The sequence below is a fragment of the Protobothrops mucrosquamatus genome, unplaced genomic scaffold (assembly GCF_001527695.2).
Source record: "Protobothrops mucrosquamatus isolate PMUCROS unplaced genomic scaffold, P.Mucros_1.0 scaffold_141, whole genome shotgun sequence".
Taxonomy (NCBI): Eukaryota; Metazoa; Chordata; class Lepidosauria; order Squamata; family Viperidae; genus Protobothrops; species Protobothrops mucrosquamatus.
This window is the reverse complement of record NW_015386217.1, coordinates 912,927-1,050,563: the sequence shown is the minus strand read 5'-3', so window position 1 is coordinate 1,050,563 and position 137,637 is coordinate 912,927. Positions and strand designations below refer to the sequence as shown.

The following is a 137,637-nucleotide window of genomic DNA, read 5'->3' as shown; positions in this document are numbered from 1 at the left end:
AATACGGAGGAGATGGATTGTTTAAGTTTAGAGTTTGGAGTTAGAGATATTAATATTTGTTTACTTGTAGTTGAATGTTAGCCTAGGTTTGGTTTGGGAAGTCCGGGGGGTGGGGGGATGGGATAAATCATTGTGTAATACTTGTGATGTATTTCTTCTTTTATGATAAAAACAATAAAATTCTATATTGAAAAAAACAGCAGGGCTATTTCTTTGGTTTATATATTTTCAGAACTGGTTTCCTATCACCATGTCCATCTCCCAAGCTTTTTGCTTACTTGTCCACTACTGAAATAGCTATGATGTCTCATTTCTGGAATTCACTCACCAAAGGAACTCACGTAACATATTCCATGTTACTACCTCTTAGGAACCAGCAAGAACAAATCTTTGTATTTCTCTAGACTTTTTGATTAACTATTTTGATGTCTTAATTACTATAAATACCAAGTGGTTCCTGTACTATTTCACCTTTGCCTGGCTGATCAGTTTTATTGTTTTGTTACTTTTAATGATGTTAATGGAAACCCTCTTGGGATAATTTTGATGAAAACACCTATACATTATGAAAACAAAATTATTCTTTTTGCAGCAAAGACATTTTTCTAATGGGACAGCTGCAGCAATAGAAGCAAAGGAAATTGGCAAAAATTACCTGGAAGAGTGCAAATGTCTCCCTGAGGGCAGATTAGTTCTCTCTCACCCTTTTGGGGTTGGTTGTCTATCTCTAATATGTTGCGTCCTCTGGTGTCCCATTTTTTTGTGCCTGTCATTCACATTGTGGTGATGCTCATATAAATTTGTTTAATAAATAAATAACAAATAATAAGGACTTTTGGTTTAGCCCTTTCAAACAGAAAACAAGGTTGGTTAGAAATAAGAGTGCTCTAAATGGAGCAAGTTCTGCTTTTTTGAGACAAAGAATTGTAAAAGAAATAGGTAAGACAATTGCAGTGGGCAGAGAATAGTATATGAACTATATACTATACTATACTATATACTTGGCTTTAGCTCTTTGTTCACTTAGGAATCATGTTTTCTGTTTTATTTTAACCTTTACATTATAAAAGGTGGTTGTAAGGAAAAATGGAATAACTTTTGATTCATATTAAGAACATCGAGGATGGAGAAAGATGAATAGCTAAATAAGAACATCTTAGAGTTAATATTTCTTAGTGCTGATTTCATGGATTAAGCATCTGTCTTTTATTATCCTGATGATCGTCTATTTTTAGTCTGTTTATATAATATACTATTTTAAATCTGTTTATAGTAGAATGTTTAAAAAAGGGCTTTTTATTCATGTTTCTTTGGGTGCCAGAATGTAGTTCTAAATTATCTGAGACTGCATTTTTCATCCAGCCAACGTAAGACTCCTGTTAACATTGCTTTTAATACTTAACTGTACTAGTAGGAGAATGATTTCTATCAGCCTTGGGGATTCTGTAGGACAGTGGTGGCGAACCTATGGCACGGGTGCCAGAGGCAGCACTCGGAGCCCTGTCTGTGGGCACACGTGCCATTGCCCCAGCCTTGCTTCCCCCCCCCGCGACCCCTCCTCTCCAGCAGCCCCCCTGAAGGAGAGTCACCCCCAAGTGTGGTCCACATGGAGCAGGGCAACCAAGGACATGGCAGCCAGGCAGCGTAGACAAGACTTTGCCCTCACACCCCATCGTGCACAGTTGATGCTGCAGGGCACGGACAGAGGGTGTGGCCGCCATAGCGCTGCTGGGCTGCCAGGGCGATCTGCGGCGGGCCCTGGAGGCGGTGAGTGGTCCTGTGGGCAGGCGGGGTGGGGGATGGGGGGACAGAGCAGGGGCGGGGCAGGGGATGGAGCGGGGGCGGGCCCAGTTTTTGGGCACTCGGTCTCTAAAAGGTTCGCCATCACTGCTGTAGGAGGTGGGAAAAATCCTTAGTTTTGATTTTTATATACATTGGGGTTTGGGGAAGTATTTCCATACGGCAAAGCAATATTTAAATACAGAAGGCAAATTGAGATCTAGGTTAGAAGAGTCAGGAAATATTTTTAAGAAAAGACTCTAGTAGCATTCAAGCAGTTGAGTGATAATGCCATTATGGAATCAGGCTGGGTGGGGGGGGACTTTTAGATTTTTGAGGGAGGAGTGAATTTAACTTTTATTCACCCATTTCTTTTCCAGTTTCTATTTGCTGCTGTTTCTTTATATTGTTTCTATTCCTGTCTGAGCTTACTGGATTCATAGCCACTGAAATGTAAGTACAAGCCATTTTTCTTGGCACTTCTCATTTTTAAAAATATATAATCTTTTTATCTGATGGTAAGTTGTGTATCTGAAAGCATGCATCTAAATACTGATTCTTGTCTGCCTTCATCCTGGCACCAAAACATTTTCCCCTCCCCTCCTACTCCCTGTCTGGGCTCCTGACCAGCCTCCCATTGACTACCTTCTTTCAATCAACAAACAAGCCTTGCAATTTTGGATTAGCCCAATTACTTATAAGGGCAAGCTAGAATTCCTCTGAAGGCCCTCTGACTACAATGCAGAAAGCTTGGTGAATAGAATGTGAAGGATGTGTATATATAATGTATGTTTTTTCTTGTGGTTTTTATTTGTGTATAGTGTGCACTGTGGACAGCATTTAATTTCGTTGTGATATACACAATGCCAATAAAGAGTATTCTAGTCCAGTGATGGTGAACCTTTTAGAGACTGAGTGCCCAAAAACTGCCCCCGCCCTGCTGCCTGCTCTGCCCCCGCCCGCCCACAGGGCCACTCACTGCCTCCATGGCCCGCTGCAGCAGATCGCCCAGGTGGCCCTGCAGCGCCATGGTGGCCCACCCTCCACCCACACCCCGCAGCATCATCTGCGAGCGACGTGATGCGAGGGCGAAATCTTGTCCCTGCTGCCTGGCTGCCATGTGCTTGGCTGCGCTGCTCCACGCGGGCCACGCCCAGGGGTGAGTCTCCTCCAGGAGGACTGCTGGTGAGGAAGGGGCTGCGGGGGGAGGCGGGGCTGGGGTGACCGCGCATGTGCCCACAAAGAGGGGTCCGAGTGTCGCTGTCTAGACGCGGGCCACAGGTTCGCCACCACTGTTCTATTCTATTCTATTCTATTCTATTCTATTCTATTCTATTCTATTCTATTCTATTCTATTGATGCACTGAAGCTTCTCTTGCTGTTCTTGAAGGTACATCAGAGCACGATAACAGCTGCCTTGCACAAATTGGGCTGAACAAGCTAGACAACATCCCAAAGTTTAATCAGTTTCGTAGGGAGTGGAAGAACTTAGAATGACAAAGTGGGAAGCAAAGAGTCTCAGAGTAGACAAGTTCATGTTCTTAACATAGTGCACGTGTTCTCCAGATTCCTGTTTGGGGAAAAATTACTGTGACTGGGCCAGATAAAGCCCACCTTGAGAGGGTGGCTAATGCTTTGATTCAATCATGCCCATGTGACCTCTTCCCTCTCATGGCTATATGAATTTGAGAAATACATTTTAAACCCTGGAGGCATACTTCGTATTCTCCTTTACATATGCACATGTGCATGTGCGCATACACACACGCACGCACAGATTCCCATATTCTGTAATAATTGATCTTTACAATATTTACAAATGCAGCTTTGATGTAACTATGCTCAGTACTTGAAGATTCTGCTGTTAGCTAATTCCCAGAGACAGTACTGTAGTTAAATTGCGCTGGTGGAATCTGGCAGGATCTGGGAACAAGCAGATCTACATTGTACTTTTTATATTGACATATTGCAAGTCCGTAATTATTTTTCCTGTATCTGGTTTGTGTTCTTCTGTTTGTTTCTTTGTTTAAAACAGTTATACTCTTCAGTGCAAAAAATGTCAGAGTGATCAAAACAAAAGAGACCTTACAAGAGAGAAGGCAAAGGGACTGGAAAGAAAAATCATAAGAGAACTCAGCCACAAACTTTTAACTAGCTGATGGGCTGTTTAGGGTTGCCCAAACATTCCCCATTTCCTTTTAAAATCAATACCATTGCTGATCTTCTTCCAAGGGCAGATTCTTAGGCTACATAGCTGAAATAATGTCTATTGCTGGAGGCAGTACACAGTCTATCTCCGTGGTGGTGAACCTATGGTATGCGTGCCAGAAGTGGCACACACAGCCCTCTCTGTGGGCACTCGTGCCATCGTCCCAGTCCTAGGCCTTTGGCTGGGTTTTATAAAACCTTTTCACTTTAGGCCTCCGCCACCATGTGCAAAAAAAAAAAAAAAGGTTCAATCAATCAATCAATTTCAACTTCTCGCAGGAAAAAAAAGATCTCGCAAAGTTGGAATTGATTGATTGAAATTTTTAGTCCCACCCAGTCTACTATTACCACTGCAGCCACGCCCACCCAATGGGCCACACCCACCCAATGGGCCACGCCCACCCGGCACCTGACGATACATAAATGGGTTTTGGGTTGCAGTTTGGGCACTCTGTCTCTAAAAGCTTCCCCATCTTAACTGATCTCCAAAAAGGTAAATTGTGTTGCACTTGATAAGGGGTTTGGATTAAGATCACCAAGAAACATTTGGGCTATAGACTTGAATAAAAAGTTGAAAAATATTTCAGAAGGCAACAGGAAATCCATATTGTTGCCATAAAACAATGTAGATAAAGTCAACTTGAGTTGACTTTACATGAAATGAAATGATAGAATTTCATTCCAAATGCTGCAATAACCTAGTGAGAGCTTTCTCTTTCTGCGTTGATGATCAGTGGGTAGTAAATTTGGGTGTACGTTGGGGATGGAAAATGAGTCAAATCAGCCTTTTTGGCTAGATGCTGTGGTTCCGCAAAGCAAAATAAGATCTCTAGCAAAGGATTCAAACCACCTCTAAAGAGCTAAAGCTACAAGATCATGAATGACAGTCCCCAGCTTTGAGTTATGCATAAGAAAAGAAAGGACCTCTTTTAATTGAGAGTAATGAAAGTAAGTGAAACATTTATGAATTCCTCACATGCTTACCTGATAATGTGAGCATTATATTATATAATTGGGAAAAGTACATTTTATTTAATGATAGTGTATATTTTAATCTGTAATGTTCTAAAGCTTAACATATAATTTGCATACAAGCTAATTATATTTTATACTTAAAACAATTCCTATTTCATACATATACACATACACATACATACAGAGAGAGAGAGAGAGAGACAGAGAGAGGGAGGGAGATAGACAGACAGATATTGTATCTTTCCTACCAATGGCTGCATCAGTTTTGACAAAGTGACGAGCATATGAGTGTACAATGTGGAATTTCATCACCAAGAGGGAGAGAAGGACTATCCAATTCCATTGTGCATATGTATGTTTTTATGTAATTGCTGATATAAATTCCTTGAAAAAGGACACATAAAGAGTATAAAAATAGTGGAATGGAAAAATGAAGAAGTGCGCATGTCCCCACAATCTCTCAATTTTTTCTATAAGTGGAATTTTAGAAACAATTATTATAATAAGATACAGGTAGTCCTCGACTTACAATCACAATTGGAACCGGAAAATTCATAGTTAAGCTGCACGGTCATTAATTGAGGCCTCCGATTTTACAACCTTTTTGCTGTGGTCATTAAGCGAATCGCTGGGGCCATTAAGTAAGACATGTGATTGCAGTTTATGACTTTCCCTGCCAGCTTCCCCGTTGACTTCGATTGTCAGAAGCTGACTGGGAAGGTTGCAAATTGCAGTCACGTGATTGCAGGATGCTGCAACCATCGTAGTAGTTGCCAAGCACCCAAATTATGATCATGTGACAATGGGGTTGATGTGACAATCGTAACTTTGAGGCTGGGTCGTAAATCACTTTTTTCAGTGCTGTCTTAACTTGGAACCATTGTTAAACAAATTGAGGACCGCCTGGATGAAAAAGGCTTTACTGGGGTAATAAGCAATCATTCAGCATTAACATCTGAGCTATTGCTGCCCATAGCAAGCAAGGTTATGTTGGAATAGCTTCCTCAGTTATTTGATTTTGACTATAATGAGTATAATATTCCTTATTGGCATGTATCTTACAATTCTACCTCTCCCTTTTCTCCCCACAATTCATCTCAGTATAAATCGCCATCAGTCTAGCCAGTCTCTGCAATTGGAAACAGTGCTATCAGACTCCAGATTTTTTGGCCACCATAGACTTCAAAAATATAGCAATTTGTAGGAAATTAGCTCCGTTATTTTTAAAACTGAATGAGACACGTGGGGAATAAAATTACTCCTTCTGATTCAAGGGCTAGGTTAATATAAAATAGCATTTGTTTTTCTCTTGAGCGAAAATAAATCAAATTGAGAGGATGTTGTATTTCAACTTTTCAAAGATGTAAATAGTCCTGTTGGCAAAGACAACTATTTTGCTGTATTACTGATCTGGTATTGCTAAAATTGGATAATCATGAAAGCCTATAATGGCAGAATGTCAGGCTACAGTTTGGAACTGTTTGATTTTGGAAAAATTAAGATCAGAGACAAATATTGGTAGATCAGGAAAAAGTGGAATAGGATATGTATAATTTATGACAAAAATGAATTTTCTAGTTAGCAAAATATAAAACATGGGCATTTTTCATTCCAGCTACTTGTAGCAATCTAGTGGAAGAGATAGTATTAATATACTATCCGTACTTTATGTGCAAAGCGCTAATGATTACCCAATAAGGGATGTGCTACATTATTATTTACAGAAGATAATATTAAATCACTGACATAGTATTCATATTATAGTAAGACAGACAATTTTCACCAATCTGGTAGTCTTCAGTTGTGTTAGGATTAAACTTCCACCTATTAGAAGTTTTAATTCTGTTCTACTTACTTGAGTGTGTTGATCACATTGTGGTTTTAGAATTGCTCTCCAAATTGTTGCTATAAACTAAATTGTTTTGGATATATGGTAAAATTTTGAAATGGATAATATTAATATTAATATTAATAATAATAATAATAATAATAATAATAATAATAATAATAATAATAATAATAATAATGTTGGAAGGGACGTTGGAGGTCATCTAGTCCAACCCCCTGCTCAGGCAGGAAACTCTATACCGTTTCGGACAAATGGCTGTCCAGTCTCTTCTTAAAAATTTCCAGTGTTGGAGCATTCACAGCTTCTGGAGGCAGGTTGTTCCACTGATTAATTGTATGTTCCTCTCAAGCTTTGTATTCAGCTGCACACCAAATAAAATAAAATAAAATAATAAAATAAAATAAAGTAAAATAAAATAAAGGCTGTTTCCTGTGATGGTCATATTGAACTAAATTATTTGAAACTGTTTGACAAAATAAAACCATAATTTCTCCAGTCAGTAGCAAATGAACTTCTTCCTTCAAGTTTCTACAAAGCAAAAATCAGTTTTAATTAGTGACACTTAAGATGAACAGATCAAGCCTGGGTTATGAATTACTCACTGGCATCCGGCCTAGATTATGATTAACTCATAGTGTTGCCCATGACACATAATTTTTTAGGTATTAACCATGGGTGACTTTCTCTTGAAAAGAACATTTGAGTGAATAGATTGTGGCGTCAAGTCACTGAGAGATCCTGCTTCTGTTGGGATTTGATGATGGCTGAAATAAACAGAGGCAACCTTGCCTGTGTTTTCTAATTTTCAAAGACATTTTCTTCTTTCAGATTTATTTACATTTTTTGATAGATATTTTGGGGATTACAGTCCTTACAAGGTTTTTTTTCATATTTTTCTTAAATAATTCTTATATCTTGAATCTGACTAATCTTATCTTCAAACTTTTCAGTGCTCCTCTTTCCAGAGAGCGCTAGATGGGTGTGAGGAATAAATATTTTGACATACTAAAAGTATATTTAGTACAACATAGTACATTATGTAGCATTTCAAAAATTATTGTATTATTTTGATAATACTATTTTAGTCGTGCTCTCAATGAATCTTGCTGGATCCCTGATGCTGGTTGTTTGCATTGATTGGAAAATAAAGAATATCTTGCTTCATATATTTTTTTTTGAAAAACACAAATTGCAGATGTGTGTGTGGCAGGAGATGGGAAGGAAACAAGCCTCTCTATCTCCAAGCTATGGTCTTAGGTGGCACTAGCCATTCCACAATCTTTTTTTTTTTTTTTACAAATGAAATATAAAACAACACTGCTTTATAGTTAAGGGTGGAGCTATGTAATTATTATCATACGTAGTCTGGCTCTAAGTTTGGTGAGGATAGAGGAAGCATTTCCTGATGTAAAACTTCCTGTAAATGTATTGTCCGAGGCCTGTTGAAAACACAGCAGTTCTTTATCTCTTAATCAGCAATTTCTTCCTTAACAATAACACCTGAGGAAGCATCACATTTCTGGCGCAGGTTTCCCTAAGTAAATGGCAGCATCAGAAGCTTCCAAATAGACACTTTATAAGTCGTTAAATTATCAGTAGATTCCTGTTTGGTTAACTTTGCATCTGTCTGAAAAGCTGGATGTCAGGAATATTGTACGAGTATTTTTCCAAAACGAATGTGTTTTTCCTTATATTTTCTGTCTGCTTGAGTCAATCTGCTGATTGGTGAGCATGTACTTTTTGGGTACAGTAAAATTGCTCATCCCTGATATGTAGTGCTTTGGGGCATTCTGCTGATAAACCAATGAGCTGATGGCTGGAGAGCATAACAAGGCATCCGTGCCCAGGGCCAAAGGGCACTGGGTTTCCAGTCTGACAGTGTCTCAGATTCTCTCTGTCGCAGGGAGACACTTTAGCCAGGAATTGTACAACATCATCATCATCGTTGTTGTTGTTGTTATGGCCTCTGAAGCCTAAAAGAGGAGTGGTAGTGATGTTAAGTATATCACTAGAATACTTAATATGTGATTTGTAAGGTTATTTTCTTTTAAAAAGGGGAAATGTATTGGGTCAATGTGCAGCAGTGCGATCTTGGATGTTGGAGGAGGCAGCCAATAAAGGACATGGGACTGAAACTTGTTTTAGAGTTGCCCACAACTGTGCACAGGCATTGCTGCATGCCTACACTGTGAAGGGATTGATGGATAAGCTTAAATTGCAGACGGCTGTAGACGGGCCAAGACACATACCTCCCAAATCCCTACTGTGTATTGTAGGGAGCTGTGTGTCCTGAATGCTGATTGGTTGATCTAACTTCCTGTTTTGTGATTTGATGTTTGAATGCCCCCTAGCTTTGTGTGCCCCTTAGCCAGAATGCTACATTTGCATAAATAGAAATGGAATAACTAAGCAACCATCCCTGAACGGCATACGCATACGTTCCCTGATATGCAGTGCCGGAGAAATCTGTTCGATCCTTGAAGCTTCCTCCTTTATCATTGTCCAGCATATCTTTAAAGGATGAATGAATATGGGACGTTTTGAATCTATCCTTGGACGGTTACAGGTGTTACTGGATTAGTTTATTGCATATTCCTTACAGTGTTTCTCAACCTTGACAATTTTAAGGCAAGTGGACTTCAACTCCCAGCTGGCTGTGGAATTCTGGGAGTTGAAGTCCACATGCCTTAAAATTGTCAAGGTTGAGAAACACTGCTCTAGGAAACTACAGTACATTATTTTATTGATATTCAGACTGACAGATTAAGTGAAATCTAAGTGTAATATATTCAAATTTCTGTAATTTCCTTCTTTGGGGTACTTTTGGGATAAAATGAAATAATGTTATCCTTTCAATTGCCCCCCTCCCTTTTTTTTTAATCCCTCCTCCTTGCCAGATGAAATGCCACAACTCTATTCTTCTCCTTTTGCTGGAGAAATAAGAAAATGAAAACAGATTAAAATTTCAAAAAGCACACAGCGTTATCCTTCAGAGCTCTGTTTTTTTTAAAAAAAAAAAAAATACATGTAAAAGAGCACATTAAGGCAAGGAAGAGAGCTCTGACTCCAAGAACAAATAAAGGAAATGAGGTCAGTGTTCCATATTTGGATTTCTTTAAGGTTGACAGTCACAAACAGGTACCCTAGTCCACTAAGTGAATGACTCAAGTGGTTTGGAAAATTAAGCCACAAGTTAAATGCCTTTGGTATTTCCTGGGCAGGATTAGTGGTAGGCTGATATACCTCAGACAACATTCATTGTAATTTTTAACGGCTTTCTCTACCTCATCTTGCTGATACATCATAAATCAAATAATCTCTTTCATAGGTAACCCAGATTTGTAACTAGTGGCTGCCATTATCGTAATGATCTAACTGATGATATAATCATCATCCACCTTTTGACCTAATTAATACTATGTAGAAATGATGTTGAACTTTTCCATATATTCTCCAATTAAGGAGGAATGAAGTAATTAGTCCAATTGATGCCACAAATAATAAGATAGCAAGGATGTGGACAAGTTTACAGAGTTGCAAAATATTGCCAAAATAATGCATTTTTTTTAATATCAAGAAAATCTTACACCTGCAAGTTGTACACCTGCATTTATGATGGCTGCAACATCCCCTGGTCACATGATTGACAATTGCGACCTTCACAGCTGGCTTCCAACAAGCATTGTCAATGGGGAAGTCACAGGTCATGGTCATGCTTAATGACTGCTAGTGATTTGCTTCATGATCATAGCCAGGATTGGCATCATAAGTTGAGTGCAGTCATGTGATGCTTCACTTTATGACCATGTCACTTAGTGATGGAGTTGCTGGTCTATTTCATGGTTGGTAAGTGAGGGCTACATATAATTCAGCTCTGGAGATGGCCTTATTCAGCTGGGGGAATGGAAATAGGATGGAACTTCTATGTTCCAGGTGGATAGACCAGACCCAACAAGAGTCTTTCACTTCTAGGGCCCTAGGCTGTTATGCTTGACATGATAGACCATTTCTTGCCTCCTTTGCCTTATTGGAGCTCTTCTTCAACATATCAACAAATCCGATGCACCTTAGTTCTCTCACTGTGATTCTAGCAATGGAGAGAAAGGAGATCTGACTTGTGTGTCCTTAATATGGAGGGCAGCTAAGTTTCTCTTCTTGATCTCTGTGATAATTCTGGAATTTAAATTTAAGAGCTGCTCTGGCCGTCAGAAGATTGCTAATGTTGAAGCAGCCTGGAAGTTCAACACATTGCAGAAATGTTCGATGCTTATGCTACTTGTTACTCTGCTGTCTTTGGATGTTTTTCTGATTCCTGGATTGCACTGGTCCATGAGAACTGGCATGTTTTTTTATTTAGTACTCCTAGGCTCCAATCTTTAGCTGCAACATGGCTTCTGGGCTGTAGCCCCTGTGACATATGCCAATTACACTATCTATAATTACTAGAGTTGCCATCATGGCTAACATAGTGTGTCTTCTTCCTCCTCCTACCTAGGTGAATCGGTTGTAACTCTTTCCTATCAGCTCCCTTTTTGGTGACTGAGAATATATGTATGCCTGCCATTCCCTTTTGTATGACACAAGGCATTTGGAGGTGTAATTTTGGAGACCACACTTTATTTTTGTTACCTATATGGAATGAGCATATGCTTTCTGTTACCTGTATGAATGAAATGTATATCTGGGATATGTCATACACCAGGCTACTCCAACTTGGGAACCTTCAGATATGTGGATTTCAGCTCTTCAGCTCTTCTCCACAATGACTAATAAATTCTGGGAATTTATCCTCATTTCTGGACCATGGCTAGATTGAGAAGATCTTTTTTTGCCTGTACATATTATAGAAAAAGACAGTACTGGTGGGCAAGTTTTCTTATAGAGAACTTTTCACCAGCTCTAATATTCAAAGTTGAAAAACCTCTGGAAAGATTTTGAATAATCTCAGGAGTCTCTAGGAAATTATTTGAAAAGCACTGGCTTAGAGAAAGAGTTAACTATTCTAATAAGGGCAGTGTGATTTAATTGTTTGACTAACTGGTTCATTTGTCCCTGGTTTGTTTTTTCAGTACTATGACTGGCAAGCATTTGACGAATAATCTTGCTTGTATTCCTTATTATGCTTTGCTTTAAGTTGAGAATCATATTTGGCTGTCTACTTCCTCCACTTAATTAATGCTTGCTCAACTCTTTTGAGATACTTTAATGAAAGGTATTGCAAAATTGTTGAAGTGGTAAGGTTACACTGTTTATCCTCATCATGTATGTGTGTGGGTTAACAGGAAACAGAAGACTGAGTGCTATAGTGCCAATTATTGTGGCTGACTCAAATGAATGTTGACGTCTCTAACCTCCATTTTATTTTATATTGATTTGAAAGCTGCCGTTCCTTCCATAGTAGGCCAGTATACTTTGCACATTCTTGGGTCTGGTCAAAGAGGAAGTGACAAAGATGTTGGGTATATCTTAAATCTTAAAATAACAAAGCAACATTGTATCCTTTTTTTAACCTACATTTTTATTACTTCAGAAGCTGAATCCTTATGGTAAACTGTTAGTGAACAGAGAATCACAAGAGCAAGTACTAAGAAGTTGAGATACTAAAAAGCAGGTTGGAGGCAGTAGCAGCAGTGCTTAAGCACAACGACAGCAAAAAGATGTTACATACAGTATTTGCTTCTTAATGTCTGGTACCAGATATAAATTGCATTTGTACAATGATGTCATGCATGTCTCACTCTCTCTCTCTCTCTCTCTCTCTCTCTCTCTCTCTCTCTCTCTCTCTCTCTCTCTCTCTCTCTCTCTCTCTCTCTCTCCCTCCCTCCTCCCTCCCTCCCTCTTTCTCTCACAAACACACACACACACACACATACACTTCAGGAACACACAAAGAGGGAAGAATAGAGGGAATCAGTAGGAAGAGTTTAGTTTATTCTGGCTATGTAGGAAGTTTGATTTAATTTTTATCTCTACTCCCTTTTTATTTTTGGTTGAAATAATTATTTTTAATTATATTTCATTGAAAGTATTGTTTTTAATTGTATTTTCTTCTGAAATATGTGGAGAGAAGGTTCTCCTTTGTTGGAAGAAAGATCAATTGAATATAACATTTCTAAGGCATTCCCTAATCTACTTCAAACTCCCCTTTTCTGCCATTATTGGTAGAGGAGCAGTGGCAATATAGCTTTTTATTATGATGAAGCATCAGGAGACAGGCCACCTTCTTCGGCTGAGGACCTCTGCATTGGTGAACAGGAAAGCTTGTATTATCTCATAGTACATATTACCCATCCTTTACTAGAGCTTCAAATTATTTCAATAGTAATTTACACATATCTTCAGATAAAAAGAGCATAAAAATTTGAGGAGACAGAAGCACAGTCTATCCTTGCTCAATTCTGCTGACCATTCCTTCTGAAGATACCAGCCATGATTGCTGGCAAAACATCTGAAAACTAAATCCTGAAACTTAGCACTGCCCAACAGATACCAGCCATGGAAGTCTAACCAATCTATTGTGGCACTTTGTCAATGCCATTTGAGAAAGAGGAAGGGTGACAAATTATGATATAATTAGGTAAAATTGGAAGGAAGTTTTTTTTTCCTCTTTGTTCTTAAAAGTGGTGAAGATTTTTAAGGATATATCATGAAGAAGAACAATTGTTTACTAAGGTTGCCAGTTAATTCTTTTGGGTGGGAGCAAATGGTGTACTTACAGCAGCAGATGAGATGGAGATAGAAAGCTAAGATGCTGGAGCAACAAGATTAGCAGCTCTGTTGATTTGGGGCATATAAGCTCAAGATCCCCCTCAAGCATAGTATTACCTCTTCCAAAAAAAGAATAGTAAAGAAATAAAAGGTTTATACTGTGTAGTAAAGAACCACAAATCAAACCTGTACTATTAGCCCAATCGGCATACTTTTAGAGTATCTTCTACAAAAAGCAAATGTTTTTTGTCCTAAAAAGGATACCAAGGGTGTTTTAATGCAATTTTTTTCTTCAAGGTACTGTTAGTATAAAACCTGCAAAGCTTGACTGCCTTTGACAGCTTTGTTTGTTTCCCAGATTGTAACTGACAGGATAGGTGTGTCTCATAGATCCAGGAGGAGATGGGGAGAAGGGCACTGAGTCCTTGTTACGAAACAGGCAATCTCATAAGCTGGCATACCTCAGGAAGAACTACTAGTAAGGATAGGTGTACTGCTTATGAGGATTTATGCTTCTCTTGACTGAGATCATTCCTGGGAACTTAGACTATATTACTTAATCCCAAATAACTATGTAATCAGTCAGTGATAAACTCTGTGGAAAGCTTAATTCTGCCTATATGGAAGCAACAGCTGCAATGAAGGAACATGAAACCAGCTCATCCATGAGTAGACATGTTCCTCCCTTCTGCATCATATTTATGAGTCATCTCAACAAAGGATTGATTAATGCTTACCATCTGCCTTATGGATCAATTTTAAGGAAGGACTGCCAAGCAATAGATTGAGTGTGGTACATTGTCTTGAAATGCAGCTATTCTGAACTTGCTGATCTGACGCTTTACTGTCTTTCAGGAATAGCTTACAATGTGTTGCTCCGTCTGGAATGTACCATCCCAAAACTAAAGGCTATCCATGTAATCTTAGCATCTGAACATTATATGTTTTTCTGAACACAGAACCTGTGTTCTGTTCCATTGTATGGAACAGAACACTTTCTTGCTTTCATGTGGTCCATCTTGAGCTCACTTGCTCCAGTAAAATATTTTCTTGATAATGGTGAAAAATCATGCTATATCTTTCTACCAAGAATCTGAAAAGAAAGGAAAATGCAGAAGTGTTAGAAGTGAAAAAAGAATGAAGGGAAGGCAAGCACTTGCAGAATGAGCTCAGGAATTAATTGCTGAGAAAGAGGTGTGACTTGAATGAATTGGATGAGAACTAAACTTCTTGACATATGCTGATTAATTATCCTTTATGCTAAGCAATTTCATTTGGAATTCAGTTTTATACCTCACGAGCCTGTCCTTTTGTTCTTTTTAAACAAAATATTCACACATTGGATTAAGTCAAATAATATCTACTGCTTCCTCCTTTTATTGGGTGTAAGTAACTATACTTATAGAAAACTCCACCTGGGTGGGGGGGCGGGCCGGCAGGCGGAACGATTTTTGGGCACTCAGTCTCTAAAAGGTTCGCCATCACTGATATAGGGTCTCCTGCTTGAGCAGGATGTTAGACCTAAGGTCCTTTCCAACTCTGTTATTCTATTAATAATAAGAGTGCAGCCATTCTGTTTTAATTTAATGTGCTAATACAGACTTTGGTTAACCTTCAGTGTTCTCCTTTATATAATGATATTAGGTATATTATTAGTCATTTATAGGATTATGTGAGAAGCATATCACTTGCTTCTTGCTATTGTTAAAGTAAATGTGTATTTTAAAACAAAAATTAAAAAATATAGCTCATCAATCAGAAGCTTTGCATATCTGTGGCCTACTTTTTGCTAAGGAAATGTCTGCATATTACTTAATCCTAGAGCACTTGCATATTTGTGCCCTTTTTTTTTTTTGCTAAGAAGAAACATCTGCATATTACTTAATCCTTGGAATTATGAGAACAAACATTAAGGAATTATGAGAACAAACATTAATGATGTAACACGTATGAGAACATGAACATAAGGGAATAGATTGAGTCCACTTCCTATCCTACAGTTCCCCTGCCTGAACATAACTGGAAATCATAAGTTTGAGGCAGGCAGAACCGAGCTGTTTCTTTACTCCATTTCATTCACATACATCAAGTGCATAGAAGGGTCTTTCTCAACCTGAGGAACTTAAAAAGAACTTTAAGTAGCCTGCTGGCTGAGGAATTCTGGGAGTTGAAGTCCACACATCTTAAAGTTGCTGAGGTTGAGAAACACTGAAATGGACCTTCTTTGAAAAAAAATATTAATTGTGCCACATTTCAACTTTTAAATAATGTCCTTTTATTTGTAAAATTGAATAATGGAGATCTATTTAAAATTGACTTACTTAGCCTAAATGAATGAAATTGAAACTGGCCTGGAACCAAATTGTTCACATTTGGTCATCTAATATAAAAACTGCTATTTTGAATAGTTTTGTTAATTGGGAGCCAAGAAAGAGAATCAACTTCCCCAATTATTAACATGTCTAAGCTTGAATCTGATTTCTATTCATTGTGAGTATATTTTATTTTTTATTGAGAAGGTACACACTGTACTTATTATTTAACTGATTACAACCTACTTTTATTTGTGCCGTTAGGAATCTTTCATGTTACTTAATAGAGTTAGCACAATCACATAAAAAAGTGCATCTTTTCTCTCAACCTAAGTACGTTTCCTTTGAAATTATTGTTAGATCAGTTGTTCTGCATTCTGCATGTGTTCTAAAGAGACAGCATGAGTATTTTGAAGAGTGGTATAATTATTTTTCTGAACCGGTATAGCTCAGTCCTACAGCAAAGTTTATTTCTCTTTCAATACTAATGTCTTTGGCATATTTCATTCAAATAAAGGCTTGTTTTAATATCTCCTAAAAATGACACCACCTATTTTCTTCTCCCTTGCAGTGTAAATGAACTCTATGTGGATGATCCAGACAAAGACAGTGGAGGCAAAATAGAAGTAAATTTGAACATCAGCTTGCCAAGCCTACACTGTGAATGTGAGTTTTCCTTATTCAGCTAAGTTTACAACTGTGATTGCAGAACTATGTTAGTTTCATATTTCACATTCAAATTCCTATGAGTAATACTTGTTCTTTTCTTGGAAAAAAATATTTTTTTATGTAAAATTATATTCTTGCTTTTATGAATGACTTTTCTGGTGTTGCTAAATATTTATTTAGATAATAGTGTACTTGTCACTGTAACAAATGACAGGGTACTTAACAGAAAAGAGAAATATTTACTGAACACTCTTTTCTTAAAAAGGGCATGAAGAGCAAATTTGGCATATAATCTCATGTTTTCAGTACTAGGCAAAGAGCTTTTATGAAAAACAACGGTTTCAAAATGACTGTAAGGCGGTTGTAACTATTTTTACAAGTGATGCAAGAGCATGGATTTTCTAAGTAGAATTTCTACCACCAGCTCATATGTCATTGGATTTCTCTCTTCTGTTGTGAGAGAAGAACACAAAGTTCACTGAAGTGAATAGATCTGATGGCAATTGCTGTGCTTGTTGACTGGCCTCCTAAGTGCATCTTAAATTTTTGGAAGGCGATTAGTTACTAGGGAAATAGAAAGGGAAAACAAGCATCATTTATATCAGGTATTAAAGTATCACAGCTTCTGGAGATCTTAGCAATTAATACACATTTCTCACACAAATCTCTTGGGCATAAGCTCCTTTTTTATTTCAGCTATTCCCAAAATGACTGAGTAGGATACAGTAATCATTTTCAGATGTTAATGGAATTAAAATTATAGGAGGGGCAAGCTATACTGCTATGTATGATCCTAGATGTGATTTTTTTTAAAAAAAGAAATGTCTTATTTTTAATGCAGTTTACTGGTTCATATGTTGCTTCCTCTGATAGAGAGCTTCCCAGGAGAATCTTATATATCATCTTTTCAGCTTTATTATCAATAGTGTAATGGGAGAGAGGCATGTTCTTGAACATATATCCACTATTTTCAAGGAGAACCACAGGAATTATGGAATGAACTTAAAAGAGGTTGTTAAAGATGAATGAAAGGAGACTGCCAAAAATACAGAAAGCAAATTGGATGTCAAAGGTAATCATGAAAATTGCCAAGAAGGGACGCCAAAGTCAAGAAAGACCAAAACCTCAGAATGGAACTTAACTAGAGAGCTATTAGAAAAGACAAGAAGCAGTATTACAACAACATCTGTAAAGGCATTGGATGTGGAAGCTGTCATGGAAAAACAAGGAAAGTCTTATAAAAATCTCTGTGCCCAGAAAATTCCAATCTCAAATTAGTATGGTAAAGAGTGCCAGTAGATGTAACCAATTCAAAGGAGATCAAAGGAAAATGGAAGGCGTCTAGTAAAACACTATACAGTAGAGATGTCCATATCCAAGATTCCTTAGAAGATACTATTTACTTTCAAGGACCTCTGGTACGAGTTGATCAAGTTAGTTCAGCACTCTGGCCATTACCAAATTAGAAGGCTACAGGAACTGATGGAATAGCCTCTGAAGAAGATTCAGTCAAGATAATCAGGTGGATACCTTAGGTGTCCCTAAGCTTGAAAATAAGAAGATTGTTTTCTAATGGCAGAGATGATATATAGCGTTTTCTATTAACTCATTCTCTGAACAGCCAAATTTTAGTTGTCTTTTCCTCCCATAATGTACTAGCAAGACAATATAAATATTATTATACTTTATTTATTTGATAAATTTATATAGCTGCCCATCTCATATACATGAGTCTTATGACAAAGCTAAAAACCAAAAAGGAATACAGAAAAAAAACCCAAAAATACAACAAAAACAATTTTAAAAAGATTACAAACAATTAAAAAAATTATATTAGAAAGGCTTTGGGGAAATACAAGCTATATTCCATTTATTCAGTTCTCTGAATGGGTTAACTGACCAGATGCTTTGGGGAGCACTATTGAGCCATATCAAATCCTAGAAGCTTGGCATAGCTTACTAAAGAAGAGTTGATAGTTGCATTCTAGCACTGACTACTTCTGGTAGTAGTTATCAGAATACTAAATTCTATGAGTTCATAAAACTAGGGGAAAATTAAATATTTAATGACGATTATTTTTCTATCTAGTTTCACTTTTATATAAAAATGGGGGATACAGTGAATGTCTTTGTGTTAAGTCATTTACAATACATTCTCTCTTCCTCTTTTTGACTCTGGTCTTTGACCTGTAGTGATTGGATTGGATATTCAAGATGAAATGGGAAGACATGAAGTTGGCCATATTGATAACTCAATGAAAATTCCTCTGAATAATGGAGATGGATGCAGATTTGAGGGTCATTTCAGCATCAACAAGGCAAGTAAAACTGAAACCACTCAGGGGAAATGTTGAAACGCTTTGAAAAAGAAACTGCTTGTATGTCTAGAGAGTGCAATGTGCTGCAAGAACTATGATTTAGCTCATATACCACTGCGGAAGACATAGAGCTGTTTAAAGCGGCCCTCATATTGTAAAGGAATGAGGTATGAAATTTGTCATTTATGAAGAAGAAACAGGTTTGGTGTTAAGTTTTCCCCTTAATGGCATACAGTAGGTATCTGCAACTGTTTCTTTATCATAATAAGAGTAAGAAGGTATTACAGAAATAAATAATGAAATCGGAACTTCTTCCTGAATAAGTGCCCTAGTCGACAGTTTTCATATAGCTTTGGTTCCTGGAAATCAGACTCTTGTTAAAAAAAATTGATTTTATGTCTCTGTTCCATGGAATGTTGCAATAAGATAAAGCAATCTACAGTTAAATACACTTTCCATTCTGCTGTTTCAAGCAACAGTTGGAGTGTTTAGCAAGAAAATATCCCATCCTTATATTTTTGAAATAACTTGCTAATAAACACCATTCATTTCCATGCTGATCTTGAACAATCACTTTTCATTTTTGTATTCCACTTTGAAATATACTTTCCAAAATCACTGCCAGTAGTAGTTCCAGCTTATTGGGCATTAGTCAGATCCTATTTTAGGTACCCATCCAGTCTAAAGTCTAGGCATTGCAAGATTCAGACAAACTGAATAAGGTCAGACGAGGGAAATATAGTTCATCAGTGAAGAGTAAATTGGAGGAATTATGAATGTTTAGACATGAAAAGAGAAGACTGAAGAAAAGTAAAGTAATACCATTCAAACATCTGAAAAATTACAGGGAAAAAAGCCATGATCTGTTCATCATAAATGTAAGTTACAGGAAAGCACACTTCCTGTAACTTACATTTGAAGACTTGAAAACTGCTTCTGGACTTCATGCTGTAAACAGGGGAAAAAATGAAACTCCGATTTTAGGTATTGATGATTAGATTAATTTGTTTTTATAGGAATGGCTAGTACTCGCTAAAAAGATAAAGCAAAAAGTTGAGGTTGTAATTGTATTTTGTACTCTACTGCGCTGAAAAAAAAAAGTTGGAAGTCACCCCCTTGTTTTTCTCTACCTCTTACCTTGCACACCTTTCTCCTTTCTTTTCTTTCCCCTACTCCCTTATTATATTTGTCTCTGTTTTTGCTTTACGTTATAATAAATATCAACAACAAACTAATTAAGAAAAAAGGACTCTCTAACAGTAAGGGCAATTTGATGGTAGAACCAGTTGCTTATGTAAGGTGGGGTTCCCTTTACTGGGTGTGTTCAAGCAAAGGTTAGACTGGAATGCTTTAATTTGGATTCGTGGATTAAGCAGGGTTAGATCTGATGTTCTGGATGGTTCCTCCCAACTTTTCGCTCTATAATATGTACACATGATTTCATAAGGAGAGGCATGGTGGCTCAGTGACTTTATGACACTGGAGATGGTCTCTGCTGCAGTGGTTTGAGCCCTAGCACTGCCACCTTGCACTTCAAAAGCATGTTCTATGCGAGTAGATAAATAGGTACCACTTCAGTGAGGAGACGAGTTGGTGCTCCGTGCAGGCAGTCAGATTCCTGCCAATTCTGAACCTTCCTGGTTGTGATGTCCATTTACAAAGTGGCTCTGGGGAAGGCGGGGCTTGAATGACACTGCAGGAAGAGGCACTTGTCTTTCTTTCTAGTGCGAAGCTAGCTTGTGGTGCACTGTAAGAAACGTGCAGGCGTGTACCTAACAGAGCTGGTAAACAGGCAGCCAGATTACTAATCTTCAGTAGCATTGTAGTCTCCTAGCTACTGTAACAACCCCATACTCTAATAATAATAATAATAATAATAATAATAATAATAATAATAATAATAATAATAATAATAATAATAATAATAATAATAATAATAATAATAATAATAATTTCATAATTAAATGAAACTAATTTTAAGACTAGTTTAAATCGCAGCAGCAGCAACAACCTGTTACTGACACACTATCACAATTAGAACTGTTACCCAGGGATGTGCATACAAATCAACAATTTAGAAGAAAAAGCTTGCAGTTTTTCTGTTGTCATAAGTACATATGCAACCAGACATCGCTGGAGAAACATTCTTTGTTCTTTCTGAAAAGAGGGGGAAAATTTTTTTTTTAAAAGAATTTTGATACTTCCTGCAGTTTTATAATTGTGAGCATTAAAACAAATACTTTAGAAAGGGTATTGTATAATGAATTGTAGGGCACATCTTTAATCCATTAAACTAGACATTTATTTTGACTAAATGCAGCAGGCCAAGTTCTCAAGGAATATAGGAAAGAAAATGGGATATAGTATTTACTGAGGCAAAGAGCATGACAGAAAGAGGAAATAGTGCTCTATTGATAGATTCAGTTTTTGGTTCATCAGCGATAGGATTATTGCTAATGTGGAATTTTAAAGTGCTTTAGAGTTGATTCTGTCTTTCTGAAGAGCATAACAAATCTTCATGTTGCCTTTTCTCTTTTCTCATCAAAACATTGTATCCTCTGGCACAGGGCAAAGAACTGTAGCCTAATGCAGTACAATACTGCCTTCTATTCCAAGGACCTCTTAGCTAATAAAGAATGACACCCTGATGGGAAGAAACATCCTGATGTTAAAGAGTGAGGATATTCAGTTCTCAGGATGGGAGTAGAGCCAAAGTTTCACTCGCTAGCAGCCATGAAAAACCAGACCTGCTTCTCAGGATGGGTGTGGTGGCATTAGATAATTCAGCCATATAAGGCCACCTGTGACTCCACAGGGTGGAGGAAAAGGAGCGTGTAGCATGTTGTTGGTAAAATCAAGATGTACAGCCAACTCATGCCTCCTGTTTGCACCACAGGCTATGAAATTGTACTGCCTATTAATTCAGGTTAGAATATGCCTAAAAATGGTATGCAATCCCTCTTGCTCATTTTGCCATGTAAATATTTTTCTCGATAGAATATGATTATTATTTTCTTTACAATGTTCTTTCATATTAGCTAGTTTCTTTGTTGACTAGTTGCAAGAATCCAGTGTAGGGCTTTGTTTTGTTTTTTGCTCTTAAATTATAATTATGAACATTTAAAGGGGGGACTTAATTGTATAAGCCAGGGATGGCGAACCTATGGCACGCATGCCAGAGGCGGCACTCAGAGTCCTCTCTGTGGGCACCCGTGCCACTGCCCCAGCAGAGTTCGTCAGAGTAGCGAGCACATGGCGTTTGGAAGTGACAGGGCAGGAAGTGAGCGAGCAAGCGATGTTGGCCCCCCAGGGATGCCCCGAAGATGGCGAGGGAATGGCCCCGGCCACGCTCACCCAGTCTGCCGTGACCACTGCAGCCACACACACCTAGTGGGCCACCCCCCCTAAGGGCACCACAATGCTGATGCAGCCCTGGCACTTTGTGATAAATAAGTGGGTTTTGGGTTGCAGTTTGGGCACTCGGTCTCTAAAAGGTTCGCCATCACTGGTATAAGCATTTCAGGCATTTCCAGGCATGGCTTAGCCTGCATCTTCCAGGTGTTATAAGTGTTTTGAAGTTTTAAATTACACATCAGACATTGGTTGCTGATGATTTTAAGCACAACAGAAACTGAACTTTGCTTTCTTCTAGGTTCCAGGGAATTTTCATATGTCAACACATAGTGCCACTGCACAGCCTCAGAATCCTGATATGACCCATGTCATCCACAAATTGTCCTTCGGCGACAAGCTTCAGGTGAGTTCCGAGAACTACAGCTCTCAAGAAGGTTCTCCATCTTGTTAAATAGTTGTATGTAGCAAAAAGCAAGGCATTTCTATTCAATCTGATACGCTGATTTATTTCTCTTGTGACAAGTAAATGCATCAGAAAAAAAGGCTATGTATGGTCAATTCCTTTCCAGCTATGGGATGGTGCTTACCAACGTATGCATACTACATAGATGGAAATCCATTTGTTTGTAAATGGCAAGGAGTTGCCAACTTGTGCAACACAGCCAGTAAGAATGAGCTCATCTGTGCATGTCTCTTTTGTCTGCTAGAAACAACTGCTAGGAATATCTGATGCAATTATGTGATCTATGTTTACAATTGAAAAGAAAGATTGGTCGGAAATGAAAACGAAACAAGTTAGTTCAATGAGAAAAACATAATTTTATGTAACAGGATGCTTTCTGAATGTTATTTTGCAGCCTGTTAAAAATAGGCCTTGCTAGTATTAAGTCAGGTTTATTCTTTAAACTATAAAAGCTCCAGTTTGGAATTATTTGTTTGGTTATTGATTCCTATTCTTCTTGTTCCCCAGGAATTGCTTATCTGTGGGAGTTCTTTAATTGCATTGATGGCCAGTGGTGACTCACTATAGTTTTTTGTACCTTTGGGGGAGGGGGGGAGAATGCAGTGGCAACAATATATTTGGATAGATACTGTGAATGTTTTATTTCACACGTAGTTTCCATAATAGTTTTCAACAGTTTGTGCTCTTTGTTATGACTAATGGAAGACTTGGGGGCTTATAACACTTTGTCTTCTCTATAAATGATGGGTGTGCTACAAGATAAAAAAGGATATTGAGTATTTTTATTTGGTATGTGATTATATCTAAGTGTAGTACAAGACATATCTTCACTTATGCTCTATCTCAGCCTAGCCCAAGCTAGCATCTTCCAGATCTGATTGGAGTGCAACTCCCAAAGTTTTGGGAGTTCCATTCCTAACATAGTTAGAGAATGACAGGTTGGGAAACATTGCACAATCTGCAACACAGAGCTTCGGGATTGCGGATCTTATATCAGGATAAGTCCAGAAAGAGAAGTAAACTTGGTAACGCAGTAGTAAAGCTAAACTGCTGGGGATCGTGGAGGTTTTCTAGTCTACTCCTGTCCAGGACAGGAATCTTCAGACCATCCCAGACAAATGACTGTCTGATCTTTTCATGAAAACCTCCAGTGATGAAACATCCATAAGTTTAGGAGGCAGGCTGTTCCACTGCTTAGTGCCTCTCACAATGAGGAAATTCCTCCTTACTTCAAGTTTGGATATCTGTCTGTAATTCTTCCATCCCTTGTTTCTTGTCTTACTGTTAGGTGCTATACAGAATAAATCTTCTTTGTGACCTCCCCTCATGTATTGGAAAACTGCTATCATGTCTTCCCCTACCCTTCTCTTTACATGAAGCACACCCAATTCCTTTAATAACTCTTTGTAGTATTTAGCCTGCAAGAATCTTAGCATCTTTGTTGCTGTCCTCTGCATGTTTTCCAGTTCCTCAACATCATTGGTGACAGAACTGGACACAGTATTGAAAGTGGTGCAGTCTCCCTACCCATATAAAATCCAATAAAATATATTTTTTTTAAAAAAAAGAAAGTGGTGCAGTCTGATCAGTGCAACATAGACTAATATGAAAAGAAGTTAATATATGTTGCTCAGGATTCAACGATGAAGTTCTTGATGCTCTCTTAATTGGTTTTTTGCTTGCAGATGTTCCATTATCTGACTAGGTAACATCACCATTGCTTGTGAGTGTGGGGCTTCCTCTGTTTTTATACAGGAGCTTGCCCTGTCAGTATTGGTGGGGGTGAGCTTTTATCATTGCATTTCTTGATTAGGGTATTCTTTTCTTTTTGTTTGTCAGTATCAATCCCTGTTGGCTGCCAGAGAACATTATACTGGTCTTTTCATTTCTTTCTTGGATTTTTATTGTCTAATATGAATGGTGTGTACATATGGTTTAGCTCTATGTGTTTATTAATGGTTGATTTGTTTGAATACCAATCTTCCAGAATTTCCCTAGTGTTTTTGGATTTATCTTGGTCTAGGATGCTCACAGTTTTCCAATGAAACTATGGTTGAATCTGTCCATGTGTTGCGAGGTTAAGGATTTTCATTGTGTCTTTTCATTTCCAGTTGGTGTTCTTGGAATGTTCTCGGGCTCGAAAAAAGGCAACTGCCTTAAAATTGGTATCCTCAAACTTGAAACTAAATCGATCTTCTCACTGGTTTTATATTTCAGTCCAGATCATGAAAGTGTTTTGTCTTTGTAGTGTAATGGATTGGCTGAGCTCATAACTTGGCATTAGCTGTGGGTTGTTTTTTTTAAATGCTGCTTCTCAATGAGCTGTTCGGATGACACATCTATGAATGAAGTTCTGTCAAAAACAGAGCTGCAGTCATGTTTCTGCATAATCTTTCAGTAGATGCTGTGCCACTTGGTGCAGGGCAAATCTTTTAGAGTGTTAATAATTTGAATGCCTCTTTAGAAAACCAGCTGCACCATCCTTTTATAAGTGTTACCCTTATGTCAGTTGTTGCTTTTGTGTAAAGCACAAGACTTAGAAACCTTAATTAATCAAAGTTGATATTTTTTTAATCATTTTCATTTTAAAAAAATCTTAGTGAAGTTTGGTGAAACTCTTTGATACTTCACTTACCGTTGTATGCTCAGAATTTAACTTTATAAAATTAGCTAATATATGCCAAGTATTGTAGATATGTTGAGATGCTTCGATTGCTTTAAGATACTTCGTTTATAAGATTTCTGGAAATTAAAAAAAAATTGTTCCTGAGTAAGGAGGAATGATGACATCAATATAAAACTGTATGAAAATTGAAGAGGTTTCTTCCCTTTCACTTCCTCTTCTTCTAATCTCTGTTTAAGGATTATTTTATTTGTCTTTGGAGAGCAGAAAAACACATACTTAATGCAAAAATATATTCTGTGGTCTTTGTCTCTTCAGGTCCCGAACATTCATGGAGCATTCAATGCACTAGGGGGAACAGACAGACTCAGTTCAAACCGTATGTACAATTTGTGGTGTTTAACTTATCTTGTATTAGTATAGAATTCATAATTGGAGAACCTTACAAAACTAATTTGTATCATTGGTGGTCTTAAGCAATGAAATAAATTTGGGATGGACAGACTTGATTACACTGGCTGTAAAAGAGGTCCAGATCAATTATCTATAACAGCTTTCTTCAGTGTAATAGTCTTCAGAAACACTTGAAGGCAGTACATAATTCTCAGACAGCCTAGTGACTTACTTGGTCATGTTGCGAATTATACATGAGTACATCTGAACAGAACCAGGTTGGGAAAAATTGGTCTCTTGATGTTTTATATTAGTGATGGGTTCTGCAGCCAGGGGTTTGTTGATTACTGTGGCTTCTTAGAGATATCTGATACCTGAAGAAGATACTATAAATTTGTCTTTAAGAGCAACTTCAGAAGACTTGTTGGATTGACCTTCAGAGGTTAGCTGCAATTTCCAAAAACCTATGCCTTTTAATAAAATTAGTTAACCAGAAAAGATGCTGTCAGACACCTTCTGATATTTTGCCACTACAGTCTTACACAGATCTACCTTTGCAAAACTTCCATGTATGTCCATGTATGTTGGAAGGAAAGAAACAAAGATAAAAAGAGTTGGTGCAAAGAGATGCAAAGTTTTAAGAATCATGTATATCAGGAAATGAGTCTAGTCCTTGCCAACATCTTTCTGCTTGGCATTTCCTTCCTCTGTATTTACTTACAGGAGGTAATAAATTAGACTACTTTAAGGTAACTGTAATTCGGAACTACATTATTCCATTTAGCTATTACTGAAAGACTAGTTCCTGTCCTATAGAATTTCTATCTTTGCTATGAGATTATGTTTCAAAACCCCATGATGTATCTATCCAGCTTCCTCTCAAACAGTCAGATGATTTCTTCAACTTTAAATATGATGACCCTTCATTGGTAGTAATATGACCCATGACATAAATGTAATGCTTTTTTTAAAAAAAGTTATTTGAATTTCAAATGGGTCAGACTGAACGTATGGAAAATTATATACCATCTCCAAATTACGTTAGTATTGAAAACTTTCTAATGTATATGATGATTGAGAGTTGCAAATTGGAATAATATTTCAATATCTGGTGAAATTAGATTTTTGTTTTACTGGAAAAATTATTGAATGTGTAAAAGCATCTGGCAATCCACAAAAAAAAGGATTAGATATATTCTTATATATTGAGGAAAAATTAGGACAATTAAGTGTGTATTATTTTCAGTTGGAAATTAATTCAGAATGGATTAATCCAGGTTCAAGACCAGTACTTTGAAATCTATACGCCCGAACAGCACTTCTGTTGTTGTTGTTTTTTGGTTTCTCAAAAAAGAGGTATATTCTATTTACACAGCCCTTGCTTCTCACGATTATATACTGAAGATTGTTCCTACTGTGTATGAAGACATGAGTGGCAAACAGCGCTACTCATACCAATATACTGTAGCCAATAAGGTAAAGTTATTACATCCCTTTCTAAAAAGTCTTGATTTAATATTATTTTCCAGTCTTGTATCCATTGTTGCTCTTTCAATATGAATTTGTTTAAACAATACAAATAGCTCCCTCTCCTGGAAGATTAGAAAAAAGAAAATTAAAAAGTAAGGTCGAAGTATTTAACTGGAATGTATTTCAGTCAGTCAATCTGATAAGAATGGAAAATTCTGTTTTTCAAAGTTCCCAATTTACAGTTCAAAAACACACCCAACCCCATAGATGTGCTTAGATATGAATATTCAAATATATATTTTTCAACTCCATGCAATGAAAAATATTATTTGCAGATTAACGTGGGAAAAGGATAGATATATGAATACTTGATAAATTGACATAGGCTATAAATTGATTGACCAGTCATTGCTTCCTGCTTTGTGAGTAACTGTCTTGTATAGTTGAAGGCATGGCTGGATTAATGGATTTTGAGATAGATCCTTCCTATCCCTTAGGTATATTTTTCTCTGCCCAGGATACTTGCTTCCTTTTACAAAAATTCCTGTTTAAACATTCCTATAGTTCTTTTCAACCCTGCTAATCTCATATAAAAGAATTTACTTTTACACAGATTTCCTACTACATGACTTCATAATGCTATGTTCTGAATTCTTTTAAATTATTATTCCTATTCCTTTCATTGTTTCTCAAGATCTTTTTAATATTCACTTCAATTGAAGTTTCTGACCTTTTGAACTTCAGGAATTAAAAAGCTACTTTAAAATCACAGGCTCTAAAAACATTGATTTTCTCTCATAGCCCAGAAAGTTGTAACTGCTACTTTACTGCACAAGAGGTGTTAGTTTTGTAATATCCATAACTGAGTTAGATCAAGATGTAGTCATATGTGGAGTAGGCCCTGTGAAATTAGTATCATAAAAATCATTACTAGTTTAAGTCCAAATTATTTTGAAGGGCCTGCTCTTTAAAGTTAACTAAATCTGGATTCCATTAATCATCTCACAGATTATCAGTATCTTAGGGGAAAGTGGGTAGGTGCATGCAGACTTCTTAGGTGTCTGTTTTATATATATATTTATTCTATTCTTTTTTAGGAATACGTAGCATATAGCCACACAGGGCGCATTATTCCAGCCATTTGGTTTCGCTATGATTTGAGCCCTATTACAGTGAAGTACACAGAAAGACGACAGCCTTTGTACAGATTTATCACGACGGTAAATTACTGTTACCCTCTTGTCCTTGCCGATTCATAAGCTGAATGTATATGCTAGAGATTTAAGTCAGAAAAGAGCTAAAATGCTGAACTCTCCCAGACGCATCCAGAAAACAGAAAATGGTTCAGATAGGAAAATGGGGAGGTACTGGATGCTTTGGCCTAAAGGCTGAAACATGGAGTGGGGAGTGTAGGGGGAGGGGTTAAATTGTGGATTTTTAAATTTGATTTTAATGTTGTAACATTTAATGTAGCATTTTGTAAAAGATTCTCAAACTTGTATTGCCATAGTTATATTCTCAAACATCATCTCTAGTATGCAAAGATTTTATTTTCATCACACACTGTAATCCTGCCTTAGAATGCTAGAATTCTAATATTGTAATATTGAATTCATCTACAGTATATTTGTTCTCAAGGAATATCTGCACATATCTGATGTTTTCTTTGCCTCCCCCTCCCCCTCCCTCCCCCCAATACCACATCTTCCTGCTGAAATTGCTAGTTTCAAGGAAACCTTTTGTTGCACCAGATGGGATCGTCCATTTTATAGTTCCATCCAAACTGTATGTTTTAAGGTGGATTCCAGTGTAATGAAGTAAGAGTTTGAAAGAGTGTTTCATACTCCACTTAGCTTTAACGTTTAGTTAACTTACTTTTAGCTTCTTCCTTCAGTCATGGCAGAGTTGTCAGAATGTATACAACAAATTAGCATCTTCTGTTCTCCAGCCTTTGCATTGGGTGGAGATATAAATAGTGGCTGATAACATAAAAAATCAAATTAGCAAGAAGTTGCACTATATCAGGGAATTGCCCAGCTATGCTTTCTTGTACAGGTAATCCTTGACTTATGTCCGGTCGCTTAACAGAATTGCAGCTTACCTAGAAAAAGGGAATTAGGATCCAGATTCACAGTTCCACTGGTTTCCCCCTCCACGTACTTCGGACACTCAGCAACATTACTGTATTTATAACCGTTTGCAGCACACTGCAATCATATAACCACATTTTCTAGTGGTTTTGCCGAAAACTGGAAGTTACTTCCAGTTTTCGGCAAAACCCCATTATAATGAACAATGGGTTCACTTAATGACTGCATCACTTGTTTAATGACCATAGGTGGAGCGACGTGGTGGCCTAGTGGTGAAGACACTCAAAAGGTTGAGAGTTCAATCCTAGGTGCTGGTAGATGTTTCTCTCCTGGGACGCAAAGAAAAAAATATCTGCTGTGAACTCTGCGTGGCATCAGGAAGGGCATCTGGCCAGTAAACACTCAATTCCATCCACTCTGCCCTAAATTAAGGGATTACAGAATCATAAAAAGGGAGATGTTTTTGAGTGTTTGTTTTACAAATATTGTGTTTTCATAATGACGGCCACAAAAATGGTCATAAAATATGAACGGTCATGTGACCAACCCAATTTACGATCATCATGACATATAACCTTAATTGGCAAGCTCTTTTATGGTTGTATGTACTGTAGTGAAACATTCTTTTTCTTTATTATATCTTTATTATGTTTATTATATCTCATTATGCTAATACATTATGCTAATACAGTAGAGAGAAATGCAGTTTGTTCGTTATGAAATCATGACTTCATGGAACTGTAGTTACACAGCATCTTGGAGGGCCACATATTACACACTATTCCGATACATCATTCAGTACAAAACAGAAAAGTAAATGTAAATTTGTGTTTTCAGTTCTTCTTTTGTTGTAATTTGTGGAACCTTTGAATGCCGATTGGCTTTTTATTTTAGTGCTCTTTTCCTATTCCTTATCATAAGGCTTGTCATTTGCCCATTTGTCCTGGTTTCTGATCTGTTCTATATGTTAATAGCGGCTTACCTATTTTAGCATTCTTCCTTTTCTGAATCTGCTTCTTTGGCACCGGGATCCAATTGAACTTCTCACATCTTGGCTTGTTTTCTAATGCTAATAGACAGAGTATGAAGTCAACAAACAATCATGTTCCAGCTTTAAGTCTAAAGATCTTCATGGAAGGGATAATGCCTGTTCATATGTGCTTTAGTGATACCAGCCTTTTTTCTATTATTACTAGAAATTCTTCTTGTAAATATTGTCCTTGCATTTCTGTTATGTTGAAATAACCAGCCTCTTTGCTAGGACAAAAACTAGAGTAGGCTATTATTATTTGTCGTAGGACAAATAATAATAACAACAACAATAGAGTTGGAAGGGACCTTAGAGGTCTTCTAGTTCCGCTGCTTTTAGAGGTCTTCTAGTTCCGCTGCTCAGGCAGGAAACCCTATACCATTTCAGACAAATATTATCTTAGGCCTTTCAAACCTAGCAGAGTTACTCTCCAGACCATTACCATTTTTGCTGTTCCAAGTCCCTACTGCATCATGATTGACCTGGAGTTGAATTGGAGTTTTCATGATTGTGGAGAGGGCTATAGCCTTCTGGCTCACACAAAAATTATTCATTGGCTCACTATAAGAGGAACTAGGGACATTATTTACATTTTTTGTGACTCACGTCTTCACACAGTTCAGAGTATTCTTCTGGCCTTGTCCTGTTTATTGACTGTCGTATAATCATGGGATAGTGACATTTTGTGTAATAAATGTCCTAGCTCATTAATTGTTGAAGTGAAATGGTGGCTGTCCTAAGAAATCCAGTTGTTTCTACAGGTTCAGAGAATGCTCTGTATGTGGGGGTGTTTCATTTTTTAAATAGAAGTGGAATTATATTTTTCTTATGTTTAGAAATGTGAAGTCATACTTTCCTGCTTCGATGCATCAAGTCTTTCTCCGTTCCCATCTTGTGGTTTAAAACCTCTTGGGTCAGCTGATTTGTATTGGTTGAAGTTACCTAACTCATTCTGCTGTCATATTCCCTAAAAAGTAACTGTGCATCACTTTTGGTAGAAGGCAGGGTACATGAACTAAGAGGAGTAGTCGGGAAAAACATTTTACTTTGCAAAAAGAAAAAAAATGTAAAGAGATCAGTTTCTTCCATTTCTTTCTGTGGTTTTTATTTCCCAGAATTTTAGCTATGCTTTGAAAAAATGCATTAACTTATTTCTTTTTTCACGGAAACATATTTCCATGTCACTGAGCTCATTGGACACAAATATCTGAATGGAAAATACACACAGAAATTAACAATTCCTCCCCCACTGCTTCTGTTACTGCTATTGAAGTTCTATATACAGGTAGTCGCGATCACCATTGAGCCCAAAATTTATATTGCTAAGTGAGACATTTGTGAAGTGAGTTTTGCCCCATTTTACGACCTTTCTTGCCATAGTCGTTAAGTAAATCACTGCAGTTGTTAAGTTGGCAACATGGTTGTTAAGTGAACTTGACTTCCCTATTGACTTTGCTTGTCTGAAGGTTCCAAAGGGGATCATATGACCTCCTGGACAATGCAGCCGTCATAAATATGAGTCAGTTACCAAGAGTCTAAATTCTGATCACATGATATGGGTTGTAAGTGTGAAAAACGGTCATAAGTTACTTTTTTCAGTGCAGTTATAACTCCAAATGATCACTGAACAAGCTGTTGTAAATCGAGGACTACCTGTAATCTTATTCCTAGTTCCCTTCGCAATGGAATAATTATTCTTTTAGGTAGCAATCTCAGTATTACATGTCCTGTGTACAAGAATAATAATGTTTTCGTCAAATTTAGTATGTAGCCCAAAAAGATAAAGCATCCTTCCCAACTTAGTGTCCTGATGGCTGCAATTAGCATAATGCCCAGCCAGTTAAGGGGATTGAGGCCAACATATCTGGAGGGCATCCAGTTGGAAGAAGGCTGCTATAATGTCCATCCAGAAGTAAAGTCCATTGAAGCCACTGACAGCTAATGTTCACAGGATAATAGTCTCGCATTGCCGAAATCCTATACATGTATATCCAGAGTAAGGCACACTGAGTTTAGTCAGATATACTCCTAAAACAGTGATTAAAGAATGCTACTCAAAATAATCTGAACAGCACTAAACAACTGTAACTAGAAGCAACCACAACAGAGGGAAGAAAGGAATGGAGGAAGGCAGAATGGGAAGCAAATGTCACCCCAGTATATTTTACTTCATGAATGGGGTGATTAGTTGGGAAGATCCTTAATGCTATACTGTACTAAAATGACATGATCTCAACCCAATGTGATTCTAATGTAACCAGGAAGGATGAGATGAAAGGTAGAAGAAGGGTTAAGAAGCACCCAATTTTTAAAGAGGAATATTTATTAAGATGTAAAGAATTCAGAAAAAAAACCAGCCACAACACTAAGGAGTTTTATACTGTATTTAAGAAAAGGCTCAAATTTTTATTTAGCTCATGGATTAAACTTACATTAACTGCATCTAGTGTGCCTGAGGAGATCTTTCTGAGGGTTGTGGGGAAGGAAATTGGAGGGGAGGACAGGGAAGGCAAACAGTGCTCAATGTTTCCTTCTTCTTTATTCATTTCAGATTTGTGCCATCATTGGTGGAACATTTACTGTGGCTGGGATTCTTGACTCCTGCATTTTTACAGCCTCTGAAGCCTGGAAGAAGATCCAACTAGGAAAGATGCAGTAACAAAGCAGTCTTCAGCCTAGTTGTGTGTGAAGAAGCATACAAGAAAAAGCCCACAGCTATCGACTTTTCTTCGTATCATTTCAGTTGACAAATGTTACACAAGCCGTTGGAAACATAAGGGTGCAGAAAGAAATAAACCTCCCAAACAACCAATCATAGTCTTTGAAAGTTAGCATCATTTGCAAGGGAATGTGGTTTTATATGTACCATTGTCAATTAATGTTTTTTGAAGTTTATTATCATTTATGATTTAAGATTAGATCCAACAGATCTAATTGGTATAATTATGTTTTGAAATCTCAAAAGGTGACTTCGGATCAAGATTTTTAGTTATGTAACTCAGATTTTATCCAAGAATTACAGAACTCGACAATCATACAGCACAAGTAGTCCTCAACATACAGCCAGTCATTTAGCAATTGTTTGGAGTTACAACACATCTACTTTGGGGCTACTTATGACCCATATTCAAAGTTCCAATGATAGGGTCCCCCCCCCTGCACTCAGGTGACCAAACTTTGGGCACTTGTTGACACGGCCACATTTGCAGCAATTTGTGGCATCCATAGTCACATGACTGCATTTATGATGACTTGGGGCAAAAACTGGAAGTTATTTTCAATTTTTGGCAAAACTGCATTGATAGTGAACCACTGGTTTGCTTAATGACCATGGTGTTTTCTTAATGACCGTAGTGGCTGCTTTATGACCACAGCATTTGTTTTACGACTCACGATTTATGACTGTGATGACCAGGCTCCATTATGATCGTAACTTAAGGACTACCTGTACTGTTTTTACTGAACAATAATATTGATTTCAATATTTAAACAATATTTCATTTTGTTTAAAAAAAAATAACCCAGGTGTTCAGAACAGTGTATTGATCTTTTTGCATTATGTATTTTCCAGTTGAATAGAAACCAAGAACCTGTGAACTTGTTATCTTTTTGGCAGCTGAGAAACTTTTCCTGGGTGATCGTTTAAAACGGGTCCGCAACCTGTGCATGCACTCACCTCTACACACTCGCGCTAGCGCCGCCCTGAGCATTCCGCCAGCGCTAGTGCCGCCCCACCCCCAAGCTTCCTACTGGCGCTAGTGCCACCCCGAGCATCCCACTGGAGCTAGCGCCGTCCCGCCCCACTCCCGAGTGTCCCACCGGCGCTAGCGCTGCCCTGTGCATCCTACCAGCGCTAGCATCGCCCTGCCCTCAAGTATCCCACCCGTACTAGCGCCGCCCCAAGCATCCCGCCGGCGCTAGCGCCGCTCCGCCCCAGAGTATCCCACCAGCACTAGTGTTGCCCATAGCGTCCCTCCAGCGCTAGCCATTTGCTAGTGCACATGTAGCGGTGCCTGCCTCCCTTTCCGGGCTGCCAAATCAAAAAGGTTGGAGACCTCTGGTTTAAAAGGTTTAATCTTCCCAGGATTTGATTCTCTAGCAGTTAGCAGAAAGATGATAGTAATACTTTTATTCTTCTGGAAGGTTGAAATATTTGTACTTATTTCCAACAATATTTAATCAATAATAGAAGTGGCCTAAAAAAATAGAAACAATTAGAAAAAATAAGGAGTATATATAAGTCTCATTTGTAAACAAGGCAGATTATATGTTTTTGTATTTGTGAGATTTCTCTTTTACTTTTTGAAATACAGATCATTCAGCTGCCTAGGTCAACATTTTTAATCTAAAAGAAAAGTGATGAAGACAACACTCCAATTGGTCAATACTCCAATAGGTTAGAAGAGCATCATGTTAAAATAGAGGAATGTCTTCCATAAATACTGAAAATACAGGAAGTTGTCTTTATCTTTTGGAAGTCAAGTCATTGCACAATAAGATGCTCATCTTTGAAATGTTAATTTCCAAGAAATTTCTACTTTGCTGATTCTTAAGAGATAGGTACCACACTGTATAAAAGAAACACATTTTGTACGTGAACATTTTCTTCTGTATCTGTTCTGAGTATAAAATAATTTTTTATTCCATTCTGCAGGGAGTAGGAAGACAAAATGATAAGGCAAATATTGTGCATGTTAATAATTTTTATATGATGTTGGCATTGGTTTATAGGGACTTTCAATAGAACCCACCAATTTTCATAACTACAAATCTTTTGATATACAGCATGACTCATAATTTGGGAATGCTTTTTACATTTTATAATCACCTAAGATGGATGCAAATGATGTATTCTTTAGCTTTTCTGTACCCTTAAAAAGAAACAGTAAGATTACTGATACTACAGTTTGGAAACAGTCATTATTTCCTGTCAGAATAATATGTGTGATCTTTTAAGGGTGACCTTTTAAAATTTGAAAGTATCAAATCAATATGCTCTGATTAAACTGCTTTGGGCCAGAAATCCTTTATCTATTGTTCTATGGTTCTTTGTTTTGGAAGTAAATCCCATTACTTCAGTGGGACAAACTTGTAGAAATGCATGCTCCTCCAATTTGCCCAACATGTCTATTTTTACTTTGTTGCAGGTATAGAAAATGTATTTTTCTTATCTTGAAATTCTTACTGATTTTTTTATCTTTTCTTTCTTGAATTTTCTGTAAAACATTTAGAAATTCCCACAATTTTTCCTTAAGAAATTATTTTTGTTCTGATGGATTTTGTACTATTTGCATGGATTTTATACATTTTTTCCATTTGTAAAAACATGAAAATAATGTACACATAGTCATTTCTGATTGCCTACGCTTTTCTCCTGTGGAAATGAAGATGAATCTTTTTGAGGTGGAAGGTTTTGTCTGTCGCATTGTTGTTTTGCTTCAGATTTTGTTTTTTATCATTAAGAAAAAAAGATAAATGCAAGATAATGCTAAATCAACAGAATATTGGCTTAAGTAAAAAAAAATAGAACACCTAATATTAAGAAGACCCATTGAGATCTCTTTTTTGCTAAATTTCCTTTATTTTGTTTTTGAACTCATGCAGTAGTGTGATTGAGTCAAATAACATGTCTATTAGAGTAGCAGTGAGTTTTAGATTTCCCTATATTGGGAGAACAACATGTATTTCAATGCTAATTCTGCAGGAAAACGTTAGTTACATGTTGTGTTTTTAAGTACCACTTTTAAGAGAAGTTAATTTGTTCAATGTATGATGCCTTTACATTAGTCGGGGAATTATCAATGAACATTCCTAGTCTCATGTATCCTAGTCTCTGTCAATCATCTCCGTTTTCATTCTTGGTTAAAATCTGTATGAAAATGCAGGGGAGCTTTTCCTAGGAATTAGGCAAGAACTCATGCCAAGTCTGTATTATAGTAATCATGCATTATTTGTACAGTCCCTTCACTGCACGCTTGCCTCCTTGGATCCAGTTCAAACTTTTCTCGCTCCCAAAGAGGAAAGCATGCATAGTAAATACGATCCAATTCAAACGCACAGCATCACTTAAAAATGCCTTGCAATTTGAGAGGGGTCGTTGCTGTTTCTTTACTTTTGCGGTCTTTTCCATTTCACCACCACTAAAACAAAACAAAGCGCGCGCGCGCGCACACACACCCCCTCCAATGAGAATTTTTTCTGAAACTTTGCGTCCTATATATGGGGGACGTTCAAACGAGGGGACAGTCAAAAGAAATGGGCGACGGAACAATGGAATGAGTGAAAACCTTAACTCGGGGATAGGCAACCTTGGCTCTTTTATGACTGATGGACTTCAACTCCCAGAATTCCTGAGCCAGCTATGCTGGCTCAGGAATTCTGGGAGTTGAAGTCCATCAGTCATAAAAGAGCCAAGGTTGCCTACCCCTGCCTTAACTTGAATGAATAAGTAGGACGCGGCTTTTGCGAATGGAAAGAGAAAGAACGAACGGGCGAATGTGATCTGAGCCTGATTCAAAAAGGTGGGGAAAATGCGTTGATAATACAGGAATTGAGACGCCCAGCACCACTTGCTATTACTTCTTTGCATATGGACGCAAGGTGGCGCCGACCCACATCTTTCTATTCAAACGTTCTCAGAGATGAGGCAATTCTCGCGAGACCTCGAGGAACGCTCACTAGAACCGGCGGAAGTAGGAGCAAGCTCTTTCCGGGCGGCCATCGCCGATTAAGCTGCAGGTAAGGATTAAATGGAGGAGTGGACTTTTGTAATCCGCCGTCATCCGTTCGTTGGCGGGAGATTCTCCGTTGTGATTGGTGAAGAAATGCAAAAAGTGGAGAGCCTTTTCGTTGCCGCTCCTGTATTTTAAGCAGTGGAAACTTCAGAACGTCATTTCTGCGGCGGCCCTTCTACCCGTCGATCTCTCGCTGCTTTGGGGGGGGGGGCTACTAATATCTGATGGGCCCCGTAAAATCTGTTCCCTGGTGGAGGCTGCTGGGGCGTGTTGTCTTCAAGCTGCTGCTAGTGTCTTATTTGAATGACAGTGTAGACTCGAGGGCTGTTGTTCAGCCTCGGCAAGATGAGAGCTTAGACCAGTCACTTAAAATCGTTCGGAGGTGGCTTGCCGTTTTCCATTTTTTATTATTATTATTATTATTAATTGAATTTGTACCCCGCCCTTCTCCTTACGGACTCAGGGCGGCTGACAGCCTGATAAAAGACAAATACAAAAATACCCCAATTTAAAACAATTAAAATGAAATATTGGATTTGGCCTGTGTCAATTTAAAATTACTTTTAAAACCCCGCTAAAAATCTCCCCCTGGGGGTTGATATTGGAGAAAAGAGCTCTTTATAGTCCCCGTAATGAAAGCGTTAAAATTATTTATTTGGGCATCGTTATGACTGTTGCAATATTTCAGTTAATATCTTACATAAGTTGGCAAAGAAAGAGGTATTGTGAACATGGTGGAATTTTAAGAGTACTTCTGTTTTTTGACAGTTTTGACAGGAATTTTTTTTGACAGTTACGTTCTTTGTTTTCAGGTTACTAACTGAACTTTTTACTTACTTTAAGAGACATAATGGCAAATATACCTAGGGAAAAGGTTATTTATTGTAGGTAAAAATATACAACCTGCCAGGACTATAAGCTCTCACGGTTTTATTGGTTATGTTGGTATTTAGAAATACTACGCTGAAGATTCATAATCTCAGACCTATATAAAAAGCATATTGTAGGACATTGTTAGAGGAGGAAAGAAATAAAATGTGTGTATGTTTTATAAACTGGCATTCAGTTGTCATATCCCCACCCTTATGTCCAGAATGCAAAAGTAGCTTGGAATTCCCATAGATATAGGTGATGTTGCCTATACATTCTGACAATAATATACTCTTGGCCTAAAAAATACTACAATTATATCTGCCTAGTTGTTCTTACAATTATTTGATTTTATAGCTCTCCATCTCAAGTGATTTTGGATTGCATACATCCTAAAATGTAGAAACAAAATCAGTTTAGATATCGGTATAGATATAATTGGCCAATTAGAACTATTGCCATGGATGTTAATACAGACAACAAAAGGGCACACTTTAACTCACTTGAGATGCTGAGTCCCAGGCACACAACCAAGTCTTCATGATCTTATGAAAGGTCAACATGATTGGGTTCATCTTGATTCCTGAAGAGAAAATACTCAGAGGTCAGGAACTATGGCGGAGAAGGCACCTATCCTGGTTCACAACAACTGGCATTCCTTGGCAGATGTGACCTGTAACATGCCCAACCTGCTGGACCAAATTGGATGGGTAGAAACAACTGGGAGAAGACAGTCCCTTAAGTAACCTGGTCCAAAGCTATGAAGGGCTTTAATAGTGATAATCAGCACCTTGAATTGCGCCTGGAAGCAAACTGGCAGCCCGTGTATGGCAGTTGCAATCTTAATATATTTCTCAATGAATACTTAATTATATAATGTGTGTTTTCTCCAGTCAAAATGAAGTTCAATCCATTTGTGACTTCGGATCGCAGCAAGAATCGCAAACGGCACTTCAATGCTCCATCTCACATTCGGAGGAAGATCATGTCTTCACCCCTGTCCAAAGAATTGAGGCAGAAGTACAACGTTCGCTCTATGCCCATCCGAAAGGACGATGAAGTTCAAGTATGTGAAGCTCTGTGTTTCTTCTATGAATAATAATGAAATCCATAAGCAATTAAACTAATACAATACAAGGGGAAAAAATAACCAAAAGCGGTACATAATGAGTCCATAAATCACATAAATTCAGCTTCTCTACTACTTGGGGAAGACCTAAATTTTGACAGCCTTCTGGGAGGCTAAGGTGGTTGGGGCTATCTGGATGTTACATAGGACAGGAACTTCAGCAGAGAAAGCTTAAATTCATTTATAGTGAACTCATTACAGCGGAGTCTCTTGAGTTAAAACCTTTCTTCCCAGGTTTTTTGTTAGCTTGGTTTAATTTGCTATGTTAAGACTGCTAGTGGACTCAGCCCTTGTATCTTTATTGGTTATACCTGTGGTCTCTTCCATTCCATTCCTAGCTTCCACTATCTCTCACAGTCATAACTGCTTTAAGGAACAGTAAACGGGGTGACACATTTGCTCCATCTAAAGCATACAGTATTCTTGTGTTCAAGTCTTCATTGCTTCACAACTACAACTAGTGTGGTTACTATATTAAGAGTGTATGAAATCATGTTAAGATGCTAGGATCATTCATAAATTATTCTTGCACTTCATGCTATTAAAATGTAATAATTTAAAGAATAACAGAGATACCTTTATTTCTAGGTTGTTCGGGGCCATTATAAAGGACAGCAGATTGGCAAAGTAGTCCAGGTATATAGAAAGAAGTATGTTATCTACATTGAGCGTGTACAGCGTGAGAAAGCTAATGGCACAACTGTACATGTGGGCATTCACCCTAGTAAGGTGAGTTTTAATCAGATGATTATTTACACACATTTTATACTTATATAATGTTAATTACTAATTTCAAAAACGAATGCATTGAAATAGAAAGTTTACAAAGGCATAATAAACTATAATACGGGCTTGTTTAATGTTTTTAATCAAATAAAATTTGGGACAAAAATTAGATCACTGAAGATGGACGTGTTCATTTGCTCTCCCTTTGCTAAACAAAGAAAGAAAATGCCAAAATTGAAATTGTTTCCAACATTTACATATTTTGCCAGCAATCCTTGATTTTGCATAAACATTGATTGTGTAAGGCAAAGAGCAGATGGAAGAAAGATAATAAAGTTGGTTTAGACCATTATTTAATTTCTAGAGATTATTTTGGTTATCATCCCTCTCAGAAATGGCTTGTAAAATGTAACTTTTTACATTTATAATTTCTTTATTTAAAAAGTGTGTTTCAGACAAAGGCCCTTTTTGTGATGAGAACTACTACTACCATTAACTAAACCTTATTTCCTGGGCCATTTCTTAATAGAAGTAGGATAAATTAACCTTCCCCTATATTTTCAACAAGGGTTTGCTGGCTAGGAATTCTGAAGTTCATATGTGCAAGATCACTTGTAATTATGGCATCTATCTTTCACAAAGCTGGTGTAGAACAACTGTTAATTTCTCTAAAGCAATTTTCTTAGTATTAGTCAGACAGTTAGTCTACTTGGGATTTATGATTGTACATACTAAGTCGGGTTCCCAACCGAGGGTGCGAGATGATATTCCAGAGGGTGCAAAAACTTGGTTTTTCAAAATTATAGTGTATATGCATAATTCGTTGCCGTTATTTCGAACTTTTTTAAGGGGTGCGAGAATATATCAGAAGCGCGTTCTAGGGGTGCGGGGTATAGAAAAGGTTGGGAGCCGCTGTACTAAGTTCTGAAATTAAAGTTCTCTGTTAAGCAAGTCTTGGGTAGTATTTGGATGGTACCACCATCAAGAAAGCCCAGGGGTGTTAATTAGACCTATAAGTTGAAAAAACATTCCCAAAGAAGGCAGTGACAAACCAGTTCCATACTGTTGCAAATACATGTCTAAAGTCACCAGAAACAGATTTCCCCCAAAGGGGCTGGTGGTAACATTTTATGTCTTAGGCTTTCTCTTTTTTATGTTGAATTTGTTTTGAAGAACGTGCTGCTGTGTTTTCTTGACTTAATTTATTAGCAGTATATTATTCCTAGAAAATGTAGTTAGTAAGAATCAGATAAGATGAGACTGTATCCAAAAGGCAGCAGGCAGAATTTCTACCAAAGGAACAAACTGACTAATATGTTCTGCCTCTTGATGCTTGTGTGGGTGAGAAAGGGCAGCAAGAATATATTTTTTGTTAATTTATTTCTGTTTATAGAAATTATAGTGCCCTCATTGCACCGACATATTTTTAACCAAATCCTTGTATTGCTAATTTTTCTGAATCTGTAAACTAATGTCATCTGATTCAAATCCCATTATAAGAAACTGAATACATGATTCAAATAACAGCAGGAGAGTAACAATAAGCTTACAAAAAATGTCACTATTTTTGGTCTTTTGTGATAAAATAGGAAGAGTAGAAACAGTAAATTTATTACTGCAGTATTCCAGGAACTGCGCAAGCCTAACATTTTAAGAACTGCTATATTCTAAAAATGTTAGCATTGTTTAAAATAGTTATGACTTGTTTATTAAATGAACTGTCAGTTTATATGGTTTGTGTCATTCTTTTTTTTTTACTTCTTGGAATCGTACTTTATAATAAAAATTTGGAATAAATCTCTTATATGGTCATCAGATGTTGAAAATAATCATTCCCTACATTCCCTAAGAAATTCATAATTGAGAAATTTGTTAGTTCCAGACCATTAACATGCTCAAATTCTTCAAAAGAAATAATGTATTCTTGTCTTTTATGTGACTTTGTTTGGATTCATTATTTCCATGTTTTGTTCCTCGACTAAATATTGATCCACTTCTGCATTTCACTTAATTTAGCTTTCCATCAAGTGCATTATTTTCAGTTCTTAGAAACCTGGCCAGGTGTGCCTTCTCAGCAGTGGGAAAAGATGGCATAGATTGGTATGAGTGGCATGGTAAGTGGTGGCAGTGAAGTGCAGGGCAATCAAAAGGGCAGAAAGGCAAGCATCCTACTATCTGCCATGCCACCTCAGTAGGGGAAAGAAGACAGTGAAAGACAGCGGAGACAGTAGAATGCAGGGTGGCCAAAAGGACAGGTGGGGAAGTTGAAGGGGCAGCAGGGCAGAAGAGAAGTCTTTGCCTAATGGGATGATAAGTAGGGTAACCAAAACTGCTGTTGCTAAGAGGTGCAGTGGTGTTTTACCTAACAATTGCTTTGCACAGCAATGGAAATTTTGGTCCCGATTAGGATAATTAAGCTGAAAAGAAAGCAAGGAACAACCTCTGAGACAAGCTATAATGCAGGGCATAACTGCAACATTTTAAAAAATGGGCAACAAATCTATTCTGTGCTAAAATAACTTAATGTAGTGAATTATTCATACTGAGGTGCCTTGAAAAATTTAAGGAAAAAAAATATAAATATTTGCTTTGACTCCATAGGTGGTGATCACAAGATTAAAGCTGGACAAGGATCGCAAAAAGATTTTGGAACGCAAAGCGAAGTCTCGCCAAGTTGGAAAAGAGAAAGGAAAATACAAGGAAGAAACAATTGAGAAGATGCAAGAATAAAATGGACTTTTTTGTCAGATCCATTAAAATTTCAGTAAATTGTATTGTATCAGTATTCTTGTTTTTACAACTTTTATAACTTGAACATAGTAACAAAAAAGCAATATATTGCAAACTAGAAAAAGATGTAGATTATAGATAATACATGGATATAGAGAAATGCTTGGCCATACTAGCGTTTCCTGTGATGCTGGTAGTATGTTTATTGCAGAAAATTTGTAGCGGGGAATTCATGATTGAAAGTGAAAACTATGTTATTAGACTAACTTCCAAGGCTATTTTTCAAATCATTTAAATTAAACAAAGAAATTAGAGAGTTACCATCCTGAGGTCCTTAGTTCATAAATGAATAAGATAGAGTAATTCGCTAGTAGGGATACAGTTTTTCTACAAGGAGAAATCTAACTACAGCAGGGTCATGACATATTGTGACTTTTTTTCCATTGCCGGCAATGGGGTGGGCGTGCTTTTGCTATGATGTATCCGGCTGCAGGTCGGCAGCTTGACACCCCTGAACTACAGCATCCTTTATAATGTTTTGTGAGCAGAGAAAATACTGAGATACTCCAGGGTTATTTTTATTGTTAAAATCCTAATTACAAACTGGTCTGGGAATGGAAGATTAATACAGATTGCTGCCCAGACCTGTGTTCTTTATTGGTTAAGGTACAAACTCTCTTGTATTCAGATGATCTGCTTTAAAAGTTGAATTTCAAACCAGCTCCCCTCTGTTTAACATTGCCCACTGCTCATCTGTGCCTATTGCCTTAGAGTAGTAGATACTACTGTGAAATGCACTATCAAATCTCTGCCACTTTTCATGGTCAGATTAAGTACCTCACTTCCCAGTTTCCTTTTCTGCTCATTTTGCTGCAGTTCGTGTTGTAAGATGGAAAGGGAAATGGGAAGTAGTCTTTAAACAAGAGTAGCTTTCTTTTCAACTCTTACATGAAGGGGAGAAATAAATCTTAATTTTCAAAAGTAAGTATTTCGCTGCGAAATGCGTTAAACCTTAAGATAGCATAGGCAGTGTTTCTCAACCTTGACAATTTTAAGGCATGTGGACTTCAACTCCCAGAATTCCACAGCCAGCATTGCTGGCTGTGGAATTCTGGGAGTTGAAGTCCACATGCCTTAAAATTGTCAAGGTTGAGAAACACTGAGCTAGAGCTACAAATAATACAGCCGTGATCACGTGAGAGTAAGGCGAGCCACAAAGCTAGGTGGCGAGTTGCAGGCCACCGGGGCCGTTCGAGGAAAGAACGACCTTCGGCGTTCGGCCTACTGACCTCGCTGTGCAACAGGTTGAGGCTACTGACCAGAAAGCCGCGCTCTTCACGAGAGCAACGAGAAAAGACCCGGCCCTCCTTGCACGGGAACCCCGTCCAAGGACGCCTTCCGCAGACCCGCCCTACGGCTGCTCTGATTGGCCAGGAGGCCGAGGCAGGCGCGGCTACAAAAAACGGGGTGTCAATCGGCCGTCGCGTTGGTTAGAGCCGGAGTCGGTGGAAGGAGGCAGCTATGGCGTACGGCGGCCTACTAGTGCCCATCATCGTCATGAGCGTTTTCTGGGGGGTGATCGGGGGAGTTTTGCCGTTTTTGGTTCCCAAGGGCCCTAACCGAGGGTAAGTGACCGGAAAAGGAGACCTGGGGGGCGCGCCGTGGAGAAGGAAGGCGAGGCGAAGACCCTGCCCTCCCCCTCCCCCGCTTTGGCCTGGTTGCCTACCCGAGAACGCTTGCCACGGGCTGCGGTGCAAGAAACGACGGGTGCGCCTCTTGCTCGGAGAACCCCCGCAACGCAGCTCCCTTCTCTTTTTTTCCCGCTTCCCCCCCCCCAATGTTGCCGGCAGGTCGCCTGCTCCTTCCCGGGTTGGCGTTTGAGGGTTGCCTCTTCATCGTGATACACCCCCCCCCTCCCGGAGGGCACCCCACCCTCCGGGCGAAACTACTTGGGCTTGGGGGGGGGGTGTCCTGTGTGTCGCGAGACCATTCCTTGGAACATCAACTTCCAGGGAGGGAGGCAGGCCGGAAAGGGGGGGGGCAGCCCTGTCAGCGCCTTGTGACGGTTTATTTTTTCAGACAGCTTTTTATTTAAGTTCCTGTTCCTACTCAAAGGGGCATGAGACAGATGTTCCAGTTCTGTCATTATAGCCCACTTCTGTAAACACCAATAATTGAATATTAATGGCATTTTAGCTAACTTCCCTTTATATTATTATTATTATTATTATTATTATTATTATTATTATTATTTCATTACTTTTACAGCACTGATATGAAATCAAAATGTGGTTATTGCTTTACGTTTTTGCTTATTCTATTTTAAATCTATAAAGTGCTTTTTTTTTTTTTATTAAATTGCTAAGTGGAGGTGGATGGAAGGAATGGAACAAAAAAAAGGAAACTGAACGGTGTCCAGGGTGATTTGAACTCTAATTCTCATAATACTCTGATGGTTGTTTTTGTTAGTAGTAGTATCAGAAGAGGTTGTAGTTCAAAGGATCTTGAAGGTAAGAGATTGCTGCTCCCTACAATTAAGCAGAAAAAGAGCCCCATTTGCAGTACAGCAAAATAGATGTGCAAATTAGGAAGCAGTTTTGCCAATAGAAGGCAGACTTCTGAGAAAGGAAGTTTCAAAATTAGGCTGTTTTGGATAAGAAGACTCTACTATTTCTACAGTTGGATTTCAAAAGAAGATAGCATTTGGAGCAAGATCTCCTTGTCAGTTCTCAAAGAAACAGGTTCTGAAGTATTCTGACCCAAAACTATTTGGGTGTTTTGCAATAACTTCAGTTCAGAAATGTAGTGTAAATCAAACAATATAGAGTTGCATACTTCTAACCCAATTGCAGTTTCTGAAGGACACCCGATGTACTTCTCAAAATGATGTTTGAGTAAGGGATGAGTAAATGTCCTGATTTGCCTTCTCCAAGGAATATCTGAGCTGGTCTGTGGGGTACAGGAAAGTCTTGGGATTATTTAATTGCACTTTATATGTTGCACTGGATTTAGTTACATTGTTCTTAAGTGGCTTTTTATTTCCTTGAACTTGTAGAACAGGAGTCTTTGTATGCTAAATTGCCACATACAACAGACTTTCATAGCATAGATAGGTATATTGTGATCACTTTTAATAAACATATCAATTCTATGTGTGACTAGATTTTATTAATAGATAACACAATGAATTTAAGAAAATGATCCAAAGTATAACAGAATAACAGAGTTGAAAGAGACCTTGAAGATCTTCTAGTCCAATCCCCTGCTCAGGCAGGAAATCATACACCATTTCAGATAAATGGTTATCCAATTTCTTTTTAAAAACTTCTGGAGGCAAGTTGTTCCACTGATTAATTGTCAGGAAGTTTCTCCTTAGTTCTAGGTTGCTTCTCTCTTTGGTTAGTTTCCATCCATTGCTTCTTGTCCTGCCTTCAGGTACTTTGGAGAATAGATTGACTCCCTCTTCTTTGTGGCTGCTCATAGATATTGGAACACTGCTATCATGTCACCCCTGGTCCTTCTTTTCATTAAACTAGATATACCCAATTCCAACAACCGTTCTTTATATCAGGGGTCCCCAACCTGTGGGCCACGGGCCACTATTGGACCATGAGGGGTTTGCAACTGGACCGTGGAAACGGCCGGCAAGTGCACACATGTGCATCCTCACTTGCATGAGCAGCACACGCACATTCCATTTCTGTGAAACGTTGGGGAACTCTGCTTTATATTATTCTCTTTTTGGTACAGAACATATATAAACTTCCAAAATGGCTGTATTTCTGTAACTCTATCAGTGCCCTGACCTTCATAAAATTCGCTTGAAAACAGTCATCATACTTAACAGATTAAAATAATTAGTTCAGTGTACAGTGTTTTCTTTTTGTCTTGAATAGAAATTAAGTTCTCTAGCTGAGTCAACTGTCATCTGTTCTAACTGTAACCTAATTCATTGTGAGGATAATGATTGTATACATGCTTGGCAGAAATAGTAAGATAAATATATTTTTTTTAAAAAGGAAAGCAAGGATAACTAGCCATACTAGTGGTTCCCTGGTCTTTTATTTATGGAAAATCTGCAAAATTTCATTTTCATTCCCTCATAGGGAGTATAATTTAAACAGAATTTTTCCCCCTGAAAACATTGTTCTTACCATTGCCATGGTGCCTTTATATAGAGTACTAAATTCCTTGTGTTAAAACCCACAAATAGTAATGAGCTTGGTTCCGATCTTTGTGGTAAGAATAGCTTCCCCTTAAAATTGCATAAATAATTTATGGCCTATAATGAAAATACTGATTTTGCAACTGTCTTCTATTTAGAAAAACATTTTTTAGGTCCAAGTGCCAGATGTTGAATAATATTTGCATAAACTTCATGAATCTGGGAAAAGAATGACCAAATGAATGGTGGTTCTCAGGACATATTTTGATGCCCTCTATTCTGAACAAAGTCTTATTCATTAGGCTTATACAAGCAGTCTTTTTTATGTAATTGGAGCTTTGATATTTTTTTTTGTCTGATTTACTAACACTACTGGAACAACAGCCAAAGCAAGTTTGGTGCAGTGGATAAGACATCAGGCTAGAAACTGGGAAACCATAAGTTCTAGTCCCATTTTAATCACAAAGCCTGGGTGGCCTTGGGCCAGTCACACTCTCTCAGCCCCAGAAAACAGGCAATGAGAAGGCACTTCTGAAATATTGTAAAACTGCAAGGACTTATCCAGACATTTCTAGACACTGGGATTATATATGATAATGTCTGAATAATGCATGTTTTTAAAATGTATATATAAATTCTTATATGAATGGGCAGTATTTTATTATTTTGGGTAACTTATTTTACTTTAGTTGGGAAGGTCAGGCAGCTAACTCTGATAAATATATCTACCTGCTATAGTTCCTGAGAATTTATCAGCCATAGGCTATGGATGCCTTTAGCTTCTCATGGTGACTATGCATACAGTATATGAAAGGTACTTTTTTAAAAAAAAATTAGAATAAGGAGTAGAGGCAGAAGAGGAATGAATCCCAAATTTGGAATGGTGGCATTTCATTCTTTGAAAACACGGCTGAAAGATTGAGTTGTGGATCCAAAAGTTCCTGGCAGCAGAATGGAAACTACTGGTGGAACAAATTTCCCATTCTATCCCAATGATGTGGATTAGAGAGTTTGGAAAGAAAAGCTTTACACTTTCATTTTACATTTCATACAAGTTGGCTGTATCCTAATGATTCACTCTTATTGTAAATTTACCGTAAACATGGCTTTTGTTTACTCTGAACTGCGAATATAGTACTGACTTACTCTACAATAACCTAATTTAATCTACAGTACCCTACATATTTTAACATTTAGGAACACTTTGGAAAATTATTATGTAATGATTATATCAGTATCTCTAACTTGTGTATAATAAGAGTAGAAAAATACCTTTTTCCCTTTTTTTTCTAACGCCAGCTTGTAAATACAACTTCCAGTTTATTAGCCATCTTTCTTCTTTCCACAGTGTTATTAATACAATGCTGGTGATAACTGCTGTGTGCTGCTACCTGTTGTAAGTACTAATGTTTCATTCCATATGTGGTAAAAATCTATGCTGTAACTACAACATATTTTGAGTTTAGTGTCTTGATTGTGGAATGGGAAGACTTGCATCATAGTGGATAATGCAAGAAAATATGTACATGACATATAGCAGTGGTGGCGAACCTATGGCACGCATGCCAGAGGCAGCACTCAGAGCCCTCTCTGTGGGCACGCGCACCATGCCCCAGAGATGGCAACCATCCCTCTTCAACCAGCCACCTGCTAACTCGCCGAAGTCCCATGTGGCCGGATGCATCCCAGCACAGCTGGTTTCTCTCCCCCCCTGTCCCTCCTGGCCTCGCATGCTCTCCTTTTCCCGGGCACAACTCACTGCATTGCCTCCTCAGCTGTCCAGCTCAGAGGCAGCTTCTCTGAACTGCTGGCGGCAGGCTGCGGAGCCCCAGAGTGCGCCGGTCGAGGGACTGGCGGGCTGTGGCTGCTGATGGACACTGTCAGCTCCCATGCGCTCGCTGGCCTCTGTGTGCGGGGCCGATGGTATCAGGCAGCAGCCGCCCCGTCCCTGCCTCGCCTTGCCCTCTGACAATGGTACCCTCGCCCTGCCTCGCCTTGCCTCACCCTTCAGGACGAGCCTCCTGCCCATTTTCCCACCTGCCAGAGACCCCCTGGATCTCCTGCCCGGCCCCCACAGGCGTCCCTCCCCACGAGCAACATCAAGGTGACCACGCCCACCTTGGCCACACCCACCCAGTCTGCCATGACCACCACAGCCACGCCCACCCAGTGGGCCATGCCCACCTGGCACCCGGTGATAAGTGGGTTTTGGGTTGCAGTTTGGGCACTCAGTCTCTAAAAGGTTCGCCATCACTGACATATAGGATTGATCTGTAAGTGTTCAGACATGTATTTTTTGTCATTCAGTGTTTTAGTCATAAAAAGACAGCATAACATTGGTGGGAAATATATATCTATGCAACTTGTTCATCTTTTAATATTTCCTACTTTAGTATTGTTTCTACTTATTATTTTTATTAAGTTAAACTATTTTAGTAGAATTCTGTACAGGAATGAAGGCTAAGTGCGTTTTTGTTTTATGGTGTTAAATCCTTTGCAACAATCTGTGCATTTTAATAAGCTATATCTTCTGCTATTCTTTAAATTCTCTGAATAGTTGCAGAAATAATATTCCTGAATACTGTGATAATGAAAACAGAAAAAACAAGCTACTAATCTGAAATATCATTGTGTATAGCAAGTTTTCTCTAACCATTGGTCTTCATCTTGTCTTTATAAACTGTGAGTCACATTGTTTATTCCTAAACAAGATTTAGTTTACTGTAGCTTGAAGTGGCCTAGAAGACAGAAGTGCTACGTAACTTGTTTTTTGTACACATGTTGTACTTATTTATGGTTCAACAAACCCAAAGACTCATAAATATGAAGCTATGACCCTGATGACTTTTAAAAATGCTCTGCATTGTGATTTCTCTTTGTTTTAATGTTGCATTGAATGAAAGTCCCTGTATTCCTTATCATTGGCTCTTAACAATTGTAGATTAATGTCTGAAGAATCGTCGCCCTCCCCCCATATTTGAAGTAGTTAGGAGACTTCCAGACCTACTTACATCCATATTCGCATAACATACACCTATAGTAATAATTAGCCATTTTTATACATTTTTTCTTTTAGGCTAGCCTGTTAGCAAAATAAGGAAGTTATATTATCCTACGTTCTTGGCTTCCAATCTATTAGATAATATTTTGGATACAGCCATCCATAAAGTACTTTGGAAAGAATTTTTCACAGTGTTGAGAGATTGTGTCGGGCATAAATTAGAGGTTAATAAACTTGGAAACACATTGGAAATGTAAGTTTCAGAAGATAAGTGTGAATTTAGCATAGCTTACACCCACATACCTTGGTAGTCACCAAAGGTAATATCTTTCCTTCTTCCTTTTAGCACCTAACCAGTTGAACTAGTGACTACGAGATTCCTGTGATTGTCAGTCTCCCTTCTTGCTTGCAAGTTAATTTACCCAGTAGCTTATCCATTGGAAGGAAGGAGCTACTGCATTCTTGAGCTGGTAGAATGCCAATATGGAATAACTTTGTATGAGGGGAAAATGACCACCCACCCTCATTTAATTTCCCCCAAAAATTACTTATCTGCAACAATGGCAGTGCCTAATATGTCAGTGAGAGTATTCAGTTATCCTGCCCCTCATCAAAAACATCTGAAGCCAGGTCTGTTATTTGAACTTGACTGTAGTAAGTGGTGAACCAAGAAGATCCATGAATGGAAAAAGGTGTCTTTATATCAGGGGTGTCAAACTTGCCATGTCACGTGACGTGTCGTGACATATCGCGACTTTTTCCATTGCTGGCAATGGGGTGGGCACAGTTTCGGCATGACGTATCCGGCCCGCAGGCCAGCAATTTCACACCCCTGCTTTATATTATACTGAGCACAAGTATCTGCTTTAAACCACAATGATATCAAATTGATAAAACATGCATCATGGCACAACCCTCTCACTATTCATAATTTGATTCCAATATTGCGTGCAAGTACATAAATCACAGGGTGTGTATTGTATTATCACAAGGCATTTTTGTTAGTTACCCACCCCTTGCAGCCTTCCATGGTGACTCAAGACTATTGATATATCCAACTGATATTATTGATATTGACAGGCAGCAGCTTGTTTCTATTTATTTAAAGTAAAACTTCAAAATGCTATGAATGGAACCTTTTATATCCAACCATGTGTAACCTTTCACCTAAAACATCTCAGTGCCAAGAGCTTTGAGCAGAATTTTTCAGCATATGGTAATTGTGCTATCTGTTGAGAAATTTCAAGATCTACAAAACAATACCCTATTATATAGTGATTCTGCAGATTGGGTTACTTGGCTAAAGAAGTAATGTATTTATTGTATTTATTTAGCAAATGTATATAGCTGCCCATCTCACAAATGAGATTCTAGGCAGCAAACCACAACAAATATTTAAAACAGGTATAAACAACTATTATTAAAGACAATTAACAAATAGAACTAAGACTTTAATAGTAAAAAAGGAGAAATTACATTGATGGAAAACATTCTGAGGTTTTTCCGATTAAAGCTCTTCTCTTTTTTCCCACGTCACCTGTTTTTTTTTTTCATTTTATCAGTGTGTTCTCTACATTAATTTTATACTTTATAATTTTATAAATAGAAGTCATCATAGCAGATGGGAGCACTAGCTGATTTTCATTGATCCCCAAAATACTAAGCAGTGTTGGACTTAATACTTGGGAAGCAACCAGGAAAGTCAAAGCTTGGCTAGCTTGGGGGGTATACCTTCAAGAACTTTTTAATTAGCATTTTTATTTATCAGAGAATAAAAGGATAGTTATTATCCTTGACTGTTCATTTCTTTTAATTTTCCTGATACTTCTAAACAACCATGTTACACTTAAGCATCTTACATAAATAGCATCGCAGTGTATATATGTTTATTTAAGTTGTGTGAATTGAAGAATTGCAGCACAACTGTGAGTGGAAGTTCTTTCTAGCAAGTGATAGTAAGGGATGAGATGCTCAGTTTAAATCTTCTTTGATTATTCTATTATTAATAAAGCATGTAAACATACCTTAGTATAAAGCTTAGGGTGAAGAGCTGCTTAAGAGTTGAAATATAATGGTCATGCAATAATTTTATGTCTTTCTAACTGCATTTCCTGCTTCAGCTTGCCAGCTGCATAATTAAGCTCACTTTCTATCCAGTTTCCCATTATGTTATTCAGTTTTAGCAGATAGCATTAGAAGATGATTGTAGCAGATTTCCCCTTTCCCAGTATTTCTGCATGCTAACTATAGTTCATAATGAATACATGACTTTTCTTAACTTAATAATCCTAATGTTTTTGCTTCCAATCAAAAATGCAGTATTCAAACAACAGCTTTGAATGTCACTGTTACTGTACTAATGGGGTCTCTATTGTTGCAGCTATAACTAATTATTTCAAAACTTATCCTTGCAATAGATGGATGAGTGAAATGTTAAGCAGCTATTTTGCTGTCAAGGGCTCAACTTTATCTCCTTCTGATGTTTGTCTTTAAGACTTCTATTTTATATCAAAATAATAAATCAGATATTCATAACAAATTCTTGCTTTTAGTTTATATGCAATATTCCAGCAACTGATTTTTGAGACTGGTAAAACTGTTTATCTTGTTAATGGAAGCAAAGCCTTAACACGGCATAACTGACACAATGAGTTCTTCCTCTTTTCTTTATACTCTGGGCAATGAAAGACTATTGGAATATACTGAAGTGAACTCACATGAAATCTGCAAAAGACAGTACTGACATTGTCTGGAATTGCTCTGTTTGCTGCGTGAATCCGTTTTTCTTGTGTCCAGTGACTAAATCTATTTTTCAATTTATATTGTCTTCCATGTTCAGAAGATTTTAAACTAACTCTTAAAGAGTCCCTGGTGCTCTCTGAGCTTGGTTGTTTTCTTGCAGATGTTTCATTACCCAAACTAGGCAATATCATCAGTGCTAGTAAGGGGTGCTATTTGCTATTGGTTTATATACTAGTGGCCCGCCCTGTCAGTGTTGGTGGGGGCGGTCTTAGAGTTTCTTTGGTTGGGCTGTTTACTGTTGGCTTGTTTGAGAGTTCCTTGATTGGGGTATTGTTTATTTAGATTGTTGGTTTGATGTTAATCTTGGAATTGATCTGTATTTATTTGGGTGCTGATTGCTAGTGGGGAGGTGTTTGGGATTTTTTGTTCTCTTTTTGGCTTATGATTTCTTTTGCACAGTATATAGATATTCTTTATGCTTGTGTGTCTATTGATGGCTAATTTTTCAGAGTGCCAGGCTTCTAGAAATTTTTTGGACTTGGCTTGGTCTGGGATGGTCACAGTTTCCCATTTGAAACGATGGTTAAGTCTGTGTCCAAATATTGTGAAATTAAAGAGTTTTCATCGTATCTTCTGTCTGCTAATTGATGTTCATGGATGCATTTTGACAATATTCTGCCTGTTTGTCCTGTGTAGTGGCTGTTGCAGTCATTAAACTCTTGCCCAAAAGGGCTGTGAGAAATCCAGGGTAATTTGGAAACTGGGTAACTTGCCCCTGAATAAGATAGAAAACTGTTTATTAGCCATGGTATTTCAATGCGGAATTCATAATAGGTGCACTGTGCAGCATATTTGTGTTTTTGTGCGTATGCTTTTCCAAAAGTCTTGAGTAATACTATTCTGCTTTGTAAAAACTCAGTATTCAGTACAACAAAAAGAGTCTGTTTATATTTATTCATTTCCCTACCCCAACCCCGTTCTCTTTTGTAAGCTAGGAATGCATTTTCTTTTTCAAAATAATCAATTTTTGGAAACATTTCCCACATTTTTGTCATCGAATCTCTGTTAGTTTCAAAGAGTACATTCCACAGTTGGTTGGAATGAGGAATTATAATTAACTGTGGCCAGGAACTAAATCCCTGTGTTTGTGAACTAAGTATAGACTATAGAATGCATTCCAAGCTTTTGTTGCTGCACATGACAGGAAATAAATATCGGTAAGAGCAGAGACCATACCCTGTAGAAAACACTTTATCCACAACTTCTGAAGGACTTCAGAAGTTTCAATTTTTTGAAATATAAATTGATAGAAATACTGACTTAGGCAGCCATAAGTAAATATTTGCAGTGGTACTTGCACGTTATATGGAAAGAAGATAAGAAATTATGAGTTTTTTTTTCCTAGAAAGGATCACATATAATATTGTGCTACTAGAGGTCCTACTAATTTGATGTTGGTAAAGATATCTGTAATGCAGCTGTCTATCCTGCAGTCCCTGTTGACTATCTTGTACAGGTAGCAGTAAAATAAGTAAAATGCTAACGTTTCTTAAGGTCCTATATTTTCTTTTAAAGGTTTAGACTCATTTTTGTTTACTGTTTAACATATATCTAAAATTAGAGGGAGAAGTTGGTTAACAAAATCTAAAGAGTTAATTTTGTATCTCTGTCTGTGGATGCTGTTGTTTTATCCCCCATCTGATCAGTATTTTATTTCCTGGTCCAAGCATCCAGGTTTGTGTGGAATTTTCCATGACTGCCAAAGCTCTCTGCATTTATAGCAGCTCCCATTACAAAGCTGCTTTGCTGTTTCTCCTCCTTCAAAAGCATTCTAGAAATAGCAGTTAGATGTGCCATTGTGTTCACAAAGTGTTTTGTATACTGAACATTAGTTCAGCAGTAATTTTAAAGATTTTAAAGTCCATTTTCAAATCTGAATTGTTAAATTGAGTGATTCAAAAACAAATGTGCTGCATTTTCCTCTGTGTTTTCCATTGTGAAAAATGTTTGTGTCTTAACTATGACTTCTGTTTGGTTAATGTGACCATTGCTTTGAGAAGGAAAGTCATGTATATTGTAATATACTGCTGGGATTTCAAAAGCTTAAGAGCAATTTTGCATAACATTATTAAAATACGTGAGTATAAGCTTTTTCTTTGCAAGAGATGCATGATAAAAATAATTAACTTTTCTCTTATGTTTTTTTCTTGTGTCCAAGGCAAAAAAGTCACCAGCAGTAAGGTGGCATACAGATATATCTCTTTTTTTTTAAATTTTATTAAAGGAAGATTTTACAAAGATTTTTTAAAAAACTACAGAAACATAGAACTATAAAAAGAAAGGTAAAAGAAAAAGTAAAGAATAACAAAAAAGAAAAATATCTTTAAAAAAGCAAACTCTGATCATCTTTGTAGCAGGTATAGACATGATCATTACCATCTCCATCTTCTCATATTACATATCGTAGTTTTCTTCTTTCCATAAACAAACCTTTGTAATCAGTCCCAAAATCATTTAATTCTTTTCCATTCTCAGGAAGAAATCTATAAAGGAAAGATACTTAAAAAAGCAAATTCTGATCATATTTGTAACATTATAGACATGGTAATTACCATTTCCACCCTCTCATATTACTTAGTTTCCTTCTACAAATCTTTGTAATCATCCCAAACTCTCTTCATTTTTTTCCATTTTCAGCAAAAAGTCTCTAAAGGAAAGTAAATATGTATTCTCAAAGCAGGACACATTTACTTAGAAAACAAAATACAAGATAACTTATAGTTCAGATTAATATGTATACTAAAGAGGTCTGCAACAAAATATTGCAGTTTATAGTCCTCTTGCCAACTTTGCCCTTCTCGGTGGTATTCCTTTCAAATTCCTCTGATGTTCTCCTTTTCCATTTTTTTCCTCAGCATTCCTGTGGCTGCTTGGGATACTTATTGCCTGTTTTCAGGAGCAAGGGAGGAAAGACTCCCCCCCCTTTTTTTCTTGTACTTTTCCTTGTACTTCAGCAGTTTTTTCCATGCGTGTGCGATGAAGTCATTTGGCTACAAAAACATAATTCAAAATCTAAAACTTGGGAATTTGGTAGGGGAAAGTTATTGGGATGTTAAACATGATATATCTTTAGTTTATATTATATAACATTTTATCCCTTTTCAGAAAAGTATAAACAAAAGGATAATTGATAGGATTATCCATTCCTTGAAATGAAAAAAAGCATTTTCTAAGAAATATATCCTGGACTTCTAAGGAAATCCTAAGACTATTATAGTCCTTTTCTTTTGAAACTATAGTTCTATTAGTATTTGTGTAGATGCTAGACTTATTCTATTTCTGCCTTGTCAATATTCTTTATTAGCCAATTCTTTAATAAATCTGCTCTTATTTTGCAGCTGGCTAATTGCCATTCTGGCTCAGTTGAACCCACTCTTTGGACCACAGTTAAAAAGTGACACAATCCTGTATCTGAAGGAACACTGGCCTTAACAATTACATCTTTTTCTATGGCAGTATATGAGCTAGGTAAATGCCATTTTATTCTTCTTGTTTTTTTACTATATTTATATATCTCTTTTTGTTCATGTAGTGAATATTGTTCTCCCTGTTCCATCATTATTATTATATAGTTTTGTGATTACTTTAGTGTATGTGTGCAGCATATCTGAGATGACAGAACATAAAACTGGGAGCTCAAAGCAATAATCTTGCCAAGTTAGGATAGTTATTGCATAAGATGAAACCAACTCACTTTGCTGAAAAAAATATAATCATAAAACTTTCTTAACAACATTATTGTGTAAGAGAAAACACTTAGCTTTTCAGACTCAGCTTCTAGAGTTTGATTGCAGTTCATCAGACTTAGAAACTGGAATTTGGTTGGTCACTGATTAAAAGAGGTTGGATAATAGTCCAGTGATAGAAGGTTAATTATAGAAGGCCAAGGAAAGGACTAATGGAACTGGAATTGGCATTCTGGTCAACATATAGAACAGTTTCTCTTTAGATCTGTTGACAGATTACCTTAATATAGTGTGCTGTATGAACATAGTGACTGTATAATATAAACTGAGATTGATATTTATGTGCAGCTCATGGTCTCAACCAAAATATTGTTTTGTACCTGTTTCAAAACCACAATAAAAGAGATTTCCATGTAGAGAATTTAGTTATGGTCATTTTTTTAAAATTTAATTTTTCTCCAATTATTCCTTAATATTATTTTCATATGAAAAATAATGGATATTTTCTTTTACATTACTGAAAACTATTAATAGCATGGGTCCTTTTTATTATTGGCAATATCTGTGTAAACTGAATTCTAAACTTCATATTGACATAGAAGACTTTTACTATACCTACATAGTTATCAATGAGAACTTCAAAAAACAGACAACCCAATGTAATTATACTAATTGTCTAAGCCAAACAGGCAAATCAGTCCCCTTTCTAAGCCATCATAAGTTGTTAATTCACAAGTACTTTTGTTCATTGCTACTGGCAAGACTACAATATTCATTTTATTTGCATTTTAAATACGAAACAGAATAGAAATGCAGCCATACCACTTGGAGTTTAAGTGCACTGTATGGGATATGAGCAGGTTTTTCAGGTCCAGAAGTTAGGGAGTACTTCTGTAGGGAATCTGGGGGCTGGATAATATTGTTGATCATTTGAGCAGAAATGGTTTTGAGTGTGGAATGGTGAAGTTTGCCACACAAATATGATTATAGAAAGCATTATACCAAACCATGAATCTGATTTCTGCTATAACCAGTTCAGTTTAGAAAGCTTCTTTGCCTTTTACTTCCAGAACTTTGATTTCCCCAAATATCTATCATTTGCTCTGTTGGAAACAAGCTGATGAGTGATGTTATGCTTTTAATTATCTGGTTCCCCCCCCCTTGAGACAAAGTGTTAGCGTTTTCAAATCAGACATGGAATGAATTTGGGTGATGACTCAGGATTGGGGGTGTAGGTTTATTTCCTATTTAAAATTTTAGTAGTTCATAAACGTCAGCGATCATACTGTGCCTTGCAAAGAGATACCTTACATGATGAAGCAATGATCTTTGTCATATTTGTTATGGTGAATTTACTCTTGCCAAATAACTTTGATTTGGAAGTACGAAAATGTCAACAAAAATTTGGAATTAGCTAGGCTCTCAGCCTTATTAGTCAAAACTAATATTCTTCCTCTAGGTTCAGTTTTCATTTTAAATGGCTCCTTTTAAAAAAGAATGTAATCTGACTGTTAATTAATATTCATATATTGCTGCATTTATCACAGTTTCACGAAGGAGTAGCAATTATATTGAAGCAAAAACTAGTATTTCAACACCCAAATGATACTGCATATTAAAATAAAACTTTAAAGTAAAGTTTTGCATGTTAAAGTAAAACTTTACTTGGAACTGTTGCAGTGTCTTGAATATTAGAAGCTTTCTATCAGAAAATCTTATTATTGTTTGACTTTTGGATTAAATGCTTCTGAAGTAAAATAAATTGTTTTTTCTTTCTTTATAGGTTATGATAAAAGTTCCATTGATTGAATGATGCCTTTACTGTATTTGAATCGATCCATGTCTACCTTAATGCCTCTGTTCTGTTAATGAAGAATATTTAACTCAGACATTTTTAATATTCCTGAAGTGCCTAAAGGGTACTTTGTACCTGATTTCTGTAAACTTTTGCTTGAATTTCAAGTGTTACAAAATGTTCCATCATTTCCTATGATGGCTAGGTTTATCGACAACACCTATATCTCACCAGTCAAACTTGGAATAAATTTCTATTCTGTTAACTTTTCTGGCTTTATTTGAAATGTTATTTTTGCATAAATATATAGAAACATAAGTTTTGAATCACACATTTATGAATTGATGACTTTTAGAGTGCTGTTAGTTTTATTCAAATACTCTCAATAGTTTAGTGACGCTTATCTAGGCTATTTCTTTATAGCTTCATTGATGGTATCCTTCCTCTTGCAGATATACCTGCACATTCAGAAAATCTAGATCTCATGTCCAATATCTTCTCAATCTTATTTTCTCAAATGAATTCCAGGGCCTAAATATCATAAGATAATGGAAATATGAATAGCTTCATTGGATTTGTAGAGTACAGCAGAAACCTGTAAAATTGTGTTCTAAAGTCCAGTGTAATAATGTCCAAATTACAAATACGTGAATTTAGCCAGGAATTTCAGTATTTATATATAGAAGTTAAGGTTACCAGTATTTGTTATATTCAAAATTAAATTATAGAGAGATCTATTCATTAAATAGCTAAAATTGTTGTTTAGGTCAGATCAGAATTTACAGTAGAAACACTGGTGATGATTGAATGGTCAGAGCTGAATGACGTGTATCTAATTCAAAAATATTAATAAATTATGTCAGGTACAAAAGATAATTCAGTGTAAATGGTAATCTTGGATACATTTTTAAAGCAATATGATGCTCATGTGGAAATACTGCAAGGGGATGACTAAGCTTTCTGAAGACAATCATGAACCAAATCCAAATCCTAGGGGTTTGGATTTGTGGACTTCAGCTCCCATAGCTGGCTGAGGAATTCTGGGAGCTGAAGTCCACAAGTCTTAAAGTTGTCAAGGTTGCAGACCCCTGGCCTAGGCTGAATCCATATATGTGCATACTTTCCCCCCTCTTCTCTGTGTCATTTACACTAGGATGTATGAGCAAACTACATTGAAGAACACTCTTAGAGCTAATAAGAAAATTTTGGTCCAGTATTTTGACCTCTGAAGGTATATTTACACATATAGGTAGTCCTCAACATACGACCACATTTGGGACCAGAATTTCCATTGCTAGCAAGTTGGTGGTTAAGTAAGTTGCGCCCAGTTTTATGACTTTCTGGATACAATTAAGTGACTCATTGCAGTTGTTAAGTGAATCATACAGTCATTAAGTGAGTCCAGCTTCCCATACTGACTTTGCTTTGGAAGCATCTGGGAAGGCTGCAAATTGTGCTCATGTGACCCTGGAATGCTGCAACTGTTGCAAATAAATACATGCCAGCTACCAAGCACCCAGATTTTGATCACATGACTGGAGATGCTGCAGTGGTAGTAAATGTGAAGACCAGTTGTCACTTTTTCAGTACTGCGGTAGCTTCAAGCCGTCACTAAACAAAGGGCTGTAAGTTGACAACTCCCTGTATTTGAATATAACCAACTTTAGTCAACTACAGATGACTCAATCCTATATTGAGATAGGATTTAGAGAATCGTTTGGAGAAGACAATGCCTCCTTGGGATCTATTTGTAACTTTGTTATTAGAATTAAACAATTTTCCAACCACTGAGCAGTAATTTGCTTTCAGTAGTTGAGATCCCATAGGCTAGACATTCTGGACCCTCAATCCTGCAGCCAGGACTTGTGCAGTTGAAGATAGTTGCACAAGGAACAGGCCTCACTAAGCACCTGCAAAGCAACAGGACTATACATCCTGCATCTCTGTATTTAAAAAGATTAGGCTGAGACCCCATCATAGTTCATTCTGAATTAAGGCTGCATGATCGACTCGGTGGGCCACGCACAGAGGTGTTGGGATTGCAGCTCTCATCATCCTACAGGAGTTTGGCAAGACTGGAGACTAAATTTAGAGATCACTACAAATCAGCTGGGATTGATTAAAATCGGGCCCTTTAGTTCTCGCCCCACGGACGAGCGGCCAATACAACTACTTTGCAATTAGGAGCCATGTTAGTGCTTCCCCCCCCCTCCCCCGTTGAATTCCCGCCGCCGTCCCCGTCAGCTGAGCAAGAACCTTCCTTTCTCCCCGCCCTCGCCCTTCGGTCCGTCACATGAGAGGGGAGACCAGTTTCTGCGGCCGCTGATTGGTCCTTGACCGCGCACTTTCTGATTGGAGGCCTCGGCGGCCTTACTTTCTTCCTCGACTTGGCTGTGCTCGCCCTTCCCCCCCGCCCCGTTTTTTAAAGGCCACGTGATGGGGGCGAGTCACGCGATTTCCGGGAATCCGTCAGGAAGGGACATAAACAAAACAAACCCCAGAGCGGCATGGAGGGGCCGGGCCAGAGCTATAGCCCCAGCAGAAGCTGGGACCACAAGTGAGACGTCCTCTATCCCCCCGCTGGGTCGGGGTACCAGGTGAGCAGCCACGAAGGGAGATGGAAGCCGTTGAAGCGCCGACAGAGAAGGAGGTGGGGAAGGGAGGGAAAGAGAGAAGTTTTGGGGGGCTCCATGCCCCCGCGTCGGGGCGGGAGGGAGCAGCGGTGGCGGGGCGGGGGGAGACGGGGAGAGCGGCGGTCCCAGCAGGTTCTTGCATGAGCCGGGAAGCCCTGCGGCGGCAGAAGGATGCGGCGGCTCCGGCGGGAGGGAGGCGCCGAAGGTCCTTGCTGCCCGGGGCAGCAGGAGGAAGCAGAGAAGGGCGATTTAGGATGGAGGCTGCTGAGAACGGCGCGGTCGAGGTCGTCTTCGTGGGGGCAGCGAAAGGGGTGCTGTCCTTCCGCAGCGTGGCTTGGCAGAGGAGATCCGGGGCAAGTGTGCATTGACAACTATCGGCGGAAGGAATAGTTGAAGCAAATAGGCTATTGATGTTTAAAGTTAAGATACAAAGCGGCTTTTTTCCCGTGTTTCAATCCTGGAGGGGTCATGTAGGGTGGACAAGAACATGCCCGAATTCTTGGAGCGCTCGCCCTGGGTGGAAAGAGACCTTGAAGGGGGCGTGGGCTTGCTTGCCTTTCCTCCTCAGACTGCAGAGGAGTCCGGGGGTTTGTTTAGTCTCCTTTTCCATGTAAAGGGGAAGGAGGGACTTCAGGCTAGGCGGTTTATTCAGATATTGGCATTGAGTCCTTGGATTAATTTAGTACTTCGTTTCTGTAAGGAACTTTTTCATGTTAACCTCGTTTTCCCCCAAAATGGATTTACTCGGTTATAACAGTAGGAAGGGAGAGACTTGGGGAAGGAGGAGACCTAGTTGTTCTGTTTCCTGCAGACTTCTGCATGTTTGCTTTACTAGCTGGGCGTTTGAAAGAAAATTCTGTCAGCTGTTCTAAAGCACGCTCAAGTCTTGTGAGGTCCATTCGGTTTGGTTCGATGCAACATTTTCCTCTTCAGAAGAGTTGCCCTGTCTTAGATACGGATAAAAAAATATGCTCTCGTTTTTGTTAATAAGAAAAATCTGTAAACGCTGTTGAGTAGGATTGACGAAATGGTGAGAGTTAATGTTCGAAGAATTTCATAGGTTATAAATCGAATTCACACGAATGTGTGGCTGCACACGTTGCCCTAGTGTGTTTACCCCAATTTTATTTCCCGCTTAATTCATATGGGAAGGAAGTGAAACGAAGATATCTGGCTCGGCCCTCGTGGTTGTCAAGTTGGGTAATACCGGCGAGGGAGAAAGCCGAGTGATTGGCATGGGAGCCAAGAAGAAAAAGTATGTGATTCATACAGAGCAGACATTGATGGGAAAGGAGAAAACCTTTCCCTTCCATTTTGCAATGCTGAATGACTGGACGGGGTGTGTGAGGAGTCCTCGTGTGCATTGCAATCTTAGGAGTTTGCAAAGTTCAGTTGTAGCCCTAAGGAGGAAAAGGGAGGTATCTGAGATTCACCATCGCTACCTTCCTTTAGTGCGGACACTTCTTCTCTGTGATTCTCCTAGGCGGCATACAAATATTTGTGATAAAATATGAAGAAACCCCACCCATCCCGCATAGATAGGCTACAGGTATCTTATCCCCCCCCTTTTTTTTAAAAGTAACTTTGTAGCTCAAAAAATGTTTTTTTTTTACTTCCACAATGGGATGCAGAGGGCTGCTCAGATCTCTTCCCCTCGTTGGCTTCGGGTCTGGCGTGGGCCGGCGGAGTTCTGATTAGTTTGGAACATCCAGAAAGTGATTTGTTTACATGTCGCGTCAGTCTAACTTGAGAGAGGCCGCTAGTCAGAAAGAACGACACCGGGCGCGCCCAATAGCGGCAGAGTTTCGAATAGAAGGAGCCAGTAGGATTACAGGGAGGGCGGAGCGAAACGACACTAGGTTAGGGTGTGCTTCGGTCCTGTTTGGTGGAGCGGCCATATTGGATGGGAGGTGTGTTAGTGGTTCAGCTTAGTGATATGAATTGACGAGTTTCGACCACCGGAATATTTAAAAAAACACAATTAGAATTGAGGGATGATTTTAAAAAAAAGCTACAGCTGTGAAACAACTCCATATAGGCATGCAGTATTGTAGAACTGGTAGGCAGTAACCAGGGCACCTTTTTCATAGCATAGAGGAAAAAGTTGTAAGCTCCATCATTACCACCAAAGTGCAAGAACACTAAATAAAAAAGTAGGCAGGACTACTTTGTTTTGTGCTGTGTGTATAACTTCCCTCCCTGGGTTAATGGATGCACTTCAAATACAGTGCCAGATTTCTATTATCATTGTATATTGATTAGGTAGATGATAGAAATGACTAGCTAGAAGTGAGGATGAAGATAAAAGTAAGTGCAAGCTGCTCATTGAACTGATGTCCTTCATTACAGGACATTTTGTTCATGTGGTCACTGAAGATGGGTTAGTGGATACTTTGGGTGGAACTTCTTTGCAAGCAGGACCTGTCCTAGGTTGTAGAATTTTGAATGGAAGAAATAGTTATTTTAGATAAGCAATAGATTGTCCAGTTTAATTGTATTTTAACACTGCTTGATATTGTGTTTTGTAACTTTAATTCTGATTGCAGTTTGTAAAAAATTTTCCTGCATCTTTTTTAAAGAGGCAATGGTTCTGCTATAGATTTAAATCAGACATATTCATCCTAAAATAAGCATATTCTTATTCAGGCCCTGAAGTAGTTAGGTTTTAAAGATTTAAATCTTGAATTGACGCAGAAAATAATTAGCAACCAGTACATATTATAATCTCAGTAGTATAAGTCTAGCTGCATTTTGTATTAGTTGAACCTTCCAGAGGCTCTTTAAATGGTATTTCTATATAACTACGTATTGCAAACTACTAAATATGTTATCAGGGATGGAATAATGGTCAGCTAAGTATAGAAAAGGTTGAAACTTGTACACTGAACTTTAAGATATCCAGTCCAGTACTGGTTAATCTTAATTCCTGAGCATTCAGATATATCACCCATGTTTTGGGTACTGTTCAGTGACATCAAATATTGGTGCCATCTCATTCTACAGTTCCAACAGATTCAGATTTTAAATAGTAATTGGGACAAAATAGAACCTGTAGCATGTCAAAGGATATGGTATCAAACAATTTTCTAGTGTGCCAAACCTTCTTCAATAGGACTGAAACTGTTGCTGCTGTATAGCATCTGAAAAATCTGTCTTTTCTAGGTGATAAAGACAGCAATCTTGGCTAATACTGTAATACAAAACCCCCTGAGTTAATTTCAGAAGAATTAACGGACTGCACTTTTCTTTTGTAAATTTTAAACTAATACAATCAAAACAGTTCTACCAATAAATTATTGAAATGAATACAGTACTGTTTACAGGTAGTCCTTGATTTATAACCTTTCATTTAGTGAAGTCTGATGTTTTATTATATTTGTACTGCAAAATCAGAAATTGTTCAAAGTTAATCAATTTTTAATTGCATTTATATTTTTATTGTTAATTCTACAAAACAGACAATGATTGTTGCATACAGTATTTCTAAATCAAAAAGAAAAAAAGACATGAAGATCAAACTCTTTGTACTATGAAACCTCTTATTGCCTGATTTTGCTTAATTTAAGTCCCCACTTTTCCTTCTTAGTATGTTCACTTAAATGCTATTTTAAATAAAGTATAATAAAATAGCATTTTATTTTAAAATGCTATTAGTATTACTAATAAAAGAATGTACTGTGGTCTTCATTGCAGAAGCAACATGAATAATAATAGTTTATGCCTGATATCTTAAAAGTTTAATTTATTATAAGATGGGTTAATTGTCCAGCTGCTACATCAAATTTGTATGTTTTCTTGGTTTATTTCAGCCTCTACCACTTGTAATCCATTAATGCAGGCTATTATGTATTCTGACCTTTCAAAGGCTTGAGACCTCAGGTGCAATCTTCAGCTTCAAACATAAGCAGGCAACATGAGATTTGATGAATCAGAGATTAAGCTAGTTATATTAACAATTACTTTTGAAAGCAGAAAAACCCTTCTACGGAGCTGATCATGAAAAATATTCAGTATTTTTGAAGAATCAATGAAGTAGAACTTTAAGTTCTTTTATTCTTGGTAGACTGGAAGGTGCAGAAGAAATTTGCCTCTGCTAGAATTTTAGCTCATAGATATAAGAATGCTTCAGTACACATAATCAGCAGAATATAAATTTTAACTACACAAATACCAGACCTCATAAACTAAGGGATGCATTATTGATGAATCTCCTGCTTCACTTGTGATACATCCATATATTTTTACAAAAGGATTTATTGATAAGTTCATTATATAATATATCTATAATATGTTATGTTATGCATTGTGAGGCTGTACCAGGAAGATTTTTCATGACAAAGTAATCTCTGTTTTGGCTGATATCTCAGGCCTACAACAACAAACGTATCCTGAGCTTAGAAACAGCAAGTCTATGAAGCAAGCAGGGAGAACCAGTTTATGAAAAATCAGTTTATTCACTCTTTCTTAGATGAAAGATCTCAAGTATCTTCATTTAGAATTGAAAATTAAGAACTGATGCAAGAAAAGTTATTTGTTGAGGATAAAAATTACATGAGTACCCTTTTATTTTTATTGCTGCATAGGGCTCTCAAGCAGAAATGGAATGAAACCAAATATTTGCAAGTTGCTTTAACAATTTGTATTATATATTGAAAAGTATGTACTTTTACTTTGATTTTCCTTTTTAAAAACCAATTTTTGTTTTAATCATTTTCCCTCAACTTTTAGTTTTATTTCAGGGTTGCGCAAATTTTGGAGGCCAAAGATTACAGTTCGTTTTTAAGTAGTGCGTTTGGGGCAGCACTTCAAAAAATGAACAGGACCTAGGCATTAATAAAGGCAAATAAAATTACAATATAATTAAATGATATTACTTTCCATGTTTTTTTTAAAAAATGTGCCTTTTATGACAGTAAATGCCTATCTATTTAATTTTGCAGCAGCTGTTGACTAGATCTCCAGAGCTAAACACAAGTACCTACAATATAGTTATATAATCTGAGGGGAAATCTGGGTCCTGCCTTATACACCAGTCAGGTTTTTCAGTAGTGAAATATTGACATACTTATGTCATTCAGCTTTTAACTTACCAGTACATGTGATGAGTGTTCCATACATGCAGTTAGTCCTCTTTCCCCTTCCCTACAAAAATTGTGTCTCCTGTATTAAACCGTGTTTGCATTGGAGAAGCTAAGGCAGCTAAAGTTTTAAAACTCCTTTGAAGAAAAAGAAAACAGCTCTTAGCATGGATAGTACAACCCAAAAGAAACCCCAAATCACAAGTATTATATTTTGAAAGTAAATTTGTATCACACTGAATGTGAATTTTTCTCTAGAGTGATTTGTTTTCTTACAAAATTGCTATAGTTTTTACTATATAGTAGTGAAGAGATTGTTGTGTTTTGTTGGGAGTTTTGATGCACTTAGAATGGTAAATAAGCTAAACTTTTGCATTAGTTTTTTTTTTTTTAAATCACAGTTGTCCTATGCCGAGAGTTATGTAAATTCCAGTTGGTATTGTAAAAAATAATTATTAGATAATTGTTCAGTTGCAATTGTTAACATCTGTCTTCAGAAGGCCTATCATTTATGGAACCTCAAATGACCACTTGATAGCAGCAAAGACAATTTCCAACCATCTAATGCCATCTAATGATAATCTGGAGTTTACAGTCTAGATATGTTACCAGATCTCAAAACTAATTTGTGTTTTAGAAACAAGGGCTAGTTCTGCAAATTATCTCTGAACTATACCTAAAATCAATGTAGTAGTTAATATACCATTTTCAGCTCATCCGGTCAACAGCTAAGAAGTTATAAGCTATCTTCCATGAAAACACACATTTAACTAACATAATAAAAGGATTACTAATACCCGGTTATCATTGAATAGATTGGGATTTGGCAATATGTTGCTCTCCAGATGTACTTTACATAATATCTTACTACTGTTTTTAGTGGCTGGAGATGATGAGAACTGTTCAAAACATTTGGAGGGCACTGGATTCTATATCCTTCCACTAATCATATTTGTTCAGGAGGAATTACATTAGTCCCACCATCCAAAGGGGCTTCATATAATACAAAATATTTGTGCAGGAATACTTGGGCCTCATCTGATTCATGATCAATTAAAGCATTTATACTACTTTACTTGGAGGGGGAAAAAGAAACATATTTGAATTATTCTGGCATGGTCATGTAGCTTGGGCAAAGAATCAGTGATCTCTTAGACATTGCTGAATTACAGCTTCAAACATCCCTCACTATTGATATGAAAGTCATGAGACCAACAATATTTAGATAGCCAGAAAACTTCAATTCATTGTATACTTAATAGACTACTATAAATAGCCTTCATATTAAATTATAAATGTTGGGTTCCAAACTTACAAGCAACTTGTAATTTTATTTCAAATTACTTCAAAAAGGTCTGTTGGTATGCAAATTCAATAAAGCATCATAACTTCAAAAATGCCATAATTTAGCCACAGAGTTAGGGCAGGTACTGAGTTTTATATGTGTTCCATTAAGTTTGCTCTGACTTTTCTTCTGTTTTAGGTCTGATTTATTAGAGGGTCAGGGTAGAACACAGGTAACAGTAAACTCAAAGCAAACTTTAAAAATTCAAGAAACATTCAGAATTGTCAATTACATAAAGCTGAAAGAGGAATGCTCTGTCCTATTCTTTAATACTTTATCCTCAAAGCTACTATCCTGATCATAAAAGAGAATCTATTAAGCATTAAGTAATTGATTTTGCAAAAGCTGATGGGTTGAGACGTGGTTAGTATTTGCATGGTAAGTGACGTCACCCGAAATCTGAGACCTGAAGGCTCAACTGGAAAATAAATAGAAAATTACCAGAAAATGGCATTGGCAAATCAAATAAACTACATTGACCTGCCCATGTCAGTAGCACTGGAGCTTTTCTCAAAAAATTGATTCTTCGATACAGCAGGATAGAATTGGATGGCAAGAGACAATTTACAGAGTAGTTTGAGTTTTTTAGGTTGGGGGGGGGGGAAATCCTTTAAACATTTCTCTGTGATATTGGCTCCCTTAAGTTGATGGATGCTACATTTCTTAGGTATGTCTTGATTAAGCCTGCAGAAGTAGATGGTAAGTCACTAAAGTCAATAATACTAAAGTGCAAGGGTGTTTGTTTTTTTAAAGAAACCTGTACTATCATGTTCAGATCATGTTTCAATTTTGCTTTCTATCCCAACTTCCAAATATTTTAGAGGAACTGGCTAGTGCTTTTTCTTAGAACAAGACTAAATTCACAATTAGTCTTTCTGCACAGTTTTATTGCTACAGCATTTCTGTTTTTCAGAGTATTATCACAGCGATTGTATCTCACCAACACTGCAGTTGTGCTTTTCCAGACTGCTACTTATCAATAAATTCTCAGTTTAGTTATGAAGGGTTTAAAAATAATTGGAATATTTCTGCTTGAACATGAAATTAGCTAGGTGATTCTTGTCATGCTTGTTCACTGGATGTATTGGTTGAGGAAATTGTAATTATACATGCAGGGTTCTCTGTGCCACTGCAGCTAGACTAATGTCATAATGAAAGTAGGGACCTGCACAAGTTGAGAAAGGGAGGCATAAATGGAGCTTTTCATTGTCAGCTATGATAATTGATCTATAGTAGTATTAGGCACAAGCAGAATCAATGTTGTCATTCTGAATAAAAGGTTTATACAGTATACAGTATACATTATGCATAAGGACACATTCATATAGCATAAAGCATAATTTTTATAATCTGGCATAATAGTCATGAGTGCCAAAGTTGTTTGTCAAAGCTATTAACAGAGAAAATTACTTTTGTGTGCACATTTGAAGTCTGTGTTGTGTTCTGTACACCAAGCTGTACACAGGGAAAAAAATTTTTTCCCATAAATACCACTCTCAAGAGTGTGAAAGGCCACCTTCTGGAAGTCAGTTTTAAAATAAATGAAGGAAGCAAGAACTCTGGAACTAGAAAAATGAAGACTTCCTTATTCTTTTTTAAAAACCCTATTGTTTTGAGCAAAGAATTCTCATAGTCCTTTAAAATTTCAAAAAGAAAAATAACATTTTCCAAGACTAAATAATCTATGTGTGGTTTGTAATTTTGCTTTTCCATTGAAGGCAAAAATAGAAAGCAAATTGAAAAATTAGATGCCTCAGGATGCTGCTCTGTTCAGCTGCTTAAAGCAGTTTAAAGGATGCAAGCAGGGTGATTTGAGTAGTCAGAACAAAGGATGATGGAATGCTACTTAGACTTAAATCTGTGCTCATTTTTCCTTGCAATAATTATTGTGAATGGACATTATGATGACCTATATCTTTCATTTTTCCTCATAGCAAAAAAAAGTCAGATGTTGCTCTCTTTTTCTTACATTACAAGCAATACACGCAGTATTGCTCAGGAGCCTATATCCTCCTCTAGGTGATGCAACTGGGGGCTCAGGAACTATGAACATAGCACCTGTCTGTTTTTTAAAGGCCTGCATCTTTAAGCCAGCTGCACAGTCCAAGAAGAGACACAGAGTTTCAAACAGATGCTGTATTCATTGACTACGCAAAAGCCTTCGACTGTGTTGACCATGACAACAAGAACTGGAATATCAACACATCATATCCAGCTCATTCGGTCATTGTACTCTGATCAGGTAGCCACTATAGGAATGGAATATGAAGACACAAAATGGTTCAGAACTGGAAAAGGCACTCAACAAGTTGAATCCTGTCACCCATCCTATTGAACATGTACACAGAAATAGTTATGAGAAATGCACATTTGGAGAATCTACCATTGGGGTTAAAATCAATGGTATGAATATCAATAACCTCCAATATCAGATGATACAACGATTTGGAGTGGCTAATCCTGAGAGTCAAAAGATGAAAGTGAAAAATTTAGACTACCTTAACATCAAGAAAACAAGATGATGACAACTGCAGAGAACACACAGGTCAGAATGCAGATTAACAGTGAGATCATTGAAAAGATAAAGAAATTAATCTTGCTGGGCTTTAAAATCAACCAAATTGGTTTCTGCAGCCCTGAGATCAGAAGGCATATAGCACTTGGAAGAACTGCAACGTCCGGCATGAAAAACATCTGAAAGAGTAAAGACATCAGCCTCACAACCAAATGCAAATTATTTAACACAATTTTTTTCCCAATTACTACTTATGGTTGCAAAATCCGGGCTCTAAAAATGGCAGATAGGAGAAGGGTGGACATCTTTAAACTGTGGTGCTGGAAGCAACTATTACAAATCCCATCAATTGCAAAAATAACAAAGAAGTCCTAGACCGAAACTGACCAAAAATATCACTTGAAGCCAAGATCGCCAAACAAAGACTGTTATACTTTGGTCGTGTCATGAGAGCTGACTCACTTAAAAAGTCAATCATGCTGGGAGTGATCAGCAGAAAAAGGAGAAGGGGCCACCCTAGTACCCGCTGGCTGAACACTATAAAGGAAGGAAGACACTGGCATGACCATGGTAGATCTAAAGAAGACTATGTGAGACAAGAGGGCATGAAGAGTGTGGCTCCATAGAATGGCCAAGGGTTGGACAGGACTGAATGACTGACAATGACAATGGGTGTATTTTGGAACCAAATCTAAATGGATCTTTTTGGAATCAAATCTAAACCAAATCTACAGCTGTAAAATCTGTGTTAATTACTAACCTATAAATAAATAAGTATATACATACGCTGCCTTTGTAGTGCTCCTGAGTTAACTGAACTGGATCCTTGTGATTAAGAACTTTTTCAATGTTAATAATTTGTATCTACACAAGTTAACAGGATTCTACAAAACCCATCCAAGGTTTAATTCTTTGCATATTTAGTAATTTAAATGACTATGTTGCACTTAATGTTCAACAAAGGCAGATTTCCGTTAAATAACAGTTAAATAGTAACATGAAGGTTAATTTATTTAAAAGGCTAGCAAAACTGCAATTTTACTATGGTGCAGAGATAGTTTTAAGACATTCAGTGATAGCTGTTGTGAGTTAGATTATATTCCTCTATAGTCTTCTAGTTATAATCGTTATATATATCATTATTGCCTGCATAAATATTTAAAAGGAGAATTTTCATGTCAATAAGTATAGGGGATGAACAATTTGTTCATTTATAAAATTTTCATGAAATAAATATTATTTATAGAATAACAGTAGATGATGCAAATAAGCAGAACCAGGTATGATCCTTGTGTTGTTTTGTTTATCTATTATTGTATGGAACCAAATTTAATTATTCCAGCACATTCATATAAACTTTGAAACTGACCAGCAGTATCCTTAAGTTTAAACACAGTCTTTTATTACACTTGCAAAGAGAGACAATAAAGCATGTAAAATGTGTGAGTAAATCAAAACAAAAGATTGGAACGATAGAAGTCAGCTTTAATTCATGAATATGCTATTTTTATCTTGCCAAAAGCTGTAAGGTATTTTTTTGCCTTACTGTAGGAACTTAATTTAAAATATTAAGTTTAATACCAACTTAATCAACTTAAAATATTTGTTCAGTGAATTGATTTAATTGACGCCTTTGCTTCTAAAGTCACCAATGAACGATGTCATTTCTGTAACCTAGTAGAAAGTGGCACAGCACTGTATAAGTTATTTTGCTAATGCTATCTGCTGTGTTTAGTAGACTGAATGTGCTTAGCTTAGTTGGTACCTTGCAACAATCTGCCAAATCTTAAATATTAGTTTGTCAAAATGCAGCTGCTATACATGGAAATTCTAAGAAAGTCTAATTCTTTACAAAAAGGCTGATTTTTTATATAGCCTCTAAGGAGATTTTTTATTAGAAATAAGAGTTATTAGGATTTGTTTTGTTTCCTTATTCTAGTATATCTTAACGTGCTAAAGTTTCACTAATTGTTGTTATGTAAAATTGTTCTTAGTATGTAAAGTAGTCATCCTGCTTTAATATGCTTAACTTTTGGGTGCTTATTTTAATAGATTTTAGACCATAAAATAACAAAAATTCCAGTAATAAGCAGTAGTAGAACAATATAAAGGCTTCACAAAAACACCACAATCATAACTTGGGACATTAAAAACACTGATAAATGAAGTTGAAATCAGGAACTAATAAAACATCAAAATAATAGCAGCAATAGATAAATCATTTACTTCTGCATAATCAAATACAGACTGGAATGGAAACTATTCAAACTGGAAACTTGATATGCATATTAATATAATTTTCATATTTTATTTGAATTACATTTGGAAGTATATGTTTTCTTACATTTGGAAAAATAGCTTTACACATTATAAAGGATGGCTATGCTTTTATGAGTCAGGATAATGTGCCCATCTGAAAGTAATTCTATTATATTAGGAATAATTGTACAAGTAGAACTTAAAATATTCTCTTTCACAATAACAAAATAGCCTATCATCAGCAAAGACTGAAAGCATAAGCAACTCAAAATAATTGCCTCTGTAAAGTCGTAATAGGCAGCTTCTCTTGTGTATGAATATGAATTCCTGTGAATCCATAGGACCATTTACTTTCTTTCTTTACCAGTTACTGTAGAAGCACAAACATTTGGCCCATGTTAAAATAATTCATCTGAATATTAACATTAGGCTGAAGCAGTTCCATTCTCTGTTTGTACTTTGATACTCATTTTATTGAAATGAGGATTCCTGGATCAATTCCACATCCTGGTAACACATTGTTCAGTTTACATACAGTGTGTGGCTGTCTTTGAAAACAATTGAGAAACAGTCACTGCAAATGTTCTGAATACAAACTTGTGTTTCAGAGCAGAGCTTAGATGAAGGAAACATATATTAAAAAAGCTGCACAGACCATTTCTTTGTTTCCAAACTTAACTCAGAATGTTGATACTAAATATGACAACAGATAAAAAGAGAAAATGTGAAAGAGATAGAATGGAAATGAAAAACTGGAGGAATAGAAAGTACAAGTCCACTGTGGAAAAAGTATTAGATTAAATTAATCTCGTAACACAATCCCAGTGGACATAAGATTATATGGAAGCTGCTTGGAACAGAATTGTTTTACAAATTGCTTCCGAAATCTATGCAGTTATGTTACCGTAATAGGAAGTATGAAAAGATAGGATGAAGAGAAAGAGAAAATAGAAGAGAGATGCATTTAAAAATAATTGCAGCAAAAAATGAGGACTAAAATACTTGGGTTTGATGAGGAAGATGGAGTAACTTATTGCAAGCTGTACATCAATAGTGAACAGTTTAAAGAAATGAGTGAATCTGGGTTCTTAGCAGCATGTTTACTAACTAAAATAGGGAACATGGGGCAGATCATGGTAAAAAAGGTGTTAGGTAGCGCACGATCTGTTGTGAAGAATGAATAAAGCCAAAATGATTCTATGATTGTGGTTTCGTTTATCCTAAAGGAAAATAACAGGTATATATGTAAGCATGCATTTAATGTAAAATCACTTAATGGTTTTCTTTTCATTTCAGGCAGAAATTCCCCAGAGAAAAAAATATTCTAAGTAATCAGAGTAAACATTTTCCTAGCAAAAAATCTGCAACTAGCCATTGTATGAGTTATATGCTGCCTACTAACCCGGAAAAAAAGCTGGAACAGAATTTGCAAGCAAGGAAAGCAAAAAGGTTGGAACTGAATTTGGAGGATCTGGGTCTGGAAATGCCTCAGGTAAATGTCCAATCCATATTTATCTAAGCAATTTTTAATACTGTTTCAAAAGCAAAATAATAGCTTAAAAGAGCTGCATCTAATTTGGTACCTACCAGCATATCATCATTATTCTTCCCAAAAAGAATGTACTTTGGTGGATTGCTTAGAACAGGAATACATGGAAGAAGGCATGTAGAACTTGCTCCCTCTTCTGACCATTATGCTATAAAAAGAGAAGAGAAGATGAGGACAGTTTTTATTACCAATAAAAAGTAAGTTTAGATGGCTATAGTATACATTTTATTTAATTCCAGATATTGTAGATAGGATAGAAAGATGTTGAGGTCACACCTTCTGCAAACCCATCATTTGTTTTAATCATTTTTATTGAATGAATGACAGTGGATGGATTCACAGATATAAATAATGGTGGGTTTGGAAAAATGCTAAACCAAACTCAACCAAATTGACTTAGCACATCTCAGGAAGTCAGCCAGAATCATAATACATTTATATGTAGAAAATGCTAAAAGGTTAAGTTCAAATGTTTATTCCTGATGCATTGTAGGAATGAAAAAAAAAAGAAGTTAGGATGTTTGAAGGATTGATATTTTTGTTTTGTTTTATAATAAAATTGAGATGTTTTAAATTCCAAACTAATATTAATTTATTATAGCCTAGTGTGAGTGGAATGGACCCTCCATTTGGAGATGCCTTTCAAAGCCACATGTTTTCTGAACAGACTCTGATCAGCACAGATCTCTTGGCTAATAATTCTGACCCAGATTTCATGTATGAATTGGTAAGCTACATTCATTTGTCTTTAATTGCATGAAGCATATTTCTTGTTCCTAAAGAAACTTAGGTGAAGCTACTCTTTGAAATCATAAAAGGTGCCACAGCCTCTCTTGATAATTTGTTCCATTTCTGCATTTTTCTTCCTCTTGAAGTACAGTTTAAAACAACTATTAAATTATCATGTAATAATACTTTATAAATATATGTATCTACCATGTGTTAGATGTATAGCATATAACTTGATTTTTATACTTCTGTAATAACTATTTTAATTCTGACTTTTCTTAAGCATATCGCCTGTATTATAATGGGGTAATATAAAATGTGTGCGTATGTGTGAGTAATTGTAGGTGTATTAGACTTTTATATGATGGATACTAAAAATTAATGAGAAGATTCCTTTGGATCAGACCAAAAGCCTTATCGGTTACCTCTGTCATGTATACATTTTTAAATTATATTATATATATGCTTTTATTCACTTTTTTTCTAAATCTCATCGTTCCAAACTTATAGTCTTTCCTGATTAGAGGATTAATTCGGACTTTTGATCGTTTGGGCTGATGTTTTCTGCCCATTTTAAACATACAGTATTGTCATATATTTAATATATAATTAAAATAAAGCACTTCAGAATCTGAATGTTATGGGATTAATTCGAGAAAGAATGGATTCTTACCACTTTGTCTCTTGTTCTGATTCATTCAGTGTCATTGACAATGTCTTGTTGAGCTTAAAGAGGTCTATATGATACTAGAACTGATGGCAGGTAAGCACTGAGATAAGCATAGGAATCGTTGACTCCTCAAATGTTCAGAATCGATATACAGCATAGGACTATGTATGCTCATTTGGTAAATCCACTGAATTGAATGCAACTTACTTTAGGATTACTGCTTTAACTTGCTTTGTGCAATATGTTCTTCAAGGTGCACATAAAATATTAATTATTAATTTCTTTTGGTCTTAGTTGGCTGACGGGTAAGAATCTGGATAGAAAATGCATGAACTGTTATTGATATGCTTATGCATATTTACTTTAATAGGACAGAGGAATGGATTGCCAACAGAGTTCCAGGGACAATCTCCTTTCTCTAGAGGACTGTAAAGAATTTGAGAACTTAGAAACTTTTACTGAGATTCTGGATACTGAAATGACTTTCCCTGCTAATTGGGATCAGTGGGATACTTACTGTGAAGATTTAACAAAGTATACAAAACTAACCAGCTGTGACATTTGGGGAACAAAAGAGGTGGACTATTTGGGTCTTGATGATTTTTCAAGCCCGTATCAAGATGAAGAGGTAATAAGTAAAACTCCAACTCTGGCTCAGCTCAACAGTGAGGACTCTCAGCCTGTCTCAGATCCACTATGCTACTCAGAGTTGCTGTTCAATGCAAAACAAACCCAATTAACGTCTCTGCCAACCAAGAAAATTACAAGAGCAGCCGCCCCAGTTTGCTCCTCAAAAATTGCTCCGGCTGAAGCACCTTTATCTGAGTTTGCTCAGAAAGCAAGCAAGGCCAATTCAAGCACACAAATCATGGTTAAGGCCAATATGTACAATAATGAGAAAGTGAATATTCACATTGAATGTAAGGATTATGTTAAAAAGGCAAAAGTGAAGATCAATCCAGTGCACCAGAACAGGTCCGCTATGAGCCAGGCAAATGCTGATGCTGCAAAAGAAAACACCTGCTACTGTGGAGCTGTAGCAAAGAGGCAAGAGCAGAAAGGAATTGACCCACTTCAGAATCACAGTGCTCCTGTATTGCCTTTTAAAGAGACTCAGGCTCTGCTCCTCACTCCACCCCAGGAAACTCCTGGACTTATTGCTGAGAAGAGCAATCTGTCCGCTAGCACTTCAGTGTCAGATCCTTCACAGAAAAAAGAAGAGCATAATTATTCTCTTTTTGTCAGTGATGGCTCAGCTGATCATGCAGGCAACGCTGATCCTGATGAGGATGAAGATGACGAGGAAGAGGTGGAAGATGAAGATCATGATGAAGGCTTTGGAAGTGAGCATGAACTCTCTGAAAATGATGAAGAGGAGGATTACGAGGACGATAAAGATGATGACATGAGTGATACATTCTCTGAACCAGGTAATGAAACTCATATGATCTAGATACCAACTATTTAAACCACTCTTCTTGGAGATGTTTGATGTTCTTGAAAGCATTACACATTCTAAAATCGAAAATGAGTATTTAGCCACGTGAAATAACTTCTTGCTTAATGTAACCAAAGGAAGCACAGTCTAGATCAGGGGTAGGCAACCTCGGCTCTTTTATGACTCATGGACTTCAACTCCCAGAATTCCTGAGTCAGCATAGCTGACTCAGGAATTCTGGGAGTTGAAGTCCATGAGTCATAAAAGAGCCGAAGTTGCCTACCCCTGGTCTAGATTGTAACAGTGTAGTATTGTAACTTAATGTCTTGTACAACACTGATGCGGTTTGTTTGTTTATAGTTCATATTTCTAAACTGCCCATCTCCCACAAAGAGGGAGGCCCTGAACAGTGTAGGTTGTTTTTAAAATAAGCTGTAAATCGTCAACAGTATATATAACAGTCTGTCAAGCATCCATTTAGAGGTCTGGTTTTTTTACATTTTGGAAATGTTGAAGGTTTTCTATGAAAATTGGATGGCCATGCTCTATGATGATCTATATGGACGTTTTCCCATAAATAGTGTTTATCATTCTAATGAATAAATGCCACTGCTTCTTGTTGTCCATGAAGTGATTTATTATTCTTTCTGTTGCATAGCCTAATATAAATAATTCATGGATAAATAGCTATCTAACATTCATTTCCTATGAGCATAAACAGACACAAGTGCAAATGACCTCTGGGGAAAATAGCGTATCTGGTGTGTGAAACCAGGTGGCCTATTTTAATACAAGATTAGAAAAATGCCTATCTAGGATGATTTGGAATAGTAAAATTTCACTCTGTGTTTAAAGCAGGGGTTGCCAGCTCTCAGTCCACGGACTGTTTGGGAATCAGGCTGCACAAGCGGTGAGCGAGTGAAAAATTGGTCCCTGGAAGCCAGGAAAATTGGGGACCACTCGTTTAAAGAGTAATATGGAAGCTAAAAAATTATATGCATATAATATAAAGCAATACAATATAATATTACTTTAACTCCAGTTGATACTTTTATCTGTATCTGAATATGCACTGTATATCTGTAATGAATCAGTGATCATTTTGACTTTCTGAAATCAAAGAGGTAGAATGCTGATTTGAAGAAAGCATCAGTTGAAGAGACAATTCAGTAAAGAACTCCAGGCTCTGCTTAACAAAAAAAAATGGTTTAGAGGTGCTCTGGAAAAGTCCTATGCCATCAGCCCAGTTTTGTCCATTGGTCATCTGATAATTCTCTTGTCAGCAATTTTGGGAGAAAAAAATTGAACATTGCCAGAAATTGTCAAAGCTTAAAGTCTCATTTTTCCTTTACTCCAATCCTTTTTACCCTTACTTTTGATGTACTCTCTTCTTTCTATCTCTGGTGCATTTGCTACGGACAAGCTCTAAAAAAGTGCAACTTTATAAATGTTTAGGTTTTGAAAATGATTCTGTAGAAGATTTGAAAGAAATGACTGCAATATCTTGTCGAAAGAGAGGCAAGCGAAGATATTTCTGGGAATATAGTGAACAATTGACACCATCACAGCAGGAGAGAATGCTAAGGCCTTCGGAGTGGAATCGTGAAACCTTACCAAGCAACATGTATCAGAAGAACGGATTACATCATGGTGAGAGCCACTGTATACAGGGGCATGGCGCGCTTCTTAAAAATTTGCCAGAATTCCCTGTATCATTTAAATAAAGACCTATAAGCATTTCAAATGTGTTTAATATGTGTTGGGTTAACATTGTGTTGGGATTTGGAGGTATTGAAATATGCATGGATATGTGTTGGTAGTATTCTAAAATTTCCTCACCGTAACTTCCTTTTTAAATAAAATATGCAACTTTTATTCACTGTTCCATTAATTTATTGAAGTCATTGGATGGGGTGGGAAGAGGAAGGAGTCATAAAAACAATTTGCTTTTGCAACTTGGATAACAGTTCTTCCCTATTTTTTGGTAACATTTGTGACACTTTGGCAAAATTTGTTCCCATCTTCCTCTTTGCAGGAAATGGATTATGGGTACTCCTTAACTTACAACTACAACCGAGCTCAAAATTTCTGTTGCTAAGTGAAATAGTTGTTAAGTGAGTTTTGCCCATTTTACGATGTTTCTTGCCACAATTGTTAAGTGAATCACGGCAGCTGTTAAGTGAGTAACACAGTAAAGTGAATCTGCCTTCCCCATTGACTTTGCTTATCAGAAGATTGCAAAAAGTGAGCATAGGACCCTGGGACATCGCAACCCTCGTAAATAAGAGCCAATTGCCAAGTGTCCTAATTTTGATCATGTGACCATGGGGATGCTGCAGTAGTGTGAAAAAGGGTCATAAGTCACTTTTTTCAGTGCTGTTGTAACTTCAAATGATCCCTAAATGAAAGGTTGTAACTCAAGGACTACCTGTAATAGTCTGTTTGTAGACATTAAACTTGGTGAAAGAAATGAAAATACTTATGTCATTGATGAAAGTCATTGTCATTAGTTACATCATTTATCAAAAATGCTTTAAATTAAATGCATAATAACCTAAAATAAACAGATGTATTACTGATTTTCTGACTATACGTCATGCGACTGCAGCATGGTATTTATTTATTTTTACCTACAGTGACTTCTAAGATGTTTTGTAGGGTGTTTAAAGTCCATATAGACTTCTTATTTGTATTACAGTGCTGGCAAATAACATACAATAAGCATTGTAACATAAATGTGTATCTACAAATTGAATGTAACTTTGCAACCTATTGATTACGATTGTATATATTTAAATAGGAAAATATGCTGTTAAAAAGTCACGAAGGACTGATGTAGAAGATCTGACACCTAATCCTAAAAAATTGCTACAAATTGGAAATGAACTTAGGAAACTGAATAAAGTAATTAGCGATTTGACCCCTGTCAGTGAACTTCCCTTAACAGCAAGACCAAGATCAAGAAAAGAAAAAAATAAACTTGCCTCCAGGTAACAATTTCCTGAATGTAGCATTAGCAATTCTGTTTGTTCTCTATTTACATTTGTGTATGTATGTTTGGGTGTATACGTGTGTGTATTATATATATTTTGTTGTGAGCCCCCTCCCCACCGCGTTGGGTAGTATACAAGTTAACTGTTGGGTAGTACACAAATCTAATAAATTATATTCCTATTGACAAGCATTTGTAGACTGATATATTGAAAAAGGAAAAGCTATTCTATAAATGATAGCTTTGTATCTGACAGTTTGGTTAAGTCTAATCATATGCAAAAAGTTGTTTATTTTTTTATTTAAAAAATTTATATGGCAGCCCAATTCATGGTGACCGAGGGCATTAAATTCTTCCTTACTCCCTTATTAAAATTCTCCCTTATGTCTTGCCTCACACTTCTCATAGCACATTGGAAGAATGCCTGATCATAATTGCCTGCTATGTATAGCCAGAATGCTTACATTTAATTGTATTACTGAAACTTGTAATATTCTGGGATGGTAAGATGTTGCCGATTTTTTTATTTTTATAGTATCATTTTTGCTTTAATGTCATTTTTTATTCCTATTTATGATTGTCGATTTTTAAGATTGTACTATACACCTTTTAAACTATATTATTTGCTCCATGTAAACGCCTTAGAGCAGAGGTCCCCAACCTTTTGGGCACCAGGGACCGGTTTTGTGGAGAGAGGTTTTTCCCCAGACCGGAGGGGGCGTGGTTTTGTGTGCTGCCTGCATCCTGCGGATGGGTCTTTGCTTGTTTGTGCGGACCGGTTGCTGGCGTGCTGCGGCCCGATACAGGTCCACGGGACCCGTCTTAGAGACTCTAGATTGTGATGGGATAGAAATACGTTTAATAAATAAATAATCACAGAGGAATCATTTTGTTAGGAAAAGGAGAAATGAGAGCTGGAATTAGGAATTATAGTCTGGGTACTGCTTGATAACATCAATATCTCACCTTCCAATTCTTTTCCTTTTCAACATCACAGGGCTTGCCGACTGAAAAAGAAAGCTCAGTATGAAGCCAACAAAGTTAAACTTTGGGGACTCAATACTGAATATGGTAAGCTTTTATAGAAGGAAAAAAGTTGTCTTGTACTTGAAAGTACTACATGTAATCAGTTTCAATTTATCAATATTAGAGTACCTGACTAAATCTTTTAAGTATGCTGATTGATGAAACTATCCATTTTGAAGTATGATAATAATTATCTGAAAGCTGGTCTAGATGGATAATTCACAAGTTATTCAGTAAAGCTATTGCAGTTTTGTAAGGACATTAAAAGATTTAACCATCTGAAATGTTTGCCACATTGCTTCATGGGAAACTAGGGAGAAGGGGGCATTGTAGTTTAGGGTGTCCCATAGAGTCTTGTCTGGCATCCATTTGTTTGTTAGATACAAATATTTTTTTTCTTTAAATGTTTTTTCTACCTTTCAATCTTTAGTCTATCTTTTTTTTCTGTATTACTTTTTATGAGCTGTCTTCAGTATTAATGTAGTTTTATTAGTTATTTTATATCAATATGGACATTTCAGGTGGAAGAGTGGAAGCAATAAAATTGCTTTTACATAACAGATGTACTCTTCCTTTTCAGAAAAATTACAGTAGGGTGGACTTATATTGTTGCTTGATCTCTTTTGCAGATAACTTACTGTTTGTGATCAATTCTATCAAACAAGAAATTGTGAACAGAGTGCAGAGTCCTAAAGATGAGAGAGTAACAAATATGAGTCAGAAGCTTGATGTACTTATTAAAGACACTCTTGGTAAGTGAACAACAAACATAGTACTATTTATAAGCAGTAAAAAATAAAAATAGGGCTCCCGCTTAGTATTTCTAAATTTTGAAAATACTGGTTTTATTTATTTAATTTATGAAATTTATATGGCCATCCATCTCATAAAAGGGGGCTCTGGGTGGCATACAGCAGAAAAAGTATTAGAAGAATAAACATGTCAAGCATAGCCATAAAAACACACACACACAAGAGAGATCCACTTAGCAATGGAGCCATCTCAAAATCTCACTGGTCCCTTGAGACCCCTAGACCTGACGATAAAGCCAGGTCTTGAGGGACTTCCAGAAAATAAAGGAGGGATGGAGCTGAATCACTTCAGGGGGAAGAACATTCCATAAGGTGGGAGCCATAGCAGAGAAGGCTTGCCGCCTCAGGCCTGCCAAATATAGTTTCCTGAGTAACGGAACATGCAGCATGTCTCACTTGCCAGATTTGATGGGATGAGCAGATGTAATTGGTAGAGGCAGTCCCTCAAATAACCTGGCCCCATGTCATAAAGAGTTTTAAAGATCAAAATACAGCATCTTGAATTGGACCCGAAAGCACACTGGCAACAATGCAGTTCACACAGCAGATATGTAATATTTTTTTAGAAACACACATAACTGCCCATGGTACTGCACTTTGCACCAGCTGAAGCTTCTGGATACTCTTCAAGGGTAGTCCCATGTATAAGTTCATTATAGTAAGCCAATCTGGAAGTAATTAGGGCATGAGTAACTCTGAGCACTGCCTCCCCTTGCATGATCCATGAATCTGGTAATTGGTCACAGCATGAAGCTACAAAGGCAAAGTTCTAGCACTGGCAGACACCAAACTCAAAGTGACTCAGTTCTGCTAGGGTTCAGGTAAGCCTGTTGTTCCCCATCCAGACCCTCATGCCACTGCTAGAACCCAATCATAAGACACACATACCCGGCTGCTTTGACAAGCCAGATCTAAAGAGCAGATGGCTGAGCTCACAGTCGTAAGGACTCTGTCCATTTCTTGAAGCCCAACAGATTCAAACCGAACTCAGATCTGGTTGCTCAGGTACCATGTCATCTTTTACCCTTATTTATTTGATGTGCATCTTCCCTTTCATCCAAGAGCTCAACAATTACCAGTCTTAAAATTCTTCTTTCCCTCTTCTGTCATTTACATTTGTACACACTGAGAGAGAGAATGCCCATAATGTACTAGTTTTAATTTAAACAAAACTGGTTAGATGACACCAAAGTTAAGCTCCCTCTCTGTAGGGTGGTCTCATAATTTACTTTTTTACTTGCTTATGTTTCTGTTAGGGTTGGATATATACCAGGCAAAACAAAAAGGCTGCTTTTTGCTTTGCCTTTATATAGCTACTTGCTACTTTGAATGTAGCTGCTTGCTCTGACGTAGATTATGATTTCCTAATAAAAGATTTTATGCACAGTGCTACACATAGATTTGAAGGTTATAAACAATGCGTACTACACTGAGATTTATCTGACCTCATAATTGACTAAACTATCCTCAAGTTACCTAACAACTACAGTCAGTTTCTTCTGTATTCTTCTCTGTAATGTTGCTGCCTACCCAGGTTTATCATGTATTACATGTACATATTCAGCTTGTTGTTGTTCATCGGCCATCTTTTTAGACTATTCCGGGTGAGTGGAATCAGATTTCAAATACTTTATATGAAAATATGTTTGATCTTATTAACACTGTAAGGATTAAAGAGCAAGGGACAGATAAATTCTTAATAATATTCTGAAGATGTGTTTTTACTCATTTTTCCAGGACAGCCGGTATCTGGACAAACTTCAGAATTTGTGAACCAGGTTTTAGAAAAAACAGCAGAAGGAAATCCTACAGGAGGACTTGTTGGGTTGCGAATACCAACATCAAAAATTTAACAGACATCATTTTATCCCATCACACTGATCAGAGCTCTGCCTGCATCATGAACTACTACATTGTAGAATTAATTCTGGTCTGCATGTGAGTTTAGTGCTGTATAAAACACAATTTTCAGTTCCATTATTTTTTTATTTTGTTTTTATAACAATGTAGTACGGTAAGTGAAAGCATGATATAAAATGCTTAATGGCATTTTGAGGCATAAACCTTGTAGATCTAAATCTGCTTCTGGCATAAATGTAATGGCTACATGTTTATTTTAAAATTAAGTTTATCTAGGACCAGATTATATAACTTATGTAGGAGCAAAATATGTTTTTTGCAAAGAAAAAATTAGTAAAATGCCAAACATTTTGGCAGGTTTATGCTCTAAGTTTAAAAAAAAAATGTAAACTCAAGGATTATTTTTTTTCAAAAATTGTTGCTTTTTTCTTCTAAATTAAACAATAAGTTTTCTTTGTAACCTAACTTGTAAATAGCACACTTAGCAATAAAGCTAGTGTGCCATATAAAAAAAATATAATTTTCTGAGCTTGATACGGTATTTAAATGTCTGTGCAAGTAAGAAATAACGTATACTCTTTGTGCCTTGTATTGAATAGGGAGGGAGGGAAGGGGAAGAATAAACACGGAATAGTAAAAATTTTGTAGGATGAAGAAACTCCTATGGGAGAGAAGATATATAGATGGTTTCATGGGTTTTAATGTATTTGTTCCAGCTCTTACAAATTTTTGAATGTATATAGGAATATGTTGAAAATGTAGATATGCCACAGAGTCTATGTATTGTATAAAAGATGGCTCTAGAAAAATAATTTTCGGTACTTGGCCGGAAGAAAACAAATACTTGCACATTAATGCGATTGTTTATTTTTGTACCAAAGACAAATGCAACTGAAATGGCAAACTGCCAGTTTAAGTAAAGTTTTGCACAGCTTACATGATACTGTACTGAATGTATAAAAAGAAAAATAACTTAAAGGTCAGGGTTAGGGATCTTACTGAACTGTGAATTTCTTTCTCTCTTTGGGTCCAATTATCTACAGAAGGAGCATTCATACATTATTATTTTGCTGATCCTCTAGTTTGTTCATAGTAGATAAATTGGCCATCTAGAAGACTGTAAATCCTTTTTTGTTTTCTGCACTTATCGTAGAAATTTTAATATATTTGGATTTTAGTACGCTATTGATAAAACAGATTTCAACTTTGGGAATTAGAAAATTTAGCTTGTAGTATACTTCCAACCAACCAAAATAAAATTATTTTTATTGTAATATGTATATATGTAAAAAAAAAAAAGCTACAAATATTTAATTCCTTAGTTGCCACTTTTCCAATTGTATTATTGTGCATGTGATGTTTCCAAGAATCAACACAGGCAAAAAAAAAAAAAAGAATTTCTAGATTTTATATTTTTGTACAGATATTTGAACTAGCTTCTTCAAACTTCTACGTGACTTATTGTTAATTCATAGTTTCTATGATTGGGGGAATACAAATGTGTGTGCAGTTTGCCTCACGAGAGTTTGCTTTTAGTCAGTGTTAAAGTACCAATGAAAAGCTTTATCTCTTAAGGAGAGAATTATTTATGTTAAGACAGGATCATTATATGGTTTCATGATTGCCTTTCCTCCCCCTTTTTTGATATAGATGACTACGTAACACTGTTTACTAAAATACCAAATAATTTAGATGTAGCTCCAAGAAAATGCAAAAAGCTCATGGATTTTCCCCACCTCCCAATTCTTTACATACATTCTGTAATGCAGTTGTTGCATCTTCAATGGATTATTCCTAAATGGAACCTAATACTCATTTTTTTTTAAGTTTGAAAGATTGGAAAATGCCAATATACCACTACAGAGTTGTACCATCCTACAGCTTTTTTCTTTTTATGTCTCTCAAATCACTGTTTATTGCCATTTATTTTTTAAAAAAAATCGGAAGTATTTGTAAGACGTCAGCAGAAATTTGCATGTCCTGATGGAGCAGGATTTTTAAGATAAACTGCAGCCGTAATAACACTGGCAGCTCAGTAATGTGCCTGACTTAACACTTGTTGTGGAGCTTTTGTCTTCTGAGTATTTTATATCCATCTACCGTGCTATACTGGAATAGTGTTGAGTTTCATTGGTAAATGGCATTTAAATACCGTTCATGCTAAGATTCTAACTCTGAATCAGAATAGCATGGAAAAGATACATTCTACAATACAATACAATACAGCTGTTTTCTAATCAGGACTTATTTAGCAAGATATACTGACAGTAAGATATGATATCCCCTTTGTAGCTCAGTCTTCTCTGAGCTAATACTGCTTTTGCAGCTTGTATGTGTGTGTGCGTGTGTGTGTGTGTGTGTGTATGCGTGCGTGCATGTCTGAAAACTGGTATGATTTTGGTCTAGCAATTAAAGAAAAAAGACTTTGAACCCTTTTAGTGGATTCCATACCCTTGCATTTCAGTGTTTTCTATGTATTAAGTTATAGTCAAAAAGCTTTTAAATAGTTGAGCTTTTTAATGGTGACACTTTATTTTGTATCTATTTATATATGTATGTATATCTTAGAAAAGCACTTTGTTTAAAAAAGAAAAAAAGATATTGCATTTTATATGATTCCTGCCATTTGCTGCTAACTCTGGGCTGGTCAGAATGCTGCAGCGATACTTGATCTAAATAAAACCTGGCAGTAAAATGTAGAGTAAAGTTAAGACCTTTGCTGGTTTAATCTTATTGTAAAGATGACATAGGCAAGCTGTGCAGCTTTACATTTTAACCAGGAGACTCTGTGGCATTTAAAACAGTCTAGAAATGGTTGTACTTTTAATGCCAGTAACAATCTGCTTCCTCTAGTGTCATTAAATATACGTTTAGTGTATAATTATCACAAAGATTTTTAAAAACCCAAATGTTCATGTTTTGTTTGGGAAAATTGTGGCATGCATTTTTGGCTGATTATCTTTAGAAGAGTTCTAAAGGTTTTGCAAACTTCATACATGGAATGTGGATCTTATTGAAGTCTTTGGTCATTTTCTAAGCCTAGATGTTGTGGATATTCTAATGTCCCTCAAAAGCAATTATCCATTTTTATTTTTATTTTAAATTCCTAAATTCTCTTTCATACACTGGATATTTTAGAGTTCATTTCCATTGAAAGCATGCTCTTGCTAAAAAAATTGTCAGTCTGAAACTGAGTGCCACACTTCTATTTTTGAATGGCTATGATGAACTACTTACTCTGTACCATGTATGGTTCTTGTCCTTTATCCACTTACTCCATTGACAGATTATGATGTGGCTTTATATTGTGCCTTACTTGTATATTAGAACCAAGTTTATTTTTCATTCCCCAAGACTCCTTAAACCCTTTTAGAAGCAAACAACAATTAAAGCATAATAAAGGAACTTCAAATAGATCTGATTTAAAATTATATTAATAGTTTGTACTGGCATAGGTTGACCAATTTTTAGTGGTCTTGGAAAACAGGATTTTTATAATAATTCCACTACATCTCTTAACAACAGCTTCTCTGCCTCTTTTATTGAGCAAATCTTGGTATTTAATTTTCTGGGGCTCATTAGTACTAGTCTTCTGACTAGTTGAGAACTGGTTCTTTCCATGCTACTGTGGCATCAGTGAAAACAGTGAAACTGTTGTAGGACTTGGGCAAAGATATACATACTTCACTAGTCTGGTTGGTAATTTATTTTTAAATGTAGGTTGAAATGTACTGGAGAAAGAGCAAAAACTTCTATAACAGATTAAAGGTCTCTTAAACTTAAAAGCAACAGACATTTCTCAAATACCGTACTGTCAGTGTGAGTTTCACTTAAGTCTGTACCACTTTTCTGATGTTTGCCTTTGTTAATAAATCTGCTTGTTTATTCACAGATGTCAAAAACTGATGTATGGTTTCTCTTATGTAAGTCTTATAAATATGACTAGTTTTAAAACATTAATATTCTCCTACTTGTTTTTCATGGGTTTTCTTACAAGTTGCCTTCAGCACAAATAGCATAGCCAGTCGGTTCCTTGACCTTTAGCAGTCTTCCTGTTGAATTCTGTTGAGGCATAGTCACAAGACATTGTACAAACGTTTAGGCCTTGAGGCCTGAATTTCACTCCTGTCTACTCATAGTTTCTTTTTTTTTTTTTTTAAAGTAAGGCTTTAGGTGTAAAATCATGTATTTTAGTCTGCTATCAGATGGAAAGCTCTATTTTGTATAATTGATAACTGCACTAAAATGCAGTGTCTTCAGCTTTTTGTTTTTATTTTGTTTTTACCTGAGGGATTGAGCAAATTATATTTCAGTCAATTACTAATCCAATCTCTTTAATTAATAAATCATGGCATGTAAGGGCATTACCACAATAATACTTAGGCTATTTCCAGAGTAAAACTGGATGCTTTGACAAATGGCACTTTAGCACACACTTCCTTCAAAGCATTCTAATGATTGGATCTCAGAGGTATACTCTTTAATTTTCCTCCATTATTTTGGGTGATAGTGTTCATGCAGTGAAATGCTTAGCCTCTTAAGATGTTAGGAACTTCCACAAGAACATACTGGTCACTCCCTAATCCTAAGCAAACATGCTTAAAAATATCCCATTTTACATGGAATTTACTACACTGTTGCATATAGGGCTGTAGCCTTAACTTTTTCTAAAATAGAAAGTTTAAGCCTAAATTAAACCTAAGTAAAAAAGAAAAAAATATGTTATATTATGTCAGAGAATCTTCTAGACTACCATTTCATCAGGAATTAACTTAGTATCTCCAGTGGTATAAAGGTCATACCTCATCCCAATGCTCTGAATTGCCTCTGGTATGAAGCTTCTAGTTTAGTTCATCCAGATACTGTTGATATTTTTCATGTATTAAACATATATTTCTTTTAAATATTATTTTAAAATTTAATGGGCTATAAAAGACTTTAAATATCTATTTCTTAAGAGTTAAAAGTACATTATTTTGATTTCCCATTGATTTCATTGGATCTGCCTTAAATTCCTATTCAAACGTGTGCTAGCCATGAAAGTTTCAATATGAAAGACTGAAGTGATTTCTAACTTCAAAAACTTTTCAAAAAATAATTTCTAGCTTCTAAAAATAATGGAAATTTCTGCTGCTGCAATACTGTTCTCACAGATGCAAAACAACATTTAGCATTGGTTACTGTAGTATATTCTACAAATTAAGTCGTCTTTCCTTAAATATACTGAAAATCTGATTAAGAATTAGGGCTGCAGCCTTAAGCGTTCTTACTTGGAAGTAGGTTTCACTGTATCATGGGATGCCTCTGTAAACCTGTTTAAGATTGGGGAGCAAATCTGATAGTATATGCAAGCACAGCAAAGTTTTTGAAAAGTAAAAATAGTACATTAAAAACTATTGTGACTTTCCTCTACCAGGGTTATGTTTGTAATGCTGTTATAATGTTCTGTGGTCCATTTCCAGCTGGAGCTCAGAGAAATGTATTGAAGGTCTTGTCTCTGTTTAGAAAAAAATATCTTGTTCAAAGCATGATCTGTTTGCAACTTTTATAATGTTTAATGTTGTGTATTTTTTCCTTTTTTTTAAAAAAGACACAAAATATTGGTTTGTTTTTTTTTCTGTCATCCTTGAGCCCGAGCATTTCTAGTCACATACAAACTCATCAATGTATGCAACATCCTTTGTAATTGAAAATAAATTGTGAAGAGAAGTTCTGACATTGTAGTACATTTAGTGTGTTTATGTCTGTGATTTTTAACCTGTAGATTGCTGTCAGGATTTTGGGCTTTTTTTCTTTAGTATCCTTAGTACATCTATATTAAAATGGTTGCCCTTCTCATGAACATATATTGCTTACACAGATGAACACACACACACACACACACAGACACAGCCAAAAAGACATTCTGAATATGTTTTGGTATATTGCACGTATCTCCTACTTTATGGAATGTGGGCAACAGTATGTTGGTTTACAAAATAATCTGGAGTACAGATCCTGTCTTCCATAGAAGAGCATGAGTGAACTTTAAAACTGGTCTTCAGTTCCACATTATAAGCCAAAGTATGTCAGAAGTGATTGATATTTTCTTTACTATGAGTCAGGAATGCTGCACGTGATGTGTTAGGGTTGGACTACACTTTTTCTGACATACCTCTTACTATTTTTTCTTACTAAAAAGTGTTATGTAAACATTTCAGTTGACCAATGCCATGATTGGCAGCTGTGGAGATCAGTATCTATGGGACCATCTCACAGAAACAAAACAAAACAAAACAAAATAATACAATACAATAATAATACAATTATTATAATTTATACATAGTAGTTCGTGGCTTATGTAATCCCATACAGTTGTGATATGTTTAGTAAACCAAATCATGGCTTTGTGTAATATGTGATCTCAGTCACAGACTAGTATGGCTGTCCATCTGACAACTGGGAGAGCTACTTAAGGATGATTTGGTGGAGAGCTAAAAGCCCCTAACTCAGATGCATCTTTCCAAGGAAACTAAATTGTCAGTTCAGCCATATAACATTCAGAAGACCAAGAAATGCTCAGAGGTAAGCAGAGCTCTGGGAAAGTAAAGGAAGAAACTATAAACTGCTATTCTTTCAACCTCTCGTCTTTGTAGTCCTGTCCCTTTATCTCATAGTTAATCCCAATGGCTTAACTTTTCTCACTAGGCACATGATGTCTTATATTCAATCAACCACTATGTTGTTGAATACAACCTCATATACTCTAATTTCAGTGGTGGGATTCAGCCCGTTCGCACCACTTTGGCAGAACTGGTAGCTAATTTTTTGCTGCCCAGGCCCAGAATGGACTTCCGGAAGCGGCATCCACACAGAGAACTGATTGTTCACATATTTGAATCCCACCACTGTCTAATTTGCATAAATCAGACTGTAATCCCTCCCCTCTTTAGGCCTGCCTTTGTCTCTAGGATTGTCAATAATCATTAAATCAATTTTTTTCTCTATAATTCTGTCCATCCTCAAAATTCAACTCTGGGATTGGTAACACCAATCAATCTGTGGATTCCTACTTTCATACCCACTCATAACATACCTCTGAGAAATTCTCCAATACCAATCCCCTTAGAAATTCCAGAAGTAAATACAGTAGCAGAAAATAAATGGAGAGGGGGGGCTATAATTTAAATATGGCCTGGTGTGACCAAGTTATAGTTATGCATATGACTGGAGAATGATGAGTATTGACCTAACCTACATAATATCTGTTTTATTGAAAAGTACTATATGAACATTTCTATTAACTAAGCCACGATGGGTAAAGGAGGACAGAATCCTGTTGGCCTGTTTGTTAAGAATTATGGCATATGGAAGACTCTGACTTAGAATATAAGAGCACTAAATGCTGAAGAGAGGGATGAAATGAAAATAAATATTGTACATCTGGGAAATTAAGAAAAGGTGAAAAAATGTAATTAATGGAGGTGGTCTGATCTTGTAAAACTGAATTTATGAACACATGCAGGAAAATTAAGGTTTTAAATGAAAATAACATGGCATCATTAGGATGTTATGAGTGGGTATGAAAGTAGAAATCCACAAGTTGATTGGTGTTGCCAGAGTTGAGTTTTGAGGAAACATTGAGCAACATTCTAATGCTGTAATTCAGAGAAAAATTTACTCAGGTAACATGAATCAATAAATGGGAACAAGATGCAGAGTAGAAGATGAAAGTTTTGGGGCTATTTGGTGATTCCTGAAAGAATGATGACTCATCTGCTTGATTTAAGTAAAGATTTTTTCATACATATTATGGGGGGTATCTTAGTTAATAAACTAAAAATGTAAGACTCCCAAGCTGATGAAAATCACTTATCTGTTCTTGAGATAAAAGTATGCAGGTGTAAGGAAACTAATTGAGGAATAAATGTGGATATTTATAATATAATCCTGTTTTCTACTTATTACAAGAAAATTAGTTAAATATTAACTGTAACTGGAGACTTGTATATTCTGCTCTAGTTTCTAGCCATATGCCTTTTTTCTTTTTGAAGAAGTGCCTGGTATTTGATAAAATCATTGTTCATTTTTATGGAATATTTAAAGATGTCTCCAGCTTGTTTTAACTTCAATAGTTTTTAATATACAATATTTTAATGGGCAAAAAAGTGTTTTGTAAGTGGGTGATGACTGAACTAGATTTACCTGTTTTTCTCATCTCATGTCTTCAATTGCTTTAGCTTTTTTTTAACTCTTATTGTGTGCTACATAACTTTGCTTATCACAAAAAGGAAAGGCACAAAAGGTATTTAAATGCATCAGTAGCCCAAAACAACCACCAAATAAACCCCAGCATTCACTTAAACAATTTAATTCTGTAAGATGTAATTATAAACAGTAATGAAAATGATAAATGAGCTGAACCTACATTATATACACTAGCCTATTTTAGATCAATTCTGAATTTGAGTAAAACATTTCAAAACTTCAGAACTTATCAAATAATGCGATTTATTTAGGCTTTCTGTAAAGGGGATATCTTAAAAGTATAAGAGCCCATTAAATAATTTCAAACTAATGGCTCATTCAATGCAATTTCCACAGTGATCCTGCGGTCGAGTTCTCCGTTCCTATCTAGGATGACGTCATCTGGGAATACTGGGGAATTGGCCTAACTTTCCGCAAAGAAAGAAAAAAAAAAGCATCTACTCAAATATCGAGTTCTTCTCCCTGTTGAAGAGAGCAACAATAATGGTACAAATATAAACCCCAATAAATAACATGACATGTTATAATCAAATGAAAGACGCTACAGCAAGGGAAAATCTGAATTACAGTTCTTTCCAAGTAATTCCGTCACCGCAATCTTAAACATACTGTAGTAGACCCTGTTCTCTCTCTCTCTCCTGACTGCAAAGACACAGGTAAGCGCGGCTGCCGGGAAAAACGTGGCAGAAGTCGAGGCACAAGAAACACCGCCTTCCGTCCAACAGCACTTGGTCCACCCTACGCAGTTGGAAGTCTCGGGGAACGCCGCTTCGTGAGAAAGGAACACGTCATGCCTACACCAGCCAATGACTTCTCTTCGTGGACGTTCGGTCTCCCAAGTCCGCTCGCCTTCCAAATTCGCTTGGCTTCCTTCTCGCTCGCCGTAGTTTGTTCCAAGATGGCGGCGGCCGGTGACGTGCCGGTCCGGGTTTGCAATCAGGAGATTGTCAAATTCGACCTGGAGATTAAAGCCGCCGTGCAGGTAGAGTTCCCGTCGCCGTTGCTCAATCATTCACGGTGTGATCGCTGGGCACTTTATTTATAAGCCCGTAACCGCTTGTCTCTATTATCAATGGTCGACCCTCCGGTACAGGTTTGTTCAGTTGCATCTCTCAGTCAACCTTGCAGCTGGACGGGCCAATTTGGCTCAAGATCGGTGCTGTTATAAATACTGCAGGTCACTTGACCGTTTCGGCGACCCCAGATTTGGGCAACTGCTTTTTTGGACGCTGTAATGTTTCAGCTGTTTGTCTTTCCTACTCTGGTGTATGATGGTAGTCTCACCATGGCAGCCCTCCTTCAAATGGTTATTTTATATTATTATTATTATTATTATTATTATTATTATTATTATTATTATTATTATTATTATTATTATTATTATTATTACTACTACTACTACTACTACTACTACTACTACTACTACTACTACTCTGGTGTATGATGGTAGTCTCACCATGGCAGCCCTCCTTCAAATGGTTATTTTATATTATTATTATTATTATTATTAATAATAATAATAATAATAATAATAATTGACTTAAAATATCCTACTGGTATATCATCCAGCCTTCCTGAAATTGCTGAATTTTGAGGATCCAGATATATGTTCCAAGAGAACATCGGTGCAAAAAGTGTTTTGTGTTGGTTACGTTTGTTTTTCTACTTTTCCCTGGAAATTCACAGTGATGTACATTACACTCCTTCCTCTTACTGTTTTACCACAACAAACAACTCTGTGTAAATAGGCTGGGCTGAGAGGGTTACTAGTTCAAAGTCACCCAGTAAAATTCCATGTCCGAGGATGGATTAGAATCTGGGTTTCTCCAGTCCTACTAGCCTGACATTACAATTTTCTTGTTTTTCAGGATATCCGGGATTGTACAGGACCTGTAAGTGTACTTGGAGAATTGAATGCCAAAGTAAAAGAAAAATTCCAGCATGTACGTCTCCGAATACAAGTGAGGAATATTGACAAAACATTAGTGGTGTTTTGAAAATAAAACCATAGATGTTTTTACTAGCTTCTGTCTCTCACATGTTTGCACTCACCGCATGTAATTCCTTGTTGCTTGAACACTAAACTATTTTAAAAGTTTTTTTTTAAAGGAGTTTAACATTCTTGAATTTATATCTGTCAGCAATGGTCAAAGATCACAAATTACACAGCTTGGTTTCACCAAAACTCATAGTAAGAATGTTGAAAATGTCATGAATTTATTTTACTGCTATTTCAGTTACTGTGTGTGCATTTGAAAATCTTATAATGCATAATGTTAAATATCTGTTAGATACAATCTATGCATTATTGTATTACTATAAATATTCATAGTAATGCTTCATAGTCTCAATATGTTAAAGACATATGATGAAGTGGATGCAGAACTTGGAGACGGAAGAGTGGGAACTTCAATAGAATAAATTTATTTCAAACATACTTAGAATTGGAACATTATTATTAGTTGCTGATATATATTTTTTGTAAAACTTGCTGAAAATCTAACAGAATGTTGGCTCATGTTTTCGTATGTGGTGACAATGTTGCAAAGTGCAATATTGGACAATGATTTAATCAATTAAAATATAGTAACAAAAGTAATCCTATTGGGGGCAGGGATGGGAAAAGTTAATGTCCTTTAATTAGAGGAATAATGTGGGGGATCTAATAATTGTTTTCCTTTGGGGAAACAATTCCTTTTCCTTCATATCAGCTGGTTCTGCATCAGAATTCTCATGTCAATTCACCTACCACTGCATCAAATACGGCCTTTAGTTTTATTCTTTTTACTAAGTAAGCAATGTCTTACCCTCAAACGCCACTAAAGAACACCAGGTGTTCTGTTCATGCTCTGTAAATAATCTAAAAATCAAAGATGTGTACTGACTTGTTACTGGGTAAGATAAGGAGAGAGATTGCAACATTCCATGGCTCTTGATCATTGGTGGGAATGGGTATGCAATATCCCGTCTAGATATTCAAAAGGTGATTCAGACTGCACACTACTACTGAGAGAGATATTCTTATAGTTACAGTTCCTTCACTTGAAAGTGGGTGAATGAAATAGCAACACTGAAAAATTTTGACATCCCTGATCCATCTCATTTTATTCGCAACCAAGGCATTTTGTATTTGTGCATTTACTAGCATATTCCCTTTTTGTATATAGAAGTATTCATAAATAATGTGCTTATGATTCTTCTTAGGAACTTGAACAGATGGCTAAGGAGCAAGATAAAGAATCAGAAAAACAAGTATTACTCCAAGAAGTAGAGAACCATAAAAAGCAAATGCTCAGGTCAGTTAAAAATTTCAAGTTACAAAGACCAATGATGCAATACATTTTATTAGCTGAGCCTGCAGAATAGGAAGTTTGGAATATGGGAAGCACTGAAGTTATCCCTCATACAAGATTTGATTGATTGTATATTTCAGTTCTATACTTCCCTTTCTGTAAGCAACTCCCTACTTGTTTTTAAAGTAATCAAGGCTCTGATATAACCATAAGTGGTTATTATGCAAGAAGGTAAATCACCTGCCTTCAATGACTTTTTGCTTTTCTTCTGTACTACCAGACTTACTCAAAGAGCTTCTTCAACCTTGTAGAGCAGATTTGGAAGGCATATGGATAGGAGAGCGGAGTTCAGTTGGACACAATCCAAGAAGAACTCATGAGGGAAAAAAGTTTTTAAAAAAGTAAATATCTTGTGCCATGTTTGTTCAGGGGAAGAATCTCTACTATGTGTTGCTCTGCACATAGCAATTTATCAATTAAATATCAAGGTAAAATTCAGCTCTGTAAAATGGGCTGGAATGATGGGATTGGAGAATCACATGAAGTAACAATGGACCAGAACAGTTTGCTTGTTTGTTTGTCTCCCAGTCAAGTATCTTAGTACTCCTTTCTCAGATCCCACATATTCCCCACAATACAATAAATCATGTGCCTTTCAAGCTTAAAAGTACAGGTTTATGATAGCAGGACTGATTTTTGTTTGCAGCTGGTACTCAACCTGTTGTGCATGAGGGTCTCTAGAATGCAGTATCTAGACATCTTTACATCTCCATTAAATTTAGTGAGGTTTTCTTCCAAAAATGTGAGTTCTTCCTTCTTTTCATAGAAAAAAAATAGCTCCCTACAATACTGTGTTACCACAATTAGCTATGATTTGCAATGCAACTTTGGATCAGTTGATGGAAAAATAATAGTTTGATTCGGGCCATCCATTCAGTGCTAGACACATTGTTATAAATATTGCCAAACGTTTGGATAATAGTTATTGATTTCTGTAAGCATCCAGATATTTTCCCTGTTAAATGGACCACCAACTAAGAAACACTATTTATGTGGTGATAAGATATAAAGAAATAGAAAAATAAATATATAGCACAGTTAATGTAACAGCTAATATAATATGAACGCTAATAAAATGTTAATTAAGCTAATGGCAAATTGAATGCTTTAGTTTTATGCATTCAGGTATCTCAGGAACTTTGTATATGATATGAACTTTGTGTATTAATAATTTCAGCAATCAGACAGCCTGGCGTAAGGCAAACCTGGCTTGCAAAATTGCAATTGACAATTCTGAGAAAGATGAATTGCTGCGAGGAGGAGATCCTTTACGACAAAGGTATGTCATTGTTCTTTTTCATTATTATCAAAAATCAGCACAGAAATTCCCAACCTCCTGCCAAGTACTATTTCAGAAATTCATTCATGTGAACCATTATAAATCTATGCTGTTCTCTCTTAATGAAGCGTAGCAAGCAAATCAGACAACCTGACTGACAGACATACTGTAAGGGGGAGAACACTACTTTTGACCTATAGAGGAAAAACAGAGGTTGCCTTCCTAGTGATTTGGGGCTGGGAAGATAGCTAAGTAATTTTCTCCTACCATCAGGAAATGGCTAGTAGGTCATACTCAGGCTGGAACAACCTGGGTCATGCAGGTCAGCTCTAATGCAAGTAAAGTTGCGATGAGCTCAACACTTGATGTCATCATGGACAAGTATATACAACTTGGTATGATGTAAAAACATGTTTTACTTTTTTAAAAGATGTTTTTCTACTTCTGTATTTAGCCTATCACTCCGTAATTGTGAGATGGTGATAGTAACCATAGCTGGTTCCTCTTAGCTTTCTCTGTCAATCAAGGACAGCTCAGGCAGTACTGAGTTCACTCGAAGTAATGCCTGACTTGAGGGAGCCTAAGAACTTCAGCAAGTGACAGCATCTAACTGACTTTGGTTGCTTTAGAAGCTATGTAGGCATAGACCTAGTTAACTGATGGATGCAGGAGCCTCATAGTTTAGAACCACAAACTAGACTGGATAATTGAACAAAATATCTCAGCAGAAGGGAGTGGCAAATCCTCTCTGTGTCATCCCAAGGAAACTGTGTGTAATTGAAAGCATGTTTACAACGGTACTGGAATGCGAGCTTGAGGCCATCTTTTCTATGGTCCTTCTGATTTTGAAGAAGAAACTGTAAAGGAATACTATATGAACCTCCATGCTGGATTTCTTTTTCTCTTCTCTTTCAGAAAGTCTACTAAGGAAAACCTGGCAGAGGGGGCAAGTAACATCACAGAGAGCCTGATGGGAATTAGCAGGATGATGTCTCAGCAGGTTCAGCAAAGTGAAGAAGCCATGCAGTCTCTAGGTATCTAAATAATCTGGAATTAAGTTCAAGATGGACAGTTGGTCTTCTGATGCAACAGGGCTATCCTGGTTCTTCCCACCCCTATACCCTCCCCAGAGCTATTGGCCTTTAGTCATTTATATGGTCCTTTGATGAGAGGAAGAAACCAGGAGAACTAGGCCTGATGTACCTCCCTCTCACTGGAGACGTTTGTGAATTCAGTTTTCTGTGTGAGAGAATCATTGCTGCTTTCATTGCCAAGAAAAGAAATGCTTGAATCTGATACTTAGATTTAAGGGGCAAGTTGCCTTTTCACTTCAGTGATTTATACTTTTTTCTCCCCCATAGATCAGTCTATCTGTTATTTTACTTCCTTCGCTTATGGTGATGACCTCAAAAGAAGGTAGCACCTAGCCTGTCTTGCTAATTCCAAAGAGAATGGCTAGCACTTTGAAGGGAGACCACTAGAAAAATCTCAAGAGATTGAAAATGCATATTACAAGGAATACGAGTAGCACAAGGCAAACTGACTGTACAAAAGTTATCACTGTGGACCCCTTGCTCATTTTCCATAGGGTCGTTAAAGTGCCTTTGAGATTACTTGATTATGCTGTAATCCATTCTGGGGTTGGGGAGTCAGATCTGAATTTGCTTTCGGTTAGACTAGGAAATGATGGGTTGATGCTTTGTAATTTTGTTTTGTGATAAAGAGTCATGTGTGTGTACATCCAGTTTTCACCTCCTAACAGTGGCAACTAGGAGGAAGTATTTTTATCTGCCTCAACAAAAGATGTTAAGCATTAAGTTACCTCTCATGTGCTTTGGGAAACTCTGTGGTTTTATTGCGCAAACTCTTCCACTATATGTTTATCTTGGCCCTTTCCCTCTCAGTTTTTAACTGTAGGCCTAAAAGACTCAATGCTTTTATCTGATTTTAGATGGATCAGATTGCTTTAACTAAATGCTTATGAATGTTTATACATTGCCGTTTTAATTATTTACATCTGCCTTTTTAAAGTGTTTGTGAACAGCCTTAAGGGAGAGCACGGCCTGTTGGGATGCAGAGTTTGGCTGAGGTGAAAGTTTTGAAGGTTCTAGAACTTGAGCCAACTCTGATCTCAGTCTTTTATGAATGGGCCTCTTCATTTGGACTTTCATATCATTTGGGCTTTCAGGTGGTCATCGGATAACAAGAGAGCCATTTGAACTGATTTCATCTGGCTCCAGATCTAAAAATGTGAAGCTTTAAGCCAGTTTACCCAGTGAACTGCACGTGATGTGTTTTCTTTCACAGGACACAAAAAAGATGCTTCCACAATATATGATTTTGCTAGATCAGGGGTCTTCAAACTTGGCCCTTTTATGACTTGTGGACTTCAACTCCCAGAATTCCTCAGCCAGGCATGCCTGGCTGAGGAATTCTGGGAGTTGAAGTCCACAAGTCATAAAAGGGCCAAGTTTGAAGACCCTTGTGCTAGATGCTTCAGAAACAATCCACTGAAATGTACATTTTTATCTTTCAGTTAATTCTTCACGAACTATCTTGGATGCCAATGAGGAGTTTAAATCCATGTCTGGAACAATACAGCTGGGGCGAAAGCTTATTACAAAGTATAACCGCAGGGAGCTGACTGATAAATTGCTCATCTTTCTTGCCCTTGCCTTGTTTTTGGCCACTGTGCTTTACATCTTGAAGAAAAGACTATTTCCATTTTTGTGAAAGGAGGAAGCGTGACTGTGAGGAAAAAAGAAAGGCAATATATTGCAAAAAGACTTCTGACAGAAGAGCCTTCCGTTAGGCAGAACTTTACATTGTACTAGTAAGCTACATGAGCAGCAGATTAGAACAAGAGGAAAAAGTGTGCTTGTTTGCTCTGAGGCTGGAAGGCTGTATCATTTGTCATATTCTGTGAGGCATATTCCAACATCCCCCATCTTTGGCCATTTCTACTCCTTTTCTCAGTTCAGTACAGAACTGAGAGGACTGGAAGAATACTAATACAAATAAACCTATATTAGATATATTGTATATTATACCATGTGAATGCCAGTACTGTGAAAATTTTATAAATTAAATGAAGCAAAGTGTATAAGCCTTATTACTGGTTCTTTTTAAATTATAAAAATGAACTTTTCCTCAAATTGTCTCCAGAAAAAGCAATGAGGCAAATCCCCAAATGTCTTTTTAATTGATAGGTCTATATTATTTGTTTATATGTTTCTCTTGCCAGTGTTATTTAGACAGATTCCTTTGATTCATCCCAGATTCTAGCTCTGTCTTGGGTAGGGAGACCATTTGGATGGCTGGGCCAATTAATCCGTCTCAGATCTAGATTTCTTCCGGGTAATCAAAAAATTTCTCTGCCAACTGTACTGGACCAGTGTACTAGATTATATCCTTGGTCTTCAAAAAGAGGACTACATCCTACACTGGATTGATTCAGCTTGATTGTATTACACTAAATGTTTGTTACTGAATTGAAGGAAGTAAAAAAAATGGTAAATATATTTTCCTCATTTCTACTGGATAGAGGGCAGATGATAGATCATTGTTCATGATTATAGACAGGTAAAAATTACTTTAGTTTATAAGCCACTTTTGAAATCTTTTATCTGTAAACGGTCCAGAGTCGCTCTATGAGTGAGCTGGGTGATATCTAAATTTGATAAATAAATAAATCTTGCCAAGAAGACTCCAAGGACTTGTACAGGCAATTGCCGGGAAGCGAACACTGACTAGAAGGCCTGTATGTGCACAAACACATTGAGAACCAGACTGATTTTGTGCATATGCCACAAAATGGCACTGTGATTTTGTGCATATGCCACAAGATGGCACTAAAGGACCATATCTTTTAAAATAACAGACTGCTCTTTAATTTGCAGCCTTTGAATAGGCATCTATTCAAAATAATAGTGTTGCCTTGGCTTAAAGCATAAAATGCTAGACAAGAGGGGAGTCAAAGAAGCAAACTGCACTTGAAAAAAAAAATTACTGATCCAGCTCTGGTATCTTTTGCACTAATACTTATATTTAGCTCTCTTATTAAATTGGCATTTATTTCAATCTTACAAGCAAAAGAACTAAATAAACATTGTTATTTGTTTACGTGAGTTTTGTAGCACTAGGTGAACTTTTTTTGTTATGTTTAAAACCAACTTCTGCAAAGAGTTCTCTGGCATACTGTAAGAGGGTAAAATATGCTGTGAGTGTGTAGAATTCAGTTCGGATCCCAACATCCAGAGCAACCTCAGTGGAGATGGGATAAAGTAAGCTACAGTCTAAGGATCTTATGCAATACCATGGATGACAGTCCCTTACTTTCCAGTAAATTGACCCATGCTAAGAGGCTTGCTTTCATAAAAACCCATAATAATAATGGTCCAATTGATAAACTGCAGTCTAGTTTTCATCAATTGGGTTAGTCATTTTAGCCACAAATGTCTAAATGCTTAAATACCAAAAATGGGGGACATTTTCTTCGACTAAGAAAACTGTTTTTCCAAGATGCTGGCTTCTAATTATGTTCTATGGTTTATAAAATTGAACATCATCAACAAAAGAAAGCAGAGCAAGGAGATCCTGATTAAACCATTTAAGCAGGAGGCTCAAAGGATGTCTCCACCTGTTCACTGCAATGAGCCTTTGGCAAGGTGCTGAAACCAAAAATCTTGTTTAATGCAAGCCTTGTTGACTAATTCAGCCTTGCTGGGTCTGTCGGTTTATTTGGAAATCTCTGATTAACTAGTAAGTTCCCTCATTTTTTTTGTATATTTCTCATTACCGAATAAATTATATTTTTAAGCCCAGAGATTTGGCTGCTTTGGCTTAATAAATTGATTATTTGTTAAAACAATCTCCATGCGCAAGCAATTACACAACTGCTACTTGTATTTCATGAATGGCATATTTAATAACCGTGGTAGTTTTGGGTTTTGGAGGGGACGGTCCGAAAGATTTTCTTTTTTAGTTTTCTTAGGGCTGATCTAAAGGGAGAGGTCCTTGGCAGAAAGGCTAAGGGGACTGGGTGAGCCCCTTTAAGTTAGAGGTGGGCTGGAGGCTATGTTGCCTCATACAGAGATTCAATTTTTTGTTTCTTTTAACTGATGATGCCACAAGAATAGTTTCAGAATTGGGTGGCCTTGAAATACAACCAATACACGGACTTGAGTGGACTAAAAATTTCAGTTAACGAATCAGGATTCCGCAGACAGATTAAAATGTATCAAGACATTCGGCTTCACAAGTACAGCCTGTTATTTAGTATGTTTCCCTGGGAATCCTTGTCAAAAGATGCCTGCTAGTGAGATTCTAAATTACAGTATCTCTCGCTCCAGTTTGTAAAGTGTTGGTAATACTAAATGAAGGATGAAAATTTGATTCTCCAGATTTTGTTGCATTACAATTTCCAATGTACCACCAGCAGGGCCAATCACTTGCTGAGTTTGAGAAACCACCAAACAACTTAAGCAAGGAGAAGTGTGGGGAGGGGGGGAATCTGCAGTGCTGAAATGAGTTGAGGTGGGGAGAATGTGCTTACTGCAGAGAAATGCTTTCCACATTAAGAAACTTCTCCCAAATGGTTGGATGAGTTTACTGCTGGAGTGTTTCTAAAAATGCCACCACCAGATGCATGCAGTGGCTGTCACCTGCCAAGTGGCGCAGCCGCATATGCCAGCTGGGAGAGGAATGGGCATGGCTGGCTGGAATCCATTTGGGTTGAGAATAGCCAAGCTCCAGATGCAAGCCTGCTTGTAAGTAAACATAGCTCCTCTCTAGAGCAGAAGTAGGAGGCCAGGCGGACCACCCTTTTTCTTGCCTTGGTTATTTTTACTAAATAGCCTGGCTGAGGAATTCTGGGAGTTGAAGTCCACAAGTCATAAAAGGGCCAAGTTTGAAGATACCTGATCTAGAGAAAGACATCTCCAGAAGATTTGCCAAAACCTATGCATATTTTACAAGCAGTGTGAGATGATTATTTTTTCTTTTTTTGCTATTTGGATTTAAACTCGATAGTACATATACATTTCGGAGTTTGATTAGGGTAGGTTTCTCATTCATGGAAAAAAGAAGAAGATCCTGTATGGTGTTCATTCTGTTTTCCAGTAAATTTTGGCCAGCTTTGGTAATACACATTTCTCGGCTGGCCTGTGCTAGCAGAGTACATAATACAATTTATATTAGGAAAAGAATTGCAGACTTGCCAGCAAATTTATCATGAATTACCAAACATCATTCAATCTGCTCGATATGGTCTTATTCAGAACTTACTTCTATGGAATTCCAATGAATTTCTCTATAAATAAATATATTTAGAAGTATTGTTTGACGCATTCTGTTTACCAGAGTGAATCGCTAAACATAGTTTGGAGTAGACATGCATAGACCCAATCTACCACATTGGTTTTTCCCTTTCTTCTATCTTTTAACATAATTTTTTAATATAATTCACCCCTAATTTCTAAAAAGAGATGGGCTTGATATGTAAATAAAGTAAATGCAAATAGATTACCAATGATGATGTTGGATGAAGTCCTTCCAAAGCAAAATGCTAATGTATTAAGAGGTTTGATCAAATCGATCAATCCACTGCGAGTTAAGTATCCTTACTTTGGAGTTACCGCAATTTCAGTCTAGGAAATATAGGTTCAAATCCTGCCTTGGCCTAGAAGCTCACTGGCTGATTGTGTCCAGTCTTTCTGTCTCAGCTTCATCTACAGAGACTGCTATTAGAGACCATAAGGGGGAGGCCTTTGCGGTGTCTCATTGTGTTAATCCAAGATGTGATGCACTTTAACTCCCATCATTTCCACAGTCAAACTGAAAATTACCAGCTCGACCACAGCTGCCATCAAGGAAGGCACAATCTCAATACAATTAATAAATAGAGTGGATCACATTGATGTGCATGGAGAAATATGTGCTTGCCGCATTCTTTGTTGCTGAACTCATTAAGACTTTTAAAAAGTGCTTATCTTTCCCCGGATTATAACATAGGCTCTTGGATCCATTTAGCAGATTAACACAGAGACACTTTATTCCTGCCTCTTGTTCAACTGCTAACAACTGGACAGATTCATGCACCTCTTTTTATTTCCTTGCCATATTGGCAGGCTTAACCAAGTCTTTTCTAATGCTTGTTGAGATAAAAGATAGATAAGAGTTGCTTATTTGAGTTAAGGAGATAACTAAGCCTCAGTACACAGACTTTATGTGTGGCAGTGGGGTGCTGCCATGCTGTTGGGCTAAGAATCAATTCACAGGGACCAACCAAAATTCAGCAGTATCCCTTATGTTCCAATACCCAAATGATTGTCATTTGAAAACTTGTCAACTTATTGGGCCCCAAATGTATACATGATTTTATAGCCAGGTATTGGGTTTTACATTTTTATACCTATGGGAATCCGCCTTGAACTGGGGTCTGGATTGAAAACCTCAACCTATCTCTGTGTGGTGGGCTACCATGGTTGTTGATGTACCATCAGGGTGGTTGCTGGAAGCATTGGTGACTCTCAAGAAAACCCACACATGGCAGATAGAATTGGAATCAATGCACTTAGACACAACGCTACTCTTTAAATCCTTAGAATAAAACCAATACAGTTTCAATTGCAACCGCATGAAAACAAAGTTAAAGCCACGATGCAAAATACAGGGAATGCCTCCAGTTCAGGGGTGTCAAACTGCCGGTCCATGGGCCGGACGCATCACGAGGAAACCGCGCCCACCCCATTGCTGGCAGTGGGGGGAAAGTTCCGATACGTCTGGTGATGTCACGTGACGTCACGAGCTTGACATGTCTGCTCCAGTTGAATAAAAACAGATTCATAGTGACCTTAGTGAGGCTAGAACTAATATTTAGTTCAAAGCATCAAATCTACTCTCAGTTGCATGTTGCCTTCTTTTAAAGCATCTGGCCTTTCAAAAATAAAGCCGACTGTTCATAGGCAGATATTTAATATTTGTAAATTCACAGTAAAATGTTATTTGAAATGCCAAATTTTATACCAATGAAATGTATTCTGTTTTTAAATGGAAAAAGGGCCGTTTTAATTATAGAGGGAGCTTTAAAAAAAATTAAGTTGTCTCTTTCAAAGCCAGGGTTCATATTGCATTTAGTGGTTCATGCTTTCAATTCATCAGTTGTGTTTGTTAAAGAAATGGATAACATTATAGATAATGTTCTTTGTTGGCATACACTTACTATTTTTTTCCTGGGGCAAAGCCTAGCCCAGCCCAGCCCAGCCACTAGGCTGGATCCACCTGGTCAGCAGCAGAAGGAAAAAGATGCTGAAGGTCAACTGGGGCAGTGGCAGGAGTCTCAGAGAGCAAGGTGGCAAGGACAATTGTAGCTGGGCCAGGGTGAATGTGGCTTCCTGGGGTACAGCAAGCAGCCCCAGAACCATGCAGTTCTTGGGCTGCATGCCATCCCACAAGCAGAGTACAGGGGCAGCCAAAAGGCAGGGATGGGGATATTGGTGGGATTCAGCTGGTTCGCACCACTTCGGCAGAACCGGTAGTTAATTTTCTGTTGCCCAGGCCCAAAATGGACTTCTGGAAGTGGTATCCACCCAGAGAACCATTGTTCATATATTTGAATCCCACCACTGGATGGGGAGGAGATAGATGAGTGAGGGGAGTTGGAGACAGCAGCCCCATTCTTCACTGAGGTTTGTGGCTAGGAGGGACCAAGCCTGGAATGGCTTGGAATGGGGCGAGCACTTTCTTAACAGCCTGCAATTCTCAATTAACAACAGCACTGGCAGGAGTTGCTAAGTGATCCAGTCCTATGATGTCTTCCTTTACGAACACATCACTTAGCGATGGAAATTGCAGTCCCAATTGTGGTCGTAAATCGAGGACTAATGGTAGTAAAAGTCAACATTTCAAATTTATCTGTATAATTAATTCTTTTACAGTAGAACTTTCTTAGAACAAATCTTCTTCAGTTTTTTGCTGTTTTTATTTCAGATTTCAAGTTCTTAAATTTATAGTTGTTTTGTAATTGAAGATAAAACTCGCCCAATGACTTTTAATTTTATTGCTTTTAAACTAATGACAAAAAGGGAAAAACAAAATACAAAGATAAAAATACATACATTGTCAAAGAAAAAGAGCACATAGAAAGTGCTTTTAAAAAATGAAAAAATACAACAAGAGCAAAGGATAAAAGATACTTTAGCACTCATTACAATTCTACATATAGGTATCTAATGCAATTATTCAAGTTGTTGTTGTTAGTTGCAAAGTCGTGCCTGACCCATCTCGACCCCATGGACAATGTTCCTCCAGGTCTTCCTGTCCTCTACCATCTTTTGGAGTCCATTTAAGTTCACAATTATTCAAATACATAGTTATATAACTCTCATGTTTTTTAATCTACTGTATTTTGTATAAATGAGTTCCTTATTTCATTAATAAATGTCCAAAGTCTACATCTATATGTCTAATGAAGAGAAGGACTAGGGATGACATGACAGCAGTGTTCCAATATCTCAGGGGCTGCCACAAAGAAGAGGGAGTCAAGCTATTTTCCAAAGCGCCTGAAGGCAGGACAAGAAGCAACGGATGGAAACTAATCAAGGAGAGAAGCAACCTAGAACTAAGGAGAAACTTCCTGACAGTTAGAACAATTAACCAGTGGAACAACCTACCTCCAGAAGTTGTGAATGCTCCAACACTGGAGGTTTTTAAGAAGAAATTGGACAATCATTTGTCTGAAATGGTATAGGGTTTCCCGCCTGAGCAGGGGGTTGGACTAGAAGGGACCTCCAAGGTCCCTTCCAATTCTATTATTATTATTGTTATTGTTATTCTAAATATTGACACTCTTGCTATAAAAGTGAAAACATTCTTCCATTGTCTAGGCAATTCTCCCAATTCTTCATTCATTTTTGCATATCAATTTTATTTATTGGTAACCAAAATCTATAGAAACTAATAGTAGGAGTTTTTACTTTTAAAGGATTAAAGGATTGAACAAGTATTTCAAATGTTTCAGAAATTGAAAAGGCAGCTCGTTCAAACAATGTTGTTAATAAATATTGTAAGTGTAAATATTGCCATTGGGTTACATCTAGTAGATATTATTTGTAGATGTTATTTGATCTACATCTGGCAGATCTTAACACTTTGACTAGTATAGCATGTATTGATCTTGGTTTGCAGTGAGACTAATATTGGACTTTCTACACTTTATCCTAGCCCTGTAGTATTATCGATTATTATCTTTCTCTCAGCAATTATTTAACACAGTCTTTATCAACTTGTTACCATCCAGTTGATCTGAACTCCAAAATATTTGCCTGATCCCAATTTGGGGAAAGCCATTTGATCACATGTGTATTTCACGATAGACTTCAGGCCTAGATACCGACCTCAGTTCTTTCTTGAGTCACAAGTTCTTCTCAACTAGTCGACCACTTGCTCAAAGAATGACTCTGGCAATCCCAAGCTTGTTATTTACATTTTAACTTTTACAGTTGTAGTTTTGCTCTGTATACCTTTATGGGATGAAGGAGCTGGTGTGACAGGAGGGAGATAGTCCATTATTTTCCCTGTACTTAATTTAATAGCATGTTAACGAGGTATGCAATGAAAACAGCAATGAAAATACAGTGCTGAATTTGGTTATTCTTGACCCTCAGTTCCTTATTCGTGCAAAGCTCAGACCCTAAACTATGGGCCTAAAAGTTTGTATCTGTATCTGTAGCTAAAATTAAGCATAGAAGTAATTTATATTATCTCTAATCAGCATGTTGTGGTGTTCAGGACGAACAATATTTTCCTCTAGAAGTAATTTATATTATCTCTAATCAGCATGTTGTGGTGTTCAGGATGAACAATATTTCCCTCTAATAAAATATCTCTCTCTCTCTCTCTCTCTCTCTCTCTCTCTCTCTCTCTCTCACACACACACACACACACACACACACACAGAGGGAGGGAGGGAGGGAGGGAGTACAATGTCTAAAAAGTGCAGGTGAGATGTTTTCAGCCACTCAGTCTGTCCTTTTTTTAAAAGAAAAATGTATTTTTAGCTGCTGACTGTGATGTTGATCAAGCAGGATTGCTGTCGGCTTTTCTAATGGCCAACTAAAGGCCCGTTCTCATCCCTGTTATCTCCACCTTTACGACCCTGCCAGACCCAGATTGCTGCCTCCGCCTTGTGGTTTGATCCGTGTTTGTTGTCACTTTCTACATGAAAGGCAAATGCCATTCAGAGCTTTGTGTGTCCCTGTGATAAGGACCCAGAGGGAAAGCAGGGAGGCAGATCCTGAAGGAATCAGAGCACACGCCAGCCTCCTACGATCGATCCATGGAGATGAATCTCTTAAATAAGATTAAAGCATGCGGCCTTCCTCTTTCCAGACACATCACAAACAGGGATGCTTTTTTCAGGGATTTTATCTTTCCTTGTCCTCAATCTTTGCCACCCGACATACTAATCCAGACTGGGGAAATCATGTAAGTGACATGGACACGTGTAGCAATTGGGATTAGTTTATAGTGGTGATAAAAGGGCTGCAGCCACAAGGGAGAGATAAATGGCAGTAGGTAAAAATGACATTTTCTGTTATTTCCTCACCTAGCCAGAAATCCCAGGCCAGCCTTGTTTTTAATGATAGTAAAGACTAGGAGATCCAGTCCTAGTCTGGACATGGCACTAAGTCAACATTAACTTTAACCATGGTTTACTGAGCAAATCCCAATTAGCATGGTTCATATATCTTCTAAAAGCAATATAGTTTACAAGTACAACGACCAGGTTCACCTACAGTATATAACAAAAAAGTATATCTTGGCTTAGTGTGATGGATAAAATCAACCTTGGGTGCTTTTGCTTATCAACTATGTTTGTTTACAAGCATGGAGATTGTGCAGATGACAACGAACCATTACATAGAGAGGACATCAGTCCAACATCTTTAGAATAGGAGTGACAAGCTATACTCACCAATAATTTTCTGGGTTGTTTTCAATATCTTCACTACAGCTTCTTCTTCTTGTTGTGCCATATCCGTTATCGGACGTTGGCGATCATGTTGGCGATCCTGTTTTTATCAGCAGCCACACGAAAAAGTGCTGCTGAGTTTTGTCCAAACCAATCCCTTAGATTTTGAAGCCACAATGTTCTTCTTCTGCCTGGACCTCGTTTGCCGTCAATCTTTCCCTGGAGGATTAAATGGAGTATGCCGTATTTTTCTGGGTGTCGCATCACATGTCCGAAATATTCTAATTTTCGTTTTTTAATTGTTTTGATGATTTCCCTTGGCTTTCCCAGGCGGCTTATCACCTCCTCATTTCTGATCTTGTCAACCCAGCTTATACATAACAGCCGCCTGTAAATCCACATTTCAAATACTTCTAATCTCTTCAGGTGGCCTTCTGTCAGAGACCAACTCTCTACTCCATAGAGCAGGATAGAAAAAATATAGCATCTGACAAGCCTGATTTTCAGCTGGGGAGTTAGAATCCTTGCTCTGAAGTCCTTGAGATGCATCCTTAGACTTCCTCTTGCTCCCCCTGCACTGCATGACTCTTAGTGTTTCTGACCCATTGCCTCTGCTTCCTGGAACCACCACCTCTTTTTTTCCTCCTATGCTCCATGATGTTGCCTTCGTCTCCCCCAACATATATATTTGAAGGAGCCTCATTTCAATGAGCTGCTCTGGTATGAAGCAAACAGCAATCTGTGGTATTTTTCAAGTGGTGTAAATTCAATTCATTCATTCGGTTGGTGACACTTCAAGAGATTTGTAGGAATGAAATCAGACTGGCACTTATTAGCTACTTTAGGCTGACATGGATGCATAACCTCCCTTCTGGTTCCATGCCTCTGATTTTTAGGGCTATTCTGGTTTAGGCAGTGGGAGAGACCATCCCTTTTAATCCATATATCTGCTAAGTCTCCTTCCAGGGATCAGCTGATCTTCAGGACCAGAGATTTGGCTTTGAAAGACTTGTCTCTTCAGTCCCACTGATCAGCTGTTCCCTGGGCTTGGAGACCTGGTAGCTAAAGGGAGACAGCTGATTCTTTAGCTGCCTGGTCTCAGATCATGTGGACTAGTTGATCCTGGGCTTAGAAACCTGGCTTTGACAGAGGGATCCCATGTTCATCAGCTGTTCTGAGCCGGCTGAAAGATGACTAGACCCATGTCTATCCATCTCTCATCAGCTGTTATAAGCGAGCTGCCCAGTTTTCAAAGATGGTTAGGTCCATCTGCAGGCTTGTACAGGCAAAGTAGAGCAATATTAGTAGAGCAAATATACCCTCATATCCTAATATAAATACTGTAGCAATCCTATTTATCAGCAGTGCTGTGACTGGCAGAAGAATTCCCTCTGCTGGTGACATTCAAAACAAACTAGCCTTGCAGAACACACCACGCACACACAAAACCCGAACATCATTATCTGGTAGCAATCCAAAGCAGAGTCAGGAGAGGGATCAGCAATGGGTTCCGCAAATGTTATGCCAGTTCTGCTGGCACAAAAAAAAAAGTAAATAGCACTTTCACTGAGTTTTGGAGGAAAGCCTTACAGTCAGCAGTCTTTCTTCTTTAGATTGCTCAGTTTAATTTGTGAAAGACTTTCTTGCCCATGGAGATTCTCTTCTCCATAAAGTAAGTCTAAATTTAAAGACTTTCTTCTGCTTTTTGTGCAGAACTGATGATGCTCGGTGTCTCTTCTGCAAACCTTACGGCATTCTCCTTTTCTCTGGACTTTAGTGAGGTGCTGGTTTCTTCAGATCAGAATTAATGTAACTTTTAGCTTGTGCTATGAAAATGTGGGAGTAATAGTAGATTTAGCCTTGTGTCTAGATGATTTAGTTATTCCGAGTGTATGCTTAAAGTCAACTTTTGGGCAGTATTCCCATTTTTTCACACTGCAGTGTCTTGAAAGTAATAATGAATGTCAGAATGGAGGGTGGGTGTGGATGGATTGTTTCTTCTTTGTCAGTTTGTCTATATTTATTGGATTCAGTCACTCCCTGCTTTCCCCTTTCCATAAAGCAAGAAGTGATTGCCCAGCAGCTAGTCTGTTTAAGATTTCATGCTTTATAGAAGTGATCTAGTTGGACTTGAGAGACATCCCCCCCCCAAGTTGGGTGTGGGAAGAAGGGCAACCAAAGCCATCTAGAGGAGCCCCTACAGCAGGAGTAGGCAACCTTGGCTCTTTTATGACTCGTGGACTTCAGCTCCCAGAATTCCTGAGTCAACCATGCTGGCTCAGGAATTCTGAGAGTTGAAGTCCACGAGTCATAAAAGAGCCAAGGTTGCCTACCCCTGCCCTAGAGGAATCCAGAGCCCTGGTTGTTTTTGGCTGATGACTTTCTAAAGGGAATGATAGCAAAGCCAATGGAGGAGATGACCAGGCCAAGCCCAAGGGAGGGATCAACTGTGTCATCAGCCATGAGTCCCTTCAGGTCCACAAGAGATCTAAGTCCAGCCCACCTTAAATTCCTGTGACTCTTATCTACCATCATATTGCTTGGGCTGTTACTCATTCAGATTCTTGTAATCAGCTTAAGCTTGCAATAAATCTTTACACCCATTTGAACTGCCTAAATCTCCTGGTTTCCCTGGTGCTTGACAGCCAAAGAAGAAGATCAATCCTTTGCTTTTTTACATGTGGCCACTCCCATACACCAGTGACTTACAACATGCTGGAGAAGAAGGATGGAGATTGGCCAAAGGAACAGCATCTTTTGGGGAATCTGTGTCTATGTGAGTATATGAACCAAATCAAAGTAGGGTGAGTAGCAGTAGATGTGAAGAGACCCATAGATAGGGCCCAGTGAGGACCCTGTTATAGCATACGGATTGCTCGTGGTTCTAAAATATGCCTTGAATACCTTTTTTTTTTCTCCTTTCTCTAGTCAGATTCAGTGGTCTTTTCAGGGCCATTGATATCCTGGACTTACCACATTAGCCCTAGATATTCAGCAACTAGCCTTATTCGTGATGCCAAAATGATATTACCGTTGACCATTATAGATGTGCAAGAGTACCCTGGCAGTCTGCGGAAGGGATCCTCCTTTCCACGGTAAGACAATTGCAAGCAGTGTCTTTCCCTTTTCCTTTTCACTGAATTGCTCCCCTAAGAATTCTCCCCAGGCTGGGCCATCCTCTGAGTGCTGGTTTCTGCTAAAGCCAGGTTTCTTGTTTAATGGAAGGCAGATTGAAAAGCCTTCTTCCAAAATAGCACAAGAGACGCAATGGAAGGACAATAGGCAGAAAGATCTCGGCCAAACAGTACTTTTTTTTTTTTTTTTTTAAGTGAGCCCCTGTCACTGTGGAGGCCAAAGAAAGTAGCTTAGCCTTCTTCTTTTTTTTTTCCTTTTGTGCAGCCAAAAGCCAGTAGACATTAACAACCCTTTCGCCATCGACCCACAATCCTCCATCTTGACATATTGGTTATTTTTCAAGTGTCGCTCTAACAATAACCAGACGTGTTTATTGCCCATTGAAATATGGGAATGCAGCTCCTCTCCCTCCTTGGAGATACCTTGTCTGGGACTCAAAAGGGGAAGAACGTTCCTCTAAATAAACAAAGAGGCTCTCTACTTGGCCTAAGCTCCGTGCGCTCCAGACATGAGAGGTTTTCTTCCATTTACTGGCTAGCCTGGGCTCCAGATGTGCTTGGCAGCAGGGAAGTGGGTGCGCCCCACCATTTGGGGAGGCAAAGGCGAGATTATGCTGTCCACTAAACAGTCCCAACTGCACAAACACAGGTAGACGTTCGACCCGCCGGCCCCATCTAGCACTGTACTTGAACATCAGCCCCACAGAAGTGAGTGAGTGAGATGGCTTCTTCAGTAGTTAGGATTGCCCTTGCAACTTTCCTTGATGGACTAAATTATTGAAAGAAAGAGTAACCTGACTGTTCATTTTGCCCGCACTGCTTCTGAATCCCCACCCATAGGAAAAGAAGGAAAGAAATGTTATTTCCTAGTTCATTCACTTAGGCTACCGGTATTAGCACAATGTGGGTTGGAAGGGAAAGTGACTTGGGCGGTAAGAGTATGTGTTGTTTGATTTATTTGCCTGAGCTACTGCATTGCTTTTCCCAAGAGTTCCTGCCAGTGGGCCATCTGGAGTTTGCTTGAGGATACCTACATTTTGACCAATGAAGTTAAAGGGGAAGGATTCTTTTGTCTAAGAAAGGAGATTCTCAGAAATGCTGAAGAATGGCAGAAAATGGAAAGAACACGCTTGCAGCTAACAGCATGCACTAGATTCCATGCTCTGGGGGCTATCAGAGAAGGGAGGAGGAGGAGGAGGAGGAGGAGGAGGAGGAGGAGGAGAAGAAGAAGAAGAAGAAGAAGAAGAAGAAGAAGAAGAAGAAGAAGAAGAAGAAGAAGAAGAAGAAGAAGAAGAAGAAGAAGAAGAAGAAGAAGAAGAAGAAGAAGAAGAAGAAGAAGAAGAAGAAGAAGAAGAAGAAGAAGAAGAAGAAGAAGAANTTCAAGAGGACAGATGCTGCTACAAAAAATATGCACTTCCAGAGTCCGATAGATGGCATTGTAAATCAAAGGAACCCGGAGTGGGCCTACACTGCCAGGTTGAGTTGGCCAGGCAGATACAGCTGGTTCCTCAAGTAACCAGGTCCTGTGCTAGGTAAGGCTAATGATGCGAGTGAAAGATTCTAAGCCACTCCTTCTTTTTCATAGCAAATATGATACAAACTGTAATGAGAAATCATGGAAGGCAAGAACCAGCTCCCAAGAGCAGTTCCATGAAGGAGGCAGAGCTTTTGTGGAAGAAATGGGTGAATCCTTCACTCTGATTTCCTGGATCAAGATTCCATTTTTCTTCAAGGAAATCATCTGAGACGGGGCATTAGCAGTACAACTGTGGAATACAGAATGGTGGGAGAGAGAAGCACCGTACTTCATTTAGCACAGCAAACTTAGTGCAGCTTTTTCTGCAACAGAATGTTATGCGTGCAATTTCTCCTCCTCCCATCACCATGTTGACCATGTGGACTTTAGCCAGTCATGTAAACCAAAGAGGAATTGTTCAGCTTTTGTCTGATTCTGCATCCCAGATTTTCCTAATTTGGTGCTGCCTATAAAATGTGCTAAATGAAGTGGAGGAAAGTGATCATATCACAGTAGGGTGACAATCTGCATGTTGCTGAATTATAGCTCCTGGAATTTGTTGGATCTGTTCGAATTGCACAGTTTGACAATATCTGAAGGAAGCACCATCCTTTGTTAGATTTTATCTTGTGCCTCCTTACAGTACAATAGTGCATACATTTATGAGATCTGACTCACAAACTTTCCATCACTAGGTGGCAGGGCAATATAACCTCCAAATCAAGTCTGCTCTGGTTCAAAGCAACCTGAGGTTAGTGTTTTATGATTTCTGATGGTACAGTTCCTTCTGAGTCCTTTTACAAGTTCCACGTAATTTTGGGTTTCCGAGTAAACATATTTAGGCTCATCAGGTCAAGGTCTCAGTTGCAAAGTTTCCTGTTGCAGTTAGAGGATAAGATGACCCAAACTTACAAATCTCCTTGGGGCTTCTCATCTGGCAATATCCATGCCAGTGAAGTTCTTTGGATCAAAAGGTAGGAGGTTCACCAACAATAATCTCAGGAAGCGTAAAACTTAGAGTTGCAATTTAATGTCATGGATTTAATTTCCTTTACTTTGGACAGCTAATTAGGATCCCAGTTCAGGTTCCCCTGCTACAACAGAGGGGATTTTGAGACAGTATGGGGTAAGTTTATGGTCCCTGTGTTGGCTGGAAACCCTGTGTGTCTGTAAGATGTTGTGTAAAGAGAATGCAAAAAATCTATAGCTGGTAGAGACAAAGACTTTTCAAACAAGGAAACACTGTTAAAATCTGACCTTCTTAATATATCATGTGTTGTTTTAATAATAGAAAGATACTGGACAGAAAAGATTTGTTGGCTTATTTATCTATTTGACTTATACTCTTCTTTCTAAACTGATGAGCATTCAGAGCAGCTAACAAAATTAAGGTGAGAAACTACTAATATTAAAAAATTACTGCAACTTTCCTCAGGTATGAAGGAAATGAGGTTGCAATACCTGGAATTACAACTGAACTTGGTTGGTTGAACTGAAGGCTAACAGCCAAGATGCTGATTCCTATTGAGGTGGATAATAGGGTATGCCTCAATTAGGGTTGGGAGCCATATTGGACCCTCCAAATCCATGTGGTCTTTCTTGGAATTTCTTGGGGTCTTGGAAAAAAAAGTGTCTCGGTTTCTGCAATTCTTGAGTGATTTTCTATTGTACTAAATTCTGTGACATAGTACAATAGGAGATCATTTAATAGAGACTCAGAAAAGTATTTTCCTGTTTGGATATAATCTTGCTTTAATTCATCCTAAATCCCATTTATTTCTCTAAATACATAGGACAGATTTCTAAAGTGACCAGATCTGGATTGTAAATCTCTAGACGGACACTAGATGGCAGCAGAGACATATGGAACATGCCAATTGCTGCTCTGGAGTTTGGCAGCCCTGACTATAGCCTTAGGAGGTCCTTAGGAGCTCAGCTAATGTCTAAGTAGGAGGAAGTCTGAACTTCATCTCAACGTCTTTATATTCTTTGTCTATTCATCCTTTTAAATTTAAATCCCACAGAGCTTGCTTTCCCTTAAAACATTGTGCAGATTATATTTTGATAATCAACGGTGCAGATACATCATTGTATCTTTGGACTTAATTGACTTAAGGGATGGACAAGTGGTAACTTTTATTTTTTTCCCCTTAAAATGTGATAATCTGGTATTTAAAGAACCTACTGCTGAGGGTGGCCATGAAGAAAGATCCTTGAAATTGTCTCTGAATTAGAGCACTGTAGCATTATCTCCTGCTCTAGAGTACTACCATCAGTTCACACTTACTTTTACAAGCACTCACTTTAACCTGGTTATTTGTATAATATCTGCTGGAAGTTTGCACCTCCCTGAGGATCGCTAAGGACCGTCAACTGGCTTACATCAATAAACCAGCAGCACCTGGAACCAGACATAAACTTGACCTCTATTCTCAGCTGATCCATCACCAGAAGGAGTGCTTTGAAGGACAAGGAAATGGTAGTCATTCCTAAGGTAGCTAAATAGTCATGTCGGAGTGGTAAGATAACATAACCATCTGCTTTGAATCATTAGTTCTTAGGTGTAAAGTTGTTATTATTGGTTTGAATGGCAAAAGCTTACTGTTTTAAGTGGAAACAAGTTTTTTCTACCTAGCAACGTTTTGTTAAATGCAAAGCAATGTGTTCAATCTGGCATTATTGAAAAATAACCCCTATGTATTTTTTCCCCATAGACTGACTTCTGGGATGTCCTGTAATCCTATACAAATGGAATTCAATGGCCCGGACTCCTAAGCGATTCTACTTATGAATGATAAGAGGTTTCTTTCCTGATGTTTTGAAATCATTACTGATGGACAACTGAATAAAAGTACATGTTTCTTCAGAGAGAAAAAGTTGGGTGGTCCTGGCTAGAATAAACCAGTCTTCTGTGTTACTATCTTAGCTTTCCACTAAAGCACACAGTCTCTAGATTTGTACCTTTAGGTACCAGCACGTAACTCTCACCGTGGAAAGAAGGTAAAGGAAAGCAGAATGACCCAGAGCTAACTTTAGTGATTTAATTTGGAATTCCATATATACAGTATATGTTGTTGAATGCTTCATGAGTTTCTCCTATGTAGTTTTGCTAACTCATACTCCACACAGACAAATAGCACAGACCACTAGATGTCTGAAATCTGATGAATTAAACCTGAATAAGGAGAGCTCTAATAAAACTTACCAATTTATCTGCCTACTTTGCAACATGTTACTTTGCAGGGATGCTCAAAGTCCAATCTTCTCAGATTAAAGATGTAGCATTCTATTATTATGTCGGCCTTTGATGAGTCTTTTCATCTTCCCCATATTTGAGGCCTCTTGATGTGTTGTTCCTGTAACTCCTGTCATGTCTTTTCTTCTCATACCTTCCCAGAGGACTGATATTTGTTTCTCACCACCCCTTCCCTTTCATTTTTTCATTGCTTTTGACATGAAGTACCTTTGCATATTTTCTTTTACTTGGCAAACTTGTAAATACCCTTCTGGTCTATTTTTATACAGCAAGGCTGAAGGGGCAAATCATGTGTTTTTCAGGCCCTTTGTGTGTATGAATGAATTAAACCAACTACAATGACAATGGGACATGTGTACTGTTTCAGAGAACAAGTTTGCCACAAAAAAACAATTTGCCACAAAGAAGAGGAGGTCAACCTCTTCTCCAAAGCACCTGAGGGCAGGACAAGAAGCAATGGATGGAAATTAATCAAGAGAAGCAACCTAGAACTAACAAGAAATTTCATGACATAACAATCAGCGGAACTATTGGCCTCCAGAATGAATGCTCCAATACTGGAAGGTTTTAAGAAGAGATTGGACAACCATTTGTCCGAAATGGTATACGGTTTCCTGCCTGAGCAGGGGACTAGAAGACTTTCAAGATCCCTTCCAACTCTGTTAGTCTAGTCTAGTCTAGTCTAGTCTAGTCTAGTCTAGTCTAGTCTAGTCTAGTCCAGTCCAGTCCAGTCCAGTCCAGTCCAGTCCAGTCATCTGAGGTCTTCCAGAGGAAGGCCCTGCTGCTTTGATACACTGGGGAGATGCTCCTGGAACTAGTGAACTTGCCCTCATTCAGTTGACCTTCTTCTATTATTACCCTGCTGAACAGCTTAAAGATGGTTTTGGATATGAGTGCTTTTGATCCTGTTTGAAACTACCCTTACTAATGGATGCACCAATTCTCAAGAGGACTGTACATTGCTCCTACCTAAATTAGGCCATTAACTGCATGTGAGTGCCTGTGAGTGCAGTGGGCAGAGACTGGATTGTCAAACTATAGGAGCCCCTATATGAGGATCCCCACTAAGTAGCAGAAGAAAGCTGGTGAGTATTTTAAAATGCTGCTTTTTCACACCTTGAAGACTGGCAATATGGTCTTGGCTCCTCTAGGTCTGTCAACCATGGGACCTGATGCTGTGGGTGATCTCCCATCAGAAGTAGAGGTTGATGCTTGGAACTCCTAAGACAAGATGCAAAGGCTTCATTGCACAGGAGACAATGATCAGACTAAGGAGCGAATTCTTGCAGCCCTGCAGGAACACCAAATTATTAGTCAGAACACACAGACTACAGATCTGTGTTTAAAAGTGCCAGTGGCATATGCAATACCCGTTTCTGAGTATCAAGCTGCCTTTGGCTAATATGGCAAGTGGGTGACCTCATGTTAAATCTACATGTCCTCCTTCCAGTGGATTTGTGGGAGAATTGCTCTACCAAGTGGCCTTGCCTATTCATCATCTCCTTCAGATGAGGACAAAGATAGTAACTTTGCTCTCATTCACCCACTGCTCCAACAATGGTCTCCTGTAGCTCAAAGCGAGTGAGGCATTCATGTTCAATCCAATCATGTCCAGGTTGTCACAAAACAGAGAGGAGAAGGCAGGAGAGGTGTCATCCCATTTTTGAGGTGAACAAGTCTGTGCACAGCAGCAGCCTACCCCATCACTAAACTACAAGAGTTACTTTCTGGAAAAGAAACATTAGCAGTGTGATCAATAGCTCCATAAGGATAAGGAAATTCATTCCTTTTTGAGTGATTGATTGTAACTCTTAATGATCCCAAGAAAGATCATCCATACTGTCCAGGGTAATTAGTTTCCAATCTGGACCTTCAGGTCTTCGACCGATGCACCCGTTGTCACTCACCTTATTGTGGTTATTCTTTTTTTTCTCCCACGATTCCCAGCTTCATGAACTTCTCAAGGGAGCTGAGTATTTTCTTAACATGTCCACAATATTATAATTTGAATCTGGTCATTTGCGCTTCAGATGAGAATTCTGTCTCGATTTGTTCTATTTGGGGGTTTTTTTATTTGGTTTTGTTTTGTTTTGTAGCATAGCATAGTCTATGATAGAATCATAGAATCGTCTTGCTGGGAACAGAATGAGCTGCCAATGGATTTGCCATTTTTCAAAAGTTCTGTGGATGGATGCCTTATAATTACTGTTTTTATTTGTCAAAGCTTTCCAAGGGACCCTGTGACAAAGTGCAACCATGGATTGCAGTGTAAAAGTGGCGGCAACCACATGGTAGCAGTACCCTTTTGTATTTGTACTGCAGGGATTTAATGATTACCCTTGAGTTGGTTGCTTATGCTGGAACCTGCACAGAAGTCTAACTAAAAAATTAGTCATAATGATTATTCAAGAATGCTGGTGGAGGTCTACTTTCCAAATCTATGATCCCTACCCAGAGGTAGAATCATTCATAAGGACTAGCACCCAATGATATTGCATAACAGCAAATGATTAAACATTGGTCTCACTTGACAGATTTCTGGCCAAAGTACCATCTTCCAGCTTAATTTCCCACCATAATGATGGCATTAGTAGTAAGTGTAGACATATTCCTGCCCTATTGCACCTGTCACAAAGCCCATACTTACTTTTGGGCAGCAAGAAAATCTGTGATGTGTCTGCTATAAATGCTTTAGATGAATCTAAAATGAACATGATGATATAAGTAGGAGCTAATTGTTTGCATTCTCTCCCACCCTTGACATCTGTCCCTCTGTTAAACTTGACCTTGATCTCTGCACAACACAACTCTAAACTTGATCTCAGTGCATTGTTGGAAACAGCTGTCCATAAGAGAGTTGAAAGAAACAGGTCTCTGGCGTGAAGACCTTAGTAGGAAGAAAGATATACATTTTGCTTTCCAAGAAAGAGCCATATTAAAAAAAAAGGGGAAGTGCAAGCAAAACAATTGGAAGACAAAGTCCTTTAGCTTTAGTGAACAACATGCTCTGTTGCTGGACTGGACTTTGAAAGCAGATGCTTCAGAGGAAAAATGTTGCCTTAAAATAAACTGAGCAAGGGAAGGAGAGCAGAAGGAAGTATAGAGAAATAAAAAGAAAAGGAATGAGGTTTGCCAGCTGGTTACATTTCAAAACAAAAGTGTTTCAAAAGCTCAGCTGTTCCTTGATGTGTCAACAGATGTTGCCAGGTGCTGCATAAGGCCTGTGCAAATTTCCACACAGAAATTTAACACTTAGGGAAGCTAAATATGCATTTCTAGTAACTGTAGAAGTAATGATCCCATGATATAAAGATCTTGTCTCATAAGAATACATGTTCCAACAAATGCTGATGTTAGCCAAACATGGCATATGCAATGTATTTATCTCAGGATGCATTGTTAATCAATGAGCAAATCTGGTGTGGAAGTCATTTGTCAAACATTTACAAAATCCCTGCATCCATTTTTATAGCCTGAAGTAATGCCTTGGTGTCTTAAATCTGAGATCATATATAATGTAGCTTATAATAGATATTAAAGGCAATTGAAAAACATGCATAAGTAATAGCGTGGATTGAGGGTGGCCTAATGTATTTTGATTTAATTTCAGTTTCATGCAGTTGCTGATGTTTTATAAGGTTCAAGATTCATCAGAAGAACATTATAATAAACCTACAACTTCTATTTTGTTTCTTCTCTTAGAATAGAAATATTGGTGAGGAATGATGGCTGTTGGAATCCACAGATGAACGCATATTGGGACACAATCATTGTAGTTGGGTGTAAGGAAATATGTCAAGGAACTTGTTAATTATATTACAAGATTTTTTTGTGTTGCCATCCGGAATGTCAGAGATGGATAATAAATAAAAATGTAGCCAACAAACCATGAATAAGGAACAATTAAAAGCATACAAATAGCAGAACTGAGAACTAAAGAAATAATTTAATAAAACAATGAAATTCAGGAAGTAGAAAATAAATGCCATGCAGTTTCAATCTATGCCAGGCTTAGGGTGTATGCCTCATTCAATAGGCCTATATCAAAGTGTTTTCTTCAGAAAAAAGAATATGCTGACAATAAACTGTTTCTAACAGGATCCACGGCTCAAGTGCTTTCTCTGGATCCCTGGTGAGTGTTCTCCTTTGTTACATTTTTTTTCAGTCTTCCTTCTTTCCCAGCTAATGTCTGAAGAGTCTTCAGACGCTTTCATACAAGCACCCACGTTTCTGTGAGAACCATAGGCTATACCGTCTACCGCAGATGTGTCCAATCTTGGCAACTTTTAAGTCTTTTGGACTCCAATTCCCAGAATTCCCCAGCCAGCATAGCTAGCTGGGGAATTCTGGGAGTTGAAGTCCACAAGTCTTAAAACTGCTAAGGTCGGACACCCATGGTTTACAATGTACTGACTATCCTAAAAAGAGAGTTATGGAAAACAGTAGCTCAGAAAGGAGTTAGAATTGAGGAATGAGGTGTTTCTGCACAAACGCTCACTGGGTTTCCATTCCCATCCAAGAGCTCATCTTTTTAGAGGGGCAGAGAGTATTAAAAAAGCTTTTCTTTTGTTTTAGTTTATTCCCAAATTTTGTCCTACTTAGAATCACCTGAAGATCTACCAGTAGAGCCTCCTCTCATCCATCTTCTCATGGATTGTTTGTTAAGAGGTGAATAGATAAAGTGAATTAAATGCCAGCTCCTGGACAAATGCCCACCTTTTTCTGAGGCTTGCTACATCCCCCTCTTGTGTCTCCTAGGGCCTAGGCCAGGGGTAGGCAACTTTGGCTCTTTTATGACTCGTGGACTTCAACTCCCAGAATTTCTGAGCCAGCCATGCTGACGGGAAAGGGAGAGTTTCCAAACTGAGCCATGCTGGCCTGGCCTAGGCCTTGCCGGCAAAGTCCCGAAGTCACCTTCTCCAGACCCTTGATCCACTGCTAGGCCGGAGTTGTTGTTCTTATCAGTTTGTCAGCTGCAGAGCTCACCTCTCTTCCAGTCATTATCTAAGGAGGCTCCAATACTTTCTTAACTAAGTCTCACGCTAATCCTGTTGCTATGGGAAGTAAAATATTTTGGGATAGGGAGGGAAAGAATAGGCAGGAGGCGTTCCATCCAATCCCATCTCCCTCCAGAACACTGCAGATTTCATATAGAGCTACTATATCTTTGGCATATTAACTTGGCAGTAAGTTAGCATGTTTGGGTTCATATGTCCCTTTAGGGTAATGGATTGATATGCTTGCTAGTGTAATTTATCTACCATAGTTTAGTGTGTTCCATGATGCCAGATAATTGTGAATTGCTCACTTTTTTCAAAATTGCTATGTGGCTTCCTGTATGAGGTGAACCAGACCATTATATTGAGTGGGGCATGAATATGTTATTAACTCTTATCTGTAGCAGGTAATTTCAACATTTAAATAAATAGTAATCATACATACTTTGGATAAAACAACATGGGATTATGTGGATTTCTTTAAAATGAAAAATTCGGGAACCTCAATTTTCCCTAGAGCTTTATACCCTTTTATTGGAGAAGATGCCCCTCCTCATAAGTCTTGCTATTTTGCCTCAAGAAAATGATTGACAATATAGATCACTCAGATCAGATGGCATTCAACATGCTACTGGGAAAGTTGATTGACTGACTGAATATATACCATTGAATTATTGTTGACTATCAGTGACTACACAGCTGGATTTTCTTCATGATCTGTGTCTCTTACGTGGTCTTTCAGGTCTTCCAATAGGACACTCAGCAACACTTTGCTGAACAGCAGTAAGGTAGGAAATTCAGTCCATTCACCTTGCTGCTGGTCATTTTCTTCTCTTTCCTTTCAGTTTTTCCAACACTAGATATGTCCAGAAATATTGAGGAACAGCTGAGGATTTTTATATGATGTGAATGCTATGTATGACATGAATAAATTAAAACCTTTGGGAAATCTAGTTCCTGATGTTGCTGTGCAAGAAGAAAAACAATCCAAAGGTACAAAGACAGAATTAAGTGGGAATATGGAATATACAGTAAGAAGCATGAATATGGGATAGGACGTCCTAGGTCAACAGTTTCAAGTTTCTTTCGACTACACATTGACATCATAGTCATCAGTGAATTCAAGTGGACTGGAATTGGACACTTTCAGTCAGAAGATCTCACTATTTACTATCCATGAAAAACCAAAATAGAACCACATTGCTTTCATATTCAGGAAGGATATAGTAAATACAGTACTTGGGTATACTGCAGTCAAAGATCAAATATTAGCAATTAGACTGGAAGACAGCCCTTTTATCATATTATTATCATAGTTATTCCACTAGGCTCCAACCACCATTTGGCCATTTAAAGCATAGTTTATGTTTAAGAGAAATTTTTATCAGAATCAGAATAGAGCTGGAAGGGACTTTGGAGATCTTCTAGTCCAGCCCCCTGCTCAAGCAGGAGACCCTATACCATTTCAGACAAGTGGCTGTCCAGTCTCTTCTTCTTAAAAACCTCCAGTGATAAAGCATCCACAACTTCTGAAGGCAAGCTGTTCCATGGGTTAATTGTTCTCACTGTTAGGAATAAATAAAAATATTAAATATTTTAAATATAATTTTTTTATATATTTTATAGTCAACTACAATATGAAATAAATGGAGCATACAAGTTAAATTCATGAGACTGGAATGCCAAAGCTGGAAACAGTACAGAGGAAAATGTAGTTGGACTTTACAGCCTAGAAAACAGAACTGAACAGGAGAATGACTTTTCAGTTTCTGCTTTTAACTAATGAATTCTTCATTGCTAAAACATTCTTCAAACAACCAGAATGCTGCCTATATACATGGACAACACCAGATGGAGCATGCAGAAGCCAAATAGACAAAGTGAAAGAGCTCAACTGTAATGATAAAGTTGTGACCATGGGTCAATTATGAAAGAAATCATAAATTGCTTGTGCGTAAGTTTGAAGCCAAGCTAAAGTGGTAGAAGAAAGCCAGTTAGTTTCCATGATATGTTCTTAATATATATCCACAATTTTCAAGGAGAACATCAGGAATTGCTTTGAAGTTCTGAATCTCATTGGCAGGAAACCATAGGAACTGTGGAATAAAAACAAAAATCAAAGAATTTGTTAAGAATTAATGTGGAACAGATCAAGAAAGAGAAGAAAGCAAACTGGATGTCAGTCAAATGGTAGAAGTTGCTGGGGGGGAGGGAAAGCCAAACGCAAAAATGCCAAGAAGAAATGTAACCAGAAAATTCAGGGAGCTATTAGAAGAGATAAGAAAAAGTATTACAACAATATATATAAGACACTGAAAATAGAAACAGACAAAAAAAAAGCCTTTCAAAAGATCTCCAAAAGAAGATCAACCTGAACTAGAAAGACCATTTTAAAATTCTGTACAGTAGGGATGTCAAAACCAAGATATTTTAGCATGTAGTCCATATTTATAAGAAAATCTTAAGAGTGTTCGAGGATGAAGCATCCCAATCATTGCCAAGTCAGAAGCTTCAAAAATTGATAGACTAGTACAGAAATATGGCAAGGCATAGAAGATGAATCAGTAAAATTCTAATCCAATTAAGTGAGAAAAGTTGGTAAATGACACAGGGGCCAACAAATCAGAGCTCAGTTTATGTAAAAAGAAACCAAAAAGGATGGACAGAGTCGGCAAATTATTGCACCACATCGTTAATTTCAAATGCTAGCAAAATAATACTTAGGGTCATCCCTCACGGATTAGAGTCCTTGATGGAATGGGAGATGTCAGATGTTCAAGATATTTTTTTAAAAAAGGCTGGTGAACGGGAAATATTATTGCTGATGCAATCTAAATAATCGAAAAAGCCAAAGAACACCAAAAAGAAGTCATTATGTGATTCTTTGACTATCGCAAGACCCTCAGTTCTGTTCACATGTAAAACCTATACACAGGAGGAGACCACAGGCCAGACAGACCATGACAAAACAGGCCCCCCACCCAGATCAGCAAAGGAGTGAGATAAGGCTGTAGTGGCTGAATTGAAAGATAAGCATGATTTTAAAATTGGAAGAAGAAACATCAGTAATATGTGTTACGCCATCACACTGCTCTGATTTTGAAAATGATCTGCAAACTCTAGTAATGAAAGTAAAGGGACTAAAAATTAAATATAACGATCAGAGTAGGTATGTAATTATAACATATACCCAAATCCAATGATAATAGACAGGGGAAATCCATCTTGGAACTGACAGTGAAGATACAGTACTGAAGTGGTGGATAGCTTCTGCTTTTTAAAATCAGCTATCAAGAGTCAATCATCTACAATCATGAAATACGTCACAGACTAACACTTGGTAGAGTAGCAATGAGGGTCTTGGAAAAGATAACCAATACTGTGACATGTTTATACCTAATCAGAATTATTTCCCCTGGGACACAGAATAGTAGTGAAAGCTGGACTACCAAGAAGCAAGGTAGGAACAGTATTGGTGATTTTGAACTAATATGGTATTGGAAAAAACTCTTGAGCATACCAGGAACAGTCAAGAAAACAAATCAAAGAACAAATCAATCCAGAGTTCTTACCTGAAATAGAAAGGACCAGGCTCAAATTACCATATTTTGCTTGAAACTAACAGGCAAACAAACTATATTCAATGGGAAGGTTTCCTCCTTCACTCTCACCTTTATAGATGAATTCCTAGAGAAGATCTCAGTGGCTACTCCATCTATATTGTTTCCCTGTACCTTTGACCGTCTGCCTTTCAGTTGCAGATGTTGGGGCATCACAAATGAAAATAAGAATCCAAAGCTAGGCAGAGAGCCGGTTGATCAGTTCTAGACCAGTTTTTTTCGTGTGTTTTTTTTTTTTCAACTGGCCCATAGGAATTTGACTCTCCTGAAAAACAATTGTGCCCTTTGGTAGCCATCCTTTCTCGGTGACCAAGATTCTAGGCTATTACTTCATTCTGAGGTTCTGAATTCCACTCCAAATACGCTGTCTGACTAAGTAGGATCTTTTGCCTGCTCCAAGTTTATCTTTAAAAAATTGTACCAGGTAGAAGGGAAGATAACTCTACCCACCTTCTTCATACCAGGGCTGATTTAATTCACTTCTTCCACCATCTTAACTTTCCTTCCTTCCTTCCTTCCTTCCTTCCTTCCTTCCTTCCTTCCTTCCTTCCTTCCTTCCTTCCTTCTTCTTTTTTTAAATAAAAGGTCACCTTAATATAAGGAAGAACAGGGAAGTGTTCTAATTTGGGGCAAATTGCTTATTTGGGCAAACTTCCCAAAATTTGAAAAACAACCTGAGTGATTTTTTTTTCTCCCTTCCTTGTTTTGCAGCCTCAATATAAAGCTTGCTAGAATGGCGGGGGAGGGGAGGGAAGGCGGGAAGGAGGGAGTGGTGGGAGAGAGAAAAATCCGGATGGAAGTCCTGGGCTTGGGGTTGCCGGTGATAAAAAAAAAAAAACCCCTTCTCGGATGTCAGGGATGGGAACGAGAGAGTGCACCAACAACAAACAGAACAATCCGACGCAGTCAAAACATCCTGGGGGGCTCCGAGGCGCTTCAGAGCGCCATTAGGGGGACGAGGGAGCCTGCTCGCTATCGAGCCCATCAGTAAACAAGGATGGCGACGCGCAGCCAAGGAGGAGCTGGGTGGGAATCGGGAAGGAGGGAGGGAGGGAGGGGGGGCAGCCCTCCAAGGGAGATCCTCCACTGGACTGTAGCAACTTCGTCCTTGCTATTGCTCAACTGGTCCACCCAAATATCCCCTATTCCTCCCCCCCCCCCAAAAAAAAACCCTTGGCGCCCTCCAGGTATATGGAAAAACAGCTCCCACCAGAGCCTCTTTCGGCTGTTCCTGGCGCTCTTCCCGGAAAAGCGAGCCACCAACCGTCTCCCACCGCCGCCTCGCCTGGTGCAACCGCCTCCTGAAGGCAAGCGACGGAGGGGGAGAGGGTCGGAGGGCCCACCCGCACACCGGTGGGGAGGTGCCCTTTTTCTTCTCGTTGAGTCCGATTTCGAGACAGGTTTCCGAGGGCCGTGTGAGCTTCGGACGTGAATTTAAGGGGCAGGACTTAGTAGGTCGGTCCTGCTCGGGCGCGGTGACAGCGCCTGCCTCCGCGGAGGCTGTTCTTAAGGCGGCGGCCGTCCTCTCTCGTTGGAAAGATTCAAGGCGCCGGCAAACGCCACAGCAGCCCACGCTTCGCCTTTCCCTCGCCTACCTTTGCGCCCGAAGGTCCTCGAAGCTGGCGGGACCGTCTCCCCGCGGGGACTCTGGAGTCGTAGGGTCAAAGCTGCCCACCTCGTTTTTTTGGCTGTTAACGTTGTAATGCAGGGGTAGTCAACCTTGGCTCTTTTATGACTCGTGGACTTCAACTCCCAGAATTCCTGAGCCAGCTTAGCTGGCTCAGGAATTCTGGGAGTTGAAGTCCACGAGTCATAAAAGAGCCAAGGTTGACTACCCCTGTTGTAATGCTTGCTCGGTAGTCTAAGAAACGGGGTTACCCCAACCCCAGTCCCAGTCCCCGTCCCCGTCAGTCTCGGGCAGCCAGTACAAGGAGACCAGCCTTAAAGAGGCCGATTGGTCGCCCAGTCCGCTTCCTCAGAATATTTATACACATTTCACTAAAGTCCGAGGCTTATCTTTCCTACCATCCACTTCCCCAGCGGCCATATCCATTGGGAAGCATGGAAACCGTAGTTCACTGCCTCTCGCAGGCAGCTGTTTAAGAATCGCGGCAAGCAATAAAGGCGACGGCAACTTGACCGGGGGCAGACAGCAGCTGGCCAGGCTTTTCTGCAATCAGAAATCAAAGACAACCAGAGCGGGCTAAGGTTTGGATGAAAGGCCACCAGGAAATCACAGCGCTAGATAATAACTCCCAGAAGCCGAGTTTGATTACAAGAAGTTTGACTTTATTATCTTGGTCTAAAAAAAAAAGAGGAATTTGTTTTTGGGAGGGGGGAAGAAGCAAATTTGGAGCTTTCAGGTTCTTTCGACTGTCGGATAATAAGAGAGACCCCCCCCCCCCCAAAAAAAAAAACACCTGTGGGTGCTGATCTTTACTGACTTGCCTTAAATTACAGAACACAGCATCCTTCTCGGCCAAGTGGGACTCCCTGTGGCTGGCTTCCCCCTCAGTGGTCTTGGGGACTCCAGCTCTCATAATGCTCAGCGAACTGGATTAGCTGGAAATTCCGCGAATCGAGCTAAAGGCTCGATTCGTTTGGAAGGGTCCTGATCTGCAAAGACCAGACCTCGAAACAGCTTGGGTGGCACCTTCCCCTTCGGAGGCAGCGTCATTGCCCCCCACTCGCTCCTCAGGCAGAGCCCGATCTTCTGGGTGGTTTATTTATTTATTAAATTTAGGTGCCGCCCATCTTGTCCAGAGACAACTCTGGGTGGCTTACCGCAGTGTTTCTCAACCTTGACAATTTTAAGGCATGTGGACTTCAACTCCCAGAATTCCACAGCCAGCAATGCTGGCTGTGGAATTCTGGGAGTTGAAGTCCACATGCCTTAAAATTGTCAAGGTTGAGAAACACTGGCTTACCGTACAAACGTTAAAACTACTTACACATTACAATGGGTTAATAGCCCGGAGACTAGAGAATGTCTGAATAGTGTTATCCGAGTTATTTCACCACTAATTTAGATACCATTATACTGGGAGGGGAGGCTTGTTGCCTGTTTGTATGTTTCAGGCGGCCCTTTGGGTGGATTCGCGCAAAACGTGCCAGCTGGGTGTAATTGTTTCGCTTTTGATAGCCGTGCTCCGCGTATTAATGGTGATTAGGTACTGGTTGCATCAAATGGCCGTAGGTCAGGGGTAGGCAACCTCGGCTCTTTTATGACTCATGGACTTCAACTCCCAGAATTCCTGACTCAGGAATTCTGGGAGTTGAAGTCCATGAGTCATAAAAGAGCCGAGGTTGCCAACCCCTGACGTAGGTTAATAAATGTCTGAATAATTTTCGAGAAAAAGTGCATCGGACTACAATCGCCATTCCAAGTTCCTGCTTTTATAGGCAAATCTAGGACTAAAAAGCCTTTTGTGTAGGAGCCCTTTGGAGCAGAGCGCCACCGACTATGCAAATAGGCCTCTTCGCACAGTGAGATCTAAGGCCTACTTCTAAATTAATGCCGGTAAGGCCTTTGGGCCTGTGGTTTCGGATAGAGGACGCGGCCACCCGCGCGGGTTAAGCGTCTGCGGCTACTGTTGCTTTGACTCTATTGCACTGCAAATTCTTTGGAAATTCCAACAGCGGGAGGCTTTTGCGAGCCTACCTACCTACAGTAAGCAAAAGGAGTCATTTGCATCTAAAGAAATTCAGTGGGACTTCACAGGCTTTGCGAGTTACAAGAAGGCACCTTTCGGACTGGGGCGGCGGGATATTAGACTCGTGAGAATCGTGGCTCCATCGCGGTATTTCCCTAGCCGGGGGGGGGGTGTCATTTCTCCCACTCCAACTAAAAGCAAACTGTTTTCCGAAGGAGCGCCAAGGAAACACATCAGCAGCCCCAATTCAAGCCACTCTTTTTAATGAGAAGACATCAGTTCTTTTTTTTTTGTCGGGGTACAGAAACCAACGCCCTCCCCCCCCCCCCATCCCGAAAGAAGTCAACGCCACGGCCGGGCAGTGCATTTCATACTCTCAGCAAACCGATTTAGTGCAGAAGTCTACGGGGGGGGGGGGAATCACAAAACAGCCTGCGCCTTCTCCTCCTGGGGTGGGCCGGGCGGGTGATGCGCCGACCCTCTGCCTCCCACCGCCTCGCACCGGAAAGCAAGGGCGGCCGGCCGGCCTTTCGAGGAAAACTAATCAACCAGGAGTAGTTCCCGCAAGACAAAAGCCTCCTGGCCACCCGGGCTTTTGAAGAAATGGTGAAAAGAAATGGGAGGGGGGCGCCCGTCTTCTCTGCTGGTATGGAAAAGGAAGTCGACTCGACAAAGGTCCTTCGCGGTTTATAGGCAGATTTAGCTGGTATTTTTAAAAAAAAAAGTGGGAAAGGGGTGCGGATCCGTAAACGAAGCTCGCCCCCCTGTTAACGCCAAGCGCTCGGCGACTTCGGGAGTGGCGGTAGACGTAACTTCGAAGCGGGAGCGAAGGGACACAGGTCCGGCCACCTCTCGCCTTTGGACCGAGGTGCGATCTATCCAGAAGCCGGGCCTCCCTCGGACTTCGGTCCTAAGGAAATCCGAAGTGGCCCGTCGAAAGCTGGAGCAGTAGTCGGCGGTCCCACCTCCGCGCACACACACACACACCCGTCCGTGTCCAAAGACCCCCACCGGCACCACCCAGCGCGGAAAAGGGCGCGCGCTCTCGGCTTCTGAGGTCCGGGACCATCGTGTATAGGCCGCTTCTCCGAAGGAGGCGCCGGGCTGCAGCCGAGTCTTCCCCACCCCGGAAAGCCTCTGGCCCTCTGACCCCTACCAGGCTCGGATGCCATGCAAGGCCGGAAGGCCGCCGTTCCCTTGCGGGATGGACGTCTGCACCGGGTTCAAGTCCCCCACGCTGAAGTTCATGAAGTTGCCGGCGGCGGCCGAGGGCTGGACGCTCTGCACGGCCGGGTAGCTGCAGCTGTAGCTGGCGTTGCAGGCCCCGGGGCCGCCGCCGCCCCCGCCGCCGTAGCTGCCGTAGGCCGGGTAGGCGTTGTAGCTGTAAGGGTTGAGGCTGACGTTGTAGGGCGAGCTGTAAGGGGACGAGTCGCCCAGGCAGGGCTTCCCGTCGCGGACCAGGACCGGCACGGCTATCCGGCGGGGCGGCGGGATGCTGCCCACCAGCTCCAGGCTCTGATCCTGCCTCTGCCTCTTGCACTTGTAGCGGCGGTTCTGGAACCAGATCTTCACCTGGGTGGAGGTGAGCTTCAGCACGTTGGCCAAGTGGTCCCTCTCCGGGGCCGAGAGGTATTTCTGCTGCTTGAAGCGGCGCTCCAGCTCGTAGACTTGCGCTTGCGAGAAGAGCACGCGGGGTTTCCGCCTCTTCCTCTGCCGGGGCCGCTCCGCCTCCTCGGCCTCCCGCTTCTCCTGCTCCAGAGACTTCGAGAGGACGCACAGCTCTGCGGGAAGGCAAAAACAGAGAAACCGAACCGGCGATCAGAGGGGGGGGAAGGCGAGGGCAGCTTTAGGAAACGGCCTTCGCCCGCCCGCCCGCGGCCGCTCCGTCGCCCTGCCGGGCCCGGTGAGGCTTCCCTTCCTTCGCTTTGGTTTGATGGCTCTCTCTCTCTCTCTCTCTTTCGCGTTCGCTACTCTCAGCCGATTTCTACAACTACCTTGTAGGTAGACCGCGCTAAGAGAGGTGAATTCCGTGGATGAATGACAATGGCACCGAAGAGTCCCTAAACTTACATCTCAGGCTGGCCGTGGCCCCCCACCCATCTCTGAGCACTCCCAGTCTAACCCCCCCCCCCTTACGGATCTCTGACGATTTCTCCGTTTGCTTTGATCGCTTTGGTTTTGTTCTGTCTCCCCCCCCCCCAGAGCTGTCCAAACTAGCGGTGTTTAAAAGTAAGTCTAAATTATTCCAGTACAACTCCAAAATAAATGGCATACATTTCTCCCCTAAGATTGCAGATCCAAGGACAACTATAAGTCAGTAAAGCTGGCCTGATTTGAGTCGATAGCATTCATTAAAACAGAAAGGAGACCCCCCCCACACACAGACATTTGGATATAGGTATCCCTTAAGTCTGCTAGGTGTGTTTTGGAGCCAATTCAGTTACACACAGAAAGTACAGATGCCTGGAAAGTAACAACATCCTTCGGAAGTTCAGTAGAAATTGCAGTATGTAATCCTACTGAAATTACAGTATGAAGTCCATTTAATATGAGAGGCACAGATCAAACAAAGTAGGAGAGCAAATGAAGTGAGAAATGATTTCTAACTGAAGAAAACTGAGAGTTTAAAGTGCTTAACTGTGGCTGATTTGCTCCCACAGAAACTGACCTGTGTGGCTCAGGAAAATGACCCTTCAATCTAGAAAAATTCTGGAAACAATCTCTATGGAAATCCCTAGGATTTATTCAACCAAATAAAAATGATTTGGGCAAAAAAAGGGAGAAAAAAGATTGCTCCAGTCTAATTTCCAAGCAAGGCTGAGAACTGAAATATACATAATTCCTTCCAGACCACAAATGCCTAAGGTTATTTGTTACTACAACCATTTGTTGTTACTGTGATTATAACAAGCCTTCTTAGCAAATTCAAGCAGCTCCATTAAATAAATTCAGTCAATGAAAAAAAAACACCAGAATTCTATTTCCCTATTATTACTTATACTTGAAAAACACTTTTGCTGCATGTTGTGTGCATCCAGCCAATTGTAGCTAACAAACAATTAGCTAAAGTTAAACAATCCAACTCTCTGTCCAGTATGTGATTTGGGCTTAGGCGTGGATTTTAATTTGCATATTCCCAGAAACAGACTGAAATTAGCAGAACTTTTTTCCACTTCAGATATAAATGAAGTGGAATTACAGATAAGGGCAAAAAAAATTAGATCTCAGGACCTTTCAGTCCCCAGTCTTGTGAACATTTACTTGAGAGTAAAATGGTTTGAAATCAATGCAAGCAAAGGACTGCTAAATATTAAACTCATTTTTAATTATATGTAGGCCCATCATTATTATTTTTTTGGTTCATTAATTTCTACAATTTAAAGTATATGCGTAATGGGACCTACATAGGTTGATTCTTGCTGAAACCTAGGGCTTATACCAGAATAAATATACAAAGTCAAGATGCTGGGTGTTTTCCAGAAGCAAAGTCACACCATTAATTGCATTCTGATTCCTTCCTGAGAAACTGAAGTGAGAGTGAAGGAATTAAGGATTTCCTTCCTTCCAACTAAGAGATAGGTCACCTGAACAGGGATATTCCTTTCACCAGCTTTCAGATCAATGGGTGCTATTTTCAGTACAGGTTGCCAGTAAAGCAGGGAAGAGAAAGTTGGTAACTATCTTAAGTGGGAAATTAGAGGACTGGGGTCTGAGAACCCCGAGTGTCGTGTAGTCTGTTTCCTATTGTACTCCAAGGTAGAGGAGATTGCTAATTAAGAAGTTCATGGCCAATTCAGTTGATTTGCTTAGGGGGCATTGAAAAGGGGCATTGTAGCCAGGTATATGGGGCCAGCATTGAAAGACACAGACCAGCTCTAATTCCTCCTGAACAAATTATCTCCTGGCAACAGCATAAGATAATGCTCCAATGGTTGAACGTTCTCACTTTGGAAAGGTTAAAGACCATGAAATGTCCAATGAATCCTCGATTCATTTTTCCAATAGAGATTAAATCAACATCCCTGGAGATTCTGGGAGGTTGGCACCCACGGCCGGCCGTGCATTCCATTGGAATACTACTGGTCTCTCCCCACCTTACATGGAGAGAAGTTGGGGTCTTCTCCCAAGTGAGTGTGCAGTAGATAGCAGTTTAAGGGGTCAAAAAATGGGATCCAAGTTCAGCTTGACTCCAATAACCTTGGGAGCAAGATTAATGCCAGAAGAGGATTGCTCCAAAAGAACTTAACATTTTTATGGACTGTCATTCTCCTGGTTTGATGACCTTAACATTTCACTCCATCTCAGGTGGAGATAATTAGCATATTTGCCCAGGAATCTGTTCCAGAAAAATTCAGTTCATGAGAATTCTATTTTTCTGTTATTGTAGCATTTGGGAGAGAAAAATCTGTCCCAAAGTCTCAAGAAGTCTTCAGAGACCAGAGAACAAAGTGGGAACCAAAGCAAGTGAGTGGTGCAATTTGGAAACCCGTGCCTGTGTATTCAGAAGCAAATCCCATTGGGATCAAGTGGGACTTTCCCAGGTTAATAAAACATATTCTCAACAGCCTTAGGATGCAAACTTAGACATTTTCAGCCATGAGTGAATCCAAACAACTCAACAGATTTGCTTCTCAGTATAAACAGTTTTGTGCTATAACTGTTTTGATGCAGCTATCCAGCTATCGTGAACCCTGAATATACTGTATATATCCTACTCTGAAAGGAGAGCTCAGTAGCAAGCATTTAGTAACAATAACAACATAATCACTAAATTCAGCTGTTTAAATAGATTCATGCTTAATAAAAACAAAAACTAGCTTTCACTAAATTTTGAAGAATGAAAAATCACAGCGCTTCTTAAAATATTCATTATTAGCCCCTCAATTATTTTGGGGACTTGCTCAAAATGAGATGAAGGGATTTGGAGGTGGTGGGATACCTCTGAGATGAAGGGATTTGGAGGTGGTGGGATACCTCTGTAGAAACTCTGTAGTTTCTAAATACTTGGGCATTGCCTACACATCTTTGAATGTCAATCCTACTGCAGCTGAGTAAATATTGTAGTAGTAGGGTCAGAATTTATGAACAAGGACTCAGGAAGGATTCAATAAGGTAATTTTAGGGCAGAGATTTTTGACTCCAAATATTCTGGACTTCAAGGGAAAGAAAGACTAATTTATTCTTGGATAATTGACCTTTAAAATGGGGGAGGGAGTTTTATCTTAGATCCACTGAGGTTAAGATAGTGTCAGAAGAGTGCTTTTTTTTCTGCCTAAATTTTTCTTGGGCAGCCATTCCAAATTCCGGATAATCTTCCTTTCAGATAAATATGGTAACATTGAACCCCTCTCAGGGGTCGTTGTAAGGAATGCAACAAACAAGGGCGGCGAAAGACATTTTCAAGAGCGATGGTAGGATTAGTATAAGTATAATTAAGTATAATTCTTCCGCATCGCCGGTATTAACCTTGATTATTATAACACAGTGTCTACTTGGATTGTCACCAGTTACTTGTCACAAAAACAGCAAGTCCCCCCACATAGGAGTCTAAGGATATTGAAACAGAGGGATCTTCACTAGGGGAGGGATGAGACGTTGCCATGCCCCCTATACAGCCCCTATACAGCCCCCTATACAGCCTATAGCCTATACAGCCTATACAGGATCGAACAGAGTCGAAGGCGTCTTTGTCAATGCTCCACTTACAATCCCTTCCAGCCACCAGAAGTCGACCGCCATCCACGTTGGGGTTACTGTTCCCTAACCTTCCTATAGTCTCTCCCCGTCCCGGAGCGGCAACACGGAATGGCCCAGCAAGGCAGAGGCGGGCTCAGGGCTCCCACCCACAGACACCTCCCCGGACATCCCCTCCTCGGAAGCGCCCCTCTCCCCCAGGGATCCGGCGTGGCCGAAGATGCTTCGGCCCCGCAACGCGGGCGGAGGACGCGGGCTGACCCTCCCTCCCTCCCTCCCCCCGCGGCTACCTTTTTTGCTCTCCTTCGGCTCCTTGGTCGGTTCTATCTCCACGTAGCTCTTGGCGAAGAAGGGCCCGGGAAAAGTGCTGCCGCTGCCGCTGCCTTTGGGCAGGCCGGCCGGGGCCTCGGCGAGGGGGCCGTCCTCTGCCGGGTAGGACTCTTGCTTGAAGGTGGCCAGCATGCAGGAGGAAGGCGAGCCCAAGGCCGAGAGCTCCAGGGAGGCCAGGCCGCTGGGATGCTGCTCCAGACTCAAGATATCCTTGACCGAGAAAGGCGTGCTGGTCACAGGGCTCGGGAACATGGTGGGCGCTGCAGCTGAGCTGCGGCCGGTGCCCCAGCGAGCGCCGGCTTCCGAAGGGCGCCGCGCCGGCCAAGCGGCCAGCCTTGGCTCGTCGTCTGGAGGCAGGTAGAGAGGCGGGACCCCGAGGAGGAGGGACCCTGCCCTTGGGGAGCCTTCTCATTGGTCCGTCCGGGCGCCACGGCCCGCGAGGGGCAGCTTGCCCGACCCACCTAATATAGGCATGGAGCTCCGCGAAGCGCCGCCGAAGGCAAAGGCGGGAGAGCCGGCCTTGGCCGCGTCTCCTGTCGGCGGAGAGGCCTCTTGTGTATAAAAGCTCTGCGTTTCGCCATCGATCACGCCGTCAGGCTAGATAAACACTCCGCGAGCAAAGCCTCAGGCCAGGACGGTGGCCTGAATGTCAAGAGAGCCGGGGGCGGAGGCTGCTGCTTCTCTATCCCTGCCCTCGGTCGGGGAATTCGTCGGGCAGGGGAGGCGTGGTTGGGGGGGGGGGGCTGGCCGGAGCCTCAACCATCAGCCTCTCTCACTCTCACCTTCGCCCCGAAGCAGCCTCCGGAGGCGGCCTGAACTGCCCCGCGGGCTTTCCCGGCTTTCTTTTCCTCTGCGGAAGAGGGGGAAAGAAAGCTGGGCGTCCCGAGACGTCCCACTCTGGGAGGCGACTCGGGTTTCACCGGGGGGGGGGGGGAAGACTTTGGAAACTCTGCCTTTTCATTGACATTCATCCTCAATATAGTAACCCGTCCCTTTATTTTTCAGAAAGAAACATTATATTTACGATTAGCCTCCTTGAACGCCAATGGGAAGGCGCGGGGTATGAATTCTGCGCATGAGCCGCAGAAACGCAGACAGTCGCCACTCCCAAGGCTCACCGCGGTTCCTCACTTAGGGCGCTTTCAACTTGGCGGCCCAGCTAAACCCTTTAGGTGCGGCGGGCTGCAGTTCCCATCACCTTCAGGAAGTCTGAGCGTTGGAAACCTTAGGCCGGGCCCCTTGCAGCTGAAGCAATCCGGCTCGCCCAGGGTCAGGGCTGGTGACCTTACCCGGCCTGGTCGCCCCACCCGGGGTAAAGAACTGTGTTCCCCGGCGTCTTCCCCGCCGCCCGTTCTCGAGGACCGCCTCTCGCTTACAAAAAGCGACGCGTGCTAAATCGGTGACCCGCGTAGAGGGGGGGGAGACCAGCTTCCGTATCTGCAGCCCTGGGGTTTTGACTTACGGCAGACAGAATTGGCCCCGCTAGCTTGGACACTCGCCAAGGATCCCACTAGGACCGCCGTCCCCGCCGCCCCGCTTCAGTCCAGCTCCGGCTAAAGGAGGGCAGGCCGGACTGGACCCATTGAGAGGAGGGAGAGGGGGATCCAGGGGAAGGCCGGTCTTCCGCTCCCTCTTTAACTCGGAGAGGTCTGGGCCGGCCAGCGGTGGAGGAGAGCTGCTTGCTCCGGGTCGGAGCAGACTCCATCCGGATCGTCGAGGGTCAGCGCGGGCGCAGCATTCGGGTGGAGTGAGGGAGATTTCCACTCAAGGTTCTTTCAAGAGCCTCTTCGCCAGGTGGAAAGGGGTATCTTCCTTTTCAAGGGTCTCCCTTAACTCGTGTCGCTGGCTAGAACCGCTTTCCACCGGGCGCCTGCTTCTTTTGGGAGGGAAGACCCAGGACTTGCCGGTTCACGTGCTAAGGCCCCAGGCGCAGGGGGGGAGGGGGAAAGCTGGTCTTTTCGGGACAGCTAAAGCGGCAGAGACCCGGGGTGAGGCAGCTTTCATGCCCTTCCTGGCATCTCTCGGCTTCGTAGTCACCCTGGAGCAGGGGTAGGCAACCGTGGCTCTTTTATGACTCGTGGACTTCAACTCCCAGAATTCCTGAGCCAGCTGTGCTGGCTCAGGAATTCTGGGAGTTGAAGTCCACGAGTCATAAAAGAGCCACGGTTGCCTACCCCTGCGGCCTGGAGCCTTCAGCCGCGGCCAACTGAGCGGCGCTTCTTTGCATATTACTGAGTTATCCTCCCTGAAAGAGGTGGAGGACCACCGATGCCCTTGGCTGGAAGACAATGCCTTCCGGCTTACTGAGTTAGAACCTCATATTTACACTTTGTTTTCGAAGTAAATCACACATTTTCTACTTCGACAAAGGAAGCATAAAGTAATCGAATCTCTCTCACACACACACCCTTAGACACTATTAACCAATTCACAATTAACACAGATGAAATTAGATTAAAACTAACTAGATTTAATATGTTGGCCATATACTGCCTCTAGTTTTATAAAGTGCCCTAGTTTTCCAGGTCTCATACTTCCATGAAGCGCAGTGTAAAGGGTGCATCTCAGTTGCCTGGGAAAAAAATATTGTGCAATGGTAGGTAAAGTTCATTCTCCTTTCGGTTAGGCTTCAGTTCTGGTGCTTTCTGGATCATGTTCCTGCTGAGGTCTTTTTGGCAGCAGGACAGAAGGTGCTTGCTGTTGCTGCCTTGTGACTCCCCCTCTAACTCATGTCCTATTATAGTTTACAGTACTGGGATTTCCTGGTGGTCTCCTAGCTAAGTACTAACTAGGCTCCACCCCTTTAACTTCTGAGCCCAGGAATGGCTGGCCAGGCTTGATGCATGATGAAACTGCATGTGGTACAAGGAGGAGGGAATTGTAAGAGAACCCCCACACACACACACATACACACAGATGGAAGCTGGGGTGCAACTGAGGGCAGGGCCAGCCCTCTGTGGTGCAACTGAGGGCAGGGCCAGCCCTCTGCTTTATAGTCCCCTTTTTCTGAATGTGTCTTTCCCGACATTTTTCCCCTCCACATCCTATTGATTGAACACAACTGAACACTTTCCAGTCTTAGATACATCTGTAGCTGCAGGTCCTATTTATTTCAAGTGCATAACTGTGCCTCACTTCACCAATGTATGTCCTGCAATTCTATATGATTATTTATTAAATTTATTTGCTGCCCATCTCATCACAAGGTGAGGGGAGACCACCTTGATGATTATGATATATTTTAATTTGATTGTAGGTTCTATTGTTTTTTAAAACTATTTCGGAAATTGCCCATAAGGCCAGGAATACAAGGAAAGGAGGATGGTGATGAAAGTTTATTCAAATTCCAGGGGCATCAATAAGTAGAGAAAATTATTAATCAGAGTAAGATTATTTTTTCTCCTAGAAATAAATTGACCATCCCTCCATCTTGGGGGGGGGGGGACCTTCGTGCTGTGGAAATCATCCCACCTTTTTAAGCTTGTTTGTTCTGTTGTTGCTATTTGACCTTATTCCTTAGACATGCAACAGGAGCAATTGAGCAGAGATCCTCAGCCTTATCTGAGACTAATTGTTTCCAGAAGGGTTATGGCTTTGGACATTATCTCACTCCTTCTTGCTCTCTATCCATTTCCCCTGCCCCAATCCCCACCTCCCCCACAGCCATCTACCGGTATGACTCCCAGTTGTATTTAAAGACTGTTTTTTGATCAGCAATTTGTAAGTCCTTGCTGAAAAATGGGGGGGGGAGGGAGGAAGGAAGGAAGGAAGGAAGGAAGGAAGAAAGGAAGGAAGGAAGGAA

General features: G+C 38.8%; 6 protein-coding genes across 7 annotated transcripts; 5 read left to right on the top strand and 1 right to left on the bottom strand.

Moving 5' to 3' along the window:
* Window positions 1-15,946: 15,946 nt before the first annotated feature.
* On the top strand, window positions 15,947-33,053 carry ERGIC1 (endoplasmic reticulum-golgi intermediate compartment 1). Its single transcript, XM_015818716.1, has 8 exons — window positions 15,947-16,009; window positions 16,403-16,497; window positions 18,694-18,818; window positions 22,471-22,575; window positions 25,577-25,637; window positions 27,027-27,127; window positions 28,219-28,341; window positions 32,793-33,053. Exons 1-8 carry the CDS (start codon window positions 15,978-15,980, stop codon window positions 32,898-32,900), a joined length of 750 nt encoding a protein of 249 aa, XP_015674202.1. The 5' UTR covers window positions 15,947-15,977; the 3' UTR covers window positions 32,901-33,053.
* Window positions 33,054-36,910: 3,857 nt separating this feature from the next.
* On the top strand, window positions 36,911-42,479 carry RPL26L1 (ribosomal protein L26 like 1). Its single transcript, XM_015818708.1, has 4 exons — window positions 36,911-36,979; window positions 38,739-38,911; window positions 39,563-39,703; window positions 42,302-42,479. Exons 2-4 carry the CDS (start codon window positions 38,744-38,746, stop codon window positions 42,428-42,430), a joined length of 438 nt encoding a protein of 145 aa, XP_015674194.1. The 5' UTR covers window positions 36,911-36,979; window positions 38,739-38,743; the 3' UTR covers window positions 42,431-42,479.
* Window positions 42,480-43,898: 1,419 nt separating this feature from the next.
* On the top strand, window positions 43,899-58,144 carry ATP6V0E1 (ATPase H+ transporting V0 subunit e1). The gene is made up of 4 exons (XM_015818685.1): window positions 43,899-44,055; window positions 47,944-47,991; window positions 55,737-55,866; window positions 57,868-58,144. Exons 1-3 carry the CDS (start codon window positions 43,952-43,954, stop codon window positions 55,828-55,830), a joined length of 246 nt encoding a protein of 81 aa, XP_015674171.1. The 5' UTR covers window positions 43,899-43,951; the 3' UTR covers window positions 55,831-55,866; window positions 57,868-58,144.
* A 2,218-nt stretch (window positions 58,145-60,362) lies between these two features.
* CREBRF (CREB3 regulatory factor) lies at window positions 60,363-83,045 on the top strand. The gene is made up of 9 exons (XM_015818697.2): window positions 60,363-60,476; window positions 73,006-73,201; window positions 73,860-73,985; window positions 75,028-76,087; window positions 77,551-77,745; window positions 78,896-79,085; window positions 80,085-80,158; window positions 80,743-80,865; window positions 82,663-83,045. Exons 2-9 carry the CDS (start codon window positions 73,088-73,090, stop codon window positions 82,776-82,778), a joined length of 1,998 nt encoding a protein of 665 aa, XP_015674183.1. The 5' UTR covers window positions 60,363-60,476; window positions 73,006-73,087; the 3' UTR covers window positions 82,779-83,045.
* Window positions 83,046-91,897: 8,852 nt separating this feature from the next.
* On the top strand, window positions 91,898-99,790 carry BNIP1 (BCL2 interacting protein 1). 2 transcript variants are annotated; one of them, XM_015818672.1, is made up of 6 exons: window positions 91,898-92,014; window positions 92,901-92,975; window positions 94,237-94,328; window positions 95,563-95,664; window positions 96,580-96,698; window positions 98,201-99,790. In XM_015818672.1, the coding sequence occupies exons 1-6, from the start codon at window positions 91,931-91,933 to the stop codon at window positions 98,395-98,397; spliced, it is 669 nt and encodes a 222-aa protein (XP_015674158.1). In that variant the 5' UTR covers window positions 91,898-91,930; the 3' UTR covers window positions 98,398-99,790. The 2 variants fall into 2 exon arrangements, with proteins under 2 accessions (XP_015674158.1, XP_015674151.1); XM_015818665.1 differs by having other exon boundaries at window positions 92,901-92,993.
* A 29,173-nt stretch (window positions 99,791-128,963) lies between these two features.
* Window positions 128,964-134,087, bottom strand: NKX2-5 (NK2 homeobox 5). Its single transcript, XM_015818746.1, has 2 exons — window positions 133,796-134,087; window positions 128,964-129,592 (listed from the first exon to the last, which is right to left on the bottom strand). The coding sequence occupies exons 1-2, from the start codon at window positions 134,085-134,087 to the stop codon at window positions 128,964-128,966; spliced, it is 921 nt and encodes a 306-aa protein (XP_015674232.1).
* Between the last annotated feature and the right edge of the window lie 3,550 nt (window positions 134,088-137,637).

Excerpts from the sequence above, each read along its gene's own strand:
- CREBRF (XM_015818697.2), top strand. The coding sequence starts at position 73,088 with ATGAGTTATATGCTGCCTACTAACCCGGAAAAAAAGCTGGAACAGAAT. Across the intron at positions 77,746-78,895 it reads GAAGAACGGATTACATCATG|GAAAATATGCTGTTAAAAAG; the intron begins GTGAGAGCCACT and ends ATATTTAAATAG. Across the intron at positions 80,866-82,662 it reads ACTTATTAAAGACACTCTTG|GACAGCCGGTATCTGGACAA; the intron begins GTAAGTGAACAA and ends TCATTTTTCCAG.
- ERGIC1 (XM_015818716.1), top strand. The coding sequence starts at position 15,978 with ATGTCTAAGCTTGAATCTGATTTCTATTCATT. Across the intron at positions 16,010-16,402 it reads GAATCTGATTTCTATTCATT|TGTAAATGAACTCTATGTGG; the intron begins GTGAGTATATTT and ends TCTCCCTTGCAG. Across the intron at positions 18,819-22,470 it reads GTCATTTCAGCATCAACAAG|GTTCCAGGGAATTTTCATAT; the intron begins GCAAGTAAAACT and ends GCTTTCTTCTAG.
- RPL26L1 (XM_015818708.1), top strand. The coding sequence starts at position 38,744 with ATGAAGTTCAATCCATTTGTGACTTCGGATCGCAGCAAGAATCGCAAA. Across the intron at positions 38,912-39,562 it reads GAAAGGACGATGAAGTTCAA|GTTGTTCGGGGCCATTATAA; the intron begins GTATGTGAAGCT and ends CTTTATTTCTAG. Across the intron at positions 39,704-42,301 it reads TGGGCATTCACCCTAGTAAG|GTGGTGATCACAAGATTAAA; the intron begins GTGAGTTTTAAT and ends TTGACTCCATAG.
- BNIP1 (XM_015818665.1), top strand. The coding sequence starts at position 91,931 with ATGGCGGCGGCCGGTGACGTGCCGGTCCGGGTTTGCAATCAGGAGATT. Across the intron at positions 92,015-92,900 it reads AGATTAAAGCCGCCGTGCAG|GATATCCGGGATTGTACAGG; the intron begins GTAGAGTTCCCG and ends CTTGTTTTTCAG. Across the intron at positions 96,699-98,200 it reads AGAAGCCATGCAGTCTCTAG|TTAATTCTTCACGAACTATC; the intron begins GTATCTAAATAA and ends TTTATCTTTCAG.
- ATP6V0E1 (XM_015818685.1), top strand. The coding sequence starts at position 43,952 with ATGGCGTACGGCGGCCTACTAGTGCCCATCATCGTCATGAGCGTTTTC. Across the intron at positions 44,056-47,943 it reads CCCAAGGGCCCTAACCGAGG|TGTTATTAATACAATGCTGG; the intron begins GTAAGTGACCGG and ends TTCTTTCCACAG. Across the intron at positions 47,992-55,736 it reads GCTGTGTGCTGCTACCTGTT|CTGGCTAATTGCCATTCTGG; the intron begins GTAAGTACTAAT and ends CTTATTTTGCAG.
- NKX2-5 (XM_015818746.1), bottom strand. The coding sequence starts at position 134,087 with ATGTTCCCGAGCCCTGTGACCAGCACGCCTTTCTCGGTCAAGGATATC. Across the intron at positions 129,593-133,795 it reads GCCGAAGGAGAGCAAAAAAG|AGCTGTGCGTCCTCTCGAAG; the intron begins GTAGCCGCGGGG and ends GCCTTCCCGCAG.